The following is a 144,179-nucleotide window of genomic DNA, read 5'->3' as shown; positions in this document are numbered from 1 at the left end:
GAAAAGTATTGTCTCTTGCACTTTATGCAAAGCACACCGTTCATAGAGAAGGAAAGGAGAGCATGCAGAATGTAGTGTTACAGTCATTGCTAGGTTATAGAGAAAGATCAAATTAATGCAAAGTAAGTCCATTCAGAAGTCTGACAGCAGCAGGGCAGAAGCTGTTCTTGAGTTGGCTGGTACATGACCTCAGACTTTTGTATCTTTTTCCCAATGGAAGAAGGTGGAAGAGAGAATGTGGGGGGTGCATGGGGTCTTTAATAATGCTGGCTGCTTTGCCGAGGCAGTGGGAAGTGTAGACAGAGTCAGTGGATGGGTGGCTGGTTTGTGCGATGGGTTGTGCGATGGGATTCTTGATCTTTTGTAGTTTCTTACTGTCTAGGGCAGAGCAGGAGGCATACCAAGCTGTGATACAACCGGAAAGAATGCTTTCAATGGTGCATCTGTAAAAGTTGGTGAGAGTCATAGCTGATATGCCAAATTTCCTTAATCTTCTGAGAAAGTAGAGGCGTTGGTGGGCTTTCTTAACTATAGTGTTGGCACGAGGGGACCAGGACAGGTTGTTGGTGATCTGGACACCTAAAAATGTGAAGCTGTTGACCTTTCTACTTCGTCCCCATTGATATAGACAGAGGCATGTTCTCCTTTACGTTCCTGAAGTCAATGACAATCTTTATCATTTTGTTGACATTGAGGGAGAGATTATTGTTGCCATGCCAGTTTCCCAGATTCTCTAACACATTCCTGTATTCTGTCTCGTCATTGTTTGAAATCTGACTCACTACAATGGTGTTGTCAACAAACTTGAAAATCGGATCGGAGGGGAATTTGGTCGCACAATCATAGGTGTACAAGGAGTATTGTAGGGGGCTGAGGGCACAGCCTTGTGGGGCACCGGTGTTGAGGATGATCATGCTGGAGGTGTTTTTGCCTTTGTCTTTAATAAGTACAAGCCGAGCATCCTTCAAAAATGATTTTCATGAAACAAATCTTTCCAACTCCAGAACCTGCCTTTACTGACCATCCCTAGCCCCTAGATGCAGAGTGAGGCCAGTTGGGCCATTGTTTCTGCACCAGCTCACCAAATGAGTGTCATGACTTAGGGCAGAATTTTCCCATTTCGCCACCATGGGAATTGTAGTGGGCTGGACATGGACCATGCAAAGGTCTGTTGAGCTCGGGCAGGATTTTCCAGCCTTGGGATGAGCCTTTTCCCATATCCCTGCAAATTGTTTCTATTCAAATAATCATCTAATGCCCACTTACATGCTTCAATTGAACCTGTCTCCCCCACACTTCCATCAATGCATTCCAGACCCCAGCCATCCATTTGCTCTTTTTGCAAATCATATTGAATCTGTGCCCTTTTGTTTTTGATTCTTTTATGAGCAGGAACTGTTTCTCCTTAACTACTCTGTCCCCTCTGGGTTTTGAACATCTCAATTAAATCTCCTCTTAGCCTTCTTCTCTCCAAGGACTACAGTTCCAACCTCTGCAATTTATCTTCCTAACTAGGGTTTCTCATCCCTGGACTATTCCAGTAAACTTTCTCATCCCATTCTTGTAAACGCATTCAACACCTCTCATGATGTGATTCAAGCCATCTCCTTTTCAAGGGCAACTAGGGATAGGCAGTAAATACTGGCCAGCCAGCAATGGCGCTAAACAAATTTAATGTGAGCTTAGGCTGTCCACCTGTTTGCAGAGGTAATAAGTCATAAATTCAAATTCCACTTTTGGATTGAAGTATAGTCTCTACTGACACTTCATTGTGCTGTGCTGATGGAATTGCCATCTTTTGGTTGACACGTCCCGTCTGCTTATTCAGGTGAATGTAAAAGATCCTTTGACAATATATCAGTCTCCAGGTCATTGGAGATGAATTGTATGCTTTCCCCACGTTGCGCTACACAAATGCTTGAAAGTCCCATTGCATTAATCCACTGGGAATTACTCGGAAGTATAAACTGCCAATGGATAAATCTGCAGCTCCCTGGGACCATCTGAACACATCGCAAACTCTGAATCTGAGTCAGGGGCCTGAACAGTTCCAACTGCTTTACTTGAATAGTTACCCAGACAATCCTTAGAATCCCTACAGTACGGAAGGAGGCCATTCAGTCCATCAAGTCTGCACCAACTCTATGACAGAGCATCTTACCCTGGCCCCATCCCGGTCACCCACAGATTTGCCTCACTAATTTCTCCAACCTATACATCTTGGGACATCAAAGGGCTAGTTACCATGGCCAATCCACCTAACCTGCACATCTTTGGACTGTGGGAGGAAAAACAGAATACCCGGAAACCCATGCAGACACAGGGAGAACATTCAAACTCCACACAGAGTCACCCAAGGTCAGATTTGAACTCGGGTCCCTGGCACAGCAGTGCTGACTCCTGTGCCATCATGCAAGGCATATTGCTTTGAATATTGTTATAAAACGTTATTTGTAGCTAGTACTGAAAGTAATATTCTGTATAACTCTTGAGAAAGTAGTCACAAATTTCTATATAGCTGTTTTGATATTCAACAGTATTTATGTACTTTACTCAGGCCTGTACAGCTGGAACAATTTCTACTCAGTTGCCGAAAGTGCTTTTGTCAATACTGTGGCAGTAATTGATGGTGGATCACTGTAAATTTTAATCTCTGGAATCAATTGTCCTGCCAATATAAGTTCATTAATTGACAACTTGGAAAGTAAGCCTCATGTTGTATATTAAGTCTGGAATTTCAATTACAATTCAATGATAAGTTATTAAAAATGAATGGTTGTAGTTGGTGCCACCAGTAAAGAGTTTTAACATTAATTCCTGTTAATGCCTTTTTCAATATAGTGGACAAAATTTCCAAAATAAGAGCTGGAGCCACTTGGCACTAGCACGGCTGCTTCACAGCACCAGGGACCCGGGTTCAATTCCCAGCTTGGGTCACTGTCTGTGCAGAGTCTGCACATTCTCCCTGTGTCTGCATGGGTTTCATCCAGGTGTTCTGTTTTCCTCCCACAGTCTGAAAGATGTGCCGGTTAGGCACATTGGCCATGTTAAATTGCCCCTCAGTGTACCTGAACAGGCACCAGAATGTGGTGACTAGCAGATTTTCACTTCATCGTGTTAATGTAAGCCTAATTGTGACACGGTGGCACAGTGGTTAGCACTGCTGCCTCACTGTGCCAAGGCCCTGGGTTCAATTCCCAGCTTGGGTCACTGTCTGTGTGGAGTCTGCACATTCTCCTCATTTCCTCCAGATGCTCCGGTTTCCACAGATAATTCAAAGAAGTGTGGGTTAGGTGGATTGGCCGTGCTAAATTGCCCCTTAGTGTCAGGAGGGACTAGCAGGGTAAATGCTATGGGATAAGGCCTGAGTGGGATTGTAGTTGATGCAGATTCGATGGGCTGAATAGCCTCCTTTGCACTGTAGGGATTCTAAGAAATAAAATAAATAAAAAGAGCTGAAACAAAACTGATATTCAAAATTTTTTTTTGTAATTACCAGACCATGGGTTATCTCATGCTAATAGCAACCAGCATGAAATTATATTGAAATAATTTCAATTAATTCTATTCAATATTACTCACAAAATGTTGCATCATGTTATCAGATTTTACTTTGGTAAAGTCACTGTTCTGGTAAGACTCAAATAATTATTTGGATTTAGCTCAAAAAATTGAAAAAAGGTGAAGACACAAAACATACAAAAGTTGCAACATGAACTGACATCGTAAAAATAGGTTGAAATTATAAAATCATTTCAAGTGCGCAACACTTTGAATTCCATCACCCTTTAAATCCCAGTACAATATATTATCATTCAAATTATTGTCCAACATCTCACTTCACAGGACACAAAATCCGCTGAAGCTCACTCCAGCAGTCTTGGCTTGCATCAAATAACAAGATGTGCTAAAGAGAACTGTTTGCATAGCAACCGGCTCATCTTGTTCCTTGTTCCATTCTGGCATCTGTCTGTGATTGAACACATTGCTTTCAGGTGAGCAGCTTGTGATTACACAGTATTCTTCAGAGATCAGTTAGTAAACCATTGCAAACAGATGCAAATGACTACATAGCGCTTCAGCAACATCTACAAGTGCAGTGAGCACAGGTAAATTCATGAGGCAGCTGAGCATGTAGTGACGCTTCTACCTCTCTGTTGCTGAAAAATGTTTTTAACTCTCCATCAATGGAAAAATGGAAGTGTGATTCTAATAGCGATGAGTCTCCCAAATGTATTAGAACCAAATGGCTCTCACCAAGTGCAGTTGGTTGGAATTCCGGGGAATTTTTAAAACTTTGCTTGGAATCTGTTTAAGGTGGGAAGAGAACATATGTTCCTGAATTCTCTCACCTAATATTAAAAGCCAATCTCCCATACCAGGAGTCCTGTGTATGCATCAGACAAATGTGCAGAATCCCTTTACAGCCAGCTTTGTTGAGACTTAAGGTGCAGCTGGTAATGTAAGTCTGCTTTGTTAACAGCATGTTGCATTACACAAGGGACAATGGTAATGGTATTACTGCAGCTTAAGTGTCACATCACATCGCCCTCATGTAACACGAGTACTGGAGTTGAGTTGCTTTGCACCCAGGCGTCAAATATGTTGGTTGCTCTCAAGCTGACCAATCAATAACAGATTAATCTCATTTCATGTTCTATTTGGTGTCTGGTGAACACCAACTTTGGGCCACTTTCAAATAATTTCTTTCAACTGCTTCAAAGGGTTCAAACTGTTGATCTGAATTTTCTATATTGGAGGGAATCCACAAGGTCAGTAAGCAAAGTGCACCTTCACAGGAAGGAAGAACCTTGCAATTAGCCACTACCCTTCATGACTGCAGGACGTCCCAAAGCACTTTACTGTCAATGAAGTACTTTTGAAGTGTAGTCACTTTGTGATGAAGGAAATATGGTCGTAAATTTCTGCACAGCAGGTCCCACCAGCAGCAATGAGATACGTGACCAAATCTTCTATATTAGTGAGGTTGGATCATAGAATCCCTACAGTACAGAAAGAGGCTATTTGGCCCATTGAGTCCATACTAACCACAATCCCACCCAGGTCCTACATATAACCCCACACATTTACCCTGACACTAAGGGTCAATTTAGCATGGCCAATCAACCTAACCCACACATCTCTGGACTGTGGGAGGAAACAAAGACGCCCGGGGAAACCCATGCAGACACAGGGAGAAAGTACAAACTCTACACAGTCACCCGAAACTGGAATTGAACCTGGGTCCTGGGTCCTGGCACTGTGAGACAGCAGTGCTAGCCACTGTGCCATCCCATCGACCTGGGCCTACAGGGAACCTCCTGCACTTCTTTGAATTGTGACATTGATTCCTTTATGGTAGCGCCTTGTTTTGACATCTTATCGGAAAGGTAACCGTTCTGACAGTGCAGCTCAGACTCAGTTATGAGCACATATCTGGAATGGAACTTCAACCCCTGTCTTTCCTGATTTAGAGATAAGAGTGCAACCACTGGATCGTGGCTGACAGGCAATAGAAACAGATGATCTTTGCCCTAGTGTACAGCCTAACTAATATATCTGTTCCTGGCTCGTTGTGAAAGAGTTCTTTTGATGTTGATTTGTTCCAGTTTGGGCTTTGAAGCAAAGAGAGTGTACAACTGAGGGCTGGGTTTTATTTAAAAAATACACTTTCTTAGATAGTTAAATGATCTTAGGAAATGGAAGTACCCCATAAATATTCAATTTCACACGCAAGATTTTTCTCATTGCATGCATTATCCAAGTAACAAAAACTAGTAAAGTTTAAAAATATCCGTTACTTCATGATGCGTCTGAAGCAGTAAAGAGAACCCAAATACTACTTTATTGCAAATGAATGAATACTCTTTGGTTTCTTGCTTCTGCTTGATTTTGGCACAGTGGTTGGCACTGCTGCCTCACAGTGCCAGGGGCCCAGGTTCGATTCTCGTTTGGGTGATTGTGCAGAGTCTGCGCATTCTCCCCGTGTCTGTGTGGGTTTCCTCCGGGTCATCTGGCTCCTCCCACAGTCGAAAAGACCCACTGGTTAGGTGCATTGACCATGTTAAATCCTCCCTCAGTGCACCCAAACAGGCGCCAGATTGTGTAGGCTAAGGGATTTTCTCAGTAATTTCATGGTAGTGTTAATGTAAGCCTACTTATGACACTAATAAATAAACTTTAAAATTAAAAGTATTTCCTTCTTAATAAATCTGATTCTTAATTTGCAATTTGGAGATCATCTCTTTCATTTTTTCACAGTTGTGGGCACTGCTGCTAGGGCCACATTTATTGCCTACCCTTTTTCTTTGAACCAATGCACTCCATTTATTTTTGGTGAATCATAGAATCCCTACAGTGCAGAAGGAGGCTATTCAGCCCACTGAGTCTGCACCAACCACAATCCCACCCAGGCTCTATTCTCCACATGTTTACCCTGCTAATCTCCCTGAGCACTCAGAGGAAACCCACGCAGACACAGAGAGAATGTGCAAACTCCACACAGGCAGTGACCCAAGGCCAGAATCGAACCCGGATCTCTAGTGCTGTGAGGTAGCAGTGCAAACCACTGTGGCACTGTACCGCCCCACAAAAGTGTTAGAGAAGGAATTCCAGAACCCCGATACTGTGCAGATGAAGAAACGGTGATATGCGTTCAAGTCCGGATGGTGTGGAGCCAATGGTGTTCTCATAACATTGATCCTATTTTCCCCTCTTGCATAGGGAAGACACTTCAGACGTGTTATTTGTCAAATCAGTTCAAGAGGCCTGTCATTCCCATGCCCTGTGTCTAAAAATGGTGTTGAATCCTCCTTACCATTTTAACTCAAATATAACATTTAGGGATCAAGAGACAGTGATATGCCAGATAAACTAGAAAGAATGCAGAAAAGGTTTACTAGGATGCTACCAGGACTTGATGGATTGAGTTATAAGGAGAGGCTGGATAGACTGGGACTTTTTTCTCTGGAGCAGAGGAGGCTGAGGGGTGATCTTATAGAGGTCTATAAAATTATGGGGGGCACAGATCAGCTCGATAGTCAATATCTTTTCCCAAGAATAGGGGAGTCTAAAACTAGAGGGCATAGGTTTTAGGTGAGAGGGGTGAGATACAAAAGTGTCCAGAGGGGCAATTTTTTCACACAAAGTGGTGAGTGTCTGGAACAAGCTGCCAGAGGGAGTAGTAGAGGTGGGTCAATTTTGTCTTTTAAAAAGCATTTAGATGTTTACATGGGTAAGATGGGTATAGAGGGATATGGGCCAAATATGGGCAATTGGGATTAGCTCAGGAGTTTTAAAAAAAAGGGCGGCACGGACACGTTGGACTGAAGGGGCTGTTTCCATGCTGTAAACCTCTATGATTCTACGACTCATTAGATTAAATAGTGTCTCAAAATATTCATGGCATGAGTGCATGCAGTGTAAGGCATCTCTACATTTACATATTTCACATTCACTGTTCTCTTTCCTTATTCATTCGTGGGACATGGGCATTGCTGGCTGGCCTTCCCTAATTACCCGAGAGCGGCTGAGGGTCAATCACACACTGCTGCGGGTTTGGAGTCACTTGTAGGCCAGGCCAGATAAGGATGACAGATTTCCTTCCCTAAAGGACATTGGTGAACCAGATGGATTTTTCTGACAATCGACAATGATTTCATGGTCATCAGTATGTTCTTAATTCCAGATTTTTTTGGTTGAATTCAAATTCCACCATCTGCTGTGGCAGGATTCTAGCAATAATACCACCAGGCCATTGCCTCCTCCTTGCTCCAAAAGTGATTAACATCCTTACTTGAAACTTGCCTTTTATCCTGATCAAAACAAAGTGGCAAATGATCCCTCATCCAGACAGTTATGTGGCAGCTTTTATTTTCCAGTTTAACTGTTGTCCCAGTTTACAAGTGGTCACCCATTGACTATCCCCTCTATTTATTCTGTGTCCAACATTATCAAGTGTTTCCTTTCTGTGCTCGGTTAATTTTTTTAAACTGGTGCGGTGTTTCTGTTTCGCTTAAGCGTACATTTCCTGGGATTCCTCCATTAATTATCAATCTGCCTTTGTCCCTATGCTGCAGGTATAATCTTAATTATTTACATCCCGATAACTGAATTTAATTTTCGCTCAGAACATAATACCTCTCATTACATTCAAGGGTGAAGGCAAATTTCAGTTTGTACAAAGCTTCTAGTTTCTTGCAAAACAGCTGTTTGCACTAAACACGCAAGAAAGTATCGGAGAAGTACCTTCACCATAAGAACGTGAAGTAACTTGTACTCTGAAATAAAATGTTATTGTTCACTGCCAAATAAGAATGGCTTGGCTAATTTTAAGATTTTCCCTGTTTTTGTTTACTGAATCCAATGTCTGCATTTTAATTAGAAACAAGAGGTAAGAATCATAAAAAAATCAGAGGTTATCCCACGCTGCTGCTCTTGTTAAATCAGTGGATACTGGCTTGGATGTTTCCATGATGGGTTCTCTTCCATACGGTTTGCCTAAAATTGGTCAAACCAGCACAAAGAATTAAGGAATACTGAGCAGAGGTTACACTGAATATTGTCATCTGAGTTGGTTTAAAGAAAGCATCATTGAAACATAGGAATTAGGAGCAAAAGGGGCAAACCCAGGCCAGCACAGTGGTTAGCACTGCTGCCTCATCGCGCCAGGGACCCAGGTTCGATTCCTAGCTTGGGTCACTGAGTGTGTGGAGTTTGCACATTCTCCCCATGTCTGCATGGGTTTCCTCCAGGTGCTCTGGTTTCCTCCCAAAGATGTGCTGGTTAGATGGAATGGCCATGCTAAATTCTCCCTCAGGTTACCTGAACAGGCGCTGGAGCATGGGGATTTTCATTGCAGTGTTAATGTAAGCCTACTTGTGACTAATAAATATAACATTACTTTAAAATTCAGCCCTTTGAGTCTATTCTGCCATTCAGGGGGTGATTTTGTAATTTTGATTCTAAGTGCTGAATGCGAGCGCAATTCCGATCTGACTTGGAAACCTGTTTTCAGGCACCCCTATTTACAGGTAGCCTAAGAAAAAACCGTGAGTCTGAATTGTGGTGTGGGCGGGGCTTATGGCATCCGAAACGCTGTTGCTCAGATCGGAGCTTCCAACTACACACGTGCAGTAAAAAACATCGAGAAAACCCTCCCCTGCCACATCGTGCCCGGGCCATTTAATGCCTCCCCCTGCCACCACATTGCCCCACCCACACAACATAACAGGTCCACTTATCCCCCCACCCCCCCCGCCAACCAGACCGATTGCGGCCCCCTCCCCTCCTTCCCCTCCACCGATCTCAGGCAGGGTGGCAGCTGACCACCTCCCCCCCCCTCCCCCTTTCCCCTTCCCCTCCACGATCTCAGGCAGAGTGGCAGTGGACCCTCGCTTCCCCCTCACTCATCTCAGGCAGAGTGATCTACCTTCCCCCCTCCACCCTACAGATTTCAGGCAGGGTGATGCCCCTCACCCCCACCCCAGACCCTCCCGCACAAGGCCTCCATCTCCTCCAGACTCCAATGGCTGTGTGACACCTCCCTCTCTCTCAACTGTTGAGGCACTGATCCATCACCCTCTCCCCGCCCAGCGGCAAGTGCTCACTTGCCTTCTCCTCAATGCTAGCAAGCAAATTGCATGGAACTTGCTGGAATGCTCTGTCTGTAGCTGATCTGCCCTAACGAAGGGGCAGCTCCATTAAAAACTCAAGGATTGACAGGCAGGCGGGCAGTGCAGGGAGAAACTGAGCTCACGACCAGCTCCCTGATTTTCTGAGGATACAGCAGAGGTGACACCCTCTTCCTCCCAGGAGGACACAGACCCAGGGAAGCTGATGGAAATGCGGCCTGAGAGCAAGTCACTGTCTTGGTCAGTGCCAGAGAACTGCCCCCTTCCCCCCCACCCCCGAACGGAGAAGCAGCGCTGGAAAAAAGTCAATGACCTCATCCATACAGCAAGGGTGAGTGCTGAACCCCATTTCGCATCTTCCCCCAAATTTCCCCCAGATCCTCCCATCCCCAGCACTCTGCATGCTTCCAGCTCCTGACCCCCAAGGAGCCCCTTCCTTTCCCCCGAGAGCACCATTGCATTTGCCCTCTAAGGGCCACCACCTGATACTCTGTAGGAGTCACGCCACCATTTCTTTCATGGCTCCTTCTGCCTCCACAGAGGAAGATTGAGCACAACACCCAAGAGAGGGCAAAGACAGGGGGTGGTGGGCCAGACCTCTGGGTCTTCACCCCCTTTTGAGGAGCGAGCACTGGGACTCTCAAGGGGAGGGGAGATCAGGCTGTCAGTGTCAGCATGGTTGGGCTGCCATCAAGATGTAAACTCCTGTCATTCCTTCACTCACTTTAAGGCAACTTCTCAGGGGCACAAGTTTTGGGTACAAGGGGCAAGGCGTAAAGGAGATGTACAAGGCACAGAGAGGGTAGGGGTGCCTGGAACTCACTGCCAGGGGAGGTTGTGGATGCAGAAACAATAGTGATCTTTAAGGGGCATCTCTAAAGCTATGTGAATGGATGAGAATAGAGGCATATGCCCCCTGGAAGGGTAGGGGCTAACAAATCAGATGGGCAGCCTGGTCACCACAGACTTGGAGGGCCGAAGGGCCTGTTCTTTGATATAATTTTTTGGGTTCTTTGTTCTATATTCAATGGAAAAATGTGAATCATGTGCTTGGCATCCCAGATTCCTCTTCCTCCCTTGCACTTAACCTTGTGTCCTGTGTTGCAGGGACAGATCCGGAAGCCCCAGCGCTTTCTGGACTCCAGCCCGTACTGCAGTTCCCCCTCGTCCTGGTAATCACAGCCCTCCCGATTCCCCCAGCCACACACTCCCCACAATCACAGCCCTCCCGATTCCCCCAGCCACACACTCCCCACAATCACAGCCCCCCCAATCCCCCCAGCCACACACTCCCCACAATCACAGCCCCCCCAATTCCCCCAGCCACACACTCCCCACAATCACAGCCCCCCCAATTCCCCCAGCCACACACTCCCCACAATCACAGCCCCCCCAATTCCCCCAGCCACACACTCCCCACAATCACAGCCCTCCCGATTCCCCCAGCCACACACTCCCCACAATCACAGCCCCCCCAATTCCCCCAGCCACACACTCCCCACAATCACAGCCCCCCCAATTCCCCCAGCCACATGCTCCCCACAATCACAGCCCCCCCAATTCCCCCAGCCACATGCTCCCCACAATCACAGCCCCCCCAATTCCCCCAGCCACATGCTCCCCACAATCACAGCCCCCCCAATTCCCCCAGCCACATGCTCCCCACAATCACAGCCCCCCCAATTCCCCCAGCCACATGCTCCCCACAATCACAGCCCCCCCAATTACCCCAGCCACACACTCCCCACAATCACAGCCCCCCCCAATTCCCCCAGCCACACACTCCCCACAATCACAGCCCCCCCAATTCCCCCAGCCACACTCTCCCCACAATCACAGACCCCCAATTCCCCCAGCCACACACTCCCCACAATCACAGCCCCCCCAATTCCCCCAGCCACACACTCCCCACAATCACAGCCCCCCCCAATTCCCCCAGCCACACACTCCCCACAATCACAGCCCCTTGCAGTTGAGAGGCTGCAGCAGTGCAATTTGCGTGGGCTTTGTGCACATCCTTCAGCTGGAGGTGAGCTGAGTGCACTAGGACCCAGCAACACAGCAAGACCCGAGTGCTGCAAGTCGGACATGGGAGACTCTGCTAAGCAACAGCGCCCCCCCCCCCACCCCCACACGCTTGCAGAGCTGCCACTGACCCAAGACACAAAATGGCCATAGCTAAAGCACACCCATGAGTATCAGAGAGCCATTGGACACTCTGCAGTTACCTCCTCCTAACCTTCACTGATGGAGCTCCCAAATCGGACTTCTATTGAGCATGCCCGTTTCGCGCCGAATCGGATTTGGCGAACACGATGGTAAAGGGGGAAATGTCGGTAAAGTTGGGCGGGCAGCCCATTAATTCAATTTAAATGCATGCAAACGCATTTAAATCACCATTGCGCCTTTTTAGGGCGCGGTTCCGATCGTGAACATTTCCGGGGTTTGGTAAAGTGGGAACCTGCGTGGACGCGGACCACGTTAGTTGCCTCGCACCCGACTTTACCAAGTTTTCATGCCTGAAAACGGGCACGGTGCAATGGTAAAACTGGATCCTCAATCAGATCTCTCCCTGGTCTCAAATCCACCTCCCCATATCCCTTTAACTTTATCAGAAATATATCTATCTCTTCGAAACTATTCAATGATTCAGATTCCACTGCGCTATAGGGCACAAATTTCACAAGTTGCAGCAATTCACCACTCTCTGTGAGAAGTAGTACCTCCTCATCTCAGTTTTAAATCTACCCCCTGTCAACCTATACCTGTGACCTCTTGTTGTAGACTGTCCCACAAGAGGAAACATTTGGTCTCTATTTACTTTCTCAATCTCTTATAAGATTTTATATACCTCAATCAGAATACCTTTCATCACAAATAAAGCTAGTCTGGATCACACGAATCTCCATCCCACGCTTTTGATAATTGTACCTGTTTTGTGGGTGTTCAGGGAAACACTTCAAATTCAAGTGCACTAACGGGCATTTTCATACACTTTACAATATTAAAAATATTCCATTTGCCATGAAACTGCCTTCTGTGCCCTGATGAAAGTGGATAATGTTTCTGTACAGTGCTTTTTAAAATCATTTTTGTTATTTAAAATCAGGTTACTGACAGGTGATGGATTAGGCAGTTTTATTAAAAATGCTTACTTTTTGTGATAAACAGATTTACAGCTGTATTAATAAGACTATACCAGGTTCCCATGCATGTCAAGGAATATTTTATACATATGAAGAATATCTTCAGTACAAGAATAAAAATACAATATGCAACTGCGCTCTAAAACACTGTCCAAATGGAAGACTTTTGTTTGCAAATAAATTTGAGTGAAAATTTGTGGATGGCACGGTGGCACAGTAGTTAGCACTGCTGCCTCACAGCGTGAGGAACCTGGCTTCGATTCCTGGCTTGGGTCTCTATCTGTGTGGAGTTTGTACATTCTCTGTGTGCAGGTTTCCTCCGGGTGCTCCAGTTTTCTCCCTCAGTTCAAAGACATGTGGGTTAGGTGGATTGGCTGTGCTAAATTGCCCCTTAGTATCAGAAGGACTAGCTGAGGTAAATGCATGGGGTTATGGGGATAGGGATTGAGTGGGATTGTGGTCCATCAGACTCGATGGGATGAATGGCCTCCTTCTGCGCTGTAGGATTCTATGAAACTTCAATTCAAAAAGCTAGTGCAATTGATAGCAAAATGGAAATTGTTCCCTATTGTGATTTAAAGTAACCAGAACATTATAAAACTGATAGATAATGTATTACCCTGATGTAGAGTAATACCTGTGTGCAAATTGACCTAGCCTTTTAAGTCCGCAGGATCTAATCATTGAGGCTAATTGGTCTTAAGAATATCTTAACTCCTAATTCGATGGTATTTCCTGTTGAGTAAATTTCTTTGACAAAAGTGAAATAGTAATGCATAATGGATTTGGATGAAAATGAGTATCTTCCATTGTAAACATGCAGGCATTTTTCGTCTTTGTGGAGAATTTGAGTTGTGTTTGCAAAAGATGGTTACAGAGGCCGTGTGGTGTGAAGAAGAGGCAATTGGGAAAAATTGCTCCAAGGCAAAGAGGACATTGAGAATAATGTGTAAAGATGTGAAAGGAATTCTTCAAAAAAGGCAAGACAAAGAAAGATTATCATAATGAATCTAGCTAGGTGTGAGATATGATGTGGAGATGCCGGCGTTGGACTAGGGTAAACACGGTAAGAAGTCTCTCAACACCAGGTTAGAGTCCAACTAGTTTATCTGATAGTAAACCCACAAGCTGTTGGAAACGGTGTTCCTTTGTCGTGTGTGTGGACCTCTGATCAGAACTTTCCACACACCTGACGAAGGAACAGCATTTCCGAAAGCTTGTGGGTTTACTATTAAATAAACTGGTTGGACTCTAACCTGGTGTTGTGAGACTTCTTACTAGGTGTAAGATAACCAAGATTCCCAGTACACTGATTCACAGTATAACAGTACTGAGAACTACTTTGCTTTTGATTTCAGTTCATTTTTGGTATACATCAGCTGGAATAAGGTGGCATTGGGCAGCCTTCCCAAAAGTTGCTTACAAGTTGATTTTGCTTTCAGATGTTTGTGGTGTGATGATTTCAAAATATCAATGTCATCCAGCCATGTAACCTCGCTCTTGGGGTGTTGCAATGGCAGAGTGGTTAGCATTGCTGCCTCTCAGCTCCAGGGGCCCAGATTCAATTCCCGGTTTGTGTTACTGTCTATGCAGAGTCTGCACGTTCTCCCTGTGTCTGCATAGGTTTCTCCGGGTGCTCCAGTTTCCTCCCACAGTCTGGAAGACACGCTGGTTAGATGCATTGGCCATGCTAAATTCTCCCTCATTGTACCTGAATGGGGGCCAGATTGTGATGACTAAGGGATTTTCATAGTAACTTCATTGCAGTGTTAATGTAGGCCTACTTGTGACACTAATAAAACTTTAAATTTCAGATTAGAAAAAGTTCAGTTTGGTTCCCCCCAACACTTTCCTCTGTGTGAGATTGAAAGATATCTTTCATGAACTTTATTTGTCCATATTTTGGCAAACTAATTTGTTTTACTTCATTCCTTGAAATGGATTAGTTTTATGTCAGGAAGAAACACTTGTATTCAGCAAGGATTCAAACTGGTGGGACTGGATTGGCTGACTGTCATGTATTTTGTTATCTACTCTGTCCAAAGCTTGTTGGCATTGATAGTTGGGTCTAGTCTATAACAGGGGCCTATCATTGAACTACATTAACCGTCACCCTCATAACCCTTCAAAAAAATCTATCTATTACTGTTTACCATTCAAACTCTGGTCTTCGATCATCTTCGAATCCTCAAAATAGCTCCCTCCAATTTTATTCCTGAATCATTTTCCTCACTGCCTCTTACTCCTGCACTTCAGAAAGAAAGATTGTCATGTCCTCAATTAATGTTGCAGCAGTAATCAAAGAGCAAGGCCTTGCTATTAACTTCCTCATGAAGAACGGAAGTCACCAGGGAGTCAAAAATGAAAAATCAGGAATCACGATCCTAACTTGTCATTTTTATAGTAATGGGTTTTGTATTGAACAGAAGCCCGCTATGGAGAGTAGGGCACTTCATCAAAAAATTTAAATCAGGCTGCCACAGTGCAATTGGGAACCTGATTTAAAACTCGCCACTGGTGCTCGGGTTTCACAGGGAGTGAGGAATCCAACACTGAATGAGAGGAGGCAACTGTCAGCTCCAGGAAGTGAGTGTGTCTCTCAGCACTCTCCCTGGATCCAGCTGAGCAGAGATACTTCCCAACTTTCAGGGAATCCGCCACCTCCACCTTGGCAACATAAAATTTTGTTTCCCTGCCCGCCCCCGCTCCCCCCCCCACCCCCACCCCCCCCCCCCCGCCACCCCCATCTGAATTGCAATCTCCCAGCCTTCAGCCCCAAATCATAGAATCCCTACAGTGCAGAAGGGGGTCATTCGGCCCATCAAGTCTGCACTGACTACAATCCCACCCACACCCTATTCCCATAACACCATGTATTTACCCTTCCTAATCCCCCTGACACTAAGGGGGAATTTAATATGGCCAATAAACCTAACTCACACATTATCCTCCCTCTAGCCTCGATGGCCACTGCGCCCACCCTTCCAAACTCCAAAAATCAGCAATCCCCACCCCACTGCTGTGGAACATCCCCAAATGACCCCGGTGGTGAGGTTCTGCCAATGGTATTCCCATCCTACAGTTGTCCAGGGCTGCTGCTGTTGGGAAAGAGATGGGAGGAAATCATGAGTTTCTGCTATTAAATTAGCAGTTCCATTATCTTGCTGACCTTGCTGGTCCTTCAACTGTTTTTAGCCTCCCACACAATTCCCACCTCCTCATAAATACGCTGCTTCATATTTCTGAGACACCACAACAAATCTTGTGATAGACATTAAGGAGCAATAAAAAACTGCCATTGAGTCATCGAGTCATTACAGTGCATTTGGCTTATTGAGTCGATGCATGGTGTCCAGTTATCACTCACTGTCTACCCAGTACAATTCACAGAGTATTCTGTATCACAAATAACAATCAGGTAATAACAATCAGGTAGTATTAGATGATCAATTGATCATCTAATACTACCCACTGACCATCCACTATCACTCACTGACCATCCACTATCACTCACTGACCATCCACTATCACCAACTGACCATCCGATATCATTCACTGATGATCCAATATCATTCACTATCTGCTGTTACTGACTGACCATCTAGAACATAAGAACATAAGAACATAAGAAATAGGAGCAGGAGTAGGCCATCTAGCCCTTCGAGCCTGCCCCGCCATTCAATAAGATCATGGCTGATCTGTCGTGGCTCAGTTCCACTTTCCCGCCCTCTCCCCATAACCCTTAATCCCTTCTCTTATCAAAAACCCATCAACCCGCTTCTTAAAAATATTTAGCGAGGCAGCCTCCACCACTTCAACGGGCAGAGAATTCCAGAGATTCACCACCCTTTGAGTGAAGAAGTTCCTCCTCAACTCCGTTCTAAACCGCCTCCCCTTTATCTTGAGGCTGTGCCCCCTAGTCCTACTGTCTTTTTTGAGCGGGAAGAGTCTCTCCACCTCTATCCTATCCATCCCATTCATCATCTTATACGTCTCAATGAGATCTCCCCTCATTCTTCTAAACTCTAACGAGTACAAGCCTAGTTTATTCAGCCTCTCCTCATAGCTCAATCCCCTCAACTCCGGTATCAGCCTAGTAAACCTCCTCTGCACTCCCTCCAGGGCCAAAATATCCTTGCGCAGGTGCGGCGCCCAAAACTGCACACAGTACTCCAGCTGCGGCCTCACCAATGCCATTATCATTAATATCATTAATATCATCTAATATCATTAATGATGATCAGGCATCATTCACTGACCATCTACTATCACATACTGTCCATCTGATATAATTTTTTGACCAAAGAATATCACTCACTAATCATCCAATATCATTTGCTGACTATTCAATATCACTGAATGACCAGTTAATATTACTCAGCGGTGATCCTGAATTACAAACTGGCCATCCAATATCATTCACACATCATCCGATATTACTCATTGACCATCTTCTAACATTGATTGACAATCTGATATCACTCAATGACCATCTAACATCACTCACTGACCATTGAATATCACTCACTGACCATCCAATACCACTCACTAACCATCCAATATCACTCATTGACCGATTAATATCACTCACTGACCATCTAGTATCACTCACTGGCCATTTACTATCACTCACTGACAACTCGGGTCACTGTCTGTGTGGAGTTTGCACATTCTCCTCGTGTCTGTGTGAATTTCTGCCGGGTGCTCCAGTTTCCTCCCACAGTCCAAAAATGTGCGGGTTAGGTTGATTGGCCATGCTAAAATTGCCCCTTCGTGTTGTGAGATGTGTAGGTTAGAGGGATTAAATATGTCGGAATATGAGAGTAGAATCTGCTACCGTGCCAGCCCACAAGGTTCAGGGATTAAGGTCAAACTCTATAAGCAGTATTTACTTTACCGTGCTAATGTTATAAGTGTGTACTCCTGGCAGGAAAAGCCCTTATGTGTGTGAATTCGGAAACATCCTGCAATTTCCTGAAATTCACTTATGCTGGTGATGGCATGGTGACACAGTGGTTAGCACTGCTACCTCACAGCGCCAGGGACCTGGGTTCAATTCTGGCCTTGGGTCACAGTCTGTGTGGGGTTTGCACATTCTCCCCGTGTCTGCCTGGGTTTCCTCCGGGTGCTCTGGTTTCCTCCCACAGTCTGAAGATGTGCGAGTTGGGTTGTTTGGCTATGTTAAATTGCTCCTGAGTGTCAGGAGATTAAAAGGGTAAATAGGGGACGGCAGGGATAGAGCCTGGGTGGGATTGTGGTGGGTGTAGACCTGATGGGCTAAGTGGCCTCCTTCTGCACTGTAGAGTTTCTTTGATTTTATGATGGTCATTTGGGAGTGCATGTTAGGCTGTGTCCCTTTACCTGTAGTGGTGGTGCCACACAGGGTTTGTTTTTGTTCTGATGGGCAGGTCATTCAATGTTCCCATAAAAACCGGGTGGAGAATGTATTGAGTTCTGCCCTAAAATAACAATCTGGATTTTACAAATGCATAGGCCCCCTGTTTGTGAGTTTAAATAGCTGATGTGAGCAGGTTCTTTGGCTGCCCAATGATACACTATACAGTGGATATGGGATAGTAGGGGGCAGAATTTTCCAGACTTAGTCCCTGCTGAAACAGCAGGACTGCTTCCCAGTTGAGAACCTGTTTGATTTGCTAGCAGACTTTGCCAAGTCTCTGTAACTGAGACATAACTTTATCAGTGGGCCTCCAGTTTCCCTAACCAAGCAGGTGGGCAGGATGACGTGCCTAAGCTGACAGTGAAGGGTCTGTATTTAAAGGGACCCAGGCAGGGCTCACAATGACACATTGAACGTACCAGTGGGAAGGAGCAAGTTGCAAGTTTGAAGCAGGGTAGGGAATGGCTGCTCCCTTGGCCCTCGGATTCATGATGTGGAGATGGGGTAAGCACAGTAAGAAGTCACACAACACCAGGTTAAAGTCCAACAGCTTTATTTGGCAGCACAATCTTTCAGAGTGTTGCCCCTTCATCAGGTGAGTGGGAGTTGTGTTCACAAACAGGACATATATAGACACAAACTCAATTTCACTGGAGATCATGATAGATGCAGTCAGGCTGCCAGAAGGGCTACTCTCTTTCCTGAGGTTGGCCAACCTGACCAAGCACGTGCCCAGAACCCGTATTCGGAGATAGGCCGGGTGTGAAATCCTCAGCTGGCAGCCACCACTCTTCCACCTCTTTTGCATTCTCCTGCATGTCATTCCCCTGACTGACACACCTCGCTGTCACACACCTTAAATTTAAACTCGCCCTCAATTTATTGCCCTCTCGACCCATTCATACAATCGTAGAATGCCTACAGTGCAGAAGGAGGCTGTTCTGTCAATCAAATCTTACAGACAACAATCCCACCCAGGCCCTATCCCCATAACCCCATGCATTCAGCCCACTAATCCCACTGACACTAAGGGGCAATTTAGCATGGCCAATCAACCTAACCTGCACATCTTTGGAAGGAAACTGGAACCTCCAGAGGAAACCCACACAGGGAGAACAAGCAAACTCCACACAGGCAGTCACCCTAGGCTGGAACTGAACCCAGGCCCCTGGCAGTGCGAGGCAGCAGTGCTAACCTCTGTGCCATCGTGCCGCCCTCACAGTAACCGTACTCAAATGTTATCCATTCACCCATAGCTTTCATGTCTCTCTTATTTTTCTCATTACAGAAAAGGGAGGCCATATTTCTGGGAGAGGTGAAGAACCCGTGGAGGAGCTGCTGCCGTTGCCACCACAAATGGAGGAGGATGCCCTGGAGATGGGCAAGATGGCACAAGTACTGGGCATTGGTGCTGGAGAGATGGGAGTGGCCCAGAGACCTGGCGGCAACATTAGATGAAGCACTGTCACTTGTTTAACTGATGTATTTGTGTGAAAAATACACATAACGTTACAATTTGGTCTATGCCAACTTCGAACTGTACTTCTGCTATTTTCAGCATGAATTCATGTCTTTTATCTCCTGCAGATCCATTATGAATGGGAAAGGAGGCAGAGGAGTCCTCAGAGGAGGATTAACATTCGAGGATGCACCATTACGTGACTCTTGCACACTCTCCAACACTACAGATACTCACACTTAAGTGAGCCCAGCATTTTAAATACATGGGGCAGCAGATCACGTAGAGCACATCCCAAGTGAGCAGGAACAGAGATGGGGACAGGGCAGCATTGGGGAGATCTGTCAGAGGATGTAGAATGTTGGTAAGTAAGTAAAATTGCCACAGCCTCAAATGGGGGCCCCTTCCCTCACCCAGGAGGTTGCTGTTAAGGAGGGGATGCCCCTGGGCAGTGCCAGCCTGGTCCCCTGGGCACTGGGCAGTGCCAAGGGGTATGACATGTTGGGGATGGGGCCAATGGGGTGGAGATTGGTGGGGGTGGGGTATCCCACTGCCACTCTGCAGTCACTGTCAGTGTCAGAGGGAGGAAGGACAGTGATTGGGTTGGCCATCAGGGTTAGGGATGGGGCCAGGACTGCCAGGGGTGTTGGGTTTGGGAGGAGGGGTGATGGTGGTCATCGGGGAAGATCCTGGCTGATGGGCGGGGGGGCGTCATCAAGGCTGGCTCAGAGATGTCCGGGAGGCCAGCGATCGAAGGGTGGGGAATTAGCATGGCCAGTGAAGGGGAATCACAGGATTGGCCAACGATCAGGAGACTAGCAATGCAGGACCACTGACAGATCGGTACATGCGCAGTGGCCCACTCAATGCTAAGCTGTCAACCTCTCCAGTGGGAATAGGCTCCACCTACTGATTATCAGAGGGAATCCACTTGGGCACTCTGCAGCGCTCAGAGCGTCGGAGATCCACTTTGAAAATCCTGCTAAAAAAATGGAAGTTACTCCAGTTTTTATGCAAATTCAGCACTTAGAATTTTTTGGAGAGAATCGCCCCCCTCATCTTCCAATGTGCTGGATGTAAGATTGAGTCCAACAATGTTAGACTGTAAACTTTCCCCTCCATCTTAACCCCTTCTAGTTTTTTGTTTCCTTGGTTTGTCCCAATGCAAACAACATCCGCCATTAGTTTTGTGTTCACTGAGCACTGATCTTTGTTCTCCTGTTAACACATTGATGTCACTATCAGCCCTTCTGTAGTTGTTATTGTTACCATTAACGCTCCCTTTGTCTTGTGTCCATGACACTTTTGTCAATCTCTCCTTAGCTCCCACCTCTTACTGACTTTCTATTGTGCCCCACCTTCTCCACCCCTTTCTCCAACTATATAATCCATCACATTTCCACCCCACTTCGGTTCTGTAGAAGGGTCATCTAGACTCAAAGTGTTAACTGTTTCTCTCTTCACAGATGCTGCCAGACCTGCTGAGTTTGCCTGGCATTTTCTGTTTTTATTCCAGCAGATCCAAGCCTAATCTGTCCAACCTTTCCTCATAAAAAAGACACCCATTTCCAGATATTAGTCTGGCAAACTTTTCTGAACTGCTTCAGAGACCAAGAGTGTACACAGTGCTCCAAGTATGGTTTCATTAGTGTCCTGTATAATTGGAACATACCTAAACACAGGCTAAAAGTGTTTGGGTTAGGACACCTATGTTTATAATGTGTACCTCTGAGTGATGATTGTGTGGTTTTAAGAAATGTAATTATATCATGTTTATTGTGAAGGTTATGTTTAAAATGCAGCTCCGTTTTACATGGTGCTGATTTTGTTAAGGTACCAGAGCAGCAACCCCAAAGTATGTTATAAAGCCCAACTAGACCCCAACAGTTTTTCTATTTTGGCATTAGTGTGAGGATAAGATGTTTCACTCCAGGTGTGATTCTATTGGCACACTAGGAAGCTTTTATCAAAACAAACTTTATTTTAACAATGCTATATATGGGCGGCACGGCACCATAGCGGTTAGCACTGCTGCTTCACAGCTCCTGAGTTCGATTCCTGGTTCAGGTCACTGTCTGTGTGGAGTTTGCACATTCTCCTTGTGTCTGCGTGGGTTTCCTCCCACAGTCCAAAGATGTGCAGATTAGGTTGATTGGCCATGCTAAAAATTGCCCCTTAGTGTCCTGAGATGCATAGGTTAGAGGGATTAGAAATTAAGATATGTATGGATATGGGGGTAGGGCCTGGGTGGGATTGTGGTTGGTGCAGACTTAATGGGCCGAAGGGCCTCTTTCTGCACTGTAAGATTCTCTAATGAATGAATTGGCTTAATTTTTACTAATTGAAATACTTAAACATGACAAGTTACAATTTGTAACTCCTAACCTATCTCTATTATTTCCAAATCAAACAATATTCCTCTTATAGACTTAAACACCTCTTCAAAATCGATTGGCAACACACAGGAATACATGCTTGTATTTGGACAGCCAATCCTTGAACCTTCATGACAGAGCCTGGAGAGAGAGACAGACAGAGAGAGAGGTTGGTTTCTCCTAGCAGGACCCAAATACAAGCCTCCAGAGAGAGAGACAGTGGGAGACAGAGACAGACAGAGAGACAGAGCAAGAGACAGAGAGAAAGAGACCTCTTGCTTCTTTCAGAACCCAAAAGTAAGTGCCTGCTTTTCCCTGTAAGTATAGCTCCTTCCTTTAAATACATGACTCTGTCATTCAACGTAATCAAAACCAGATTCCGAAACTCCAGGGGAAAAACCAAATAAACAAAAATACATTAACTCAGATTCAAACAATACATCCCTCACTAAAATTGATCATTAGCCTGCATTCTCAACGTATGAGCTGCCTGGTGCCTAAACAAACTGTGTTAAACAGAACTAAATTTTAAATGTACCGCTGACAAGAAACATGGTATGAACACATTTCTTAAAGGCAGAGAATTAGCACACTCTGTAAGTAAATATAAAATGGTGTACGGGTTCACTCCAGCTCTATCCTTCCCAAACTGGTTTCCTGGAAGAGAGCACAGGACACTCCACACTCAGCTCAATTGGACATAGATGCTCATCTCCAAAAGTCTTCCCAAAAGGGAACTTGTGGACCAGCATTGGGAAGTGTGTGTGTCAGCATCCAGAGGAATGTGCACCCTTCAAGAGAGATTGGAGGAGTCCATTTCCAGCATGAGGGCCAGGGTGCCTCAAACATTTGTACTGGTGACCAGCACCAAGGAATGAGTGATCAGCGTGATGGAGAATCAGTGCAGTAGACTACTGAGTGCATGCAGAATTCAGTCCCTTTGCCCTGTAGGTAGCACCTTTTGCATTAACAGGGTTCTGCTTATGCAATACTGTCTATACAATGGTGCACTTCTCAGCTTCTGATGGTTTTGGCAATGTAGATCTAAAGAACTGCCTTTACCTACACATGGTAATTTAAGACGGAGATGAGAAATTTCTTCTCTCAGAGGGTTGTGAATCTATGAAATTCTTTGCCACAGAGGCTGTAGAGGTTGGATCATTAAGTATCATTAAGGATATTTTATGCATAAGCAGAACCCTGTTAATGTGGAAGCTGCGACCTGCAGGGAATCAGCTAAGTCCTTGAAGAAAGGTGACTGAATTCTGCTTGAGAATAATCTGGCCTGAAAAAGAATTCATGGCTGAAATTTGGAGCATACAAGTGGAGCAAACTGCCTAGGGAATCAATGAGATCTGCATTAAGTATTCCAAAGGTGTGCAGGTTAGGTGGATTGGCCATGCTAAATTACCCCATGGTAAATACGTGGGGATAGGGTGGGATTGTTGTCAGTGCACACTCTGAAACTCCAGAAGGTTGGCTGCATGTGTGTGAATGTAGCTGTAGCCTGTGTCCGTCCCCACTCTGGAGCTACATGTATCTGCAGAGAAGGCAGATGCTGCTGCTGGATTTGCTGCCCTTGTTGCAGTGGCTGCTGATCTGGGGAAAACTGCTACTCCTCTTAAGAGCTCCAATCTACTAGCCAGGGGTCACTTCCACATTGCTGGGGAAGCCTCACCAGCAAGAAGGAAAGATGTAAACTCCAAGGTACCTGAAAATGACTGTCCTTTGACCCAGAAGCAGGAACAGTAAGAAACATTGGTAATTAGTTTAAAATGTTGGGGAATCTGAAGAGTGCTTGGAAGGGATTTTTAGGAGTTTGTATCACTGGTAAAGGGATCAATGATAAATCTTGCTAATTTGAAATACTAGTCCATTTCACGCAGTCGTTCTTAACTTGGAAGCCGTACTAACAGGAAAGAGGTTAAAATGTTATGATTACATGATAAGAAGATAAAAAGAGGAAAGGGAAGACTTGGAGAGAGGAGCCCAAGAGTCATAGAGGTTTACAGCATGAAAACAAGCCCTTTGGCCCAATTTGTCCACGCCATCTTATTTTTAACCACTAAGCTAGTCCCAATTGCCCGTGTTTGGCCCATATCCATCTGTACCCATCTTACCCATGTAACTGTCTAAATGCTTCTTAAAAGATAAAATTGAACCCGCCTTTACTACTACCTCTGGCAGTTTGTTCCAGACACTCACCACCCTCTGTGAGAAAAAATTGCCCCTCTGGACCCTTTGTTATCTCTCCCCTCTCACCTTAAACCAATGCCCTCTAGTTTTTGACTCCCCTACCTTTGGGGAAAGATGTTGACTATCTATCTTATTGATGCCCCTCATCATTTTACAGACTTCTGTAAGCTCACCCCTCAGCCTTCTACAATCCAGGGCAAAATTCCCTAGCCTATCCGGGCTTTCCTTATAACTTAAACCATCAAGTCCCGGTAGCATCCTAGTAAACAGCAAGCTGGGACCAGGTTTCTGAGCAGCCAGAAACCATGTTTACAGCTGCTACCATGTTTTCATTCATTTCTGAGTGATTGAACACCCAACATTAGCCATATCATAAGACGTCGGAGCCGAAGTAGGCCATTCAGCCCATCAAGTATGCTCCGTGATTCAATGCGATCGTGACTGATTTGATATGATAATCCTCAACTCCACTTACTTTATCCCCATGACGTGATTCCTCACTGATTCAAAACTCTGTCTATCTCAGACATGAACATACTTAATGATCCAACCTCTACAGCCTCTGCATAAAGAATTTCACAGATTCACTACATTTGAGAGAAATAATTTCTCATCTCTATCTTAAATTACCATGTGAAGATAAAGGCAGTTCTTCTAGATCTGCATTACCAAGACCATCAGAAGCTGAGAGCTGAGAAGTGCACCATTGTATGGAGGACAAGCAGAACCCTGTTAATGCGAAAGGTGCACCTACAGTCAATCAGCTAAGCCTTTGAAGAAAAGGGACTGAATTGTGCTTGAGGAATATCTGACTAGAGAAGGAATTTGTGGCTGAAATTCGGAGCATACAAGTGGAACAAACTGCCTAGAAAGTCAATGAGATCTACATTTGTTGTATTAACTATTCCAAAGAAGTGCGGGTTAGGTGGATTGGCCATGCTAAATTGTCCCATGGTAAATACGTGGGGTTTCAGAGATAGGGTGGGATTGTTGTCGGTGCAGTTTCGATGAGCCAAATAATGTCCTTTTGCACTATAGGATTTGATGATTCTATTTGTAACTTATAGTCCATACTGATCATGATTAGCCTGTTAATGTCTGTTTCACTTTTGTTTATTCTAATTCGTGTTGAAGTAAAAGTTTCTGAAGTGAAAATTTTTGGTGCATTCTCCATGGCAACATCATAGAACCCTACAGTGCAGAAAGAGGCCTTTCAGCCCATCGAGTCTGCACTGAACACAATCCCACCCAGGCTCTGTCCCCATATCCCTACATATTATACCTACTAATCCCTCTAACCTACGCATCCCTGGACACTAAAGGGCAAATTTCTTAGCATAGCCAATCAACCTAACTCGCACATCTTTGGACATCTCTACGAATCAGAGTCCACTTGCCAACCGATCAGCACCCTCTTGTCACACAGTATAAAATTGTTGTATCCCCCGACATTGGTATTCTTGCGATTGTCCTGATGAGTGCAAAGTTAAAAGTTTTGACAAAATATCTTTTTTCAGCAGTACTCAAGTTGAATCTTGTTTGGTAGTGTTTTCATTTAAATGTCATTGGGTAAATTTTCTATTAGAGATTATTATATTGTATGGCGAGCCTTGCAGGTATTGTATCATTGGACAATGTTGCAATTCCCAAAGGAAGCAGTGAATTCAGGCTGAAAGAATTACCCCTGTCAGTGGTAATCTTGCATTGAGGTTAATCACAAGCAGCTTTTTGCCTTGCCACAGTTGTGGTCAATTTTAGTCAGAATACAGGGTGAAAGAAATGGCTTTTTCAAGTACCTTTAATGTTTGCTGACAAATCCAAGGTGGCTCCCTGTTCCCAGATGAAAGCAGGAGGGAAGTGGGATGATGCTACAATTCACACGATTTAACTCCTGCACACACATAAACCCACCTCCTCTTGCCTGGGACAATTCTCTCTGAGGCTCATTGCTTTCATCCAGCAGCCTTAGAATTACTCTCAACCTCTTGCTTTGACGTGGTAAGAATGGCAGACTGGGTAAGCGCTGCCATCACTCTCTGGGTAGAATTCCCCAACCCTCCATAGCGGATTTTCCTCTGGTGAAAGCAAATGCCAGGGGGATCTTGGATATAGAAGTGCATATCCTGTGTCTGTCCAATGACATGGGGCTGGAAGCAGTTCAAAGATTTATAGGATCACTTTACATTGCCCTTCTAAATTGCAATTCACATTCAGCTTGTCAATTTGATGGAAGGAGCTATCATTCTTGTGCTTGGGAAGGGAGGATGAGAAGCAAGTCTCTCACTGTGATAGCACAAAGCTTTCGAGCTGCACTCGGCATGATCATTAAGCTTTCAGGGGAAGAGAAAATGTGTTTTTCTGCATTATGACTCACGGCCCCTGCAGTTGATGCAAAAAGAAAACCAAGATCTAACTTAAAAGACAGCACGGGACAGAAAGCAGATGAAGCTATTGGGCTTGGGGCGGGGGGGAGGGAGGGGGGGGTGGTGTGTGTGTGTGGAAGGGGGGGGGGGGGTGGGGGGGGTGGAGCGGGGGCGGTGGGTGGGGGGATAGCGGGATGGTGTGGGTGGTGGGGAGGGGGGAGTGCGTGGGGGAGAGGAGTGGGGGGAGAGATCGGTGTTCAGCAAGTACCTCCAATAGGGATGAGGAGAGAATGAACCAAAATAGCATCAAAGGGGCCTGAGTTCTCCTGAAACAAAGGTATATCACCTGGCAGATTGAGTTGCCTGATGCAGTCACAGTATCACTCAGCAATGGATGAGTATGTGATATATTAATTCAGTTGAATAATGCTGAATTCTAAAACCTGTCAGGCTGTGATTTACCGCTTTCATACCCTAGTAGTTTTCTAGCAATTGATTTTTGCATTTTATAATATTCTTCTGTGTTTTTTTCATACTAGAATAGAATCATAGAATCCTTACAGAGCAGAAGGAGGCCATTCGAGCCTACACTGATAACAGTCCCACCCAGACCCTATCCCTGTAACCCCATATATCTCCCCTGTTTGTCCCCCTAATTTAGTCTGGCCAATCAACCTAACTCACACATCTTTGGAGTGCGGGAGGAAACTGGAGGAAACCCACGCAGACATGGAGAGAACGTGTAAACTCCACACAGACAGTCACCCGAGGCCGGAATCCATCCCGGGTCCTTGATGTTAATACTGGTAAGATATTTCTCCTGAAACAGCCCTCAAAGTTGTATTTGAGATGAACTGGCAGCAATAATGGAGGGCATTTTGATCACAATTGTGAAAGAGTTGCATTTACTACTTTTAACACAGTTGTTTTTCGAGAGGAAATTATTATTGTGCACATTATTGCGCACAGTTATTGGTTTGAGACAGGTCTGCGTTATACTGTTAGCCCCTGAATTACATTCTGTCTGGCAAAATTTGCTTGCAGACACATACAGAGCTTATCTCATTCAGCATTTAAATGCTGATCAAACATTAATGAGTTGATAATTTCGTTGGCTGTCTGTTCAGGCTGCTTCAAAAGGTTTCTGAATTGACTGATGGATCATTATTGGATCTCTTGGGAACTCCTGTAACTTTGGTTTGCATTGTCTGCTGCTCCTTCAACTTCATACCCCATGTTTATAGATAAGTGATGTATCGGGGGATCGATCAGGATATAGATGTTATCTTAAGGACACTTTGGAAACAGAAAATGGCTGTTAGTTCCAATATAAACACTTGATTCGTTAAATCTCAGCTTCACTGCATCTCTGCAAACTTCTTTCAAAAATAATTTGATAACTAATTGTCCCTTAACTTCATTAATTTTATTTGCTGCAAAGATTTTCCCTTAATAGTATAATTATTACATATATTTGTCAGGAGGCATTTTTGCTTGAATTCCAATTTATTTCTTAATTTTCTTCATTTTAAAATTATGTTCCTTGGTTTTTTATTTCCTCACTATTTTGGTGGGTGCGGCTGGGCCAGCATCCCCTCCAACCCAGGGACAGGAGGACAGGGCTGGAAAATACCAGTGCTGCTGGCAAGGGTGCCAGTTCCCCAAGCCCCCTTCCAACACAGGCACTTTTGCCAAAGCGGGTTTGGAATTAGCTGTAATAATTGCACCGAGGCCAGTCGTCCGTCACCATCACCCTTCATTTACAACATGTTCATGGTACCGCTCAGCGGCTGCTGCACGGTTCAGCCTTGGGTCCATTGAGTGGCGGCCTGAGTGGAGCCAGCTGGTTTGAAAGCCCCCGCTCTCCTTCCCTACTGGGCGATCCTCCACTCGCCCAACAGGGGAGCTTGAATTCTCTGAGGGCCACGGGGAGATCTATTAATGATGCCCTGAGGCCGTCACAACAACCCTCCCCCTTCAGGTCCGTTTCTTCCCCAATACCCCAGCCACGGGTGGGCCTTTCCCACCGCTTAGTAATCGACCTGGTTCAGTTGAAGGCAGGATCGGATGAGGGGGTACGAAACGGATTGGAGACCTTCCCTTCCAAAGGAAGCAACATAAAGCCACTGACGCTGGTACTTCCCGAGGGTTTACTTCAGTTGCAGTGCCAATCTCTTCCACTTCCATCTCAGAATCCATGTTCTTATCTCCTGGAGGGACAGGCATAGGATTGGCTTTAGTTGTGGCTCGATGCTGGCAGTGGTTGTCCCCTCTGGTAATGTGGCCTGCACTGGCATGAGCTCCCCACTCCTGAGGTTGTCCAGGTGCTTTTTGATAATGTGCAAGTGCAGGGCAAGATTATAAGGCAGGCCCAATTTTTTCTGTTATGATCCTGGGGACCTAACTGAGGCCGTCCCCAAAGTTCCTCACATGGATGAAGTCACCAGTTTTGAATATTCTTTCTGTCCTTGCAGAATCGTTGTTCTTCTTCTGGTTCTATTGTTAGTACTACCAGGTTTGGGAACAGTAGGCTTAACCCTGTCTGAAACCTCCATCCCATTAACTATTCTGCTGGGACAATTCTTGACGTTGTGTGACGGGTAGTCCTACATTCGAATAAACAACACACTAGTTTGGACGCTGCAGGTTGCCTCATCATGCCATGCTTAAAGGTCTGTCCCAACCTTTCAGTCAACCCATTCAATGGTAGGTGATAGGGTGCTATTCTAATGCATTTGATTCCATTGAAAAGCATTCATTTCTGGAACTTGGTGCTTGTAAAGGCAGTGTTATTGTTAAAGAACATAAGAAATAGGAGCAGGAGTAGGCATCTAGCTCTTCGAGCCTGCCCCGCCATTCAATAAGAGCATGGCTGATCTGTCGTGGCTCAGTTCCACATTCCCGCTTTCTCCCCAAAACCCTTAATTCCCCTGTCTGTCAAAAACCTATCTACCTGTGACTTAAATATATTTAGCGGGATAGCCTCCACCACTTCAATGGGCAGAGAATTCCAGAGGTTCACCATCCTTTGAGTGAAGAAGTTCCTCCTCAACTCCGATTTAAACTGGGCCTCCCTTATCTTGAGGCTGTGCCCTCTAGTCCTGCTGTCCTTTCTAAGCGGGAAGAATCTCTCTACCTCTACCCTATCCATCCCTTTCATTATCTTATACGTCTCTATAAGATCCCCCCTCATCCTTCTAAACTCCAATGAGTACAGACCCAATCTATTTAGTCTCTCTTCATAGTCCAACCCCCTCATCTCCGGTATCAGCCTAGTGAACCTCCTCTGCACTCCCTCCAAGGCCAAAATATCCTTGCGCAAGTGCAGCGACCAAAACTGCACACAGTACTCCAGCTGCGGCCTCACTAGTACCCTGTACAGTTGCAGCAAGACCTCCCTGCTTTTATATTCTATCCCCCTCGCTATAAAGGCCAGCATCCCATTTGCCTTCCTGATCACCTGCTGCACCTGCAGACTGGGTTTTTGTGACTCATGCACAAGGACCCCCAGGTCCCTCTGCACCGTCGCCTGCTGCAGCTTTTTGCCCTTTAAATAGTAATCCCTCCTACTATTATTTCTGCCAAAGTGGATAACCTCACACTTGCTAACATTATACTCCATCTACCAGGTCCTCGCCCACTCGCTCAGCCTATCCAGATCCCTCTGCAGACTTTCCACACCCTCCATGCAATTTGCTTTTCCACTCATCTTCGTGTCATCAGCAAATTTCATCACCCTATATTCAGCACCCTCCTCCAGATCATCTATATAAATGGTAAAAAGCTGAGGCCCCAGCACCGATCCCTGTGGCACTCTACTAGTCACCAACCGCCAATCAGAATAGCACCCATTGATACCAACTCTCTGCTTCCTATTAGACAACCAATCCTCTATCCACGCTAACACCTTACCCCCAACTCTGTGAACCCTAACCTTCTGTAGCAACCTTTTATGAGGCACCGTCATCAAGGAGGAAATAGCGAGGCATCTTGAGGGGAATTGCTTGATAGAGCAGACGCAGCACAATTTCGTTAAGGGGAAGTCGTGTCTGACGAATTTATTGGAGTTCTATGAGGATGTGTCTAGGGCGGTGGATAGAGGAGAGCCGGTGGATGTGGTCTTTCTTGATTTTCAGAAGGCGTTTGATAAGGTACCTCACAAGAGGTTATTGCAGAAGGTCAGGGGACATGGAGTTGGGGGTAGGGTGTTAGCGTGGATAGAGGATTGGTTGTCAAACAGGAGGCAGAGAGTGGGGGTCAATGGGTGCTATTCGGATTGGCGGTTGGTGACTAGTGGAGTGCCCCAGGGGTCGGTGCTGGGGCCTCAGCTATTTACCATTTATATAGATGATCTGGAGGAGGGAACCAAGAGTACGGTGTCGAAATTTGCTGATGACACCAAGATTGGTGGAACGGCAAATTGCGCGGAGGGTGTGGAGAGTCTGCAGAAGGATCTAGATAGGCTGGGCGAATGGGCCAGGAAATGGCAAATGGAATTTAATGTTGGCAAGTGCGAGGTGGTCCACTTTGGTAGGAAGAATGGTAGGAAGGACTATTACTTACGTGGCGAAAAACTGCAGCAGGCGACGGTGCAGGGGGACCTCGGGGTCCTTGTGCATGAGTCACAAAAACCCAGCTTGCAGGTGCAGCAGGTGGTCAGGAAGGCAGATGGGATGCTGGCCTTCATAGCGAGGGGGATTGAATATAAAAGTAGGGAGGTCTTGCTGCGGCTGTATAGGGCATTGGTGAGGCCGCAACTGGAGTAGTGTGTGCAGTTTTGGTCGCCGTACTTACGCAAGGATATTTTGGCCTTGGAGGGAGTGCAGAGGCGGTTTACTAGGCTGATACCGGAGTTGAGGGGGTTGAGCTATGAGGAGAGGCTGAATAAACTAGGCTTGTACTCATTAGAGCTTAGAAGAATGAGGGGAGATCTCATTGAGACGTATAAGATGATGAATGGGATGGATAGGATAGAGGTGGAGAGGCTCTTCCCGCTCAGAAAGGACAGTAGGACTAGGGGGCACAGCCTCAAGGTAAAGGGGGGGCGGTTTAGAACGGAGTTGAGGAGGAACTTCTTCACTCAAAGGGTGGTGAATCTCTGGAATTCTCTGCCCGTTGAAGTGGTGGAGGCTGCCTCGCTAAATATTTTTAAGACGCGGGTTGATGGGTTTTTGATAAGAGAGGGGATTAAGGGTTATGGGGAAAGGGCGGGAATGTGGAACTGAGCCACGACAGATCAGCCATGATCTTATTGAATGGCGGGGCAGGCTCAAAGGGCTGGATGGCCTACTCCTGCTCCTATTTCTTATGTTCTTATCAAACGCCTTTTGGAAATCTAAAAACACCACATCCACCGGTTCCCCTCTGTCTACCGCACTAGTCACATCCTCATAGAAATCCAACAAATTCGTCAAACACGACTTCCCCTTAACGAATCCGTGCTGCGTCTACTTGATCAAACCATTCTTTTCTAGGTGCCTCGCTCTTTCTTCTTTGATGATGGATTCAAGCATTTTCCCAACTACAGATGTTAAACTAACCGGCCTATAATTCCCTGCCTTTTGTCTGCTACCTTTTTTAAACAGCAGCATAACATTAGCTATTTTCCAATCTTTCGGCACTTTCCTGGAATCCAGCGAATTTTGGTAAATAATTACTAAGGCATCTACTATCACCTCTGCCATTTCCTTCAGAACCCTGGGATGCATTCCATCCGGTCCTGGGGACTTGTCCACCTTCAGTCCCATTAGTCTATCAAGCACTGCCTCTCTAGTGACAGTAATCGCATTCAGGCCCTCAACTCCTACCATCCTTCTATCTTTAAGACCTGGCAAACTATTTGTGTCCTCCTCTGTGAAGACCGAGGCAAAACACTTATTTAAGGCCTCAGCCATTTCCTCATCTCCCACCGCTAAATCCCCCCTCTCATCCTCTAAGGGTCCAACATTCACTCTAGCCAGCCTCCTCTTCTTTATATATTTGAAAAAACTTTTACTGTCTGTTTTTAGAGAGCAAGTATCCTGTGCTTGCAGGAACTTTGGTCATAGTCTCTCAATGATAGCAGGGGAGGTGGTGCAGCTCATGTGATGTATCTCCAACCATAAGGAGTACGTGTTGGCTATGATTACAAGCCTGGAACCCAGAACGTCCAGGCGAAGTCCACATGTGCTCAACGCAGGATGCTCCAGGCCATTCCCATGAGGATAGGGAGGCTGAGGGGGGACAGTTTTTGACTGCTTTGGCATGACTCACACTGTCTGACCAAGTCAGTAAAATCTCCATCAAGACTGGGCCACCATACATAGCTTCTGGCTAGCATTTTCATCTTCAAAATCCCAGGGTGGCCATGGTACAATTTCAGAACCTTTTCCAATAATTTGGAATCCTGTTTGATAGAGGATTAATTTTTCCCCAAGTTCTGCACCTAGCAAGGAGCATTCACGTTGGATAGTGTGAGTCCAAAATTGTAATTATAATGAAGATATGCATACATTTGGCTTAATTAATATGACAGAAGTGTTTAAACTGCGAAAAAGATTCCATGGGTAGATGTTCCACTAATAGGGGAATCAAGAACAAAGAGGTATTATCTTAAAATTCGAACCAAGTCCATTCAGAAGTGAAATCAGGCAACACTTTTCCACACGGAAGATGGTAGAAATTTGGACTTCCATCAGTATAAATTGGAGATCTCAGGACTGAGATAGGTAAAGGAATCAAGAGAAATGGTGCAAAGGCAAGAAAACTGAGCTGATACAAATCAGGCACACAATCTAACAAATGATGGAGCAGGCTCAAGGGGCTGAATGGCCTAATCCTTCTGTTATTATTAAACAGGAAGAATTTCAAAGGCATTTCTGAACTGAATCCATCCCATATTAGGCCCAGATTCATGTACACTCACTGGGATGTGGTTTGAGACTGATCAAATCTCATTCCTTGCAAGGCCAGGGCAAAATTCAAACCCAAGTGCCTGAGGTGAAAGGGCAGCAAACTAATTCCCGATACGTTGTACACCAGTTTTTAAACTGAGTCATCTGCCCACCTCACTCGAAAAGGCAGGCAGTTGATACAGAAAACCCAAAGGTTTATTTGCATTCAGCCTAGGAGGATTGCTATCGAGAGACCAGAAAACAATGACCTTCATTCAGATTTAGTGGAGAGTCCCCATGGGGCATCCTGATTTTTGCACGCTGCATTGTGTCAGATAAACTGCTTGTCCAGATATGGTCATCAGTTGGGTAGGGCGCAGCACAGTGGTTAGCACTGCTGCCTCACAGCACCAGGCACCCGAGTTTAATACTGGCTTCAGGTCACTGACTGTTTGGTGTTTGCACGTTCTCCCCGTGTCTGTGTGGGTTTTCTCTGGGTGCTCCGGTTTCCTCCCACACTCCAAAGATGTATGAGTTAGATTGATTGGCCATGCTAAATTGTCCCTTAAGTGTCAGGGGTATTAGCAGGATAAATATGTGGGGTTACGGGGATGGGGTCTGGGTGGGATTGTTGTCAGTGCAGACTTGATGGGCTGAGTGGCCACCTCCTGCACTGTAGGGATTCTATGATTCTAATGCTATACCTTCCTCTTTGCTCCAGCATCTTCAGGGCTTTTCCAATTGTGGTTGTGCAAAGAGGCAATGATTGGGAAATAATACATTCAGCATTCTGTGTTAAGTTAGTCGCATGTGTTTTGTTACTAAAAATTCTTATGTTAAACTGTCACCAATAATATTAATTCAGGAATGCTGCCTCAATCAGCCAGATTTAACTGAGATTTACCTTGAACTGCCTCTGTGTTTAGGAAAATTAAAGGCTTCACAAATGAGTCCTCATTCACTGTCAGATTATTAATGATACACATCGAACTGTTTGTTCAAAGAGAACCTCTGGGCAAAAACCAAAGCAGAGCTGAAGGCGTACAGTAACTTGTATAGCACTGTTCATGTAGAAAAGCATAAATGCTGGGTCAAAGTGGCGATTAGGAACATTGAGCTTGATTGAAGAGACAGGTTTTAAGATATTGTTGTTGGGGTAGCCAAAGTGATTAGTCCTTTGAGGAAAACAATACAAGACTCACAAACCACTGTTTCTGAGCCAAAGACTTAGATTTGTTAAACCAGCAGCTGCTCGGATACCATCAGAGGGTCGAGTCAGCTCTCGAGTGCAGCAGACAGACCTCTCTGAATAGATCTAATCTTTACAATTCTAAACAGATCAATTATAGGTTTTCTTATCAATCATTCCCGCCTTATGTTAGCTTAAAATCAATCATCTTTAGTAGGCACATATCAATAATAATCCTGTCATGCACCTCAGCCAATTGCATCTCACCATCTAGCATAATGTTATCTCATTTGTCCATGAAATCCGGACGCTAACTCCCATCTTGGCAAAAGTCACTTCGCCGCTCCCAGGTTACCCTAGACACTCACTATAGAGTCAAAGTGAACGTTCCGACTGGATCATTGCCTGACTGGATAGAGACGTGCATCTGGGCATGTTTCCACCCTGAGTCTGGACAATGAATACACCTATTTATAAAGTTACAATATGTGTTCCCACATAAGAAACTTTCTGATATGAATTTTGCTAACTCCAGGGTTCCCAGGACTTTGGTTCTGAATTATTCACCTTTACCATTGCACCTTGTAGTAACTTGTCCTCAGTAGAAGTGAATAATAATTTACACAATATTTGAAATACATTTAAAATATCAGCATATATGTTTTAAATCATTATTACTTGTTTAATTATCTTACTGTATTCACATGTGTGCAACCTATTCTCTTGTTAGCTTACAATCTTGTTTTAAGAATCATGTAACTCTTTGCCAGTAATCCTGTCAATGTCTTTATGCCTACTCTCTGAAACCTTTTTTGATTCATTGGAAATTCCCCACAGATATGAAGCAGAATACCCACTGTACTATCAGTCTGCTATTGTTCAGGGTCATGATGTGAAGATGCCAGTGTTGGACTGGGGTAAACACAGTAAGAAGTCTCACAACACCAGGTTAAAATCCAACAGGTTTATTTGGAGTTTGCTACCAGATAAACCTGTTGGACTTTATCCTGGTGTTGTGTGACTTCTTACTGTGTTCAGTGTCACCCATAAACAGCTCTGAAATGTAGACAAAGGGTGTTTTAGTTATATACACATTACACCTTCGATGGTATAATGATAATGTACAATAATATACTGAACATCGGTAAAATAGAAAAATGAATCCTCTAATGATAAATTATTCTGATTTTGGTTCTAATAAATTTAAATGAAATCTACTTTTGGGAAGACTGAAGCATTGTTTTCAATTGTGACTCTAAACTGCATTCCTATTTTTCTTTATTCATGGGACATGGGCATCGCTGGCTGGCCAGCAGTTATTGCCCATCCCCAGTTGCTCGAGGGCAGTTAGTGACTAGTTAATGACACCAACCTTCTCCCTGGTAACTGTCTGCGATTAAGCCAGGCCGTTCACAAATTCGGTTTGACCTTGGGATGAGCTACTGACCTCATCTTCACACCATCAGCAAGACCACCCAACTCCACAATATCGTCCAACTCCCTCCAGCCACCCACCCTCACTCACATGCTGCTGAAACCCTCACTCATGCCTTCATTATCTCTAGACTTGACCATTCCAAAGATCACAGATTGAATCATCGAATCATAGAATCCCAACAGGAGGACAATCGGCTCTTTGGGTCTGCACTGACAACAATCCCAACCAGGCCCGATCCCTGTAACCTATGTGTTTAATCTCCCTCTGACATTAAGGGATAATTTAGCGTGACCTAACCAGCACATCTTTAGACTGTGGGAGGAAACTGGAGTACCCGGAGGAAACTCACGCAGACGCGGGGAGACCATGCAAACTCCGCACAGACAGTGACCCAAGCTGGGAATTGAACCCGGGTCCCTGGCACTGTGAGGCAGCAGTGTGATCGGTGCATCATGCCACCGGTCTCATACATTGTTTCCTCTGTAAACCTCAGGTCATCCGAAACTCTGCTGTCCTTGCCTGAACTCCCACCAAGTCCTGTTCCCCTATCACTGCTGTGCTCAATGACCTACCCAGTCAAGCAGCATCTTGACTTTAAAATTCTGATCCTGTTTTCAAATCCCTCCAGGACCCGTTGGCTCCCTGTGATCTCCTCCAGCCCCCACAACGCTTCGAGATGCCTGTTTATCTAATTCTGGCTTCTTGAGCATTCCTGATTTCCATCACTTCATCACTGCTGGCCACACCTTCAGCTGCCCAAACCCTAAGCCCTGCAATACCCTCCCAAAACCTCTTGGTCCCTTTACCTTGTTTTCCCCATCTAAGTCACACCTTGAGGATCTGCCTCAGGGAATAAGGAATATGGAGAAGGGGGGAATCAGGATATTGAATCTGATGATCAGCCATGATGAAAATGAATGGCGGAGCAGGCTTGAAGGGCCGAATGGCCTCTCCTGCTTCTAGTTTCTATGTTAAAATGTACCTCCTTGACCAAGCTATTGGTCATCTGCCTCAATACTGGCTTGTCCTGCTTGGAATCATATATTATCTTCTAATGCTTCTATGAAGTGCCTCAGAATGTTTTATTATATTAAAGACACTATATAAATATAAAGGCGCACAGTGTTAAAGTGGTTAGCACTGCTGCCTCACAGCTTCAGGGATCCAGGTTCAATTTTGGTCTCAGATCACTAACCATGTGGAGTTTGCACATTCCCACCCTGTCCGGGCGCTCCAGTTTCCACCCATAATCTGAAGATGTGCGGGTTAGGTTGATTGGCCATGCCCCTTAGTGTTAAGAGGTTAGCAGGGTAAATAACTGGGGTTATGGGGATAGGGCCCTCTGCAACTAAATGTTGAACATCCTAACCTACAGACCACAAACAACAAGGAACGGCAACAACATCTCCTCCACAATCATCCTCAACACTGGTGCCCCACAAGGCTGTGTTCTCAGCCCCTTACTATACTCCTTATTCATCTATGACTGTGTGGCCAAATTCTCCTCCAATTCGATTTTCAAGTTTGCTGACGACACCACCGTAGTGGTTCAGATCTCTAACAGGGACGAGACAGAGTCAGGAATGAGACAGATAATCTGGTGAATTGGTGCGGCAACAATAAAATCCCTCAATGTCAACAAAACAAAGGAGGTTGTCATCGATTTCAGGAGGCGTAAAGAAGAACATGCCCCTGTCTACATCAATGGGGACAAAATAGAAAGAGTTGAGAGCTTCAAGTTTTTAGATGTCCAGATCACCAAACAACTTGTCCTGGTCCCCCCCCATGCCAACACTATAGTTAAGAAAGCTCACCAATGCCTCTTCTTTCTCAGAAGACTAAGGAAATTTGGCATGACAGCTATGATTCTCACCTTGGTATGGCTCCTGCTCTGCCCAAGACTACAAGGAACTACAAAAGGTGATGAATGTATCCATCACGCAAAACAGCTTCCCATCCATTGACTCTGTCTACGCTTCCCACTGTCTCGGCAAAGCAGCCAGCTTAATTAAGGACCCCACGCACCCCAGACATTCTCTTTTCCACCTTTTTCCTTTGGTAAAAAGATACAAAAGTCTGAGGTCACGTACCAACCGACTCAAGACAGCTTCTTCCTTGCCGCTGTCAGACTTTTCAATGGACTTACCTCACATTAAGTTGACCTTTCTCTACACCCTAGCTATGACTGTAACACTACATTCTGCACTGTCTCCTTTCCTTCTCTATGAACGGTATGCTTTGTCTGTATAGCGCGCAAGAAACAATACTTTTCACTGTATGATAATACACGTGACAATAATAAATCAAATCAAAGAGCCTGGGTAGGATTGTTGTTGGTGCAGGTTTGATGGGCTGAATGGCCTCCTGCACTGGAGGTATTCTATGATTCTATGAAGTAGTTGTTGTTTTTCATCTGAAAAAATACTCTACTGCCTAATGCCCGACTGCCAGTAAGAACTGAGAAACGAGAATACTGGTCTGGTTCAGAGCAATAGTCTTATTTCCCCATTTTCACTGCTTTTCCTTCTGACACTCTGTGGGGTGCCAAACTCAGAGGCTCTTTTCTGGCAGACAATCTAAACTGCAACGTTGTCACCCTGATTCCAATCTGATCTCTTTTCAAATGATGCTTTTTCCACGAGGAGTGGAGGACGCCTGAATTTATATTTTAAATTTCTGGGTGAAATCTTTGGAAGCTGCCCTGAAAAAAATGGAATGGGAAAAGTGCGCCACCTACTGCTATTTTATAGAAGTGCAACTTTCTGACTGCTAGTGTCAGTGTCTCCCCAACTCCTGCAAGTACTGAAACCATGATCGTCAGCGTCCCCCCACCCACAATAAAAAGAAATGTTTCGCATTGGAAAAATAAAAATGAATCGGTCCATGTTGGTGTTTATATTCTACTCAAGTATCCTCCGACATCAATTATTTAACCCCGTCAACATATCTTTTACTTTTTCCTCCCTCACATGCCTCACTTTCTTCCCCTTAACTGTATACATGCTATTCACCTCAAGAAACAGTATTGATACCTACAAACTACATTTAACTTTTAACATTAAGCGTAGGTGTCCAGATCACCAACAACCTGTCCTAGTCCCCCACATGCTGATGCTACAATTAGGAAAGCCCACCAATGCCTGTACTCTCTCTCAGAAGTCTAAGAAATTTGGCATGTTAGTTACGACTCTCACTAACTTTTATAGATGTACCATAGAAGGCGTCCTTTCTGGTTGTATCACAGGCTTGATATGGCTCCTGCTCTGCCCGAGATCACAAGGAACTACAAAAGGTTGTGAATGTAGCCCAATCCATCACGCAAACCAGCTTTCCATCCATTGACTCTGTCTATACTTCTCGCTGCCTTGGCAAAGCAGCAGCATAATGAAGGACACAACGTACCCTGGACATTCTCTTTTCCACCTTCCCCCGTCAGGAAAATGGTATAAAAGTCTGAGATCATATACCAACTGACTCAAGTACAGCTTCTTCCCTGCTGCTGTCAGACTCTTGAATGGACCTACTCTGCACTAAGTTGAACTTTCTCTATGCCCTAGCTATGACTGTAACACTACATTCTGCACTCTCTTGTTTCCTTCTCTAGGAAAGATAGGCTTTGTCTGAATAGTGCGCAAGAAACAATACTTTTCACTTGAAACTAATACATGTGACAATAATAAATCAAATCAAATCAAGCCTTGAAGTGTTTGGAAGACAAGATTCAAGATAACTTTTAAATCAGTTGCATAGAATTTAGTTCCAAAACAAATCAATTTTCCTGAATTGGTCCACGTTGGTGTTTATATTCCACACAAGTATCTGCCTGCATCAATTATTTAACCCCGTCAACATATCTTTTACTCTTTTCTTCCTCACGTGCCTCGCTTTCTTCCCCTTAATTGTGTACATGCTATTCATCTCAAGTACTCGTGACAGTGACATCACCTCAGTTTGCCTTGCCATGACAGTGAGTGCCACATTCTCACCAATTTATGGACAAAGAATCTTCTCCTGAATGCCCTATTGAATTTATTAGTGAACACCTTATGGTTAAAAGACTCTCAGTTCTGGATAAAAGCAAATTACTGCAGATGCTGGAATCGGAATCAAAATAGAAAATGCTGGAACATCTCAGCAGGTCTGGCAGCATCTGTAAGGAGAGAAAAGAGCTGGCGTTTCGAGTCCAGATGACCCTTTGTTAAAGCTGTGACAAGGGTCAGCTTTGACAAAAAGTCATCTGTACTTGAAACATCAGTTCTTTTCTCTCCTTACAGATGCTGTCGGATGTGCTGAGATTTTCCAGCATTTTCTTTTTGGGTTCTTAATCTTGGACTTCCCCACAAAATATTATGGTGCAATATTTCAGATTTAACTGTAAAGATAAAAATGCAATTGGGAGAAATCCTCATGGGTATAAAATGCTATTATGTATCTACTGAGGCCTACCTGACTTCCCCGAGGTGGGGACTAATGCACCACAGGCCACATCTATATGTCGTGGGAAGCTATGTCCAATAATATGGCTGCTTCCTCAGTGTGCACCTGAAGACACTGAATTGATCCACACCATGAAATCTATTGTCATCTAATCACTCTGGCCCTCCACCCTATCACAGACCTTCCCCTTGTTGTTTAATCCCATCCTTCCCCCTTTCATTTGCTCCGAAACTATTACATTTCTAACTTTTCCCAGGTTCTAAATGTTAGCTCCGTTTATTTCTTCACTGATACTGGGCAGAACTTCTGTGTGCTTGCCACGTTTTCTGTTTTTATTTCACATTGAATTGCCGCTAGCCTGATGTTACCCAGCCTGAATGGCAGGTCTGATGCCAAGAGTCACAAATTTGGACCATAAATGAGTGACATTAAGGAGGAGGAGAAGGGGAGGGGGAGTGACATTGAGGAGGAGGAGAGGGGGAGTAACATCAAGGGGGAGGAGGAGGAGGGGGGAGTGACATCAGGGGGAGGAGGAAGAGAGGGGGAGTGACATCAAGGGGGAGGAGAAGGAGAGGGGAAGTGACATCAAGGAGGAGGAGGAGGAGGAATCAGAGAGTCAATGCAAAATGACCAAACTTTCTAATGATAGCCTAGAGTATTGAGTAAAATTCTGATGCCCCATTCCTAGAGAGTCATCCTGGCTCTACAGAGGACACAGAGCATAACAAGGATGAGGCCCAGAATATGCATGTTGAGCTATGGAGTAGGCTTCTTGCTTTGAATTTGAATAAAGGATAGGGGAATTAATTCAGGAATTTAAAATTATGAAGCAATCGATAAAATACAAGTGGATAGATTGCTTGAGACAGAGAGGCCAGGGAAAATTAAAAGCCATAGTTCTAGTGGGTTTAGATAACCCGAAGTGGTAGGGTAGGTTGACTCTTTCCAATCCTTTCAAATTGTGAGAGAGTAGGAGCTGGGGAGGAGCAAAAGGATTTAAAAGTCTATGGGTGAGATTTTCTGACCGGGCTTCCCCAAGACCGGAAGATCCCGCCCGAGGTCAACAGACCTCTGTATGGTCCGTGTCCCTCCCGCTACAATTTTCATGGTGGGCGGAATGGGAAAATTCTGCCCCATGTACACAAATTACTGAAAACTTGTGGACAGATACGAAAAATAATCAAGAAGTCTAATGAAGTATTGGCCTCTGTGTCAACTTCTTTGGCAGCCAGAAGTGAGGAAGTGATGTTTCCATGGCACAGATCCTTGGTTAGACCCCATCTAGAGTACTCAGCTTAGTGCGCACACTACACCTTTGGAAAGTGGTCTTTAACTTGCACCAATTCATCAGATTGGTACCAGGGCTGAAAGGGTTAAACGTGACAGGCTGCACAAAATTTAATTGTATGCCATTTAATTCAAAAGATAATGAGAAGATCCAATGACGGTCTTAAAAATCATAAAGGGATTCGATGGGGTGACTGCAGAGAAAGTCTTTCCCTGGGTGGGAGAATCCAGAAAAATTGGATTCAGTCAGATTAAATTTAGTGCCAGGAGTGAAATCAGGAAAGACTTTTGGTGCAGAAGGTAACAGAAATCTAGAATTCACTCCCCCAAAAGTTGGGGGATGCTGAGGCAATTTGAAATTTTCAAGGTTGAAATCAATTTCAAAATAAATTTTAATGTGAAACTGAAAATGGGAAGATTCTTGAAAAGCAGGCACAAGGCGACAAGGCATAGAGAGGCGAACAAGAGGATCTGTCCTGAGGCAGATCATTGGTACTAGATTAATAGATTTTTAAAATTTATTTAAAGGATTCAAGGAATACAAGAGCAAAGTTAGTTAAACAGGGGTACAGGTCAACCACTGAATGGCTCAACAGGCTCAAGAGACTGGAAGGTTTACTTTATTGAGACATAAAATAGGCCATTCAGCCCATCGAGTCTGCTTTGCCATTCAATGAGATCATGACTGATCTGATATGGCAATCATCAATTCCACTTTCCTGCCTTATCCCCATAACCCTTGATTCTTTTATTGATTTAGCATGGCCAATCCACCTCACCTGCACATTTTTTGATGTTACGGGGAACAGGTCTGAGTGGGATAGCCCCTTAGTGTCAGGAGGATTATATAGGGTTAAAGGAATAGGGCCTGGGTGTGATTGTTGTCAGTGTAGACTCAATGGATCGAATGGCCTCCTTCTGTGCTATAGGGATTTTATGATATAGGGTTCTCAGAGGGTTCGACAGGGTAGATGCTGAGAGGTTGTTGTTTCCCTTTGTGGGAGAGTCTAGAACCAGAGGGCATAATCTCAGAGTAAAGGGTCATCCATTTAAGACTGAGATGGGGAGAATTTTCTTCTCTCTAAGGATGGTGTATCTGTGGAATTTCTTACCACAGAGGGCTGTAGGGATTGGGTCATTAAGCATGTTCAAAGTGGAGATAGACAGATTTTTAACCAATAAGGGAATCAATAAGGGCTAAGGCAGAAAAGTAGAGTTGAGGATTATTGTGTCAGATCAGACATGATTTCATTGAATGACAGAGTAGTCTCGATGGGCCAAGTGGCCTACTTCTGCTCTTATATCTTATAGACTCTGTTCTTATGTTCAAAAGATTTACTGCGCGTTTTTGAAAAAAGTGAGATGAACATTGTAGCAATGCAGTGACATAATAATTCTGGCAAAAACCAGGAAGCATGGGATCTCTAGGGATTTGCTTGAATGCATTGTAGTATTTTGAAGTGTGGTCACTGTTGTAATGAAGTGGCAGGGGGTGGGAGAATGGTATATGGGAATGAGTTTAGCACATTGTGGTGTGAATGTGTGCATGTGTGTGTGCCATTTCTCAATGTGATGTAACATTAAAACATCAAACTGAATGAGAAGTAAACATTGTACTACCGAGTGATTATAAAACCAAGACTGTTGGATTCACTTGATTTTTCATAATGGGTAAACCCTGGAACATGTTGCAAAAGGCAAGTTAAGCTCTTTAAGGCATATTTACACAGTTGAGATTATACTAATTTCAAGGGATACAAAGCTTGCTCCATTTAAATACTGGCATTCTAAATTCGAACAAAGCGATACACTAATGTGAAACTGGCAGTTCAGTTTCCACCTGTGATGATGAAATGCAAAGACGCAAATATAATCTGTGTAGTTTGTAGTTAGGTTGAGAGTATTAAATCTCCTAAGGAAATAGATAAACATTTGAAGCAGGGAGATAAAGGGGCTACTGAGAGGCAGCATGGTAGTCAGATTAATCATGAACTTTCCTTCCAAGGATCCTAGTACAGATACAACTTGCAGTCAAAAACTCCTTTGTCCTCCTATTCCATACTCTTTGTTGCTTTTATATGGGGTGGGGGAAGGGGTGTGGACTCCTCAGAACTCTATTTGCTCTGTCTGTGCCACATCACCGAAATTGCACTGGAAACTCTTTTATGCATTCGTACCACACATCGGGTAGAAGTAATACCAACAGAGATGGAAGGGAACACCCATAATTTTAAAAAATTCATTTTCTTTTCATGGGATTCGAATCCCACCACGGCAGATGGTGGAATCTAAATTCGGTAAAAATATCTGGAATTAAAAATCTATTGATGACAATTGTCGATTGTCAGAAAAATCCATCTGTTTCACCAGTGTTCTCTACGGAAGGTGATCTGCCATCTAGCCTACATGTGACTCCAGAGCCACAGCAATGTGGTTGACTCTCATAGAAACATAGAGGATAGGAGCAGGAGGAGGCCATTCAGCCCTTCAAACTTGCTCTACCATTCATCACAATCACGGCTGATCATCCAACTGAATAGCCAAATCCTGTTTTCTCCCCATATTCTTTGATCCCATTCGCCCCAAGTGCTACATGTAGCTGCCTCTTGAATACATTCAATGTTTTGGCATCAACTACTCCCTGTGGGAATGAATTCCACAGGCTCACCACTCTTTGGGTGAAGAAATGTCTCATCTCTGTCTTAAATGGTCTACGCTGAATCCTCAGACTGTGAACACTGGTTCTGGACACCCCTGCCATTGGGAACATCCTCCCTGCAGCTCATCTGCTTTCTGAAATGGCCTAGCAAGCCATTCGTTTCAAGGGCAACTAGAGATGGGCAATAAATGCTGGCTTTCCCGGTGACGCCCATGTCCCACTAATGAATTTTAAAAATGTGGGCATCGCTGGCTAGGCAGTAATTCACAGCCCTTTCCTAGTTGTCTTTGAGAAGGTGGTGGCACTGGTGGAGAAGGTAGTCCTGCTGTATTGATTCTCTATGCATGAAGTGCAGAGTGTCCATACTTCTGATCGCTAAAAGAGGTTGCCTTGTGAAGCACAGAGATCATCGCTCCATCAGACTGACTTCCTATGGAATCATCAGCTGCAAGTTAATGGTGGCATCTTACAAGAAAATCCATAACCAAAGTTCATCACTGTCAAAATATACTGAAGTAGAACCACAGGAAAACTTGAGTGGGTCTGTAAAAGGTCATTAATCTCTTGTACAGCTACACGACTTGGATTTCATGGTGGGGCACACTTTATATGACTGCCAAAGATATAAATATATTCCCTGTGGAGAAACAGCAAAACATTCACTCCTTCAAGCAAAACCATCCTTACATCGTGACATTCTTTACAAAGGCAAGTAAAGGAATGTGTGATGACTCAAATCCCTGGATAAAGAAATATAATTGAATCGAAAAAGAGCAGTGTTTGGTATTAAAGTGGACAAATGGTCCCTCTCTAGGGAATATCTTTGTCTATTTGGCCATTGCATTAAAGGCCTCCAACATAAAATCAAAACATGATGTGACCGCCTCAACCCGCCCCTCCATCACCTGTCTGTAACTGTCAGAGTACATGGTGTTAGTTCTTTGTGTAAAGCAGTCAAACTCCATCTTCTGTGCCAATGCAAAGATATCCTTAGGTATAAAACAGACTTGGGGGCATATTCGAGCTGCTGGCTGAAATTCTCCGAGGCTGGGATTATCTGGTCCTGTTGCTATGAAGGGAGATTTGGCTGAGTGCTCACTGGCAGCGGTAATGGGTCATGTGAGACCTAAACCTGGTAAAAGCTCCAGTGAGGGGGCTATCTCACACCGGCCTCAGTTCTTATCACTAAGACTCCAGCCCATTATAAGGGCTGTCCATGGGATGTCCTGGGTATATTTGACCTGGCGCCATGTTACTTCATGGGGTGCAGAGTCAGTGTTCAGCAACCCCAGGACAAATCTCTCCCAACCGGTGCTAGGTGATCCATCCAATTTCATTCCTGTTTGGACCATTTGTAGCCACTGAATATAACTGAGTGGCTTGCTAGGCCATTTCAGAGAGCAGTTGAGGGTCAAGCACATTGCTGTGGCTCTGGGATCACATGTGGGCCGGACTAGGTTCTCACTCAGTTTCTGAGTGAATGCACACACAAGCATCATCTCAATGACTGAGGTTGAAATTATTGGGTTTTGAACCAAGGGCAGCATCGGCTAAACAATTTCCTAACTGCTCTATTGATTATCAATGGAAAAAAATGAAAATTTCCTCCATTTTCAACGAGGAAAATGGATTTGTGAGTTGATGTAATAACAATGTCTTCTTTGACCTCAGTCTCCACTGAGATAGTGTCTGTGCCGGTTCTGTTGCTGAGGATCATGGTTTACATGTTATAATGGAGTTGGCTGAGGACAGACTCCATAAGCCTTCACAGTTGACGGATTTAAGGAGTGAGATTTTACAGCCCCATTGAAGTCGTGGAGTTTCCAGCACATCGCTGCATTTTATGCCCCCACCCTCCCCCCCACCACCTCACACACAATGACAGGGCTGTGAAAGTCCTGCCAAAGGTTTTCGTGAGGTCAAAAAGGTCATGTGCAACAGCAGGTGCTGTTCCTTGAATTTGCAGCACAATGAAGATCACGTCTGTGGTGCTTCTCAATGGGTGAACACCACATTATGATTCTGGAAGCAGCTCTTCATAGAATCATAGAGTCTCAACAGTGCAGAAGATATTCATTCAGCCCATCGAGTCTGCATCAACTCTCAAACAGAGTTCTTACCCAGGCCCTCTTCCCTGCCCTATCCTTGTATCTCCACACATTTCCTATGGCCAATCTACCTAACCTGCACACCTTTGGATTGTGGAGGAAACTGGAGCATCATGAGGAAACCCACATGGACACAGGGAGAATGAGCAAACTCTGCACAGACAGTGATCCAAGGCCAGGAATGAACCCATGTCCCTAGTGCTGTGAGGCAGCAGCGCAAACCATTGTACTTTCCTCAGTTACTGAAGAGAGACAAATGTAAAGGACCCTTGCAATGATCTTCTCTCTGTAGTTACCCCAATTAAACTTGTCTCTCTTAATGAACTTGTCCCTGATGTCCCCTAGCATGTTCTCCTCTTCCTAGATGAAGGAATATGGGATTGTGCAGCCATGCCAGGAGTGTATTTCTGCCGTGTTTTACAATTTTGGAAAGGATTCCATTTGGCCGCTCTCTCCCTCCTGAGACTGTTGTGCATCTGACCATGTGGCAGTTCTTGAATACCTGAAAGGATAGAAACAGAAATGGAGGTTTCGGGTAAGGATTAGATAATGTTGAGTGGGGGGGGGGAGGGTGGTAAGCAAATGGTGGCATGGTAGCACAGTGGTTAGCACTGCTGCCTCACAGCGCCAGGGACCCAGGTCACTATCTGTGCGGAGTCTGCACATTCTCCCCGTATCTGCATGAGTTTCCTCCAGGTGCTCCGGTTTCCTCTCACAGTCCAAAGATGTGCGGGTTAGGTGGATTGGCCATGCTTAATTGCCCCTTAGTGTCAAGGGAACTAGCTAGGGTAAATGCATGGGGTTATGGGGGTAGGGCCTGGGTGGGATTGTAATCGGTGCAGATGCGATGGGCCAAATGGCCGCCTTCTGCACTGTTGGATTCTATGATTCTATGACCCATGGTAGCACCATCTGCAGATTTCATTTGCTCAATTCATTGATGCTTAGTTTGGGTTTCACCAGGGCCACACAGCTCTGGAGCACTTTACAAATCCAAACAAGGACAACAGAGCTAAACTCAAGTGGTGAGGCGAGATTGATTGCCTTTGACATCAAGGCCAAATTTGACCAAGTGTGGCATTAAGGAGCCCTAGCAAAACTGAAGTTAATGGAATTCAAGAGAAAATCTAGCACAAAGGAAGATGGTTATTGGTCATAGAATCATTGAATCATAGAGACAGACAGCACAGAAACTGGCCCTTTGGCCAGTCGATTTCGATCATGGTGCCCTCCCAGCTAGTCCCATTGCCTGCATTTGGCCCATATCCCTCTAATCCTTTCCCATCATGTACTTATCCTATTGCTTTTTAAATGTTGCTATTGAACCTGCCTCACCCACTTTCTCTGGCATCTCATTCCATATATGCACCACCCTCTGCGTGAAGAAGTGGTCCCTTTTAAGTCTTTCCCCTCTCACCTTAAACCTATGCCCTCTAGTTTTCAATTCCCCTTCCCTGGGAAAAAGACTATGTGTGTTCATCCTATCCATGATTTTATACATCTCAATAATGTCACCCCTCATTCGTTCCTAGCTCGGCCAACCACTCTCATTTACTCAGTCTATGCATCAATCACGTGAATTTCCTCTGCGCTCTTTCCAGTTTATCAATGTCTTTCTTATCCACAACTATACAAAACACTCCAGAATACTGGTGTTAAAGGTCAATCACTTCAATCCCAGGACATCATGCAGGGCTCCTTCAGTGTAGTTTCCTAGGCACAACTATCTTCAACTATTTCATCATTTACCTTCACCTTATCATGCGGTTAGAAGTGTGGATGTTCATTGATAATTGTACAGTGTTCAATACTATTTGTGAATCTACAGACACTGAAACAATCCACGCTGATATGCAGCTAGATCTGGACTATAATATTCAGGCTCGTGGTGATACATGGCAAGTCAAGTGCCAGGCAATAATCCTAGCCAACAAGAGAGAATTCAACTATCTCCTCTTGACGTTCAATGGCATTTCCATTGCTGAATCTGCCACTATCAACGTCCTTGGTTTATCATTGACTCAAAACTGAACTGGACCAGTCAATATCATGTGCCAGCTGTCTCTTCTTCTCCCACTTCCACCCATGCCCTCCCCCTTACAGTTCTTGCCCAACACTAGCTCACCCAACATAAACTGCCAGGCTTCCCAATTGGCATTGGCCTCCCCCTATCATGGGTAAAATATCAGCAGGATTGGGATGATGTATTTAAATAGCTAATAATGGCCACTTTCGGACCCCAATGGGCCCAAAGGCCTACTAATGTCTTGGGGGTTACCAATGACTAGAAACTGAATTGGACTTGCCATCTAAATACTGTAGTTACAAGAGCAGATCAGAACTAGGAATCCTGTAGTGAGCAATCCTGACCCCTCAAAGTCTGTTCACCATCTACAAAATGCATGTCAAGAGTGTAATGCAATACACTCCACTTGCCTAGACAAGTACAGCTCCCATAACACTCAAGAAGTCAATAGCAAAATGACCCACTTGATTGGCACCAAGAGCAAGTGCTGGAAAATCTCAGCAAGTCTGGCAGCATCTGGGCACCAAGGCATTCACCTTACTGACTTGGAAATGTATTGCCGTTCCTTTGCTGTCACTGAGTCAAAATCCTAGAACAGCCTCCCTAATAGCACTGAGGGTGTACCTACGCCACCTGTACTGCAGTGATTCAAGAAGGCTGCTCACCACCACCTTCCCAAGGGCTATTAGGGATGGGCACTAAATGTTGGCAGAGCCAGAGAAGCCCACACTGCAGGAATGAATATAAAAAAAATTGGGAGACATATCAGGGGCAGGTGGGATGGTGGAATGAGGGCCACACATTTCATTTTATGAGTGGCATGGTGGCATAATGGTTAGCACTGCTGCCTCAGTACCAGGGACCTGGGTTCAATTCCAGTTTGAATCTGCACATTCTCCTCGTGCCTGCGTGGGTTTCCACTGGGTACTCCAGTTTCCTCCCCACATTCCAAAAGATGTGCTGGTTAGGTGCATTGGCCATGCTATATTCTCCCGCAGTGTATCCGAACAGGCACCGGAGTGTGACAACTGGGGGACTTTCATAGTAACTTCATTGCAATATTAATGTGAGCCTACTTGTGACACTAATAAATAATAATAAACTTCCCTTTGCACCAACCACACACTCCGTCCCCCACCGCCACTGCCTTCAAACACACCCGCAGAGGGTTGTAAAATCCAGACTCAGGGTTTGTGGAAACCAAGAGGCCAGATAGCTGATCCATTTTGCCAAATTCCTTTCTCAATCACATTGTGCTGGAGTATAGGATAGACTAAAGTAACTTGATGAGTTTTGTTTAACAAAAATTCACTTGTTAGTCATGACTGCTCAAGTGATTTCTTCTCATTAGAAATGCATTGTGCACTCAGCATGTTAGTGTAAAATAGGTCGTAAAGAATAATGCTACTCTGATTTTTCAAGCAATGAGTTCTTAACATTGCATTTTTGAGTTCTATCAGCTAAATTATAAAGATGGAAGTTGCTAACATTCTTCTTTGGACCTGAATATTAATACTGGATGAAAAGGAGGAGGAGAATAGGAGAAAATTGTGTTCATGCGATCTACAGGGATCTGCCTTTCCTCACATAGATATATATACAGAGGCACACTTACCTTGGGATATTCAAGAATAACCGTCTTCACAGGCTGTGAGTGAACAGACGAATCTCGTCTGATTTGTGCCATCTGCTGGATTGTGAGCAGTACATAAACTCAAGCACAAAAATGGCACTTACACTGGTGATAATTTGTATCACTGCACTCAACCTTTACACCTCAAACAATTTCCAAGTCAGTTCAGAGGGTATGGAAATCCGTAGCACATGAATCCATCAAGTAGATCAGTGATGGATTTGTCTTCGAAGAAACACCTTCATTGCTACGTCCGAGACACTGCTTTTGTGTTATCTGCTAGGAAATTGGATCTCTGGAGCAGCAATTGACTACGTTCAGTACCATCAGAAAACATGAGCAATTTTTGCATTTTATTCTCTTGAGGGTTGGTTACACAGAGCTATGTTTGTGATTATCACTTCTGCGCATGGAAGTGAGATATTTGAAAGGCTAGATTAAGTTATGAAAACAGTATTGAGGAAATGTTAACAGTCCAAATTTCAGACACAAATTGTTCTCAAGTAAAGAATCTGTTAATCAATCAAGTTCAAAGGTAGGCATGTGCTTGGAATCATTTGACAATTATTGGGCAGCACAAGGCATTAACACTGCTGCCTCACTTTTTGATTTGATTTATTATTGTCACATGTATTAGTATACAGTGAAAAGTATTGTTTCTTGCACACCGTACAGACAAAACATACCATACATAGAGAAGGAAAGGAAAGAGTGCAGAATGTAGTGTTGCAATCATAACTAGGGTATAGAGAAATATCATCTTAGTGACAGGTGGGTCCATTCAAAAGTCTGATGGCATGAGGAAAGAAGTTGTTCTAGAGTCAAGCCCTGAGTTCAATTCTGGTCTTGGGTTACTGTCTTTTTGGAGTTTGCACATTCTCGCTGTGTCAGTGTGGGTTTCCTGTGGGTGCTCTGGTTTCCTCCCACAATGCAAATATGTACTGGTTTGGTGGTATAATAACTCCATGAGTCAGCTGTAAAGGAACAGTGCTTTGTTGCACAAAATAAAATAAAGCATAACCACAAACCTGTGGTCAATACAGACGGTCCCAACCAGGACAGTGCAATAATGGACTCGCTCAGAAGCCTGCTTTATAAAAGGCTCGGTATACAAGTTCCACCTGTTGAGGTCATTACCAATCACCAGGGAGCTCATATTCAATGAGTCCTATAGGGAGGTCAATCAGGGATTCACCATGCAAGTCCTGGGTGCTATCACAGGTGGATTGACCATGCTAGATTGTCCTTAAGAGTACAAAGATGTGTAGGTTAGGTGCACTGGCCATGTTAAATTGCCCCTCAATATCCAAATACGTATAGGTTAGGTGGATTAGCTATGGTAAATGTGTGGGGTTATGGAGATGGTGACGTTCGGATCGGGATAAGATGCTCTTTCGGTGACAATGCAGACTTGATGGGCCAAGTGGCCTCCTGCACTGTTGGGGTTCTATGGCAGTATCCCTTTTAAGCCTCACATAGCTATCCATTCATTGCTCGGGCACAATTAGATCAATATCTTCAGACAAAGCTTCCACATTTTGGTGTATCTATAGATAGCTGTGGTTGGTCTCCATATCACAAGCTAGAACGGAAAGACAGCTTCCATCTTATCAAGTGTTATTTTTGAATGGTTTCTTTTTGTATCAAGTGTTATAAATAAATATACATAGTAAAAGGGGAAGGGGGGGATTGGATCCAATACCACCAGTATTTTGCCTCTGTTAAAATTGAAAGTTAGCCTCTGTAATTTTGCTGACTTGATATAGAACAAACCTCTGCTTTTGCCATAACTACGATTTCTGAGTATCCAGTAACTCTGTGTCAGTTGGCATGAATGGTAGGGACAGCAATTTGCCAGTATTTAGGCAAAACCTTATTAATTAATAGATCACATGGAAAAATCTTGCATCATAATTACACCCACATGGAACAATTATACTGTCACTTACATCAACAGGAATTACTTAATAAATAAAAGAAGCTTAGCTGAGTGTTATAATTAACTGGAATTTTCCTAGATTTAGCTATTTACCTCACACATGCACACTGTACTTACATATCAATTTAGACAGCATTTTGCATCGTTTTAACAACACAGAGTACCAGAATATTATACTGCTGACATAAGTAACTAAATGGCTTTTTACTAAAACAACTATAAATCCATCACTACATGAAACCCATTACGATGCACAGTTTATTCCTTTTCTAAGTGAGTCACTAAGCCAGGTTATTATAGGATGCATTGTTCCTCCATTGGCTTTAACCATCCCACACTGCTTCTAATCGCAATACACCTTACCGACATTGTGCGCAAGATTAATGAGTTGTGTGTCCATGCGTGGAATAATGTACAACTTTAATGCCATGGTGCTGAACTTTGCTATTTTCTATTTCCTTGAGTCGGTCAAGTTGCCTGAACTTGCAACATCTCACTTACTGTCCTGTCTTGAGGTAATACACATCTCTTTAACCTATGCTTAATGCTATCTCCACTGACATTGTCTGCACCTTTAAGATTTAAATAGCAGATTAGCTGTAAAGACTCACATTCTAATCAGTAATCTGTAAACTGTGTGTGCCTTTATACGTCCTGTTTCTGATCAGAACTCTCCACTCACCTGACAAAGGAACAGCATTCCAAAAGCTTGTGGTGTTTACTATCAAATAAACCTGTTGGACTTTAACCTGGTGTTGTGAGACTTCTTACTGTGTTTACCCCTGTCCAACGCTGGCATCTCCACATCAAGCTGGAGTCCCAGGCTAGCCACATGGGCACCCACCGATTATGCCAAGGTTTGCAAGACATAACAAGCTACAAGATAAAGGCATGTAGAATCACTGGCAACAATGCCCTGTCCCTGATGAGCTCAGTGCATTCTATGCCCTTTTGAGCAAGAGGTCAGCGAAAAGACATCTTCCGCTGGAAGCTTTGGCTGAATCAGTAACAAAGGTCACCATCACAGATATCAGATCAGCTCTGTGACAATTAATCCACTGAAAGTGACTGACCCAGATGGAGCACTCAGATCCTGCGCAGATCAACTGGCAGGACTATTTGCAGATGTCTTTAACCTCTCTTTACACCAATCTGAGGTCTGTACCAGCTTTCAAAAGATGACCATCATTCCTGTACCAAAGAAAAGACAGGCAGTGTGCCTTAATGACTATGTCCGGTGGCTCTGACATCCATCATGATGAAGTGTTTTGAAAGGGTAGTCGTGGCACAGATCAACTCTGGCCTCCCAGATCGCAACAGGTCCACAGCAGATGCCATTTCCCTGGCCCTACACACAACCCTGGAACACCTGGATAACAAAGACACTTATGTCAGACTCCTATTTATTGACTACAGCTCAGCTTTCAACACCATTATTCTGACAAAACTCCCCTCCAAATTCCATGGCCTGGGGCTTAGCTCTTCCTTCTGTAACTGAATCCTAGACTTCCTAAGGTAAATGAGTTGACAGCACAAATCATTGTGAACAAGTATGATTTGGTGGCCATAACAGAGACATTGTTGCAGGATGGTCACGACTGGGAGTTGAATATCCCGGGATGTCAAATTGTTCGGAGGAACCGACAGGAAGGTAAGGGAGGTGATATAGCATTGATATTTAAGGATGATATCAGGGCGGTAGTGAGAGATGATTTTAGGTTCTATGGAAAAAAATGTTGAATCTGTTTGGGTGGAAATTAGAAACAGTAAGGAGAAAAAGTCACTGACCGGCGTAAGCTATAGGCCACCAAATAATAACATCCTGGTGGGGCAAGAAATAAACAAAGAAATAACTGATGCATGTAAAAATGGTACAGCAATTATCATGTATAATTTACATATCAATCGGTCAAGGCAGCCTTGAGGAGGAGCTCATAGAATGTGTCCGTGATAGCTTCCTTGAACAATATGTAATGGAACCAACAAGGGAGTGAGCTATCCTAGATCTGGTCCTGTATAATGAGAGAGGAATAATTAATGATCTTGCAGTCAGGGATCCTCTTGGAAGAATCATACTTGGAAGTATGGTTGAATTTAAAATACAAGTGGAGCATGAGAAGGTAAAATCCAATACCAGTGTCTTGTGCTTAAACAAAGGAGACTATAAAGGGATGAGGGAGGAGATGGCTAAGTAGACTGGAAGCAAAAACTTTATGGTGGGACAATTGAGGAATAGTGGAGGACTTTCAAAGCGATCTTTCACAGTGTTTAGCAAAAGTATATACCAGTGATAAGGAAGGACTGTAGAGAAAGAGATAATCAGCCATGGATTCTAAGGAAATAAAGGAGGTATCAAATTGAAAGAAAATGCATACAAAGTGGCAAAGCTTAGTGGGAACCTAGAGGATTGGGAAATCTTTAAAGGTCAGCAGAAAGCCACGAAAAAAACTAGAAAGGTAAGATGTATTATGAGAGTAAACTAGCTCAGAATATAAAAACTGATAGCAAAAGTTTCTACAGATATATAAAATGAAAAAGAGTGGCAAAAGTAAACATTGGTCCTTTAGAGGACAAGAAGGGGGATGTAATAACTGGAAAAGAGAAATGAGGCATTGAACGCTTATTTTGTGTCGGCCTCCACAGTGTAAGACACAAACAACATGCCAAAAATTGATGCCAGGAAGGCTATGACAGGTGAGAAACTATCATTATCACAAAAGAGGTAGTGTTAGGCAAGTTAATGGGGGCTAAAGATAGACAAGTCCCCTGGTCCTAACGGAATGCATCCCAGGGTATTAAAAGAGATGGCAGGAGAAATAGCAAATGCACTAGTGGTAATTTACCAAAATTTGCTGGACCCTGGGGTGGTTCCTGCAGATTGGAAAACAGCAAATGCGATGCCACTGTTTAAAAAAGGAAGTAGACAAAAGGCAGGTAACTATAGGCTGGTTAGCTTAACTTCTACAGTAGGGTAAATGCTTGAATCTGTCATCAAGGAAGAAATAGTGAGACATCTGGATATAAATTGTCCCATTGGTAAGATGCAACATGGGTTTATGAAGGGCAGGTCATGTTTGACTAATTTGGTGGAATTCTTTGAGAACATTGCATGTGCAGTAGACAATGGGGAACCTATAGATGTGGGGTATCTGGATTTCCAGAAGGCATTTGACAAGGTGCCGCACCAAAGACTGCTACATCAGTAATATATGAGCATGAATAGAGGATTGATTAACTAACAGAAAGCAAAGAGTGCAGGTAAATGGGTGTTTTTCTGGTTGGCAATCAGTGACTAGTGGTGTGCCTCAAGGATCAGTGTTGGGACCGCAATTGTTTACGATTTACATAGATGATTTGGAGTTGGGGGCCAAGTGTAGTGCGTCAAAATTTGCAGATGACACTAAGATGGGTGAAAGAGCAAAGGATGCTGAAAGTCTGCAAAGGAATATAGATAAACTAAGTGAGTGGGCGAGGGTCTGGCAGGTGGAGTGCAATGTTGGTAAATGTGAGGTCATCCATTTTGGAAGGAATAACAGCAAAATGGACTATTATTCAAATAGTAAAAAATTGCAACATGCTGCTATGCAGAGGGGGCTGGTGTCCTTGTGCAGGAATCTCAAGGAACTAGTTTGCAGGTGCAGCAGGTAATTAAGAAGGCAAGTTAAATTTTGTCCTTCATTGCTAGGGGGATGGAGTTTAAAAACAGTGAGATTATGTTGCAGCTGTATGAGGTGTTAGTGAGGTCACACTGGAGTACTGTGTACAGTTTTTGTTTCTTTATTTGAGAAAGGATATACTGGCACTGGAGGGGATGCAGAGAAGATTCACTAGGTTGATTCCAGAGTTGAGAGGGTTGGCTTATGAGGTGAGACTGAATAGACTGGGGCTATATTCATTGGAATTCAGAAGAATGAGGGCAATCTTTATAGAAACATATAAGATTATGAAGGGAATAGATAAGATAGAAGCAGGGAAGTTATTTCCACTGGTGGATAAAACTAGGACTAGGGGGCATAGCCTCAAAATAAGGAGAAGCAGCTTTAGGACTAAGTTGAGGAGGAACTTCTTCACACAAAGGGTTGTGAATCTGTAGAACTCTCTGCCCATTGAAGATTATCTCATTGAATGTTTTAAGGCAAGGATAGATAAATTTTTATCAGTAAAGGAATTAAGGGTTATGGTGAGCAGGTGGGTGAGTGGAGCTAAGTCCACAAAAAGATCAGCCATGATCTTATTGAATAGTGGAGCAGGCTCGAGGGGCCAGATGGCCTACTCATTTTGCTAGTTCTTATGTTCTTAAGTTCTAATTAACCCACAGACTGCAATCAATAAGGATAGGCAATGACACCTCCTCCATGATGATCCTCAACATCACGGCCCCACAAGGCTGTGCCCTCAGCCCCATACTATGCTCCTTATACACCTATGATGATGTGGCCAAATCCCCTCCAACTCGATTTTTAAGTTTATTGATGACATCACCATAGTGGGTCAGATCTCAAACAATGATGAGATAGAATACAGGAAAGAGATAGAGAGTCTGGTGAAATGGTACAACGACAATAATCTCTCCCTCAACGTCAGTGTTATGGTTGAGATCAGAAACTCCAAATTGTTTTATGGAGTCCGCCTGGATCATAAGTTTTGCACCTTGAATTTGGCTTGAATAAGCATGATATGTTTCACTTCAGGTATGATTCAAAAGGCCCACCAGGGATATTTTATCAAACAAAGTTTATTTAAAAATATAGTTTTTTAAAATTCATTTATGGGACATGGTTGTGTCGCTGGCTGGCCAGCATTTATTGTTCATCTGTAGTTGCCTTTGGAGGGCAGTTGAGAGTCAACCACATTGCCATGGCTTTGGAGTCACACGTAGACCAGACCAGGTAAGCATGGCGGGTTTCCTTCCCTAAACAGCATTAGTGAACCAGATGGGATTTTCTGCCAATTGACAATGTTTTCTTGGTCATCAGTAGATTCCTAATTCCAGATATTTTGTATTTGAATTCAAATTCCACCATCTACTGTGGCGGGATTCAAACACGGGTCCCCAGAATATTAGTTGAGTTTCTGGATTAATAATCTAGCGATAATATCATTAAGCCATTGCCTCCCCATAGTTAACATGTATAGGAAGAATATTAGCAATAACTTCTGTTAATTACAAACACCAAAACTATCACAATAATACAACCCTTAACGAATATAGGAGCTTTCCCAATCAAACCAATCCATAAACAAGACCCTTCAAACGGGTTTAATACAGCATAGACGACTGCTCATGCTATACTGGAATTTAGTCCTTTGGATGAAGTCTGCAGTTCTTTGGATAGATTCAGAACAGATTGAAGTCAGAACAGCTTTCCAAAACACCAGGGACTCTAGGCAAGCCACCAACAGCAGATTCCCCCCTTCATTAAGGCAAGACTTATTTTCAGACAACCAGCAGAACTTCAAAACCCAGGGAAAGAGAGAGAGAGACTTCTTTTCAGCTTGATGCCCCATCTAAAACTAAAACTGCAGTTCCAAACAGAAAATAAAAAAAACTCCTATCACCTGACCTGCCAACTAGTTTTTTGTCCCAACAATGCAGAGTCATAAATATTGCTGTAAAAATAAACAAACCCTATTGAAGTGGTAGTAAAAGTATATCTCCAGTCCAATCAGTACCATAATGCTAAGGCTATGAGCTGAAAAACACTGAAGCTGTGAGAGCCGCAGAGATTATGATCTTAAAACAAAACATCTCTTAATGGTCCTTCAGTAAAATGAAGGAGATAGTCATCGACTTCTGGAAGCATAGGGGAGGACATGCCCCTGTCTACTTCAACGGTGATGAAGTGGAAATTGTTGAGAGCTTCAAGTTTTTAGGTGTCCCAATCACCAACAACCTGTCCTGATCCCTCCATGCCAAAACTATGCTTCCAGAAGTCGATGGCTATCTCCTTCATTTTACTGAAGGACCTTTAAGAAAATCTACCAGCATCTTGACTTCCGCAGGAGGCTAAGGAAATTTGGCATGGCCACTAGGAATGCAATTTTTACAGATGCATCATAGAATGCATCCTTTCTGGTTGTATCACAACTTGGTACAGCTTCTGCTCTGATCAAGACCATAAGAAACTACAAAAGGTTGTGAACATAGCCCAGTCTATCATGCAAACCAGCCTCCCATCCATTGACTCCGTCTACACTTCCCACTGCTTGAAAAAGCAGCCAGCGTAATCAAGGATGCCACGCACTCCAGACATTCTCTTTTCCATTGGGAAAAAGATTCAAAGGTCTGAGAACACGTTCTAACTGATTCGAGAACAACTTCTTCCCTTCTGCCGTCAGACTCGTGAATGGACTTACCTCATATTATGTTGATCTTTCGCCACACTTAGCTATGACTGTAACATTATGTTCTGCACCCTCTCCTTTCCTTCCCCCCTTTGTACTCTATAAATGGTATGCTATGTCTGTATAGAGAGAAACAATACTTTTTACTGTACACCACTACATGTGATGATAATAAATCAAATCAAATCAGCTTGGGTAAAATTACAGGTTTAAAAACCTCTGCCTGCTGCTTCCCATTGGCGAACTTCCGCTCATCAAGAAGGAAACTCAGATTCCACAAAGCCCACGGATAGAGACTTTCACGGTAACTTAACTGTAGTGTTAATGTAAATCTAGGATGAAAGCAAATTACTGCGGATGCTAGAACCTGAAATCAAAAGAGAAAATGCTGGAAAATCTCAGGTCTGGCAGCATCTGTAAGGAGAGAAAAGAGCTGACGTTTCAAGTCCAGATGACCCTTTGTCAAAGCTAAAAGGCATAGAAAGTGGGAGATATTTATACAGCAGGGGGAGGGAATGAAAGATGAGTCATAATCATAGAAACCCGGGACAAAAACTGCTGATAGCTGTCCACAGAGAGAATAAAGGCTGTGAATGGCCAAACGGCAGAGAAGCTGTAAGCTGTGACAGATGAAGATGTTGAAGGGAGGGAGTAAATGGGGCAGAGGTAGAATGTAGGAACAGGGAAGCAGGGGGAGAAAACGAAAGGAAAGGGTGAAGTAGGGTGAAAATGTTGGGGGGAAAGAAAAATGAAGGAAGACAATAAAGAAATAAAAGGTAGAGAACAATCAAATATTAAATAAAATAGAACGAGAACAAAGGGAGCCGAGGTGGGATAGAGCAAATCATCTTAAGTTGTTGAATTCGATGTTGAGACTGGAAGGCTATAAAGTGCCTAACTGGAGCGTGAGATGCTGTTCCTCCAGTTTGCGTTGAGCTTTGCTGGAACGTTGCAGCAGGCCAAGGACAGACATGTGGGCATGGGAGCAGGATTGTGTGTTAAAATGGCAAGCAACCGGAAGGTCAGGGTCCTGATTGTGCACAGACGAGAGGTGCTCAGCAAAGCGGTCACCCAGTCTACGTTTAGTCTCCCCGATATACAGGAGACCACATTGGAGCAGTGAATGCAATACACCAAATTGAAAGAGGTGCAAGTGAAATGCGGCTTAACCTGGAATGAACATTTTGGACCTTGGATGGTGAGCATAGAAGAGGTAAAGAGAGGTATTTTAGGGGATAATTATTAGGGGGCAGGGTAAAAAGAGGTATTTTAGGTGGTAAGTTTTAGGAGGCTGGGTGAAGAGATGTATTTTAGGAGGTAATTATTATGGATCTGGGTGAAGAGGTATATTTTAGGGGGTAATTGTTAGGAGCTTGGGTGAAGAGGGATGTTTCAGAGGATACTTATTATGGAACTCAGTGAAGAGGGGCATTTTAGGAGTAATTATTAGGGACCTAGACGAAGAGAGGTATTTTGGGAGTAATTATTATGGACCTAGGTAAAGAGAGGTATTTTGGGGGTAATTATTATGGATCTGGTTGGGGCGGTATTTTAGGGGGTAATCTTTAGTGGCCTGGATGAAGAGAGGTATTTTAGGTGGCAATTATTGGGGGCTATGTGAAAAGGGATATTTAGGGGATAATTATTGGGCGGTAGGACAAAGAAGGGTATTTTAAGGTGTAATTATTAGGGAGCTGGGCGTAGAAGGGTATTTGAGGGTATAATTATTCAGGGCCTGGGTGAAGGAAGGTAATTTAGGGGATAATTATTAGAGGCTAGGTGAAGGAGGGTATTTTAGAGGGTAATTAACAGGGGGCAAGGTGAAGAGTATTTTAAAGGGTAATTATTGGGAGGCTAGGTAAAGAGAGGTATTTTAGTGATAATTATTAGGGGCCTTGGTGAAAAAGGGTATTTCAGGCGGTAATTATTAGGGGGCTGGGTGAAGGACGGTATTTTGGGGTAATTATTAGAGGGCTGGGTGAAAGAGAGTATTTTAGGGGGCGATTATTGGAAGTTGGGTGAAATAGGGTAATTTTAGGTGTAATTATTAGGGAGCTGAGTGAAGGAGGGTATTTTGGGGTAATTATTAGAGGGCTGGGTGAAGGAGGAGAATTTTAGGGCATAATTATTCAGGGGCTGGGTGGAGGGGTATTTTAGGGTGTAATTATTTGGCAGTTGGGTAAAGGATGTATCGAAAGAGTAATGATTTAGGGAACTGGGTGAAGAAGGGGTATTTTAGGGGTTAATTATTAGTAGGCTGGGTTTAGGATGGTATTTTAGGGGGTAATTGTTAGGAGGCTAAGTGAAGGAGGGTATTTTAGGGGGTGATTATTAGGTGGCTGGGTGAAGGAGGGTATTTTAGGGGGTGATTATTGGGTGGCTGGGTGTAGGAGGGTATTTTAGGGGGTAATTACTAGGAGTTTGGGTGTAGGAGGGTATTTTAGGGGGTAATTATTGGGTGGCTGGGTGGAGGAGGGTATTTTAGGGGGTAATTACTAGGAGTTTGGGTGTAGGAGGGTATTTTAGGGGGTAATTATTGGGTGGCTGAGTGGAGGAGGGTATTTTAGGGGGTAATTATTGGGTGGCTGAGTGGAGGAGGGTATTTTAGGGGGTAATGACTAGGAGGTTGGGTGTTCTGAAGCTGAAGCAGTGGGGGCACAGTGCGCAGGTGCGGCTGGCCGGGTGACGTCAGGCGGAACCGGGATGACCGCCAGTGACCCCGGCAGCGCGAGCGGCCGCCAGGAGCCGGAGCCGGAGCCGAGTCCGGACTCCGGACACTGACCGCTGACCACAGCATGGACACGGAGCCCCGGAATCCGCCTCACGGGGCTCCCGCTCCGCCCTGTGCCAACGGGCTGCAGAACGGCTTCCACCCGGGGCCCAGCAGCCGCAGCCCGGAGTCGGAGCGCGGATCCCCCGCCAAGAAATGCCGCATCCGCAGGAGGATGGACTCGGGCCGGAGGAGCAGACCCCGTGAGTGACCCCGGGGAGGGGGCCGCAGCAGCGCTCCGTACAGCCGCACCGCGGGGGGGGGGGGTAGAAAAAAGGGGGATGCGTGTATAAAAAGGAGGGGTGTGTTTAAAAAGGGGTGGGGGGTGGATCTGTGTGTATTAAAGGGGGGGGGATCTGTGTGTATTAAAGGGGGGGGGGATCTGTGTGTATTAAAGGGGGGGAATCTGTGTGTATTAAAGGGGGGGGGGATCTGTGTGTATTAAAGGGGGGGGGGATCTGTGTGTATTAAAGGGGGGGGGATCTGTGTGTATTAAAGGGGGGGGGGATCTGTGTGTATTAAAGGGGGGGGGGATCTGTGTGTATTAAAGGGGGGGGGGATCTGTGTGTATTAAAGGGGGGATCTGTGTGTATTAAAGGGGGGGGGATCTGTGTGTATTAAAGGGGGGGGGATCTGTGTGTATTAAAGGGGGGGGGATCTGTGTGTATTAAAGGGGGGGGATCTGTGTGTATTAAAGGGGGGTGGATCTGTGTGTATTAAAGGGGGGGGGATCTGTGTGTATTAAAGGGGGGGGGGATCTGTGTGTATTAAAGGGGGGGATCTGTGTGTATTAAAGGGGGGGGATCTGTGTGTATTAAAGGGGGGGGGATCTGTGTGTATTAAAGGGGGGGATCTGTGTGTATTAAAGGGGGGGGGATCTGTGTGTATTAAAGGGGGGGGGATCTGTGTGTATTAAAGGGGGGGGGGATCTGTGTGTATTAAAGGGGGGGATCTGTGTGTATTAAAGGGGGGGGGATCTGTGTGTATTAAAGGGGGGGATCTGTGTGTATTAAAGGGGGGGGGATCTGTGTGTATTAAAGGGGGGGGATCTGTGTGTATTAAAGGGGGGGGGATCTGTGTGTATTAAAGGGGGGGGGATCTGTGTGTATTAAAGGGGGGGATCTGTGTGTATTAAAGGGGGGGGGATCTGTGTGTATTAAAGGGGGGGGGATCTGTGTGTATTAAAGGGGGGGGGATCTGTGTGTATTAAAGGGGGGGGGATCTGTGTGTATTAAAGGGGGGGGGATCTGTGTGTATTAAAGGGGGGGGGATCTGTGTGTATTAAAGGGGGGGGGATCTGTGTGTATTAAAGGGGGGGGGGATCTGTGTGTATTAAAGGGGGGGGGATCTGTGTGTATTAAAGGGGGGGGGATCTGTGTGTATTAAAGGGGGGGGGATCTGTGTGTATTAAAGGGGGGGGATCTGTGTGTATTAAAGGGGGGGGGGATCTGTGTGTATTAAAGGGGGGGGGATCTGTGTGTATTAAAGGGGGGGGGATCTGTGTGTATTAAAGGGGGGGGGATCTGTGTGTATTAAAGGGGGGGATCTGTGTGTATTAAAGGGGGGGATCTGTGTGTATTAAGGGGGGGGGGATCTGTGTATTAAGGGGGGGGGGAATCTGTGTATTAAAGGGGGGGGAAATCTGTGTGTATTAAAGGGGGGGATCTGTGTCTATTAAAGGGGGGGATCTGTGTGTATTAAAGAGGGGGAGAGGATCTGTGTGTAAAAGAGGGAAGGGTTGTGTTTAGGGGGTGGGTGTGTAGAGGGTGTAAAGGAGGGGATAGGGATCGTTTGTGAAGGGTAGGGGTGTGAGGGGCATAAGGCGGAGGGGGCAGGGGAGAAGTGTTAGGATGGAGGGGGAGTGGCTGTAAGGGGCAGTTATGTGGAGGGGGTAAAGGGGTGTAGTGAGCAGAGAGGGCGAGGGGGATGAAGAGGTGGGGAGGAGGTAGTAGGGTGAGGAGGGTGGATGGGGGTAAGGAGATTTTGATCGTGTGCAGTGCCAGTCTGCAAGATGAGATGATGGTGTTGATGTGGAAGTACAGATCTGTCATTCATGAGCTGAGCGCTTGACTTATTCACTTTACGGCCACTACGATCACGGCAGCAGCTATGTTGCTGTTTCATAAAGAACAATTGGAAAAATCCTGCAGAGTCTTTAATGCCGGATATCTGTAGTTGCTAGTGTGTGTTGTCAGTGGTTATATTTGGTAGTGTAGTCCAATCCCCAGTGAATGAGGGCGCTTTGTTGTAGCTGTCTCCCTGCAGTGCTGATCTGTCTGATTGGGTCGCGTCTCCTCAGGAGGTTCTGGTTCGTTGTTAGTAATCACTGGTGACTCCATAAGCTGGCAGTCATGGCCAATAAAACCACTGCATGTAAACCACACCCACTGACACCAGGGGAAAGGTAACTTCATTTCTGTCAAAGTGCAGAAACAAGTTCTCTGGTCCACTTTGCAAGTGGAAAGTTTGTTAAATGTCGAATATAATATATTTGGTCTCCACGTTTGATTTGAATTCTCCTTGTGGCACATTTGCTGTTTTGCGACTTTAACAAAAAGTACTTGCTGGGCCTTCTGACAGTTCTAATTACAATGAAGCTGAAAGAAGATATGAAATGGAAAGAAGCTAAAAAGCCATGTAAGTAACTTACTTTAACGCAGCATGTCAGTGTTGGACTGGGGTGGGCACAGTGAGAAGCCTCACAACACCAGGTTAAAGTCCAACAGGTTTATTTGGATTCATGTGCTTTCGGAGCACTGCTGCTCCTTGTCTCGCCTGATGAAGGAGCAGTGCTCCGAAAGCTCGTGATTTCAAATAAACCTGTTGGACTTTAACCTGGCATTGTGAGACTTATTACTTTAACACTATGTCTCAACTTTCAAAGGGAATTGGAGGTGCAGTGAGGAGAGAGAAGGGGAATGGAACAAATTGGATAGTTATTCCAAAGAGGCATGATGGGCTGGATGTTGTCATCCCCCTGTGATGCATTGTTGTAAGAGCATATGATTCTAACCCTGCAAATTAAGTTGTTGTAGACCATTTATTGTTGAGCAGACACCAGAGTATTTTTGTAGATGTGTCCAGGAGGCAAATGTACAAAATTGGGATACTCGTGCAGAAATAGCAGGCAGTAAATAAATGTCAGCGCTAGCAAAATTTGCCATGAAACATGCTATGTCACCTGCCCCAGATATGACTGTGTAAATTAGTGGAATGGATTATCAGCAAGGTTCTCTGTACAATAACAGACTCAAAGGTTTCATATTAAAGAGCACTATGTAAAACAAAAAAATTGAAAAGGAAAGGAATTGTGTTAATTTGTCTTGGACCTTAGAGTATGAAGCATGGTACTGGATCACTTATTACAAAAAGGATATGAAGACAATGAATAAGGCACAGAAAAGGTTTACAAAAGTTGATTCTATAATTGAGAGATTCTAAATATCAGGATAGATTGGGGCATCTTTTTCTGTAGAAAAAGAAAGCCTAAGGGATGTCTTGCTACAAGTTAAGAGTGTGGAAAGGTTTGATACAGTAGATCAAGTAAAAATCTTTTAACTCGTGGTGGGGGACTAACATTGTGTAACATGCTGCACAAGGGGTGGTTGAAGTGAGGAGCATGGATTCATCAGGCTTTCCTCTTCAATGCATGAATCAGGAAGGAAACAAGGGAAGGTTATGCTGGGAGAATTTAACACCAGCATAGATCAGTTGGGCTGATTGATCTGTGCTTCTAATCCTACCTAAATGGAAGACCATTCCTTACCCACCATTTTACTTCTTTGCGGCAGTGACGTGCCAAGGGTTAAGACACAAGATGTTGTGTTAATCTTTTGAAAGGCATTTCAAAGTTCCACAGAAAAGTTTATTATTTACATTGAAAGCTGTGGGAATTCAGGGTGTAGTTTCAGATACTAATTTGGCTGAATAATAGAAAGCAATTAGATATTTACGGAATTATGCTGGGTTGGGAGTGGCATGAAGTACAATGCATGGGGTCCCAGGGATTGGTGCTGAGGGCCTATTTACTGTTTCTAATTTATTGTAAATTTGTCATGATTGTAGGTGAGGCTAAAAGAACAATGAAATAACAGGAGGTAGCTCAGACATTACAATAGGAGTTAAATACAATACGTAAATGTGGATGAATGATTGGCAGATCAGGCTTCATGCAGACAAGTATGAAGTATTGCCTATAGGAAGCATAATTGTTTACATACTGTGTATCATGTTGAAATAACGAAAAATGAAGTTGAAAGTGACCTCCTGAGTCTTAGTAAACTTGCAGTGTCCACTCGACACAGGCCCCTAATTGGATTCAGTCTAGTGGTTCTTCCTAGCCCCATCTCCAGCACCTGACCTTCTATTTTACAGAAGCGCAATTAACAAAGCTAATAGAATACTGAAGAGATTTGCGTTCTCATGAGAACTTTGCAAAATGCCATTCAAATATACACTTGCTAATTCTGGACATATTGAACTTTCTGTTAAAACACTTCTAAATTAAAGGACTCTTGCTCTTTAATGCTTTATCATTTTCATTGCACTGATTTTTTTCCTTCTTTCTAAAGGTGTGTTTATCTACAATTAATAAGTGGGTAAGAGAAAATGCCCATTTCTAAGTTGTATAAATAGAAACCATTCATTGACCAATCGAGTTATGAAAATAACAAAAAGAAAAGCTTGGATTTTTATAGCACCTGTCATGACTTCAAGACGTCCCAAAACACTTCTCAGCCAATTAAGAACTTTTGAAGTCTAGTCATTATTGAAATGCGGGGATAACTCAGCAATGACTAGATTATTTGTCATAATGATGTTGCTTGAGCATGGTGGGATAGTGATGTTATTGCTGGATTAGTAATCTAGAGACCCAGTGGACCACTGACAAGACAGATCCAGCAGAGATGGTGGTACAACAGTGGCCTCCTTCTGCACTGTTACAATTCTGTGATTTTACAGTTGGGAGGGAATAGCCCTGAGTCCTCAACATCAATCCTGCACTCCACGAAGTCCCATGGCATCAGATCAAACATGGGCTAGGAAGCCTCCTGTTGATTACCATATATACTGCCACCTCCCCATGTCAGCTGATGAACCAGTCCTCCTCCTAAGATGTGTGGATTAGGTTGATTGGCCATGCTAAATTGACCCTTATTGGCAGGGTGACTAGCAGGATAAATACATGGGGTTACAGGGATAGGCCTGGGTGGGATTCTGTTGGTGCAGTCTAGATGGGCCAAATGACGACCACCTGCACTATGGGGATTCTATGTTGAACATCAGTTGGAAGAAGCATTGAGGATGGTGTGGAAGCAGAATGTACTCTGAGTGGGTCTGCGGAAGGTGGTGAGGAGAAAAACATGCTTGACTTCATCCTCACCAACTTGTCTGCCACTGTGTAAATCTGACAGTATTGGTAGAGGTGACTAATGTGCTGTCCTTATGGAGGCAAAGTTCTGTCTTCACATTGAAGATATTATCAAGAGGTTACTGCAGAAGGTCAGAGGACATGGAGTTGGGGGTAGGGTGTTAGCGTGGATAGAGGATTGGTTGTCAAATAGGAGGCAGAGAGTGGGGGTCAATGGGTGCTATTCGGATTGGCGGTTGGTGACTAGTGGGGTGCCCCAGGGGTCGGTGCTGGGGCCTCAGCTATTTACCATTTATATAGATGATCTGGAGGAGGGAACCGAGTGTAGGGTGTCGAAATTTGCTGATGACACCAAGATTGGGGGAAAGGCAAATTGTGCGGAGGGTGTGGAGAGTCTGCAGAAGGATTTAGATAGGCTGGGCGAATGGGCCAGGAAATGGCAAATGGAATTTAATGTTGGCAAGTGTGAGGTGGTCCACTTTGGTAGGAAGAATGGTAGGAAGGACTGTTACTTACGGGGCGAAAAACTGCAGCAGGCGACGGTGCAGAGGGACCTCGGGGTCCTTGTGCATGAGTCGCAAAAACCCAGCCTGCAGGTGCAGCAGGTGGTCAGGAAGGCGAATGGGATGCTGGCCTTCATAGTGAGGGGGATTGAATATAAAAGTAGGGAGGTCTTGCTGCAGCTGTATAGGGCATTGGTGAGGCCGCAGCTGGAGTACTGTGTGCAGTTTTGGGCGCCGCACCTGCGCAAGGATATTTTGGCCTTGGAGGGAGTGCAGAGGAGGTTTACTAGGCTGATACCGGAGTTGAGGGGGTTGAGCTATGAGGAGAGGCTGAATAAACTAGGCTTGTACTCGTTAGAGTTTAGAAGAATGAGGGGAGATCTCATTGAGACGTATAAGATGATGAATGGGATGGATAGGATAGAGGTGGAAAGACTCTTCCCGCTCAAAAAAGACAGTAGGACTAGGGGGCACAGCCTCAAGATAAAGGGGGGGCGGTTCAGAACGGAGTTGAGGAGGAACTTCTTCACTCAAAGGGTGGTGAATCTCTGGAATTCTCTGCCCGTTGAAGTGGTGGAGGCTGCCTCGCTAAATATTTTTAAGAAGCGGGTTGATGGGTTTTTGATAAGAGAGGGGATTAAGGGTTATGGGGAGAGGGCGGGAAAGTGGAACTGAGCCACGACAGATCAGCCATGATCTTATTGAATGGTGGGGCAGGCTCGAAGGGCCAGATGGCCTACTCCTGCTCCTATTTCTTATGTTCTTATGTTCTTATGTTCTTATATCCTCCATTGTATTGTGTGGCAACACCGCTGTGCTAAATTGGATAGATTTCGAACAGATCCAGCAATTCAAGACTGGATAATCATGAAATGTTGTGGGCCAGCATCAGAATTGTACTCAACCAGATTTGTAACCCCAAGCCCCAGCATACTCCTCATTTACCATTACCAGCAAGCCAGGAAATCTGTCCTGGTTCAATGCAGGAAGGCGTGCCAGGAGCAACCATATTATTTGCATGCCCAGCAGCAAGTGATAGAGCTAAATAATTCTGTAGGAGAGGATCAGATCTAAGTTCTGCAGTTTTTCCATGTTCTGCAGTTTTGCCACATTCTGCTGTGAATGGTGGTGGACAAGTAAATAACTCCACTGGGGAGGAGGCTCCACAGATATCCCCACCCTCAATGATAGGGGAGATCAGCACAACAGTGCAAAAGACAAGGCTGAAGCATTCGCAGCAATCTTCAGCCAGACGTGCTGATCTACCTTGGCCTCCTCTGGAGGGTTCCAGCATCACAGATGCCAGACCTCAGCCAATTCAGTTCACTCCAGGTGATATCAAGAAATGGTGAAGGCACCGGTAATTGCAAAAACTATGGGCCTGACAGTAGTACTGAAGGCCTGTGCTCTAGAACTTGCATGCCCTTCTCCAAGCTGTTCCAATATGTACAACGCTGGCATCTACCCACCAATGTGGAAATTTACCCACATATGTGCTGTACACTCACAGGACAAATCCAATGCAGCCAGTTACTACCCAATCACTCAACTCTCAATCATCAGTGATGGAAAGGGTCATCAGTAGTGCTATCAAGCAGCACTTGCTTTAGCAATGATCTGCTCGTGGATGCTCAGTTTGGGTCCCTGCAGATCCACTCAGCTCTTGACCTCATTTACAGCCTTAATTCAAACATAGACAAAACAGCTGAACTCCAGGGATGAAGTGAGAGTGACTGCTGTTGACGTCAAGGCTGCATTTGACTGAGTATGGCATCAAGCAGTTCTAGCAAAGCTATAGTCTTTGGGAAACTTCTGCTGGATGCAATTGTACCTGGCGTAAAAGGAAGATGGTTGTGTTTGTTGGAGATCAATCATCTCAGCTCCAGGACATCTCTACAGGAGTTTCTTAGGGTAGTGTCCTAAGCCCATCTTTAGTTGTTTCGCCAATGACCTTCCTTCCATCATCCTGTTAAAAGTGGGTATTTTCACTGATGATTGCAATGTTCAGCACCATTTCAAACTCCTCAGATGTTGAAAAGTTCATGTGCAAATGCAGCAAGATCTTGGCAATATCTAGGCTTGGGCAGACTAGTACTATGAGGCAGCAGTGCTTAACTACTGTGCCTCAGGAATAAAAAAAACCCATTGGATCTTATCTGACGTTAGCACTAAACGTGAGAAGATTCTCGTCGTCGTTACTTACCTCTCCTGACTTATCTTGGTAAGAAAGCAAAAGTTTGATTACTTGCTTTTCTTGGTTCTTTATGCATGATGCACTGTTAGGTAGCTGTCCACTCCCGGTGAGGTTCCCAGTCAGGTCACCTGAATGAAGCCATCTCTACATTTATGCACAAGTGGAATGTCTTAATGAATCTTCATTTTCTCAAACTGGCATGGAATGTACTCAGCACTATTCTGGTCAGATGCTTAGTTGCAATATCATCTTCATTCCCAGAAGCAACAAATTATTGATTTAACTTCTATTGAACTGAATAGAATCATCCTTATACGAGTTGGCCAATATCCCCCTTCAAGTAAATTACAAATAAATCTTTAAAATGTTACCAATATAAAAGGGGAGTGAAGTATGCTGAAAAATTAATGGTGCTATTATAGAAATTGAGGAACAGTTTAAGGCAGTCAGCTGCTGAAGTCATTTTGGCTGTTGTAATCGATTGTGGCTGATTTGTTCCTTGACTCCAGCAGCATTCTACCCCAACCAATCCCATAACCATCAGATCAAAACTGTGCAGTCCTGCCATGTCCAGAGGTGAAAATCAAATGACTAACCAGAGGATGAGGTACAAATATCCTCAGTGATGATGGAACCTAGCATCTGATACAAAAGACAAGGTTGAAGCATTCGCAGCCATCTTCAATCAGAGGTGTCGAGAGAGTGACACATCTCCTGAGGTCCCAGCATCACAGGTTTCAGTCTTCAGCCAAATTGATTTGTTCTGTGTGATATTAGATCGGTGAAAGTACAAAATGCTGCCAAGGCTGTGAACCCTGATGGACATCCTGGATGTAGGCTTGTGCTCCATAGCCAAGTTGTTCTAGCTCCTGCTTAATTCTAACCATAATGCTTCCAGTGTCTGATCACCCTCACTGAAATCCTTTCCTCTGCTCTAAAAGTCTTTCATAAACATTTCTCCTCCACTCCTAATTTTACATGTCCTTTCTAAAGACCTTATTGCCTAGAACATTTAGCCCAGAATCATAGTGGCTACTATACAAGATTATTAATCTAAATTTCTCACTTTCATCTTAAGTTCTGCGCAGTGGTGTACAGAACTCTTATCTGTTTAACTGGTCCCACCTTGCCCATGTGTCCTATGAGTATATTTTTCACAATTGGACTTATCATTTTTGATGTTGATAATCAGTAAACTGCCATTTAGGTAATCTAATATGCCGTTTATCACTGCTGCTTAGTTTTAACAGCCAAGTTGTTAACTTCTGTTAACCTGTTCTGTTCCTGGGTGCTTTGTCATTTGTCACCCTTTGCATTTTGATCTTTGCTGTCTTTAATTCTCGCTCTTTAGGTTGCTATTATTCCTGATTGCGTTACAGTCATTCCACAGCTCTGGTTGTTTTTATGGCTCAGATTATGAATCCAATTTAAATGGGATCTTCCCCATCCTAGCAATCCAATTTCTTGTCTTGATGTTGATGTCAGTGTCTACAAAATAGGGTCCCCTTACCTACTGTCTTTCATGTCATTCAACCATGTATTTACTTTCCTGACTTATTTACCCTAAGTCCATTAGCACTTGGGGATGGCAATTTGGACACTTTCACCTTTGAAGGCTTGCTCTTTTATTTGGCCCTTTGCTAAGGATGGCTGGGATAGTGAGAGAAACAGTCCTGTTTCACTCATTTACAGGAGGAATAGGAGCAGGAGTAGTCCATTTGGCCCATCGGGCCTGCTCTACTTGTCAGTAAAATCATGGCTGATCTGATGTGACTGTAACTCCACTTTTCTGCCTGTCCCTCATAATCCTTGACTCCCTTGGTCAAAAATCTAACTAACCTAGCCTAGGATATATTCAATGAACCAGTTTCCACTGCTCACTGCAGGAGAGAATTATAAACACTAGTGATCCCCTTAGGAAAATAAATTCCTCCTCATTTCTGTTTTAAATGGGAGACCTCTTATTTTGAGGTCTCTGTTTTCTCTGTTCTGGATTTCTTCGACAAAGGAAAATGGCCTTTCAGCATCTATCCTGTCAAGTCCCATTAGAGTCTTGTAGTTCCAATAAGGTCACCTCTCATTCATTCATCTTATCTCTACTGAGTATCTTGGAATCACAGAATTGTTACAATGGCAAAGGAGACATTTCATCCTCATGTACCCCTTACTGACTCTGCAGTTTGAAAAGCCTGTCTCTTTTACAGACCCGCCATGTCGTCATATCTGGTTTAACTCCTTGCTACACTAATTAGCACCACTTGACCCAACTGCTTTCAGGTGATTGACAGATAACTGTCACTCCGGGCGGTTCTCTGCTTAACAAGCTAGTCTAACTTACGTCAGCATAATCATCTGTCTCTTCCACCTTCACACCCCCCCCCCCCCACCCCACCCAACCCAACCTCCCACGTTCTGCTGACAGATCTGTTTAGCTTTCTGCAAAGGCAATCGTTTCATCCCAGGAGTCGGCCTAGTGAACCTTCTCTGAAGTGCTTCCAATGCCAATACAGTGTGTTCCTCCTTAAGTAAGGTGACCTAAATGATATGCAGTACTCTGGGTGTCTTCTCCTTCCTATTTGTGAGCAGCCATAAGAGCCTGAGAGGCACTTTGGGCCTCATTACTGAAATGTCAGTTATATTGACAGGGAGAGCTTCCCTGCTGCTATTTAAGATATTAACTGAAATTGGGAGAGCACAGAGCCTTTGGTTTAGTGCCTTATTTGAAAGATGACATCACCAATAGTTCAGCACTCCCTCAGCATTGCGCTGGAATTATTTTTTTTGTGCTCAGGTCTTTGGAGTGGGCCTTGAACTCGCAGGTATCTGACTTGGAGATGAGAGTGTGCCCACTGAGCCAGAACTGGTGCTGTTGGAATAATACCCTTTGCCTGCTTAACTAGGTCAGAATTTATCGCTGCCAAGATTGAAAATTCACTGAAATAAAACGCTAAATAGTGGATCAGTCAAACCCCCTGCCCAAGCTAAAAATGTCGTTGCATTGTTTCGTGTTGAGACCTCAGCCTGTTGGATCCCACAACATTGGGAGAAAGGCATCAATGTTTTATGCAGTACAGTTAACCTCATTTGTTGTACAACTACATAATTTTGCAACTAAATTTTAATCACCTGGACTGTTGAAATTGTAATCTATGTAGAATCTCTAGTCCACTTCCACTCTGAAGACTGAAGCAACTTCTGGAAGCTCAGCGTCACCTTCTGTGGGCAACTGTGGATGGGCAATAAATCCAGCCTTACCAATAAGCTGCATATCCCACCATAATAAAAAGGACATCGTAAAATTCTATGCAAATTGCAAAAAGCAATGTACTGTACTTGGAGCAATTATTGATCCCATAAATATTGTGGAAACCAAGTAAAGCTTCCAGATTTCCGATTGTAAGAGGAACACTATTGTTCCTGTATTTATTTCCACTATTTATGGAACACTATTGCTTGGGTACATTGGTGTGGATGTTTGGAGTATTGATTGATCTCAAGTTGAGCATCTTTCCACACGTTTAATCAGATCTTAAGCGGCTCACTATCTCTCAAATCCCATCCAATGTGTACACAGAATAATTTGGAACAAAGGCGGGCTCTTCAGCGCCTTGAACCTGCTCTGGTCTGTCAGATTGTGACTGATCTTATTGTGGCCTCCGTACATTTTTCCTGTCTACCCCTTACACCTTTTGACTCCCTTTTCAGTCAAGCATCTTTCTAACTATGCCTTAAAAGTATTGAATAACCCTGCCTCTGGGGAAGGGACTTCCCAGACTCCTATCTCTCTCCTCATCACCATCTTAAATTGGAGGCCTCCTATCTTAAACTATGCCCCTGAGTTCTAGTCTCCCCTATAAGGGAAAACATCCTCTCAGCATCTGTCTGTCAAATCTCCTCAGAATCTTATATGATTCATAGAACATAGAACACTACAGCACAAACAGGCCTTTCGGCCCACTAGTTGCACCGATCACTTCTATACCTCCTAAGCCATAGACCTATCTATAACCCCCAATCCCATATACTCATCCAGAAGTCTTTTAAAAGACCCCAGCGAGTTCGCCTCCACCACCACCGACGGCAGCTGATTCCATTCACTCGCCACCCTCTGAGTGAAAAACTTACCCCTAACATCTCCTCTGTATTTGCTTCCCTGAACCTTAAATCTGTGTCCTCTCGTAGCGACCATTTCAGCCCTGGGAAATAGCCTCTGAGAATCCACCCTATCTATTCCTGTCAACATCTCATAAACCTCTTTCAGGTCGCCTCTCAACCTTCGTCTCTCCCGGGAGAAGAGTCCCAGCTCCCTCAACCTATCTTCATAAGGCATGCCTCCCAATCCAGGCAACATCCTTGTAAATCTCCTCTGCACCCTTTCAATAGCTTCCACATCCTTCCTGTAGTGAGGCAACCAGAACTGCACACAGTACTCCAAGTGGGGTCTGACAAGGGTCTTATAAAGTTGCAGCATTACCTCCCGACTCCTAAACTCAATCTGTCGATTAATGAAGGCCAGTACGCCGTACGCCTTCTTGACCACATCCTCCACCTGCGAGGCCAATTTAAGAGTCCTATGGACCCGGACCCCAAGATCCCTCTGCTCTTCAACACAGCTAAGACTCCTACCCTTGATATTGTATTCCTTCATCCCATTGGTCCTACCAAAATGGACCACTACACATTTATCTGCGTTGAAGTCCATCTGCCACTTCTCTGCCCAGTCTTGCATCCTGTCTGTGTCCCGCTGCAACTTCTGACATCCCTCCAGACCATCCACAACACCACCAACCTTCGTATCGTCTGCGAACTTACTAACCCATCACTCCACTTCCTCATTCAGGTCTTATGAAAACGACAAACAGCAAGGGTCCTAGAACAGATCCCTGGGGCACTCCACTGGTGACCGACCTCCATTGCAGAAAAAGACCCATCCACAACCACTCTCTGCCTTCTGCAGGCAAGCCAGTTCTGGATCCACAAGGCCAAAGCCCCTTGGATCCCATGCCCTCTCACCTTCTCAAGAAGTCTTGCATGGGGGACCTTATCAAACGCCTTGCTGAAGTCCATGTAAACCACGTTTACCGCTCTTCCTTCATCAATGTGCTCAGTCACATTCTCAAAGAGCTCAACTAGGCTCGTAAGGCACTATCTGCCCTTGACAAAGCCATGTTGACTATTTCTGATCATTCTAAACTTCTCCAAATGCTCATAAATCTTGTTCCTCAGAAGCCTCTCCATCAATTTACCAACCACTGAGGTCAGACTCACCGGTCGGTAATTTCCCGGGCTATCCCTGTTCCCTTTCTTGAAAATAGGAACCACATCCGCAATCCTCTGGAACCTCTCCCGTCTCCATCAACGACACAAAGATCATCGCCAGGGGCTCTGCAATCACTTCCCTCACCTCCCACAGTAACCTGGGGTACATCCCATCTGGTCCCGGCGACTTGTTTATCTTGATAGAGTTTAAAAGTTCTAACACATCCTCTTCCTTAACATCCACATACTCAATCTTTTCAGACTGCCGCAAACCTGTAGTACAACCTCCCAGATCACTTTCCACTGTGAATACCGAGGCAAAGTACTCATTAAGCACCTCTGCCATTTCTTCTGGTTCCACACAGACTTTTCCCCCTTCACCTTTTATAGGTCCTATCCCTACTCTTCTCATCCTTTTACTTTTCACATATTTGTAGAAGGCCTTGGGATTCTCCTTAATCTTACCTGCCAAGGCCTCCTTATGACCCCTTCTGGCTCTCCTAATTTCCTTTTTAAGCTCCTTTCTACAAGCCTTATACTCCTCTAGATCCTTAACATCTCCTAGCTCTCTGAACCTTTTATACACCTTTCCTTTCTTCCTGACTAGGTTCACCACAACCTTCGTGCACCACGGTTCCCGCGCCCTACCAAAACCACCTTGTCTCATCGGAACGTTATCGTGCAGAGCTCCAGTCAAACGTTCCTTGAATATTCGCCACCTTCCTTCTGTATTTTTCCCCAAGAATGCCTCCTTCCAGTTTATTCGTCCAATTATCTGCCTGATGTCTTCATTATTTCCCCTTACTCCAGACAAACACCTTCCTAGCCTGCCTGATCCTATCTCTTTCCAATGCTATCGTGAAGGAGATAGAATTATGATCTCCGTCCCCAAGATGCTCTCCTACCGAGAGATCCAACACCTGTCCTGGTTCATTAGCCAGCACCAGGTCAAGTACAGCCTCTCCTCTCGTAGGCTTATCCACGTACTGTGTCAGGAAACCCTCCTGAACACACCTAACAAATTCCTCCCCATCCAAACCCCTTACCCTTGGGATATTCCGGTCGATGTTTGGGAAATTAAAGTCTCCCATCACGACAACTCTGTTATTACTACATCTCTCGACATCGCAATAAGATTACCTCTCGTTCTTTTAAACTTCAGTGGATACAGGCCCAGCCTGTCCTACCTTTCCTCATGAGATACACCCCTGCCTCCCCAGTCCCAGATATCTGAAAAGTGGACCTTCTCTGAACTGCTAACAAATTATGCTTTCTTAAATAAGGAGATTGAAACTGTACACCAGTGGTTTCTAAATTTTTTAAGTGCAAGATTCCTTTTAATATCAAAATTCAGGTAAAGACCTATTTTTAAAAATTAGGCTTTCCTAAAACTCCCCAAAATGTACTCCTATATAACAGTTATCTATTCTTAGTGTGACATTTGTGCTTTCAAACTATGAAGCGCTGTGAAGTCTGGGTTTTAGTTAAAGATGGCCAATCTCATACAGTCCATCTGATGGACATCTGTAAGAAGAGTGCGATACTTGGACTTGATGATTTTCAGCTGGGAAAAAGCCATCATTTCAGAGATATGTGGAACCAAAGTAGGCCTTCGCCTTGAGTGCAGGATGTAGGAAGAGGGTACTTCTCTTTGTTTGTAAGTCCCTAAAAGTCTTTGTCCCTTGACCTAGCTTTCAGCTTTGTCATTTTGCATAGTGATTATTTCCATGTCAAGTTCACTGTTTTGTTCTAAGACCTGCTGAAATTTTGCTGTCATGTCTCCGATGTCTACTCGAAGAAAATAATTTGAGACAAACGTAATTTTGTTCTTTAACCGGGAGGACCACAGGCCCAGTTGCAACTTGAACATATTCACTGCACTGATCGTGTCTGACAAGTCTCTGTCCTTCCTCTACAGCTCATAGTTCAGTTCATTCAATTTTGCGCTTGTGTCCGTAAGAAACGTCAAGATTAGCAACCACACATTATCTGACAGTTCGCTGTACGCCTCATTCCTTGATTTAAGCAAGGTGCCAGTTTCAGGGAGAAGATGAAAAAGCTTCTGGAAGACTCCATTGTCGTAGTTGGCATCAGGCTTCTTGAGTAACGATTTGAACAAGTGAAGTTGCGGACCCCTGGCAAGGATTGAGTTGCTGATCTTGATGACAGTGCCATTACATGAGAAAAGTTAATAACCTTGCTTGCCACCGCTTGTTAGTGGATAGCACAGTGACAATCGGCAAAGGAGGGAAATTTGAAGGTGTTTTTGTGAAGTGCAACAAAGTCTGCATTGACACCCAGCGTTCACGGTGCACCATCAGTTGTGATACTGTGGATACTGTGTTTTTCTCAGTCACATATCTTTTAAATTCATTGTAGACATCCTTGCCTAATATCCTCTGTTTGATTGGCAGGAGAGTGAGGAGGTTCTCCTTTGTTGTTGCATATTTGAATGCCATGTGAATGAAAACAGCAGGGCCGTATCTCTAAAGTCTACTGACTCATCAAACTGCACTGAGGAATATTCCTAGCCCAAGTCTTGCGGGGATTTGCTGAGGCACATCCTCTAACACCAATTCCACCCTTTTGGCTACTGTTAAAGTACCAAGTGGCATGCTCTTGTTGGCTCTCATAATTTCATCTTTGTTTTTAAAGTCTTTGAACAAGGTATCATCAGCAGCCATTAAAGCCTCCTTGAGAGCTTGTCCATCGGTGAACAGTTTCTTATGTTTTGCCAGCAGATGGCTAATGTGGAAAGAGTCTCTTTGCTATCCTTGCCTTTAGTCACATGTTTTGAGAAGAGTAACTGTTGAGCTTACAATATTCCCTTTAACTCCCAGCTTTCTTTGTCTGAATGGCACTGTTTAATGGGAAATTTTCTTGAAATTTTGCATGCATTGTCTTGTGATTAGGTTTCAAATTACTCCTTTTACTCAAGGCTACATACACTCTGTTGACAAATGAGACTAATTGTCTTGCCTACGACATTCATAAAAAGAAATTCACTTTTCTATTCCTGGTGGAAATGTAAGGTTTTTGCACTCTTGGATAACCCTGACTTCTCACTCATCATTTTGTCTTCACCCTGCTTAATCTACCTTTTGGCAACTGCAGTAGAACAGCTAATGAGCAGGTTCACTCAGCATCACAAGAAGCCTGAGTCCCACATATTTTTGGCAACTAATGACAGTTGACTTTTTGAGACTGCAGGATCGACCTGACGATCGTGATTGAGTGTTTGGAGACCGCAGTTGTACACAATACTCTAAGTGTGATCAGCCACACTCTGTACAACTGTACGAAAACATTCCTACGTTTATACTCCATTACCCCTGCAGTAATTGTTAACATACCATTTGCACTCCTAGTCGCTTGTGCTACCTGTATGCTAACTGTGTGAGTCGTGCGCCAGGGCATCCAAATCCATCTACCACAGAGTTCTCTCTCCATTCGTTTAATGTGCAACTTTTCTATTCTTCCTGCCAAAATGGGCCCACATTATACTCTGCCGAAACCTTGTCCCCTCACTTAACCTATTTATGTTCCTTTGCAGACCTCTTATACCCTCTCCACAATTTATTTTGATACCCATCTTAATGTCAACAGCACATTTAGCAACTTTACATTTGGTCTTTTCATCCAACTTATGGATTAAGACTGTAAATAGTTGAGACTCAACACTGATTCCTGTGGCACTCCAGTTGTAACATTCTGTCAACCCAAAAATGGCTCATTTATGCCAACTTTTGTTTTCTGTTGGCTAACCAATCCTCTCTATCCATGTTAATAAGTTACCCCCTTGTACCAAGAGCTCTTATTTTGTGTAGAAATGTGTATGTGACACCTTGTCAAAAGCCTTCTGAGAATCTAAGTATACGACATTGCACAGATTCTCCGTTAAACACGTTGCTTGTTCCTTCCTCAAGAACTTATAATAAATTAATCAATTCCTATTCCCCTTTCACAGAACCATGTTGACTCTGCCTGATTCCATTGAGATGTTCTAAATTCCCCACTATACTCTCAGCAGTCGATTCCAGAATATTCCCAATGACACGTTTCATTAACTGGCCGGTAGTTTTCTGCTTTCTGCCTCCCTCCTTTCTTCGATAGAGGAAGTTGCATTCACTATCTTCCAGTCAGATGAGAGTTTTCCAGAATCCAGGAAATTTTGGAAAATCAAAATCAATCTACTATCTCAGAAACCACTGCTTGACTCCAGGATGAAGTCCACCAGGAGCTGGGGACATTCCAGATTTTATTTTAATAACTTTCTTTATGACTGTAATTGTTTTAAGTTTCTCCCTCCCTTTCAGCTCTTGATTCATAATTATTTCTGATTTGATTTATTATTGTCACATATAGTAACATACTTGCTTCTTGCGTGCTATACAGACAAAACATACCGTTCATAGAGAAGGAAACAAGAGTGCAGAATGTAGTGTTACAGTCAAAGCTAGGGTATAGAGAACAGTCAACTTAATGCAAGGTAAATCCATTCAAAAGTCTGACAGCAGCAGGGAAGAAGCTGTTCTTGAGTCGGTTAGTAAGTGACCTAAGACTTTTGTATCTTTTTCCTGAAGAAATAAGATGGAAGAGAGGATGTCCAGTGTGTGTGTGGGGTCCTTAATTATGCTGGCTGCTTTGCCGAGGCAGCAGGAAGTGTAGACAGAGTCAATGGATGGGAGGCTGGTTTCTGGGATGCTATTTGTACCTTCTACATTAAGGACAGATGCAAAATATTGTTCCATTCATCCACCATTTCCTTATGTTTTTAATTCTCTAGACACTTTAGAGGATAAAGACTCATCTTAGTTACTTTATTCCTTAATACCTGTGGAAATTCTTTACTATGTATTTTTATATTTCTACCTAACTGACTTTCGTGCTTTATTTACTTCCTAATTTTTTTTCATCTTTCTTCGCTACATTTTGACATTCTGTCCAATCTTCTGACCTATCACTAATCTTCATGGAATTGTACACTTTTTCTGCTAATTTGATTTAATCTTTAACTTCCTTCCTTACCCAAGGATGATCCGTTCAATTCCTGGAGCCTTTCTCATCGGAATTGGGTGAGAATTTGTTGAATTTTATGAAATTTCTCCTTAAATGTCTGCCACTGCATCTCTAATGGCCTATCCCTTAACCTAATTCCCAGGCCATCTTACTAGCTTGGTCTTCATACTCTCATAATTGCCTTTATTTAAGTTTAAAACAGTAGTCTTAGACTGACTTTTCCCTCCCTGAAACTGAAGGCAAAATTCACTTAAGTATGATCACTGCTACCTAGGATCACCTTAACTCTGAGGTAGTTAATCTTGTTTCATTGCACATTACCTAGTAATAGCTCTCCTCCTTGTTCGACTGGCTGTAGAACTTGCTGCTCTAAGAAACGGTCATGAAAATACCTCCTAGACATTTGCACTCTTCCAACTGTGGCCTCTTGCACATCACTGATGCTCATCATTCCACCATTGATGACTGTGCCTTCACCTGCCTAGGTGTTGGCATTTCTTCATGAAACTTCTCCAACTCCTTTCCTTTTTCCTAAAATCTGACTCTTTGACTCAAGCTTTTGTTCAAGAGGCCTCATCTCGCTATGTGTTTAGGTGTCAATTTTTGTTTGCTATTGTTCTCGTTTGAGATATTTTACTCTGTTAAAAGTGTTAAATAAATTCAAGTTCTTGTTTGACCATTTGAAATGAGAAGCATCTCTATCCCTACGTGTTTTCCTTGATGCGATGTTTCGTTTTAATCTAAAGTAGATTAACCACTGTGAATTTGGAAAGTAAATTTGCTCATTAACAGCTGGTAACTAATGTAACTTGCTGCGTTTGTATCTTGTACGTTGATTTCTTCAAGGCACAGACAAAGTTTTAAGTGCACGCTTGTCACACTCCTGGTCAATGTGCATTGTTTTTAATCATCTGGCAATATTTTTTTGAGACTTTCAAACCTCATTTAAAAGCTTAATTCCCGATGTTTGCAGATTCTCGGTTGCCATTTAATATAAATCAAAGTCCAGCATCTTTTGAAATAATGACCTGCATTCTCTGCATCATATCTTGAACATTTACTTTTTTTAAGTGACCTTGCATAAACTGCTGTTTGTACAAGATCACCAGTTTCAGCTTCACTTATGCACTGTGCAGCAGTCAGTGCAAAATACATACTGCTTTGTTTGGTTTAAATGTGTTGCAAAATAAATTGACCTCTTTCCAAATTATCGGCTGTTTACCTGCTCACAATAATATTCCAGTCGGGTCATCTCATGTCAACTCGATTTTCAAATCACAGGATGTAGGCCAGAAATCGACAAACGTCCACATAGATGTTGAGGAGCGGCTGGAAATGTTCTGACAGTATTGTCATCGTTGTGATAAACAATTAATCAATGGAACATCGGTCAAAGAGAGAGCAAAGTACAGCACAGGAACAGGCCTTTTGGCCCCAAGTCTGTGCTGATAATAATGACATAACTAAACTAAAAAGAAACATCCTGCCCTTACTCGGTCCGTATCCCTCTCTCGCCTCCCTATTCGTGTACCTATCCAAATGCCTCTTAAATGTTGCTAGTGTGCCTGCTTCCATCACCTCCTCTGGCAGCATGTTCCAGGCACCCACCACTCTGCATGAAAAACTTCCTCGCACATCTCCCTTAAACTTTCCCCCCCTCACCTTGAACCTGTGCCCCCTTGTAATTGACACTTCCAACCCTTGGAAAAAGCCTCTGACTATCCACCCTATTTATGCCTCTCATAATTTTGTAGACCTCTATCAGATATCCCCGTCTTTCCAGTGAAAATAATGCTAGTTTGTTCAGCCTCTCCTCATAGCGAACACCCTTGAGACCAGGCAACATCCTGTGAACCTTCTTTGTATTCTCTCCGAAACTTCCACGTCCTTCTGGTGGTGCGATGGCCAGAACTGCACGCAGTACTCCAAATGTGGCCTAAGCAAGGTTTTATATAGCTGCAACATAATTTCCTAATTCTTGTACTCAGTGCCCCAGCTGATGAAGGCAAGCATGCCATATGCCTTCTTAACTTAGCCACCTGAGTTGCCCCTTTAAGGGAACCTGCACACCCAGATCCCTCTGTATGTTCCTCGAGTATTTTCACTGCCCTGCAGGGTATATTGTTTCAGCTTTCTGTACAGGACTAAATCACAACAAATATAGCCTATTCTGATTGTGTGTCAAAGTATTACAATAACTAAGGGGACTGGTGCACATCTAGACTGCATTATATAAATGTGTGTCTAATAGTAAGCTACCATTGGTGTGGCTAAATTGCACCCAGTGGCCCATTTGTGTGCCATTCTCGTGATGCAGCATAATGCTTGGGTTATTGTAAATTGTTCCTATGGGACTCAAGCCACAATATTTAATGTGATTTTATTCAAAATGCAGCTGTTTTGTCATTTCAGTGTTCCTTAAGATGATATGAATTGTGTTACTCCTATGGTCAACTCTGACCTAGCTGGAATTCTTTAAAGCAGATTCAAGTCTCAATTGGGCGGTGGATAGAGGAGAGCCGGTGGATGTGGTCTTTCTGGATTTTCAGAAGGCGTTTGATAAGGTACCTCACAAGAGGTTACTGCAGAAGGTCAGAGGACATGGAGTTGGGGGTAGGGTGTTAGCGTGGATAGAGGATTGGTTGTCAAATAGGAGGCAGAGAGTGGGGGTCAATGGGTGCTATTCGGATTGGCGGTTGGTGACTAGTGGAGTGCCCCAGGGGTCGGTGCTGGGGCCTCAGCTATTTACCATTTATATAGATGATCTGGAGGAGGGAACCGAGTGTAGGGTGTCGAAATTTGCTGATGACACCAAGATTGGGGGAAAGGCAAATTGTGCGGAGGGTGTGGAGAGTCTGCAGAAGGATCTAGATAGGCTGGGCGAATGGGCCAGGAAATGGCAAATGGAATTTAATGTTGGCAAGTGTGAGGTGGTCCACTTTGGTAGGAAGAATGGTAGGAAGGACTATTACTTACGTGGCGAAAAACTGCAGCAGGCGACGGTGCAGAGGGACCTCGGGGTCCTTGTGCATGAGTCGCAAAAACCCAGCCTGCAGGTGCAGCAGGTGGTCAGGAAGGCGAATGGGATGCTGGCCTTCATAGCGAGGGGGATTGAATATAAAAGTAGGGAGGTCTTGCTGCAGCTGTATAGGGCATTGGTGAGGCCGCAGCTGGAGTACTGTGTGCAGTTTTGGGCGCCGCACCTGCGCAAGGATATTTTGGCCTTGGAGGGAGTGCAGAGGAGGTTTACTAGGCTGATACCGGAGTTGAGGGGGTTGAGCTATGAGGAGAGGCTGAATAAACTAGGCTTGTACTCGTTAGAGTTTAGAAGAATGAGGGGAGATCTCATTGAGACGTATAAGATGATGAATGGGATGGATAGGATAGAGGTGGAAAGACTCTTCCCGCTCAAAAAAGACAGTAGGACTAGGGGGCACAGCCTCAAGATAAAGGGGGGGCAGTTCAGAACGGATTTGAGGAGGAACTTCTTCACTCAAAGGGTGGTGAATCTCTGGAATTCTCTGCCCATTGAAGTGGTGGAGGCTGCCTCGCTAAATATTTTTAAGAAGCGGGTTGATGGGTTTTTGATAAGAGAGGGGATTAAGGGTTATGGGGAGAGGGCGGGAAAGTGGAACTGAGCCACGACAGATCAGCCATGATCTTATTGAATGGCGGGGCAGGCTCGAAGGGCCAGATGGCCTACTCCTGCTCCTATTTCTTATGTTCTTATGTTCAATTTGAGATGGACCTTGAATTCCAGGTTTCTGGTGCGTGCTGTGCACCCTCTGAATATTGCGCACCTATCAGCAAGCCTCAAGGAATTTCTCCCCTCCTCACTCAACTTGCAGCAGCCCTCTACATTGTACACACAGAATTAAGAACTGTTTCGGTAGGTTTCAGCTAAGAATCAAATATATCAGGAAAGAGCAGGCATTTTGTTTTTGATCGTAATTTGAACTCAATTTTAGATGTGTTCACCTGCACTATTATTTTTCACTCAATTTGCTGCAGTGAGTAAACTGGCATAAATCCAGATAAATGGGCAGGGCGAGGGTGGGGATATGAAGAGAGGGCAGGGGGCTGATGGTGCAGACTTGTGGCCAACTTCTGAGTGGCACAAAAATCCCAGGAAATGTGATGACATGAGTAACAGTTTACCTCACTTAAGTTACAATTACCTGAATCCAGTGCTGCAGATGCAGAATTGTAATGGCTCAAGTCTCCAGGAAATTCTAAGCCATTGGGCTGGACTTGCTGACGGTAAAAAGTCTGACAACACCAGGTTTTAGTCCAACCTATTTATTTGATAATATTCTCACAAGCTTTCGAGGGGACAGCCTCTTCGTCAGGTGAATGGAGAGTTCTGGCCTCAGACAGAGCATATAAAGCACAGACAGTTTAGAGATTACTGATTAAAATGCAAATCCTTACACCTAACCTGCTGTTCAAGACCTGAAGTGGCTGACAATGTGAGTGGTAGGAGCACTGATCACAGTTTAAAGAGATGTGTATTGTCTCCAGACAGTACAGTAAGTGAGGTTTTGCAAACCCAGGCAAGTCACGGGGGTTACAGATAGTGCGACATGAATCCAAGATCCCTGTTGAGACCGTCCTCATGTGTGCGGAACTTGGCTATCAGTCTCTGCTCAGCGACTCTCAACAGGACAGTCTCAACAGGGATCTTGGATTCATGTCGCACTATCTGTAACCCCCGTGACTTGCCTGGGTTTGCAAAACCTCACTTACTGTACTGTCTGGAGACAATACACATCTCTTTAAACTGTGATCAGTGCTCCTACCACTCACATTGTCAGCCACTTCAGGTCTTGAACAGCAGGTTAGGTGTAAGGATTTGCATTTTAATCAGTAATCTCTAAACTGTCTGTGCTTTATATGCTCTGTCTGAGGCCAGAACTCTCCATTCACCTGACGAAGAGGCTGTCCCCTCGAAAGCTTGTGAGAATATTATCAAATAAATAGGTTGGACTAAAACCTGGTGTTGTCAGACTTTTTACTGTGTTTACGCCAGTCCAACGCCGGCATACCCACATCATGACTTGCTGACGGTGCCCAACTTGGAATCGGAAAATCCCGCTCGAGGTCAACAAAACTTTCCCTGGTCTGTCCCTCGCCCGCTACCATTCCCATGGTAGGCAAATGGGAAAATTCACCCATTATCTTCAGGAAAGGTCGTATGTTTTGTTCTATTGTCATTACAGATTCCTTAGCAGAATTTCTGGGGAACTGGGATTTTGGTAACGTTCTTTCACAGGTGGTGTGGTAATTTAAGCACTTAACTTCCTCTGAGTATCTCAAGCTTGATGTACCTGGGGCCTTGAGCTGGATTCAGTTGGCTTTTGAATTTCGTTTTTGGAGCAAGTAAGGAATGGACTTGGGGTTGCCTGGACCGTTCTGAGCATTGGCTTTATAACTTTAAGAATGGAGTTAAGAGAAGATATCTTGAAGTTCATACCCTCAGCTGAGGAATTGTTTGTTTTCAATTCAGTAATGATACTTACCAAGGGTGGAAACACTCTAGTTCATTATGTTTGTCAACTATGTGGCTGACTACCTGTTAATTATAATGTAACACTGAAAACAGTATGAGAAATATATTTATAAAATTCAGAATTTGCAGATTGGATGATCTATTCTCTTTTATATATATTTTGTGTATATGTGTGTGTAGTCAGTTAAATTGTTTATAACTGCAGTGGAATCAAGTCTGACTGTTATGGAGTCCTACAAGTGCAACATACAAGACACTTTAGCGATCTAACTGCTAGTGAGCGCAGAGTACTGATTTTGGACTCGAATGAATGGGTGGAAGGAATAAAAGTGTGGAACATGTTTTGGCAGTGCATCAGTGAGCAGAGTCTCAGTAATGGATGAACCACAAAACTTGAAATGTTTTGGAAAGACATTTTGGATTCAACATTATGTAGCTTTCGTTCCCAGTGTGCTCAGCTGGGCAGCACATCTCAAGAGTATAGTCATTTAATCATCCTCGGGTAACTTGTTACCCATTCATGTGCCAACAGTGTAGTCATTGAGTCTCTCATGATTCATTCAAATGCTAGCTCCTACAAATTCACAGTGATACAAATCAGGCATTTATCCTTTAGTGATGGAGAACTGGCACCAAAATAATCCCTACGAATGATGCAATAGCACTTTCAGCTGGGTTGTAGTTGTGCTATTTTGAACATTTATAAAATTGGTTACTGCAAGCTTTGATTATGATGTCTAATTTCTAATGTATGTAATATTCAGACCCAACTGAGAACATCCTGCAGTTAAGTTGGGCTTTTTAACACAGTGGCAGAGTGGAAATGAATGATGGATAGATGCTAGGAGAGGAACTAATGGGTTGAACATGAGAGTGCATGCTGAGACAGGTTTTGAGAAAACATTTGAAATGTGGATGGATTGAGCAAGTGGGAGATGTTTTGGGGAGTGTAATCTCAGTTCCAGGCCTTGATAATTGAGAACTCTATAGCTAGTGTTGGTATGGAATAGGGTGTCTTAACAAATACATGAATAGGTTGGGAATAGAGGGATATGGTCCCTGGAAGAATAGAGGGTTTTAGTTCAGTCGGGTAGCATGTTCAGTGCAGGCTTGGAGGGCCAAAGGGTCTGTTCCTGTGCTGTAATTTTCTTTGTTCTTTGAATTGAGAGGACGTTATAAGCTAAAGTTTGAGTAGTACTTAGAGTCCACTGTTCTACCATTTAGATTTTTTCTGGAACGTTTCAGAAGTTGCATTGCAGTTGTCTTCACTATCATCATTAATTTCAGTTATGCACAGATTCTTGCTTTCATAGCATCAAATGTTTTTGATGTTCTTCAAATTGTTTTGTAAATTTACTTCAGTTGAAATTGTTCAGCCTTTGATTGTCCAACGTAACTCCAGCCTGGTAAGGATCAACTGCAGCTGTTTTATGACAACCACATGAGATCCATTTGATCCCAAGGAGCAGTATTCTGGAGCAGCATGCTTTTCTAGAAAGTCCAGTGATGAAGGGTAGAAGTGGAACCAATCTTTACAAACCTTTATTTCCAGAGATGCACATTTCAAAACATACAACTCTTAACCCAAGCTCAGTTTCAGCCTTTTCCTATTAATACCACTTTTGAAAAACCAAACACAACTAAATGCCCCATTTGAAAGAGGCACAAGTGACTCACTGTAATGAAACAAACCAAAACTTAACTCCAGTTAAACTGCTCCTATTTATAAGAGCACAACTAAATCCCCGTTAATACCTACTATTTGCATTCAGTTACTGTCAAAATTTTTCAGAAATTTCATAGAAACCCTACATTGCGGAAGGAGGCCATTCGGCCCATCGAGTCTGCACTGAGCACCATCCCACCCAGGCCCTATTCCCATATCCCTATACATTTATCTGCTAATCCCTCTAACCTACGTATCTCACGACTCTAAGGGGCAATTTTTAAGCATGGCCAATCAACCTAACCCGCACATCTTTGGACTGTGGGAGGAAACCAGAGCACCCGGAGGACACCCATGCAGACACGAGGAGAACGTGCAAACTCCACACAGACAGTGACCCAAGCCGGGAATTGAACCCAGGTCCCTGGAGCTGTGAAGCAGCAGTGCTAACCACTACTACTGTGCCGCCGTAACTCCATTTACATAAAATATACAGTTAAAGAGGATACTCAAATCGTTTGATGTCTTGGGCTGCTGAGGTGCATATCTTGGAGCTCAGGAGCCACGTATGAAGTCTAAATTCATGCTCTTATTAATTGTACTGTTTCAAGTTATTGATACTAACACCTTACCATTTGGTTTAGGATCTTTCCACCTTTGCAAACACTTAGGATTGCAAATTCAAACAGAGCAATTAACAAGAACATTGTGAACCACTCCCACGTAGCCTGCAGGTTGATGTTTGAATATCCGTGCTCTATCACAGTTGCTACGTTGACACTGATGCGACTATACTAGGACGTAGTGCACACCTACAGGATGTATTGATGCCAGCCAGATAGAAAGTTACTCTGAAATTAGTTCAGACTTTAGTTAAACAGAAAGAAGCATCAAAAAGCAGGGAGAAACTTTTGATCATTTTGTTGGGACATGATTCAAATGGCCCTTTCTTCTTGAATTATGAAATATTACTTTTCTGGAGTACGGTTATGCCGATGCTGACCCTCTTGTCATCGTAGGAATTAATAGAAGGTTCCTAAATTGACGATCCTTGCTGACAGCCACATTATTTACTTTACTTATTAGTCACAAGTAGGCTTACGTTAACACTGCAATGAAGTTACTGTGAAATTCCCCTAGTCACTGTTTGGTTACACTGAGGGAGAATTTAGCGTGGCCAGTGCATCAGCACGTCTTTCAGACTGTGGGAGGAAACCAGAGCACCCAGAGGAAACCCACGCAGATGTAGGGAGAAGGTGCAAACTCCACACTGTGACCCAAGACTGGAATTGAACCCAGGTCCCTCGCACTGTGTGAACGACTGTGCCACCCAAAGCTATTCAAGCTCGAGGCTGCCATAACTTGCTCGTTGTTGCACCAATCCCAATTGAATTACCATTTCCTTTTGTGTCATTGCTTATAGTTCCCCAAGTTTTATGATCACAAAATTAAGCAGGAATCATAGAATCCCTGCAGTACAGAAGGAGGCTGTTCGGCCCATCGGGTCTACACTGACCACAATCCCACCCAGACCCTATTCCTGTAACCCCACATATTTACCCTTTAATCCCCCTGACACTAGAGTCAATTTAGCCAGGGCAATCAACTGAACCTGCACATCTTTGGACTGTGGGAGGAAACTGGAGCACCCGGATAAAAAAGTAAAGTTTGTTTATTTATTTATTAGTCACAAGTAAGACTTAAGTTAATAGTGTAATGAAGTTACTGTGAAATACCCCTAGTCGCCACAGTCTGGTGCTTGTTCGGGTCAATACGCCTAATCAGTGTGCAGACATGGGGAGTCCGTGCAAACTCCACACAGACAGTCTCCCAAGGCTGGAATTGAACCTAGGTCCCTGGTGCTGTGAGGCAGCAGTGCTAACCACTGTGTCACCCGGATGCTAATATGCAATCAATTAACATGTTTATCTGAATATTATGGTTCTGCCATTTAGTGGCGATGGTACTCTATCCATTTACATTCCAAATATTCCCGTATCTTATCAGAATTGAGGCAGGAGAATTGTGTGACACATAAACAACAGCATAGGCTTGTTGGGCTGAATGGCCTGTTCAAGTGCTGTAAATATTTTCTAATGTATTATGTTATTAAGCTGTCAGGTTGACATACCATTCTGAAAGTAAAATTGTGTACTTTGATGTGCTCTTTCACAGAAAAAGTTTTAAACTGTGACTGAAGTTAAACTCAGAATGTCATTAAGAGGGGAAATTAAAATTGATATCCTTTTTATAATGCTTTTGGGGTTGATGACACCTGGATTACAGTCATATTGCTCTCCACCCCACCACCTCCTTGACCCCCATCCTTTTATATTTATTACCTCAGGCTGTTGAAATTGAGGAAATTGGCTATAAAAGTAGAATAGTAGTTAGATCTAGTTCACAGTCAAAGGGGGGGAATATGATTTTGGTGTTTGGAAGGTGCTTTCATTCTATGGAAGGAAAAAAATCTAGGATGTAAGCAGCCTTATTGTTGACCTGCCTTGAAACAAAGTGCAGAATAAACATGCACCTGTGTATAAAAGTAACTGAACAAGTACTTCCTTCAGGAATTTTATGCACTACTCTTTCTTATTGACATTCTTCTTTCCCAACTGATGCACTTGGAAGGATGTACCAACATGTATACTTTTACATAAAGTGGCAGGGTGGCACAGTGGATAGCATTGCAGGGTTACAGTGCCAGTGACTTGGGTTCAATTCTCAACTTGGGTCAAAGTCTTGTGGAGTCTGCACGTTTCCTTGTATCTGCGTGGGTTTTCTCCGGGTGCTCTGGTTTCCTCCCACAGTTCAAAAGACATGCTGGTTAGGTGTATTAGCCATGCTAAATTCTCCCTCAGTGTACCTGAACAGGTGCTGGTGTGTGGCAACTAGGGGATTTTCACAGTAACTTCATTGCAGTGTTAATGTAAGTCTACTTGTAACACTAATAAATAAACTTAAAAAAACTTAGTCATGTTGCCAAAAACACCCTCAGCATCAGTTGTTCTTGCTGCCTCAAGACTTTCTCTTTCAGTTCGAACAATGCTTTAGAATTAACTGATGTTCATCTTTTGAAACTTTGCAGTTGAATTCTCAGTGGGTTTTCGGTCACTAGGAAATGGTATTCAAAGTAAGATTTGCTACTCTAATCTGAAAAGAAAGATAAATATTTATCAGGGAGTTTCACCAAATGAACATTTATAGTCTAGTACTTTTGAAATTGATCTTTCTGATAATCTGTTGACACTGATTTAGACAATCCTGTTTGGTTGGAAGAAAGGATTAAACTTTTCAAAAACTCAGCAGATTGTTTTTCTACTTTGTACTCTAAAGTTCATGGTCAGCTGGCAATGAGGCTATCTCATTGCATACTATCTGATCAACCACAGGAATGCAGCTAATGTCATGAATTTCTTCTGCATTGTGTTGAGGTACTTCTTACCCTTTTTAATAACTGCTCAGTAAAATTTGAGAGAACAATGCGTCTGACACTTACAGACATTTATTGTTTCAGAATATGCATCCGAGTCCTACATCTGGAAACCTGAACGCTAAACGTTTCTGTGAAATTGTGAAAAATGCTTGTCCAAAACTGTCACGTTACCTCGCCTTGAAGTAGACCCAGGTTCCTAACTGAAGTGAAATTTGTATCCCTCTTTACCTCTCTGTCTTTATGTAGCATCCACGGTTGTCTGAAGGTTAGAGTCATAGAGGTTTACAGCATGGAAACAGGCCCTTTGGCCCAACTTGCCCATGCCGCGCCTTTTTTTAAACCCCTAAGCTAATCCCAATTGCCCACATTTGTCCCATATCCCTCTACAGCCACTGTACCCACATAACTATCTAAATGCTTTTTGGAAGATAAGATTGTACCCGCCTCTACTACTACCTCTGGCAGCTTGTTCCAGACACTGGCCACGCTCTGAAAAAGTCGCCCCTCTGGACACTTTTGTATCTCTCCCCCTCACCTTAAACCTATGCCCTCTCCTTTTAGACTCCTCTACCTTGGGAAAAGATATTGACTATCTATCTTGTCTATACCCCTCATTATTTTGTCGATCTCTATAAGGTCACCCCTCAGCCTCCTACGCTCCAGAGAAAAAAGTCCCTGTCTATCCAGCCTCTCCTTATAACTCAATCCATCAAATCCCGGTAGCATCCTAATAAGTCTTTTCTGCGCTCTTTCTTGTTGAATAATATCCTTTCTATCATAGGATGACCAGAATTGCACACAGTATTCCGAATGTGGCCTTATCGATGTCTTGTACAACTTCAACAAGACGTCCCAATTCCTGTATTCAGTGTTCTGACTGATGAAACCAAGCATGCCAAATGACTTCTTCACCACTCTGTCTACCTGTAACTCCATTTTCAAGGAGCTATGAACATGTACCCCTAAATCTCTTTGTTCTGTAACTCTCTCCAATGACCTACGATTAATTGAGTAAGTCCTGCCCTGGTTCAATCTACCATTTGTCTGAATTAAACTCCATCTGCCAATTGTCAGCCCAGTGGCCCAATTAATCAAGTTCCCATTGCAATTGGAGATAACTTTCTTCACTCTCCACTATGCCACCAGTCTTGGTGTCATTTGCAAACTTACTAACCACGCCCTTATATTCTCATCCAAATCATTAATATAAATGACAAATAACAGTGGGCACACCGCTGGTCACAGGCCTCCGGTTTAAAAAAACAACTTCAACAACCACCCTCTGGCTTCTGTCATCAAGCCAATTTTGTATCCATTTAGATACCCACCCTGGATCCTGTGAGGTTTAACTTTGGGCAACAACCTAACACTAACCCTGTTAGTGTTCTTAGCACTGGAATTATTCTATGAATAATTGATAAGGCAAATGATTTGCTTTGACAGAAATGATGTTGTAAAGAAAATCTGGAAGTTCACTTTGCTGTCAGAAAGGGGTTGGATTAGTGTGCTGTTAATTACCACTTTTTTGGGGAATTAAAACAATTTTAAGGAATAGCAGAATAATAAGGAGATGTACTTCACTTCAAACATAGAGAAAAAAGGACAGGAAGAGAGCATTCAGCCCTTTGAGTTCCATTCATTATGATCGTGGCTGATCATCCAATTCAGTTGCCTGATACCCCTCCCACCCCCACCCATACCTTTGACCCCCTTCGCCCCAAATGCTATATCTAACTGTTTCTTGAAAACATTCAATGTTTTAGCTTCAACAACTATCTGTGGTAGCAAATTCCATAGGCTGGACACTTGAGAGAAGAAGTTTCTCCTCAAAGTGCTGGAAATACCTAACATGTCTGGCTACACCCGTGGAAAGAGAACATGAGTTTCAGTTTCATAATTGCATATGACTGTTCTCCAGAGCAAAGCCAGCAATTTTCTATTCACCCATTAGTTGCCCAGATAATTGAATTCTTCGTTCCATTCTTGAACTGCCTGGGGTTTGAGTCCATGTGTGATGGTATTCATATTAGGGAATAACAGGATTTTGACTCGCAAATGATGGAGTGATAATACGTGTCCAAGTCTGGGTATTTTTGAGACTCGGAAGAGAACCTAATGTTCCCAAGGAAAGAAAGACTCCACAAAATCTGTGGCTAACTAAGGAAGTTAATGATATCAAATTGAAAGAAAAGATGTACAATGGTATACCAGAGGATTGGGAAAAGTTCAGAAACCAGAAAAGGATGACTAAAAGAACAATGTATGAGGAAAAAAACTGGCAAGAAATATAAAAACACAGTAAAGGTTTCTACAAGTATGTAAAACATGTATGTGACCATTGGTCTCTGGAGGATGAGATTGGGGAATTAATAATGGAAATAAGGATTGCCAGAGATTTTTGATCACGTATTTTCTATCTGTCTTCAAGTGGAGGACTCAAAAACCATCCCAAGAATAGTAGACAATCAAGGGATGAAAGGGAGGGAGGAAGTTAAAAGAAACATGATCGCTAGAGGAAAAAATATTGAAAAAAAACCCAATGAGACTAAACGCTGACAAGTTTCCTGGACCTGACGATTTATAACTTTGAGTCTTAAAGGAAGTGACTAGACATGGTGTTTGTATTGGCCATAATCTTCCGAAATTGCCTAGATTCTGGAAAGGTTCCAGCCGATTGGAAAACCGTAAATGTTGCACCACTAATTGAGAAAGGAGGGAGACAGAAAGCAGGAAGCTATAGGCCAGTTAGTCCAAAATACTAGAATCCATTATTAAGGAAGATATTTAGAAAATCATTATACAATTAGGCAGAATCAACGTGGTTTTGTGGAAGTGTTTGACAAAATGATTAGGGTTCTTTTGAAGATGTAACCAGCAGGATGGATAAAGGGGTAACAGTAGCCAAAAGGCATGTAATAAAGTACTGAATAAAAGGTTATTGAATAAGAGGTCATGGTATTGGGAATAGTATATTGGAATAAATAAAAGGTTGACTAACTCAGGAAGCAGAATTGGGCTAAATGGGTCATTTTGAAGATTGGCAAACTAATAAATGAAATGTCAGAGGGATTAGCACTGGGACTGGGATATTAGTTTGTGAACTAATATCAGTTATTTTGATAAGGGGACCAACTGTAGTATAGCCATATTTGCTCATGATACAAAGAAGTATAAGAAAGCAGATTGTGAGGAGGATGCAGAGAGACTGCAAAGTGATAAAGATAGGTTAAGTCAGTGGGCAAAAAATTGACAGATGGAGTATAATGTGGGAAAACTTTAGCAGGAAGAATAGAAAAACAATATTATTTAAATGGAGACAGAATTCTGTGGAATACAAAGGGATTTGGGTGTCTTTGTACATGAATCACTAAGTACAGCAAGTAATCAAAAAGGCAAATGGGACATTTAAAAGTAGGGAAATATTTCTAAAAAAAACTAAAGGGCAATGATGATATAACACCCAGAGTGTTGTGTACAGTTTTAGTCTCCTTTCTAAGGAGCATATGCTTGCACTGGGGGCAGTTCAGAGAAGATTCACTAGGCTGATTCCTGGGTTGAAGATGTTATCTTATGAAGAAAAGTTGAGCAAGTTGGGCCTACATTCATCAGAGTTTAAAAGAATGAGAGGTCTTTATCTTATCAATGAATAAAATTCTCACAGAGCTCGGCAGGGTAGATGCCGAGAGGTTTTTCCTGTTAGATGCAGCGGTGGAAGGGGGGAATGGTCGCATCTAGATCAGGGGGCAAGATGTAAAGATAAAGGATCTCCTGTTAAAGGTAGTGATGAAGAGGAACTTGTTCTCTCAGGATCACTAATCTTTGGGATTCTCTCCCGTCGAGAGTAGCAGAGTTTCTGAATATATTCAAGGCTAAGTTAAACAGAATTTTGATCTACAGGGGAAGCGGGGGTTCAGAAAGCCACAGTGAGATCAGCCATAATCTTACCAAATGCCAGAATGAACCCGATGGATTAAAAGACCCATTGTATCTCTTTCCTGTGATCCCCTTGCCCTTGAGTTGTGGAGGTCATGGGCGATATGGTGACAGTCAGTCTTGAAGATGGTGCTGCAGCCACCATGCATTGATGAATGGGATGAATACATAATGTAGTGAATTAGATGATGATCAAGCACATGTTGCTTTGTCTTGGATGGTATTGACCTGCAATTATACTTGAAAAGTTTAAGGTTGAGAAATCCCCTGGACCAGATGAACTTCATATCAGAGTATTGAAATAGGTGGCTTGAGAGATATTAGATGCATTGGTGGTTATCTTTCAAAATTCTATGGATTCTGGACGGGTTTCTGTGGATTGGACAGCAGAAAATGTAATCCCACTATTTAAGAAAGACGGGAGAATGGAGAACTACAGACCCGGAATTAGTCTGACATGTTATAATCTGTGATGCGGGATGTGGTAACTGACATTTAGGAAAGAATGGTAAAATTGGGTAGAGTTGATGTGGGCTGGAATGGTGCATTTGGATTATCAGAAAACATTTGATAAAAGTCCTACACAGGAGGTTTGTAAATAAAAATAGAGCACAAGGGTTATGGTGAAATATACTATTATGGATTGAATACTGATTAACAGACAAAACAGAGTGTGGGAATAAACTTATTTAAACGTACTTAAAATTATTCTCAGGATGGCAGACTGTTACTAGTTACTTTGCTACGTCCACAGCTGTTTGTAATGTATATAAATGACTTGGATGTGGGGATCAATTGTAGTATTTCCAGCTTTGCTGATGACTCCAAACTGGATAGGAGCCTAATTTGTGAGGAGGGTACAGGAGGCTTCAAGTGAACCTTCGTACACTAAATGAATGGGCTAGAACACGGCAGTTGGTATATACTGCAAATAAGTGTGAAGTTATTTACTTTGGTAGAAAAATAAGAAGGCTGAGTATTTCTTAAATGGTGAGAGTTTGGGAAGTGCAGTTATCCAAAGGGACCTGGGTGTCCTTGTTCATGAGTCAGTAAAGGCTAAACTGTAAGTACAGCAAGCAATTAGGAAGTTACATGCTATGTTGACCTTCATCGCAAGGGATTGAGATACAGGAGTAAGAATGGCTTGCTGCAGTTATATAGAGCCTTGATGAAACCTCACTTGGTGTATTGGTCCCTTAATTGAAGGAAGGATATACTTCCCATAGAGAGAGTGCAACAGAGGTTCACCAGATTAATTCCCAGGGTAGCAAGATTGTCTTGAAAAGAGATTAAGGGAACTGGTCTGTATTCCCTAAAGTTTTCAAAAATGAGGGGTGACCTCATGGAAAATTAACAAGTGACAGGGTGAATTTAAATAAGATGTTACCCCAGGTTGGAACCAGGGATATGATCTCAGAATAAGGGGGAGGCCAATTAAGACCGAGCTGAGGAGGAATTTCTTCACTGAGAATGGTGAATCTTTAAACTCTATCCCAGTGGGCTGTGGAAGCTCGATTGTGAAGCACGTTGGAAGACAGAACTCAATAGATTTCTTGAATCCAATGACATTAACAGATATGGGGATAGTGTGAGAGATTGGAGTTGAGGTAGATGACTAGCACTGAACAAGTTGAATGGTGGAGAAGGGCTACTCCTGTTTCTGTGTTCTTCAGCTTTCCAAAAAGGGGTAAATAAAGAAAATAGAAAATCTGTGGTACAAAAATACAGTCAAAGATCTGCTTCTAAAATCTACACAAAAGTCTTTTGGCTGGAAGTTTATCTTTCCAAGGACGTTCACATTGCGTGGTCTTTCTCTTTAATAATTAATATGTTTACGTGAATCTTCAAATGAAACAATTTGGATGTTGATGCCTTGGCAGTAGTGTTGTCCTTTAAACCTTTGTTCTTGATGTTCCAGATAAGAACGTGTTGACCCTAGATGGAAGAGAGTTCATGGGCTCCATGTCCACTAATCAACTGTGGTGTGGTTGATAATAAAAACAAACTCAGTAACTAGTGGGAAGTGGTGGTTGTGCAAGTAAATGTTATTGACAAATTATTCAAGCAAAACAAAGCTGAAATGAATGTGATGGTTTTTGGGCTGCATTTACTCAAAAATTGTGACGTTGGTCCAAAGCAGTTTTGTTTTACTCATGTTAAGAAGTTGTGCTTTACGGTCATCTTTCTTTTATTTGCTCCAAAGCTTACTCAGACTATGGATTTGGATTATGCTTCTTAGCAGTGGTGCGAGTGAGAAGTACATTGTCTTAACCCCAACCATTATGTTCCATGTGGGAAACCTGTACTTCTCTTGTCCTGGACAACCACGTGTACAGAAAGTGTCATCATTTGGAGGGGCTCAAACTCTGGCTTTCAGGGCTCGAGCAGCAGCTGACGTCACTCTAGTGCATCTGTGAGACTTGCTCCATGAACAGCACATCTCTAGAGGCGGCCACTGTATAACTTAACAGTATGCAGGCAGACTATCAGACACACCAAGCAGGTAGTGTAGACACCCCCTGAGTGCATCTCCAACCGGCATTCAATAGTAAGAGCAATGGTTCCTCAGGGGACTGTGCCAGAGCCAAGTCCGCAGCACCTCGGCTGGCTGAGATTTACAGAGGGGCCAGCTGTAGGATGATTGGGGAAGCAATAGTGATGAGGGATTCCAAAGATAGTGATATGTAGGGACACTTCTGTATTTGCAGTTATGATTCCAGGATGTACATTTCCTCCCTGATACCACGATGAACGTTGCTACTCAATGTCTGCTGATCGGTCTGAGAAGGAAAGGTTGAAGTGCTGGAGGTCACGGTCCATATCAGTACTAATGACCAGCAGAAACTTGCTTTTGTTTCATGAAAAAACGGGAGCACTTGCTTGCATTGACCAGTTGAAAAGTGATATTTATTGATATTGCTTCTGATATCAATGTGACAATCCAGATTCTGAATGTCCTATGCTGGTCACACCATAATCTGTGCATAATTCTTGTTTTCTTTGCAGCTTTCCCCTGGTTTGGAATGGACATTGGTGGAACTCTTGTCAAACTTGTGTATTTTGAGCCAAAAGATATCACAGCTGAAGAAGAGCAGGAGGAAGTGGAGAATTTGAAGAGCATTAGAAAATATCTGACCTCGAACATAGCTTATGGAAAGACAGGGATTCGCGATGTGCACCTGGAGCTGAAGAACTTGATCATGTGTGGACGAAAAGGGAACTTGCATTTCATCCGCTTTCCAACGCATTCCATGCCTAAATTCATCCAAATGGGTAGAGATAAGAATTTCTCTAGTTTACACACTACAATGTGTGCTACAGGAGGTGGTGCCTACAAATTTGAGGATGATTTCAGAATGGTATGTTGTAATCATGCAACCTAATTCATGTGAGGAAACGCAGAATGTAACTTGGCGGACTGAGACACCCTATCACATCTCCCTCTTTGTGACTTTTTCTGTTCTAGTAGGAAAAATGTTGACTGTTTTCAAGCCACTCTTCGTAAAAGCCTGTCCCCATCCATGTTGCTAATGTTCCTTTTGTAACTGGGTAATTAAAACTGCATGCAATATTTTAACCTCAATCACTTATTGTACAAATTCAACTTTTATTTTGGTTTTTGTTTGTTAGCACCCTATTTCTCTCCATTAAGAGTTTTGCTCCTGTCTCAGCTCATTTGCTGCTGAAACACTCATTCATATCTTTGTTACCTCTAGACTTGACCATTTCAATGCACTCCTGGCTGGTCTTCTACATTCTGCCTTCTAGCTTGAGCTCATCCAAAATTCTGCTATTTATCTTAATTCGCAGCAAGTCCCATTCACCTATCACCCTTGTTCTTGCTGACCTACATTGCCTCCCAGTCAAGTAATATCTTGATTTTAAAGATTTTCCTTGTTTTCAAATCCTTACATGGCCCTGCCATTCCCTATCACTGTAATCTCCTCCAGCCTTGTATGTCTCCGAGATATCTGCATATTTCTAGTTCTGATCCCTCGTGCATCCTGAATTTTAACCACTCCAACATTGGTGGCCATGCCTTCAGTTGCCTAGCCCCCAGCTCTAAAATGCCCTCTCTATGTATCTCTGTCCCTCTGTCTCACTTTCCTTCTGTGGTTTTGTGCCCTGTTTTATAATACTCCTATGAAGTGCCTTGGAATGTTTTGTTACAATTTATGTAATGCTTCCAATGCATGTCTTAACTACATGAAGTAGTTTTAACAGATAAACGTTCACATTTGGATTGGCGCATCTGTTTCTTTTTGATTGTATTTGTAACGAAAGATCTGGATATCCTTTGTGAATTAATTTTCAAATCAACAGGGGTAAAGTACATTTATTACTGTGGTATATCATATAAACTTCATGTAGAATAGTTCTCTTTGCAAAATAATAAAGAAGTATACCTGGCTTAGTTGGAAAAGTTCATATTATACATTACAGTTTTGAACTTTGTACTGTTCCTTGGACAAGTGGTTCAGATGTCTGTTAATTTGCTGTTTTCCAGATGGCTGACTTGCAGCTTCACAAACTGGATGAGTTGGACTGTTTAATCCAAGGCCTTCTTTATATTGATTCCGTTGGGTACAATGGTCAGTCTGAGTGCTACTATTTTGAAAAACCCACTGACCCTGACCAGTGCCAGAAAAAACCATATTGCTTAGATAACCCTTACCCAATGTTGCTGGTCAACATAGGTTCAGGGGTCAGCATCCTGGCTGTTTATTCCAAAGACAATTACAAAAGGGTGACTGGAACCAGGTAAGCACATAGAGATCCATGACCGTGTCACATTGATGTTTGCATATGTATAATGGCAGACTGATAGATTTATAATTTTATGCGTGACTGTGTATTTTGCATGCCAGTTTAAACCCTAGCATGGCTTATGTTTGACTATTGTGCTCGCTGTAAATTGACTTACTGAATTGGAAACAATGTGGTGGTGTCACGTAGGAAAAGACGGAAAGGTCCTATCGCAGCAACAGACACATGATACACAATGACAGGCCTAACTCTGTGAGTTCAAGTATTTTAATGTGGCTATTTTTCCTCCACAATTTTCTGCATGTAGGTTGTGGGCATTGAAAGGAGATAGATGGAGGGGCATCACAGCCAAACCTGATTCTATGCCCTCCCATTGTCTACAAGGATTGCCATGTAGCAGTCTTGCTCATAGCTGATTCTAGACCCATGTACTAAAGCTAGTCCCTGTTAACAGGAAAATCACCATCGAACAAAACTGTACACTGGGGCAATTTGTTTTATACGAATCATTTGTACATTTTCTACAGACCTCTAAAGGAACTTGGTTTCAGTTCTTTTTAATGCCATTGAACTCTGCTTAATACTGTCAGTCAATATAATGAGGCTTTGGCAATTTAGCAAGCGTGTACTTGCATCAAGTGCCCAAATGAAAAGGCCAGCAGAGGGAATGTATAGTCAACTTATTTTAATACTAATGAATTAACTTCTTACATGTTAGTTCAAATTGAAGTCATATGTCACCTTACTGTTATATTTAAATTGCTTCATTCAAGCTACTAGATTTTTTTTTCAAGCAAAAAAGCAATTTTGAATTTTAAAAATAGACTTTTAACATGAAATAATTTGCAGAAAGGTTAGAAGCATCTCATTTTTTGCAAGAATGGTTTCACACATTAGCAAGTAATAGTAAAAAAACTAACATTTCACAACACTTTAAAGGTCCCATAGAAAAACAAATACCACTTGAAGTGGTGTTATTTTTCTATAATGACCGCATTTATTTTTTTCAGTGTTTCCAATCAATGAGTTTGTTCCTAACACTGTGAAATATATAACCATATTAATAAAGTTTAAAAGATAAGAAAACTTTCAAAGCTTAGTTGTAAAAGTCAGCCATTTAATGTTAAAAGTGTCTCTATGATATTCTTGACCAGACAGACCTGCTGTTGTGCCCACTCAAGCTTGAGGCTTAAGCCTGGCCTTGAGTGAAAAGTCCAGCAAGCAGCGTGGGCAACCCCTACATTTGGTGACTCCATCCCACTTGGGACATTCCTCCACCAAGGCCTCAGATTCTAATTCCCCACCCAAGGTTCTTGACCCATTCATGTTGCGCTTTGGGAGTCTGAAGTTTTTTCATGCTGAAGAAATGTTTTTTAAAAACGTACAAAATTTTGGACTGATCAGGCCTCCATCTATGGAACCATAATTTTCCACACCATATTCATCTGCAACAATCAACCCAATATCTAAGCAAAGGGAGTTCATTGTAAGTGAGCAAAAAACTAATTTTCTGAGCAGTTGACAGTGATCAATGTGGTCTTATTGCCAACGTGTACGTTCGAAGATCCCTATAGTTAAATATATTTCCTCAGGACAACTGGCCAGGTAGAGGCAATAGCTTATACAAACTGGTATATGTGGTTAACTGTCAACAAAACACACTGTTTCAGCTGAGAGAGAGTGTAACTGGGCCTTTAAGTTTTGTAATCATTGTAAAACACTTAGTTACAGATTCTTTAGTTACTGATTCTCGACCCTCCACCTGGTTGCAAGCAAATATTCCTGATCACCTTTGCCTTCCCTACTCCCATATCCTTTCAATCCTTTCTTTTTTCATTTATCCAATCAATCAAATCTTGCTGTCATTCTACCTCAACTATGAACCGTAGAAGTGACCCTTCACAGCCTCACAATTCACTGTTTAGAAAATGTCCCTTCCCTTTGATCTAACTTGCATTTAATTTGTATTTATGGCTCTTCATTCTAGATTATGTAACTATTGGAAACAGTGCTTCCCTCTAATGTGTGCCATCCTTTTTCACTAATTTTCAAAACTTCCTATGAAAGCACCCCTTCATCCAACAAAGAAAAGTTTTTTTTTCATATCTTATAGGAGGCAGCATCATAGAACCATAGCAAATTATAGTGCAAAAAAGAGGCCATTCAGCCCATCATGTCTGCATCAGTTTAGGAAAAAAAAACTAGCTGCTCATTTTAATCCTATTTTCCAGCACTAGGTTCATTGTCTTGCAGGTTCCAGCACTTCAGGTACAGATCCAGGTACCTTTTTAATTAGTTGAACATTTCTACTACCACATAGGCAGTAAATTCTATACATCTACCATCCTCTGAGTGGAAAAAGCTTTCTCTCACGTCCCCTCTATTCCTTCTACCAACTAACTATCTTAAGTCTGTGCCCCTTGATAATTGATCTCTCAGCTATGGGAAACAAGTCTTGTTTAGTTTGTCTAGGTCCCTCCAATTTTGTACACCTCAATTAGGTCATCCCTTAACCTCCCGTGGACCTCAACATCGCACGTAGCAATCTGAAAGTCTTAGCAATGTTTCATGTTGCTTTATTATAACCTCTTGGCTTTTACATTCTTTACCATCTGAAAGCCAGAAGTCCTTTAGTTTACTTGGCAACCTTAGGTATTGATGTTCTGTAAACTTCCTCAGTAAATCCCAATCCCTTCAAAATTATTGGGCTTTCAGTAAGTGTATAATTACCTTTTTAATCATTTCAAATGGCTAAGATAACCTAACAAAGACAGGTCATCAAAACTACGCTCTTTTACATTCATATGGATCAGTGGCACATGGTATATAATACCTGTGGGTTCATTTACCATCTGAGCCACAGAGGAATGGGAACTATGACTTGTGATTCCTTGTGAGTTTTGACCTAGAGCGTTGACTTCAGTCATGGCGCAGATACTTATTTTTGCTGGATTGTGAAGAGACATTTCTCCTGTCAAGTGTTGTTATTTGTTAATTACCCAATGGTAAGGACAGTCTCCTGAAGCTTAGTCACTTCATGAATTCATGGAGGATCTCCTTGGAGCATTTCCTGAAGTTATCCTGTCCTAGCAGTTATTATTGTTAGTGAGAGCATAGTTTTGTCGTCTAGTGAATAGAATGGGCATTACCTGATCTGTTTGCCTTTTGAAACCCTCCTTGCATTTATTGTATGCAAGTAACTGTCAGTACATGCTGCAATAAGAATCCTTTTTCACAATTGGGCCCTTATCTCTCAGAATACATACTTCTGTTTCATCAATTAGTCAATCCATTTTTACATCTTGTAGTTTTCACATTGCAATTTGAAACCATTTCTTCCTCATGTTCCAGAAGATTATCTCTGACAATACAACACAGAAATCAAAATCTTCAATTCCATTGTGCAACAAATGCAAGGCTTCAGTTGCAAAATGCTGACATAATCTGTTTTAGGCATAAATAATCAAGTGTTTAGTTAGAATCTGCCAAAGTACACAAGGAATTGTGTCACATTGGCACTGTTTAGTGTGTTGCCAAATCCATTTGAACATTGGTTCCTTGGTTGATTGCAGATGTGGAGTTGCTGGCGTTGGACTGGGGTAAACACAGTAAGAAGCCTCACAACACCAGGTTAAAGTCCAACAGGTTTATTTGGTAGCAAACACTACTAGCTAGCAAAGCCCTGAAAACTAGTGGTGTTTGCTTCAAATAAACCTGTTGGACTTTAACCTGATGCTGTGAGGTTTCTTTTCAGAAGGTGTTTCACAAGGTGCCTCATAAGAGGTTATTACAGAAGGTCAGGGGGCATGGAGTTGGGGGTAGGGTGTTAGTGTGGATAGAGGATTGGCTGTCAAATAGGAGGCAAAGAGTGGGGGTCAATGGGTGCTATTCGGATTGGCGGTTGGTGACTAGTGGAGTGCCCCAGGGGTCAGTGCTGGGGCCTCAGCTATTTACCATTTATATAGATGATCTGGAGGAGGGAACCAAGTGTATGGTGTCGAAATTTGCTGATGACACCAAGATTGGTGGAACGGCAAATTGCGTGGAGGGTGTGGAGAGTCTGCAGAAGGATCTAGATAGGCTGGGCAAATGGGCCAGGAACTGGCAAATGGAATTTAATGTTGGCAAATGTGAGGTTGTCCACTTTGGTAGGAATAATGGTAGGAAGGACTATTACTTACATGGTGAAAAACTGCAGTATGCGACGGTGCAGAGGGACCTCGGGGTCCTTGTGCATGAGTCGCAAAAACCCAGCCTACAGGTGCAGCAGGTGGTCAGGAAGGCAAATGGGATGCTGGCCTTCATAGCGAGGGGGATTGAATATAAAAGTAGGGAGGTCTTGCTGCAGCTGTATAGGGCACTGGTGAGGCCGCAGCTGGAGTACTGTGTGCAGTTTTGGTCGCCGCACTTACACAAGGATATTTTGGCCTTGGAGGGAGTGCAGAGGAGGTTTACTAGGCTGATACCGGAGTTGAGGGGGTTGAGCTATGAGGAGAGGCTGAATAAACTAGGCTTGTACTCATTAGAGTTTAGAAGAATGAGGGGAGATCTCATTGAGACTTATAAGATGATGAATGGGATGGATAGGTTAGAGGTGGAGAGGCTCTTCCCACTCAGAAAGGACAGTAGGACCACAGGGCACAGCCTCAAGATAAAGGGGGGGAGGTTTAGAACGGAGTTGAGGAGGAACTTCTTCACTCAAAGGGTGGTGAATCTCTGGAATTCTCTGCCCGTTGAAGTGGTGGAGGCTGCCTCGCTAAATATTTTTAAGACGTGGGTTGATGGGTTTTTGATAGGCAAGGGGATTAAGGGTTATGGGGAGAGGGCGGGAATGTGGAACTGAGCCACGACAGATCAGCCATGATCTTGTTGAATGGCGGGGCAGGCCCGAGGGGCTGGATGGCCTACTCCTGCTCCTATTTCTTATGTTCTTACTGTGAATGCAGATAGTCAGCTATATCATGTACGAAATAAGCCAAATCCTTGTTTGTGTATTGAGACCAATGTTTTTACTAGAAACCAACTCTGCTCAAGAGAAGCAATTAATCTCAATAAAGCAACTCATCGTGTTTGCAACTAACATAGTTGCTCACACCCTGCCTCTACAGATGTCTGGTAAGCTGGGACTGTTCTCTCCTGGTTCCATTTTTAGTTATACAGGTAGCCAAAATATCAGCTGCAATTGCTTCACTTCACACTTGGCCCCACGAATTGATCCTTGGCCTCTCCATTTCTCATCTAAAAGCTGCCCGTTAGCAACATCATCTGAAAAGACAGCATTCATTTTCACAAGTACACTGACAATATGCAGTTTGACCTCACTATTACCTCTCTCGGTTTCTCTACTGTTGCTAAATTACCAGACTGCTTATCAAAACTATAGTACTGTATGTGCAGAGATTACCTCCAGTTAAATACCGGGAAGATACTAACCATTGTTTTCAGTTCCTACTGCAAACTCCATTTCCTAGCTGACGTTATACCTGAAAATGCTCAGATTAAACCAGTCTGCTTAAAATCTTGGTGTCATTACTGACCTGCGATAAATCTCATTCGTGCAATCGCTAAGAGTATCCAGTTCAACTCTAACTTAGCCCCCTGTCTCAGTACAGTGCTGCTGAAATCTACATTCATGCCTTTGTTACCTCTCAACTTGACAACAAGCACTTGGCTGATCTCCCAATTTCTACCCTATGCACATTTAAGGCCAGCTGGCTCCCAGTCCCACTTATTTATCACCCCTGTGACTTACATTGGTTGCTGGTCAAGCAGTATCTTAGTTTTAAACCCTCATTCTTGTCTTCAAATCCTTAAAATTATCTCCCCACGCCTTTCCATCTCTCTACCTTTTGTTTACACCTGTGCTTAAGCAAGCCTGTATATATAATGCCTCCTTACGTTGCTAGGTGCAACATAGTGCTCCTGTGGAGTGCTTTGGGATATTTTGTTATGTTTAAGAAGCTCTGCAAATGTAAGTTATTTTTAATAAAGGCAGTTATGCTGAATGGTTTTTAATCTGCATTTGCTTCACAACTAATTTTTTTTTCCCCCTTCTCAGTCTTGGTGGAGGAACTTTCCTCGGCCTTTGTTGTCTGCTTACTGGCTGTGAAACCTTTGAAGAAGCTTTGGAGATGGCAGCAAAAGGAGACAGCACTAATGTAGATAAATTAGTTAAAGATATCTACGGAGGGGACTATGAGCGGTTTGGCTTACTGGGATGTGCGGTAGCTTCCAGGTAAGAGCCAACTGAGTAACCTATTTGCATTCATGTGACTGGGTAGGGATTTGCATCGCATTGAAACTGCTTGGGGCTGGGAAGATGCGTAGCCAACTGCACTGCTTTTATATCCTCAAATTCCCATCGATTGTGCGTGCTACTTCTGTAGCTTTTAATAAGTTCTTGAGCATTTTTGAGATCTACCTCCTCCTGTTCACAGCCTGCATCTCACCATCAGGAGAAAGCATGGCAGCAGATAAACCCTGCCTGACTTTTCTTTGCAAGCATTCTTGCTGGTCCTTGAATGATTTGGTTCAATTTGAAGCTTTGCTGGGCCTTGACTAACACACTGGTTGCTGACGGATTCAGGGCTTTAAATTTGCTGCAGTTGGCATCACATAGTGTTCCCAGTTAGCCTTTTTCTATTGTTATTTGGCTCAAAGATTTTGTTGCAAGTTACTGGAAATGCAAGCTGATAGGAAACGGGCGACTGAGAATAATATACATTTGGTACAGAAGAAGAAATGGCTTGTTTGAGTTGAGGGAGAGGGATAAAAGGAAGAAAACTACCTTCAAATTTGCAGTCTCTCAACGATTTTCTGCTTACGGAAATGTGACTGCACTGTCGCCTTTAATTTGTTCAATTTTGGGATGTAAAAACATAAATCTGGGAATTGAAAAGGTACAGATAGTGTTAAGTACCAGCCCTACGACATGGTAAATTAGCAGTTAATGTGCAAATACAGAAACTTCGTGCATCTTATGGGGGAGCTGAGAGTAAGCTGCTGTTTTCACAGGGCTAACAATAGAGCAATGTAAATAGTCTATCATTTTATGCTGATTCACATTTAACAGTGGAATCTCTCCCTTGCCACAAGTTGCTGGACAATTCACACAATCACGATTAGACCCATTTGTTTGTTTTTCTTTGCTTTTTGAGCAGGTAGATGCGAAACTTGTGCAAGTGAGAGGAAGGTAGGTTGCTATGCCTCTCACTGGATTATCATGAGGGGAAGGGATGTTACTGCATGTTTCTTGGGTTATAGTCAGAGGGAGGCAGGTATAAGTTTTTTTTTAAAGTTTATTTATTAGTGTCACAACTAGGTGTACATTAACACTGCAATGAAGTTACTGCAAGAATCCCCTAGTCGCCACATTCCGGTGCCTGTTCGGGTACATTGAGGGAGAATTTAGCATGGCCAGTACACCTAATCAGCACGTCTTCCGGACTGCGGGAGGAAACCGGAGCACCCGGAAGAAACTCACGAAGACATGGGGAGAACATGCAAACTCCGCACAGTCACTGAAGCCGGGAATTGAACCCAGGTCCCTGGCGTTGAGGCAGCAGTGTGCCTCCATGTCGGTTACTGTGTTTTATTGGGTTATAGTTAGTGAAGGCGTGGCAGATTACTGTGTGTTTCACTGGATTATAGTTAGGGAGAGGAAACAGGGTTCCTGCAAATGTACCTCTTATCTGCTTCAGCACTTAAACTAAACATAATAAATAAACATCAGGTTTTAGAGGTGCATTTGTTTCAATAGAGCCCCACTGAACATTTTCATAGCTCTGATATTGCTGTTTTTTTTTGTGGCCTACCCATATTTTATTTTTATTCAGTATGAGTAGATGCTTTTGGCCTTTATTGACTAAGTTGCTCTAGGAAGTAGGTGACAAGGCATTTTCTTAAACTGCTGCATTTAACAGTCCAATAAATGGAGTGGTTTGTTCCGCCGCTTTTCAGGAAAGTTTGAAATCAATCATTTTGGTGTCTGGCTGACATCACTTAAATGACAGGCCAGGAGTGGGCAATTTCCATCCTTAAAAACCAGTTAAATCTTTTTACCATCTGACTGACAGCTTTCATGGTCACTTCTACTGATGTAGTAACCTGCCACGGTGAGATTGGAACTGGCTTATCGATTCTTGATCTGGATTACAAGTCAAGTAACATCCCCATAACATTATGGTACTGCAAAGTAAACCATGTTGATTAGAATTTTGTTGTAGTCAGTGAGAGTCTATTATCGTTGAAGCTTCTCAAATTGTGTTAATTACTTCCAACAAGCCCCTAGGTATTTTTGTGATGGTATCTTTTGCATGTTTAAAATGGGAAGCAAAGCCAACTTGCCTCTATATTTAGTGATTCACCTGCCATCCTGATCCCAAGCTGTATTGCTGGACAGCTGAAGTGGCACAGATTAGAAACAGAAGGAAGTTAGAGAGTGCTAGTATATTAAGCAGCAAAAGGATTTAATTAGCAATGTTCAATCATGTTATTGGAGGCATATCATGGACTGCTGAACAGTGGAAAGGAAATTGAGGGTGACATTTGTAGACCATTAAAGATGCAAGTATTAGCAACCAAGTTACAAGAGTAGATTTTAATTAGCTGGTAAATTAGAATATGGAATATGATTAATTGAAGGGAGGAGGTTTCTTTTTGCAGAGTATTCAGAATGATTTTCTGAGTGAAAACTCCAACATGGAAGGAACCTGGTTTTATGTGATGAACTGGAGCAAGCAGACCACCTGAAACTAGGGATACATTTGGAGAAAGAGTGACCACACTATAACTACTATGACTAGAAAAAGAAAATGAAAAGTTGAGGACATGTAAAAGAATAACTTGGTGAGGTAAATACAGAAACATTTACAGTACATAAGCTATTCAGCTGGTACAGTTCTCCACTGGCTGATAAGAGGATGTCCAGCCTAAACAAGTCAGCCTTTCTGACTTTGTAACCGTTAGTTAGGGCACTTGAAGTGCATATCCAAGTTTTTCCTTAAACGTGATGAAAGTTTCTACCTTTTAGCTCCCATTCAGGCAGGGAGTGCCAGATTTGCATTCCTCTCTGACTGGAAAAGCTTCTCATCAAATCCACTCTGATCTTCCTGCCATTAACCTCAAATTAATGTCTCCTGGTTATTGAATTCTCTAAGTAGAAATGGATTCTACCCATTTCCTACCGGGCACTTAAATTTATATATCTCAATTAATTCTCTCCTCAGTGACTTCTGTTCCAAGGAAAACAAGCTCTGCCTGTCCAGTCTTTCCTAATAATTGGAATTTTCAATGTCCTCGTGGTTTCCTCCCTACCCTTTTTAGTGTGATCATATCCTTCCTGTAATGCGATGACTGGAACGGCATACAAATCTCTAGTTGTGGTCTGACCTAGTGTTTGATATAATCTCGTTGCTCCTATTCTCTAAGCCTTGGCTAATGAAGGGAAGTATCCTGTATGTCCATTAACCACCTTATCACCAGCCCTGCTACTGTAGCTTGGATTATTAGGCTAGTGACCTAAGCATTATGTCTTAAGTATCCTGGATTACTAGGCCAGTAATATAACCACTACCTTACTGTGCCCAGGATTATTAACTGAGTGACATAACGACAATATTAATAATCCATGGAAGGACAATGCAACAACAACAACTCTTGCACTAGTTTACCCCGAATTATCAGTCCTGAAACATGACTGTTACACTATTGTACCCTTGTACAGTGAGGGAGAAAGTTGCTTTAAAAAGAAGGACTGAAATGTTGTCTGCGGGACCATTAATAGCAAGAGCCAAGGTTAAAGTTGAGCCACTAAGAAATGGAGCAAGTTTGTAGTGGAGAATTAAGATATAGCAATGTAAATAAGAAGTTAGCTTTCATAAGGGAGATGACTATCACAAATATATGAATTAGGAACAGGAGTCGCCCATTTGGTCCTTCAGGCCTGCTCTGCTTTTTCGTAAGGTCATGGCTGGTCTGATGTAATCTCAACACCATATTCCCACCTACCCTCTACAACCTATTCCAACACTGCTTTTCAAAAATTTACCCACCTGTGTCTTAAAAGTACCCAAAGACTCTGCTTCCAATGCCTTTTGAGGAAGAGACTTCTAAAAATTCACAATCCTCAGACAGAATATTTCTGTTCATCTTCATATTATATGGATGACCCTTTATTTTTAAACGGTGACCCCAGTTCTAGATTCTCCCATGAGGAAACGTTCTCTTCACATCCAACCTGTCAGTACCCCTCAGAATCTTGCTCTGAATCACTTCTTTGGTGATTGCAATTTTCTTGAGTTTCTTCCAATTCCTGATTTACAGCTATTTCTGGGATGTTTCTTGTATCCTCTGGAGAAGACTGATTTTAAAAAAAAAAATTCAATCCACCTGCCATCACCTTATTTTCTATTATTCGTTTTTGATAGTCCATCTAATCTTCCTACCTGCCACTCCTTTTGCATAATTATATGCTTCATCTTTCAATTTGATATCTTTTAACTTTTTTATTTAACTACAGATGGTGGATCTGCCCCTTGGAATTTTTTTCTCGTTGGAATGTACCTATTCTGTGTATTCTGAAATATCCCTTTAAATGTCTGCCACTGTATCTCTATGGACCTATCCTGCAACCTAATTTGCCAGTTCACTTAGCTAGCTCTGCTTTTGTGCCCTCATTTAAGTTTGAAATACTATTCTTAGATGCACTCTCCTCTCTTAAACTGAATGTAAAATTCAGTCTTGTTATGAATGCTGCTAGCTACGGACGCTTTCATTATAAGATCATTAATTAATCCTATCTCATTGCTCAACTCTGGCCCCAGTATAGCCTGCTTTCTGGATAGTGCCAGAACATGCTATTTTAAGAAACTATCCCAAAAACATTCCATGATTTCCTCATGCCCTATACACCACTCCCAAAAGTGACTTCTTGCCTGTACAATTTTCATTTCTACTCAAACCACACCTACATCCTGATGTCCTGAACCTGGGCCATCTCTCTCTGTTGTCTGAATACTATCCTTAGTCTAGAGATTCCCCCACATCTTTTCCTAGCTTCCTGCCCTTCCTAAATTTGACGTGCCCTTCAAATGTTCAGATTCTAATCAGTCACCCTGTAGCAATGTCGCTGTAATGGTGATCACATCATACTATTTTATTTCTATTAGCACTATCAGTTCATCGGCTTTGTTTCAAATGCCTACGGACACTGAGATATAAAGCTTTTAGTTTTATTCTTCTTATTATTTTTGTAATCTTTAGCACTACCTACGAATTTGTCCTCTATGTCCATGCCTATTGCTGCCTGTTTATCATTTTCCACATTAATATCTTTCTCTCATGTCATGTCTCTGTTTGATTTAACACAGCTTTCCAAATTTGATCCCTTCTGCCCATTGTTTAGTTTAAAGCCCTCTCTACTTTCCTAGTTATGCAGCTTGCTAGTGCATTGAACCCAACATGGGTCAGGTATAGACCAACCTAACAGTATTGCCGCCACTTTCCCTAGAACTTGGTGCCGTTGAATGAGAGCCCACTTCTTCCACACCAGTCTTTGAGCTATGCATTCATCGCTCTAACTTTATGTACCCTATGCCAATTTGTATGTTGTTCAGGTAATCTGGAGATTATTCTCTTTAAGGTTGTAGCATTGTGAAAATTTGAGTGTTAAATGTTTGTGGAAGTTATTCAAGGATAGATGATCGGAAACAAGTTACTGTAGCACAGGTTGGACAAATCATTAGATACTTGTGGCTTATATCTGAGGAAACTGAGAGAAGCTAGTAAAGATCTATCCGAGGACTTGACTACAACTTCCAAATATTTTGTCGAAAAGACACCTGTGCCAAAACAAATGTAATGACCCTTTCCAGAAAATTAGACACTGTCAGACTTTATAATTTATTATAAGTTATAATAAATCATTGTTTGAGCAACCTGGTAGAATTATTTGAAGAAATAATACAGCAGCTAGATAACAGAAATGCAGTGGATTTGGTTTTAACATAATTTCAAGAAACAGTTGACAAGGTAACACATGAGAGACTTAATTCCATTATTTTTACTCTAAGGGGAAGCGGCCGCATGGATAGGGAGATAGTTGATGAGCAGAAAGCAATGGGTGTGGACAAAAGGAAGTTAGATTGGAAAGATGTGGTGAGTTGTATTCCACAGCATTTTGCATCCAAGCTACTCTTATTTATCAAAAATATGAATGATCGTAGAATCCTGCAGTGCAGGAGGAGGCTATTTAGCCTATTGAACCTACAATGACAGCAATCCCATTGAGGCTCTATTCCTGCAATCCCGTGTATTTGTGCTACTAATCTCCCTGACGCTAAGGAACTGTTTAGCATGGCCAGTCCACCTAAACTGAAGATCTTTGGATTGTGGGAAGAAACTGGATCACCTGGAGGAAACCCATGCAGACAATCACCCAAAGCCGGAATTGAATCCAGATTCCTTGAGCTGTGAGGCAGCAGTGCTAAGCATTGTGCCGCCATGACTCCCCTAACTAGTCTAGACTTTCTAATTGATGGAACTATATCGAGATTTGCTGATACATTTAGGGGAAGGGGGAGTGAAAAATTGTTGTAAGGGATGTGAAATACTTCAGGAGAACAGCCAATTGACTAGCAGGATGGCCAAATAAGCAGCAAGTAAAAGTCATTGTAGAAAATGGGAAGTAAAACTTGTAATCAAGAATAGGACAACAGCACCTTAAGATAGGAAGAAGTTGGATAGAATAAAAGAGCAAAGAGTCCTTGTGTGATATTACACAGAGCATTCAAGACAACCGGACAAGTATTTTAGCCCATTTGATATAATGCCCAGTAAACGCATGCCATGTTCATAATTTCCAAATAGGAAATTTACTTTGTGTGGAATTGTTTGGAACTGACTTTTCCTTCAAAGTGGGCAGTATGTGCTGAAAAAGATGACCGCTGAGGGTCATCTAATCTGACCTGTGAATTAAAAATCTCACAAGGACAAAAGGGTACATTCCAGACTGAGACGTGTCAACTGACCGTATCCTGAGACCATCCAAATGACATTCTTGAGTTGAGTGAGTCTCTCTGAAACAAAGATGGTGATTGTCTCAACTTTCCCTTAGAATGAATATCTTCAAACATTAAATCAGGTTGTGGCTAATCAACCTAGGACTAAACCATATTTGGTAAAAGAAGCTGAGAAGCGACAGATGGTAGCCACGTTGATCTCCCTTTTAATCTTAAGGTGCTGACTACAGAAAGACACAGCAGAAGCAGAAAAACTGTAACATCGTAAGGTCTCCAAGCCTGTTCCTTTCTGGTCCACCAATATTGCCAACTGACCTTCTGGCAACAGGACTACAGGTAACTAACTTTGTGAACTGCAGAAAGTCCATCTCTTCGAGAGAATCCTGAAAAACACATTGGGGCATAACTCTGGCGATTCCAGTGACCTAAATTACACATCAGGAGTGAAGACATTCTTTCCATCAAGTCTGCAAAGTGTGTTTTCCAACAGGACAATCAGCTGGATTATGAGCTATTTTTGTTTATAACTTGTAAAAGTGCACTATTCTCTTCAACTGTACTTTCCTTGTGCTTGACTGTTTGAGTGAGTGCTCTAGCACTAAATTTTGAATTGCATGTGCAAATAAACAAAAAACTTACTGCTGGTTAATCAATTGTTCACATGTTTGGGTTAAGAAACACACCCACCTTCTCAAGCTAACTGATCAATGGACAGTAGGGTAGGGAAATGGGATCAGTAGTGTTCTAATAGAATTGGGAACTGCATCTGGGTCAGAACAATTGAAATGAATTGGTTGAATTTTAAAGAATAAATTGGAAGCAAAAGGGAAAAGTTCGCTAGCTGAACTTATTTATTTACCAAAAAGGCTTTTCATGTATTAACACTAGAAAGTCAAATGTCTAACTTTAACATAAAATCATTCCTAGAACAGGAGGATTTAACTTGACATAGATGTACAACCTTAACGATTGAACAGTTGAGAGCAATAGCTAAGCAGGTGCAAGTCTGTATGAAGCACCTGAGGTGCTAAAATTGCAGGCTGAGTCATTTTCCCTCACCCCATAATTGGAAACAGACAGAAGATATGGAGCCTGAAATAGGCCAGGTTACCTTGGCAAGCTTTGACCTAGAAGAGCAGAGACTGGAATTGGAGTTTCAAGAATGATACAGAGAATACCAGGAGATAGACTTTTCCAGATGGAAAAAATCAAGAAGTTGGAAAGGTAAATGAAACAGATAATTCCTCCCTAGCGAATGCTATCTTCATATAGAATATGAGCCACCAGAATTTCATGTGGCCGAAGTTCGGAGCCAAACTTTGATTTCTTAAAATTTTCTCAGTAACGAAATTCGAGGAACATAAGAACATAAGAAATAGGAGCAGGAGTAGGCCATCTAGCCCATCGAGCCTGCCCCGCCATTCAATAAGATCATGGCTGATCTGTCGTGGCTCAGTTCCACATTCCTGCCCTCTCCCCATAACCCTTAATCCCCTTGCTTATCAAAAACCCACCAACCCGCGTCATAAAAATATTTAGCAAGGCAGCCTCCACCACTTCAACGGGCAGAGAATTCCAGAGATTCACCACCCTTTGAGTGAAGAAGTTCCTCCTCAACTCCATTCTAAACCGCCCCCCCTTTATCTTGAGGCTGTGCCCCCTAGTCCTACTGTCTTTTTTGAGCGGGAAGAGTCTCTCCACCTCTATCCCATCCATCCCATTCATCATCTTATACGTCTCAATGAGATCTCCCCTCATTCTTCTAAACTCTAACGAGTACAAGCCTAGTTTATTCAGCCTCTCCTCATAGCTCAACCCCCTCAACTCTGGTATCAGCCTAGTAAACCTCCTCTGCACTCCCTCCAAGGCCAAAATATCCTTGTGTAAGTGCGGTGACCAAAACTGCACACAGTACTCCAGCTGCTGCCTCACCAATGCCCTATACAGCTGCAGCAAGACCTCCCTACTTTTATATTCAATCCCCCTCGCTATGAAGGCCAGCATCCCATTTGCCTTCCTGACCACCTGCTGCACCTGCAGGCTGGGTTTTTGCGACTCATGCACAAAGACCCCGAGGTCCCTCTGCACCGTCGCCTGCTGCAGTTTTTCACCACGTAAGTAATAGTCCTTCCTACCATTATTCCTACCAAAGTGGACCACCTCGCACTTGCCAACATTAAATTCCATTTGACAGTTCCTGGCCCATTAGCCCAGCCTATCTAGATCCTTCTGCAGACTCTCCACACCTTCCGCGCAATTTGCCCTTCCACCAATCTTGGCGTCATCAGCAAATTTCAACACCATACACTCGGTTCCCTCCTCCAGATCATCTATATAAATGGTAAATAGCTGAGGCCCCAGCACCGACCCCTGGGGCACTCGACTAGTCACCAACCGCCAATCCGAATAGCACCCATTAACCCCCACTCTCTGCCTCCTATTTGACAACCAATCCTCTATCCACGCTAACACCCTACCCCCAACTCCATGCCCCCTTACCTTCTGCAGTAACCTCTTGTGAGGTACCTTGTCAAACGCCTCCTGAAAATCAAGAAAGACCACATCCACCAGCTCTCCTCTATCCACTGCCCTAGACACATCCTCATAGAACTCCAATAAATTTGTCAGACACGACTTGCCCTTAACGAAACCGTGCTGCGTCTGCTCTATCAAGCAATTCCCCTCAAGATGCCTCGCTACTTCCTCCTTGATGACGGATTCTAACATTTTACCTACAACAGACGTTAAACTAACCGGCCTATAATTCCCTGCCTTTTGCCTGCCACCCTTCTTAAACAACGGCGTAACACTAGCCGTTTTCCAATCTTCCGGCACTTCCCCGGAATCCAGCGACGTTTGGAAAATAACCACCAAGGCATCCACTATCACCTCCGCCATTTCTTTCAGAACCCTCGGATGCATTCCATCCGGTCCTAGGGACTTGTCCACAATCAGCCCCTCCAGTCTGCCGAGCACCGCCTCTCTAGTGACAATAATGTCATTGAGACCCTCCAGTCCTACCATCTTTCCATCGCTAACACCCGGCAAATTATTCACGTCCTCCTCCGTGAAGACCGAAACAAAAAAGTTATTCAAGACCTCAGCCATTTCCCCATCCCCTACCACTAAGTCCCCCCTCTCATCCTCTAAGGGTCCAACGTTCACCCTAGCCAGCCTCTTCCTTTTTATATATTTATAAAAACACTTGCTATCCTTTTTTATATTAAGCGCTAGCCCAGCTTCATAGTTTCTCCTACCCTTCTTTATCAACTTCTTTGTCAATCTTTGTTGACATTTAAACCTCTCCCAATCCTCCTCTCGCCCACTACTGTTAGCTACTCTAAACACCTCCGCTTTTAATTTAACACTTTCCTTCACCTCCTTCGTTATCCACGGCTTATTACCTCTCCTCCTACGGTCCTTTTTAACCATCGGAATAAATTTCTGCTGAGCACCAAGAAAGATCTCCTTAAAGATCCTCCTGCTCCTCAGTAGACCTACCTTACAACGCGCTCCCCCAGTCAACATTCGCCAATTCTTCTCTCATCCTACCGTACTCCCCTCTGTTCAAACAAAGGACGCGTGTCCGGGAACCCACTTTCTCCTCCTCCATCAGCACCAGAAACTCCACCATACAATGATCACTCTCCCCAAGAGGATCCTTCACCACAAGGTCCCTAATTCTACCCGCCTCATTACATAACACCAGATCCAAGATAGCTCGCTCCCTCGTCGGCTCCAACACACACTGTTCAAGGAAACTATCCCGGCAGCGTTCCAAGAACTCCTCCTCGAGCCCACCACGTCCAACATGGATCGACCAATCAATATGTAGATTGAAATCCCCCATAATTACCGCCGTTCCATTCCTGCATGCCACACTTATTTGCACGTTAGCAGTCCGCCCCACCTCCAGATCATTATTTGGGGGCCTATAGACGACACCCACCAGCGTCTTCCTTCCTTTGCTGTTCCTAATCTCCACCCACAACGATTCCACTTTCTGCTCTTTGGTTCCTATATCATCCCTTGCTACCACCATGATGCTATCCTTAATCAGCAGAGCTACGCCCCCCCCCCGCTTTTTCCTCCCGCCTATCCTTCCTAAACACTTGATACCCCTGGGCATTCAGCTCCCAGTCCCTGTCACGTTGCAGCCACGTCTCTGTAATGGCCACCAGATCATATCCATTTGTGCTGATCTGCGCCACCAGCTCACTCTGGTCCCAGCACGGTTCAGACCAACCCCATCCCACCTGAACAGGCCCCACCTACCTCAATACTGATGCCAATGCCCCATAAATTCAAACCCATTCTTCCCACACCAATCCCTGAGCCACCCATCCACTTCCTTAATCTTATCAACCTTACGCCCGTCTACACTCGGTTCAGGCAGTCACCCAGAGATAACCACCTTGTCGGTTCTACTTTTTAATTCCATTCCCAGCTTTTCATACTTCTCCCCAGATCCTCAGTTCGCATTTTACCTACGTCGTTGGCACCCACATGTACCACAACGACCAGATTCTCACCCTCCCACTCCAGGTTCCTCTGCAGCCCAGATGCGACATCCCGGACCCGAGCACCAGGCAGACAGCACACCCTTCTGTGCACTTTGTCATTGTGACAAAGGACAGTGTCAAAACCCGAACCCCACTATCCCTAATTACTACTACGTTCCTTTTCACCTTCACTTTGCCTATGTCCTGCGTCTGCATCACTACTGTGTGCAGTTTGCTCACCAACCTCACCTCCCTCGTTCTCGTCCAGACTGGAAGCAAGAACCTCAAACCTGTTATGCAGATTGAGAGGCTGAGGCATCTGCTCCCCACCCTCCCTCCTCCGGTCCCCACCCTCCTTCCTCCTCTCAGCAGCCCCCTCCTGTTCCTGACCCTTAGAGCTTGCCAGTCTAGGGGGGGTGGATGTCTCTTGCACCCCATTGTCAATGGCACCCTCTCTCCCCCTGATGAGCCTCAGTGTCTGTAGCTCAGAGGCCAGCTCATCTACCTTGAGCTGGAGTTCCTCCAGCAACCTGCACTTACTGCAGACATGGTCACTGGGAAGGACCCTGGGGTCCACCAGCTCCCACATCATGCGGAAACAACACATCACATGCCCCTCCATTATTCACTGTAGTAATATTGAAAATTTCAACACGAACTTACCTGGCCCTTTTTCCCCCTAAGCCCTTTTGCTCCTAAGCCCTAGTAGCTCACTGGTCCCATCATTCATGTGGGACTTTTGGGACGTCCTTTTGAGCAGTGCAGAATTTCACTTATTCTCCTCAGTTACCCGAGATCCGTGGGACTGCTGTGGACCTCAATCATCCCTCCCCCAACTCCACCTCCCCTGCACAAAGTGTCTGACACCTGCCAAATAATTTCACAGCAATAGGTTGACCTCCCGCATTGGTTAGCTTGGAATGACCCTGACCATCAATATATAGTGACCAACTTACCCAGTAGATGAATTTCAACTAAAGAAACATTCATTTAGTAAACCCATGATACTCAAAGACAATTGTATCCCCAAGAATGGTTCTCCCTTTTCTCGGTGCCTGGAAAGCTGAAGGAAAACTAGTAGAATTTCAAGAGGCCAAAATGGAGCCAGAGGAAGGTAAAGATACTGGGATTAAAAAGTGCCAAGTGAATGGTTGGCAGAAAGTATCCTTGGTTCCCAAAAAGGGAAGCAAGAAGGAAATGCTTCACCTAGTTTAAATTCACAAGGGAGTGCAGCAGAAGCAGGACAGCCACTTGTGGTCAATAGTATCCCACAGGACATTGGTCTGATTGAGAGAAAACCCATCCCAACATAAAGGCAAAAGAAAAAGTAATAAATGCACCTCACGATGAACAGCACTTGTGAACACCACAAGGAAAATAAGTCACATTATTGCGAACTTGTCCACTGGAGAATCAAATTGTCCAGTTCAAAAATCAGAGCAGGCTGAACTTAGAGCTCACGAAGGAGAATAGCAGAAATTCACATCGGACAAACCTTGGAATAGAAAAGATGTCTCCACAACAACCTGTTAAATTTGACTCCTTCAGGGACAAATTTGAGTTTCCACAGAGCCTAAAACTCTCCAAACATTACATGTCTGCTGATCGTAATATCCGAACAGATACAAATAGATGTTGGTGAAAATCCAACTCTGCTTGTTAATACCTAACCAGCATTTAAAAAGTGGGAAAGTAGAAAGGGCTCTGGGTTTTCTGAACAGAAGCCATTCTAGGACCCAACACCAGAAGAAATTCAGTTATAATTGTACCTCATCTAAAAAAAAGACAGTTTGAAGCAGAAAAATGGCTGCTGCAGGCAAAGTCAGCGGTATTAATTATAAGAGTGTATGAATGTCCAGAATATATTAATTATTTCTCTTGCTTTACCTTAAAAATGATGTTATTTAAAAAATGGAATCAAGGTTTCATTTTTTTCTTCCCATGCAGTGATGATGTCATGCCCATAAAGGCATCTCATATTCATAACTTGTAAAATATAAACTTTTACTTGGTGTGCGATCTTTCGGAACTGATTTTTCCATTATAATGGATGGTATATGCTGCAAAAGATGGCTGACCTGATCTGTGAATTCAAAAAGTCACAAGGACAAAATGTTGCTCTCCAGACTAAAAGGTGTTAGCTGCCCATATCCTGAGAGCTTCCAAATGGGTTGAGCTGAATGGGTCTTTCTGAAACCAAGGTGGCGATTGTCTCAACTCTCTTCAGAATGAATGTCTTCAAACATTAAACGTGGTTGTAGTTAATCAACCTAAGACCAAACTACATTTTGTAAAGGGAGCTGTGAGAAGCCACATGGTAGTGCAGCCATGTTGGTCTCAGTTTTAATCTTGAAAGTGTTGACTACATAACGATATAGCAGTAGAAGAAAGGACAGTAACATCTATGCCTTGAGAACCGAAGACTGAACATCTGCAAGCCTATTCCTTCTTGGGTCCAAAACTACTATCAGCTAACCTTCTGGCATCAAGACAACAAGGGACATCTTTGCGACCTGCAGAAGTCCAGCTCTTTGAGAGAACCCTGAAAAACACTTCAGCACATGACTCTGGCTTTCAAGTTAACTGAACTGTGCTTCAGGAGTGAAGATATATTATCCATCAAGCTGACAACATACGTTTCCCAGAACAGGACAGTGGCACAAATTGTAAACTATTCCTTTTGTTTCTAACTTGTAGAAGTGCATTATTCTCTTCAACTGCACTTCTCTCGTGTGTGTTTGTGTGTTCGGCTGCATGAGTAAGTGCCATCCCATTTGATTTCAGTATGCGTGTGAATAAACAATCTTACAAAAAGCTTGCTGCTGATTATTCAAATTGCCCAAGCACTTAGGAGTTAAGAAATACGCACATCTTCTCAAAGCTAACTGATTACATTCAGCAGAGAAGGAAATAGAGATCAATAGTGTTCTCTCGTGCTGTGCATTATATAGAGATATAGAATACAAAAAGCATGGAGATACAGGAATCTAACACTAGTTAATCGTGCTGTATGCAGTTTTAAGCACATAATTGTTGAAATTATATGCACTCGATGGAAAAGATTCACTGGGGTATTACTAGAGATGAAGAGCGATTTTTGAGAAGTTGAGACTTTTTTCTGTTAGAACTGAAGTTAAAGACCAAAAGGTCTTCAAGATTACAAGATTAGAATGAAGTATAAATGACCCTTTCCTTCTGGTTCGTGAAATAAAGTGGACAAGTTATGGTACAAAGAATCAAAGGATGAATTTGAAAAAGTCTAGTCACTTTGGGAGTCATGGGACTGAGTAGTCTACCCTTGTTCATAATATATCTGTGTGTTAGTATGGAGGAAAGTATTGTCACAGACCTGGTGCACTGTAACATTCTGTTGTGATTTTGAGAGTTGATAGCGAATCAGTTGTGAAGCTACTTTTGTTTTGGGGAAAATCAGACTTCAGATACATCGTGGAATTGATTTTGACCAGATCGAGTGCAAGTGTTTGGAAATGTGTGTATAACAGTCCAGATTGGATTTGTCCAATACTTGCATGTTCTGTCTGCTTTTGTTTATATGGTCAAGCCACTGGAATTTCAGTGGATAACCTCTCTCTGATTTGAAGACTTGAGACATGGGTAGGCTAAGTAGATTTTTAAAATGTGAAATAACCTGAATAGCCATCTTTTTAAATCAAAGTTTGAGCAATCAGAAATAGTTTGAAGGTTTCTCCTCATGTCTTCAATCTTTGCTTTTTTTAAACTCCTACAGCTTTGGTCACATGATGAGTAAGGAGAAGCGTGATTCCATCAGCAAGGAAGATTTGGCCAGAGCAACGCTGGTCACTATCACAAACAATATTGGATCCATAGCTCGCATGTGTGCACTGAATGAGGTAAGCCCTTGTTGATATGGATTACTTTGTTTGGTTACATTATTTATCAGTTGCAGTAAACTGAGTCTCAGCTACAGGTACATCAGAGGTAATAAAGTCTCGATGCCGAGCTAAAATGCAGCCTATTTGTAATTTGGATTTATTTTGTTCAAGTTGTCTGTTGGTTCAGTTTTTTCTTGGTGGCACTAAAATTCACACTTCATTGTGTTGTTGACATTGCAAAATTCAACTTGTTGCATATTTCAAATGAATTAGCACCAGAAGAAACTGATTTAAAATTAGGCTATGATGTTACTTTTTGCATACTGTTGATATTCAGAAACATAACTGGAAGGTTCATTTTTTTTTTGTTACATGACATTGTTCTTGTGTTTGTTCAAATCATTCCCGTTTACAGCGAAGAAAGCCCATGCTAGGTCATTAATCCAAATCATGGAGGGTCAGATGCCAGTGACTAATCAATTTGTTACTTTTTTTTGTCAGTAACACTAGAGTTGGTTATTCTCTGGGGGCTGCCAAATAATCCAGGAATATCCTCGACGTGGAATACCAAAGGGTTGTCAAAGGCAACCTCTTTATAGACTTGCAGGGATAATGTCAGCTAACTTGTTTTAAAACCATCGATTCTAAAACTGTTATCGTGTGATCTTTGTATCATATGCTACTACCCCAGTGGATGACAATGTCACAGTGCGCACAAAAGATAAAGACAAAATACTGCGGATGCTGGAATCCGCAACAAGAACAGAAAATGCCGGAGAAGCTCAGTAGGTCTGACAGCATCTGTGGAAAGACAATAGAGCCAACATTTCGACTCTGACCCTGAGTCTGGACGGAGCTCAGCTCTGAGAAAGGATCGCCCAGACTTTCTCCAGCATTTTCTGTTTTTGTCATAGCACATACACTTGTCCTGCAGTGGAAATGAAGTGCAATTTATGGAAAGGATATGAAAATACTGGATAACTATAAACATCACATCTTTGCAGAATGAATGAAGTGTAGACATTTGGCCCCTAATTAGCCAAAATTCTTACGCTAATGCTTTGCTTCTTAAATTGCAGTAACAGAACACTACACGCTAACTTAGCATTCTTTTGTGGAATCCTAATGACTTGATCTAAACCATGTGTCAGCCTCCGTCAAATAGAATACATTCCCATGATGCAGTCTTTGGTTTTAAGCTAATTTTCTGAGTATATCATGTGTTGCTTCCTGCAGTTTCCCCTCCATTGCGGAAAGTAACAATCACAGTAAGCCTTAGGGAAGAATGGGAGGTGGACCAGATCTTTTCCTCACCAGCTGGACTAAGATCATCATGCTGATCCAAGAATATGAAATGATAAATACCAGTACTTACCTGACAGGGATGGAATCATGATCAAGCAGGGCTTTCACACTCTCCTGCCAGTTAAGTACACGATCAGACAAGTTCATCTCTCGGGCTAGGATAGAGTCAATGATCAGGGTAACCGATGAGGTTTAACCGAGACGTTACCTGATGCAGTTTTTCAAAACCATCTCAGCCTTTTGGCTAAACTGAAAAACCAGGTCAAGCCCAAGATGGGGTGCAATGCTTCATCTTGTCAGCTTGGATCTTGTTTGTCTCCCTTGTCGGAACCATGGATTAGATTCAGTTTGAATTTGCTTTTCTTTTTGGATGGAATAAAAATTTGTGGAATAAAACCCCACCAATAATGGTTTAACTTTGGCAGGGGAGCGAAGCCTTGTTGCAAGTGATATTTCTGCAGAACGTAAGAAGCACCTTTTTAAAGTGTTTGTGATTTATTTCTTCCCCCACTCAACCAAAATAACTCGGTTTCACATCAAAGATCCACCTATGATTTCGAGGCATACGAGTCATCCTCAAACTCTTGCCTTTGTTTCCCACCTCCTTTGTTCTTCTTATGGCAATAGGCCATTCAGTTCCACCATTCACCGTGGCTGATCTGTATCTCGGCTCCATTTACCTGTCTTTGCTCCGCATCTCCTGCTCCCTTTACTTGAAAAATGCCTATCTTTTGTCCCAGAATCCACAGTGTATCTGGGGAGATATCTTCATATTTTCAGTGCTTTCTGATCTTGCACCAGTGTGGCCTAACTCACCAGCAATGTCATCTGCGCTCCTAATCTCTCTTCGTTAGAAATATTCTAATTTATGTTTCTTGGGTCTAGGGTGGGTAAACTCATACTCTTCCATGTTGAACCCATCTGCCATAATTTGGTCCATTCACTTAATCTACCTATGGCCCTCTTTAACTTCCTGAATCTAGCTGCACAACTTGATATCATGTTCAAATTTGGATATGCAATGCTGTACCTTCTTTTAATCAGTTAATGTACATGGTGAAACATTGAGGCGCAGAGACAAATCCCTATGGGAATATCACTTGCCACATGCAGCTAATCAGGGTGAATTAATTTCTCTCCTTTTTCTATGTTCCCTCTCTCAGTTGATTAATAATCTATGTCATATCATATTTGCTAATTATTTTGCCCCAAACCTGATCAAATACCTTCCTGAAGCCCATCCAGCCAAACATGTGTTGTGTCCACCACGCAAGTGACCTCCTCCGAAATTTCAACTAAATTGATCGAATGTGATATATCTCTTGACATCCATTCTGACTGTCTTCCATTAGTTCATTCTTGTCCACATGCCTTGGGATTCTCTTCCAGAATTTAACATTTACCATTCATTAGTGATTGTGTAAGGGATCACTTCTGCATCCTCCCCCTGGCTGATGTAGCATGCAGGAGGAGCGCCTCGGGAATCCTACTGTCTACACCATCCATTACAAGTTGTTTTTTAGCTGTTGCCATAAAGCTTCCCACAGTGATCACACAGTTTTCCCCTAGGTAGCTGATGTTGTTGCCCCAATTTTAACTAAATTTAAAAGTTCTCACTTGGCAAAAACTGGAAGGGAGGAGACAGCTAAATTAGGGGCAGTGTCTTAGTCAGTGATCCTGCTATATTTCTTCACTCGTCCAGGTATTGAGCAAGCTACGAGGATACCCTGCAGGAAGGAAGTAGGTCCTTCTTTAAATATGTAGCCTGGGTCCAGATGTGCAACTTAAGTTGGAGACCTGCATGAGGGAACAGTGAAAGCCTCTCCATCATGTCACATCTGTTGGAGGGCGATCATGAACCAGTGTTTCCCAGACACGCACTTTCTTATTAAGGTCTTCAATAGGCTTGAATGAGTGGGAGTGTCTCAGGATTTGCTTTTACATCTGATTTCACAGTTCCCTAGCTGCAGCCTCAAATTCTAACCATTGCCTGTTAGCCAAGTCCAAATAAGACTCTGAAAGATTTATTGAAATAAGGCCTGGCTGCCTGCATTGCACCCACCATTCCTCTCCTCCCGTACACACTCCCATTAAAACAGGGGTTACTTTTCCTAAAGTTTGGATGAAGGTTTTGTGCAAGTGCAGCAGTATTTGCATTAATGCCACACGCCAAAAAATTGAAAAAATTTGAGATTTTTTTTAATCTGTCGCGAAAGACACCAAAGTATAAAATCATCTAGAATAACGATGATGTTTACATGGTTTATCTAAAAAAAAATCCAAGCTGAAGATCTTACGAAACGATAACTGATCAATCGTGATATGTTCTCTGTGCTTTGAGCTTCTTTACAGTGTTGCCTTGTAGCATGGAGATCAAGCAGCATTGTACAGGGCTATCAAAGTGCAGGGACAGGCATCTTGAACTCAGTGCTGCAAGTTTCCTGTCTGTGTTGCACCAACCATCGCTTTTTGTGAGGAAACATTCGATCTGGACTTTTGTATTATAATTTGTGGTTTAAGTGCCTGTGTACATCAAAATGAATTAAACAGACATATTTATAACACAATGCAATGGCCTATTACTATTGTACTATTAAGATTCAATGATAATATTGAGCCAATTGAAAATGAATGTTGTTGGATATAGTCTTTAAAGTGTGAAAGATGGAAGTTTGTTCTTTCAAAAGCTTCTGGGATTTGGTCTTGCTTACGTTGTGATTAGTATGATTCCAATTCAAAACATTGGCCTCAAAATAATGGTCTGAAGCTACTTTGCAAATGCTTAACATGTTTGTATTAAATTCCGTAGCCCAATATTTTAATGTTCACGTCAGGCTGTTTTAAAACTAGTTGTGATAAAATAGCAGACGAAGAAACTACACAAATGCATCAAGTGCTTATACATTAACTTCCATAGTTTATGTTCTGGGGGTGGGGATGATGGAAAGGTTTGCAAGGTGCACTGTCTTCCAAGTAGTTGAGTGGAATATTTGGTGAACCAGAGCATTTTATCATGTTTTGTGGATGGGCAGAAAAGGAATATGTGTGAGAGATAAGGAAGTGAGCCCCCTTTTTACACTGCTTTTGAAAATACAACAAACTGGAGATTAGGGCTCCTCTTTCTCTCCCTTAAGCGGACTCATCCTTAAGTCATAGTTCCATGGCCTGTAAATGGTGCTGGGAGGGATGGCCATTCTAAATATGCAACCCTAGACATAAATATCAGTATGTCGTTAGACCGAGCTGTACCTTTCCAACCCTTGGATGCAGTTTTCTATCGGGTCCGGAACAGAAGCCCTGTCTATTATTTTCTCCCCCACTCCATCTGCACTCGGTGACACTAAGTCCAGGTGTGCCCTTGCCAGTCTCTTGGTTGAAAGCCTACGCTATGCCGCTCAGAGACAAAGGATCTTCCTAATCTGATTAACTCAACATCTCACAGCTTGATTATCCAGTAGAGGTTTCTGAAAATTAATTACATTGTTTTTTTTTTCTTAAATCCTAATTTTCTCTATTTGGCCTTACTGCAGAACATCAACAGGGTGGTGTTCGTTGGAAACTTCCTGCGAATCAATATGGTCTCCATGAAGTTATTAGCTTACGCTATGGATTATTGGTCCAATGGGCAACTGAAAGCCTTGTTCTTGGAGCATGAGGTAAGCCTCTGCAATACTGTTGGGTTGTGTATAGCTGAATATATCTAAACCAGAGCAAGGTTTTGCCACCTGATTTAATTAATTGAGCCAAGCAAAGTCACTTAACATAGAAATTCATGTCAAGGAGGATGCATGGTGTAAATCTGTGATGTTGGAATAAGGTTATTAAATTAATTAGACTGGAGTTTAATTTGCCAAATACATGAATGAACGTGGAATCTTAAATCCAGGTATTACCACTGTATAAGGGTGGATGCAACAAGGTTATAATTTTTACAGTAAATTTCACTGATATCAAGTATCACACCAGTAGATGGAGCCGTCAGCATAATGTTATTAGATCTGTGGGAAGCCACAACAATGAGACTGCTTCTACCTTAACTCCACATACAGCACAACAGTCCGCTTCTGTCAGAAAGTAAGCAACTGTTTTCCATCCCAGGAGGTCAGCAATGTGTTTACACAGCTGAGATGCTGCAAAAAGCAAACACACAAAAGTAAAGGCCTGTCAGTTATAGTAACTCAAGTGTATCTTCTGACAGTGGTACATCACAAGATTTTTAAAAAGTTACACGTGGGGAAAGCGAATAACGTGTCTGTGGAAGCAAAAGGATGCATTTAGAAATTGAAGTTTGAATTGTCGGGAGTATGAACTGACGTTGCAAAAGTGTTCTGTAGGCAAACTATTGCATGAATTGCATGACAGGAATTGAAACGGATAATTAGAACCACATTATTTGCGTAACCAATTCTGCGCTGCTTCATAGACCTCTAACTTGAAAAAACTTGCCAAATATCAGCTTGCTGCTAGGACCGAAACCCTGCAAACCATATCTTTGGACAAAATATAAACCACTGCACATACAGCCAAAGAAACCACTAAAACTCATAAGAACATAAGAAATAGGAGCAGGAGTAGGCCATCTAGCCCTTCGAGCCTGCCCCGCCATTCAATAAGATCATGGCTGATCTGTCGCGGCTCAGTTCCACTTTCCCGCCCTCTCCCCATAATCCTTAATCCCCTCTCTTATCAAAAACCCATCAACCCGCGTCTTAAAAATATTTAGCGAGGCAGCCTCCACCACTTCAACGGGCAGAGAATTCCAGAGATTCACCACCCTTTGAGTGAAGAAGTTCCGCCTCAACTCCGTTCTAAACCGCCCCCCCTTTATCTTGAGGCTGTGCCCCCTAGTCCTACTGTCTTTTTTGAGTGGGAAGAGTCTCTCCACCTCTATCCTTTCCATCCCATTCATCATCTTATACGTCTCAATGAGATCTCCCCTCATTCTTCTAAGCTCTAACGAGTACAAGCCTAGTTTATTCAGCCTCTCCTCATAGCTCAACCCCCTCAACTCCGGTATCAGCCTAGTAAACCTCCTCTGCACTCCCTCCAAGGCCAAAATATTTTTGCGCACATGCGGCGCCCAAAACTGCACACAGTACTCCAGCTGCGGCCTCACCAATGCCCTATACAGCTGCAGCAAGACCTCCCTACTTTTATATTCAATCCCCCTCGCTTTGAAGGCCAGCATCCCATTCGCCTTCCTGACCACCTGCTGCACCTGCAAGCTGGGTTTTTGCGACTCATGCACAAGGACCCCGAGGTCCCTCTGCACCGTCGCCTGCTGCAGTTTTTCGCCCCGTAAGTAATAGAGTAATAGTCATCATCACCTGCCAACTCCCATCTGCTAGATATTGAAGATACCGTCTGATAAATTGTAATCTACCCTTGCTAGTTGAACAGATAAGTGAGTGCCCGTAGAGAGGGATGCCTGGGTGAAGTAGTCACCGTACTATTGTGCCTAAGGCCTGGCCATTGTGCAGCAAAATGTGCATTGAGCATATTCTGAATTTCCAAGATACCTCTTCCTATCTAACCTGCTGTCAACAGTAAAAATCCCTGCAAAGCCAGACTGTAGCCCCAGCACCGACAACTCTTCCCTTGCACATCATGTTGACCCACGACAAGGACACACTGCATTCAAAATGGTCAAAGCCCATTCACAGGGTGTTAGGAGCTTCCTTTTCTCTTTCTACTCAACAATTTTTGCTCCAATGCCCTTTAATGAAACAGAAAACAGATCTGGTAGTTTATTTGATCTGTGCATATACCATAGTTTTTATGGAATCGTGGAATTATTCCAGTGCAGAAGGAGGCTATTCACTTGTCATGTCAGAGCCAGCTCTCCAAATATATAATTCCTTTTGTGTCACTTCCCCACCTTTTCCCTGTAACTCTGCACATTTTTCCCTTTCAGATAAGTGTAATTACCTTTTGAATGCTTCAATTGAACCAGACTCCACCGTACTGTCGCCAGTGTTTTCCAGACCTCCATCATTCACTGAGTGAAGAAGTTATTTCTTGTGTCGCCTTTGCTTCTTTTTAGTGTAAATCTGTTCCCTCTAGTTTTTGACCCTTCCATGAGTAGAGACAGTTTCTTCCTATCTACTCTGTCCAAACCCCTCATGATTTTGAATACCTCTATCAAATTTTCTTTCTGCCTTCTCCAAGGAAACCTATTCTAACTTCTCTAATCTATCTTCATAACTGAAGTTCCTCATCGCTGGAGCCATTCTCACTCATCTTTTCTGTACCCTCTCCAATGCTTTCACCTCTTTCCAAAAGCATGGCGCCCAGAACTGGATGCGGTACTTCAACTGAGGTCAAACTACAGTCAACATAATCTCCTTACTCTTGTATCCCAAGCTCCAGTTAATAAAGCCTGGGATACTGTATACTTTATTAACAGCTCTCTCAACTTGTCACCTCCTTCAATGATTTGTGCACGTGTGCACGCAGGACCCTTTCTTTTCAGAGCTATACCCTTTGATATTGTGTCTGCATGTTCTTGCTATCAATGAATCACTTTACATTTCTCAATCTGCCGTTTCTCTGCCCACTCCACGTCATTTAGAACTACTTCTGAATTTCTCCACTATCCTTGCAATGTTCCCAAGTTTCGTATCATCTGCACACTTTGAAACTTTGTCTTGTACATTGAGATCTAGGTCATTAATGTACATCAGGGAAAGCTAGGGTCCAAAAAGTGTTCATTTAATGTCTCAGCTATTCTCATTCCATGTGTAAATCCCCTTTTTAGTCCCTAATCAGCTCTGCACCTTTTACCATCCTTTTACTGTTTATATGTCTGTACGAAACTTTGGGATTCCCTTTTATGCTATTCTCTTTTCATATTCCTCTTAGCTTCTCTTTTTGCATTTTCACTTCCCGCTCTGAACCTTTTGCAGCCAGCCTGGTTCCCCAATGTATTGTCCACCAGCTTTTGTCAAAAGCACACAACTTTTTTCTTCATCTTAATCTCAATCATTTTTGTCATCCAGGCGGCTCTAGATTTGTTTACTTTCTGTCGCTTTTAAGAGATTATAGCTTGACTGTGCCCGAACCATCACTTCTTTGAAAGTTTCTGTTATTGAGCTACTGTTTTTCCTGCTGACCTTTGATTCCAACTTATTTGGCTCAGGTGCATTCTTACCTCACTGAACTTGGCTTCCTCAAGTTAATTATTCTTACGCTGGGTTCTTCTTTATCCTTTTCATAGCCAACCTGAACGTTATGATACAATGATCAAAGCCCTCTAAGCATTCTCTCACTGATATTTGATCCACTTGGATCACCTCATTCCCAAGAACCAGATCCAATAACGCTTCTCTTCCTACTAGCCTGGAAAAATACTGTTGCAGAAAATCTCTGTAAACATTGACTGGGATGATAATAGTGTAAATGGCAGGAGGCTCAAGGGTTCCTAGACTATGTTAAGATAAAGAAAGATTTCTTTTGTATGTATGTTGATCTATTTTTGCTGGTGTTGAAATGAATGTCATACTGCTGAAATTGTTTGCTAATAATCTGAATAAACCCTTTTTTAAGTATAAATTGCACAATCATGTGGTGAAATGTGGGATTGTTGGCATTTTTTTCTCCTAACAATACAATTGGAAGGATGTACCAATCTCTATACTTTTACGTAAAGTGCTAGAGGTGGCAGGGTGATACAGTGGTTAGCACTGCTGCCTCAAAGCACCAGAGACTCAGGTTCAATTCTGGCTTCAGGTCACTGTCTGTGTGGAGTTTGCACATTCTCCCTCTGTCTGTGTGGGTTTTCTCCCACAGTCAAAAGATGTGCAGGTTTAGTGGATTGGCCAGGCTAAGTTGCCCCTGAGTGTAAAGGGGAATGATCTCCTTCTGCACTGTAGTGATTCTATAATTCTGAGAAGTTTGCTTAGGAATTCACTGTGGAATAGTGAATGGTGTCTCCGATGTGAGTGGATAAAAATCATTTTCAAATAAGAGCGGGAAAGGCGGAAAAACAAGATAAATAAATCAAGAGAAAGATAATTTCAAACGCTTGACTTTTAATCTCGCTGACACAGGTTTGGCTCGGATATTTTGCGTATCTATGACAGGGATTACTGTAATTTGCTGTGTATCGTTGAATAATTGTATGTTTTTAAAATATCATCCTTGGGAAAAACCACCATCCTATCTGTTCCCTCTTCATCTTGTAGGGTTATTTTGGAGCAGTTGGGGCACTGCTGGAATTACTGAAGATGACAGATACCCACTGAGGAGCAGAGAAGGTCGCAAGAATCGACCGATTGTTCGTATTTTTAAAAGCTACTGTCCAGAAATTAGTGCCGGAAAGGAACCCGTCTAACTAAACGGTTAACTATTTAGTTTTCACATCAGGTTAAGAATAAATTACTTACTTTGCAGCAGCTACTGTGGTGCTGCAATGAGACTCATTTCTAAGGGAAGTAAAACAACCTCCTGTTGTATGTAGTGTACATATTTTAAACAGTGTGCAAGATAGCCAAAACCCACTGGTTTTATGTATTAATATTTGGAAATAATTTCTGTATAAATGTGGACTGTCCTGAATCTCTTCTGGGATGTACTGCCTTGTGAATGATCAAACTGTAATGATTTGAGTATTATTTATAAAACCACTTGGAAGATTTGTATTTTTATGTCATTTTGCGACCTGTCCTTAGTTTCATTTGAAACTACAAAGCTGGAAATGAACCTGTTAATAGTGTAGCTCATTGATTTTGTTGCCTTTGTAAAACTGTCCTGTGTAAGTATTTATAAAGGATGACCTTCCTTTGAACACGCACAAGTAGTGACCGTGGCTGATCTGATGTCCAGCTTGAAAGCCTATGCTTTCTTGATGTGCTGATGTGTTTGGATGAAGGTGCTTGTCTGGTCACAACAAGAAGTTTTCTTTGTGTGAACACTTGTCTCGATGACGTATGTAAGTGAAGGTACCTTTCCACGACTGTGGGAATCTTGGATAATATTTGTTTTTTTTTAAGAAAAACCACTTCATAAAAACTACTGTATGATGGGAAAATTGTCAAACTGCAAAACATTGTACTGTGACAGCTCGTTGTCTGATATTTCAGAATTGTATTTGAGCAAGAATTCCCATTGCTGTACTATGCATTTTGAGGCAGGTACTGTCAGAAATTCCTGCTGACAACCTGTGGTGTGCAGTATACCTGACCGTTGAACTTAACTACAAAACTGGGAAAAAAAACCTGCTGGTGTTGTCGGTACATGTGGGTTAAGAATTGGCTTTTTTGTGGAAGATATTTCACATTCCATTGATACTGCAATGTTTTTGACACAATGACTTCAGTTTTATTGAGGGCCTTTTAAAAATGATTAACACGAGAAATGTCCTTTCTGGTTTCCATGATGGCAGAAGTTGTTTGGCTTTGGCTGTGTAACATTGTGCTGGATTTTAGTTAGAACAATCTGTCCGTTCTGGTGAAACTGTTCATTTCCCAACTTATGTATGTTGATCTATTTAGTTTAATTTCAATCTTGAGCTTTAAATGCTATTGTAACTAGTCACCCTATCTAATATTTTATCTTGTTTTACATTGAGTTTTTTTTTTAAAAAAGACATGATTATTAATTAAGCACCATTTATCAGCATTTTCAAGTAATCTTTTTAAATTCACCAACAGTGTGATATCTATTTATCTGTCTATAGCTTGAAACTAAGATAGTGTTCAGCACCTTCTCTGAAATATTTCTGTCTACTTTTGCCTCAATTATATCATGGGTCCATTCTGCAAATTTAGCTTAGCTATATACTTTTGGTAATCAATTTCCTCTAAATCTGGCACATGGGGGGCTCAGCTCTGGTCCATAGGGAGTGCACATCTCAGTTCTGATTTCACCATTTATGGAAACTGACTTCATATGTGTTCAATGAACTAAGTTCACCACCAGCATAGGATTAATCCTGTTGAATCAAAAAGAGTGAGCACCCTGAGACAAGCTGGCATAGATTTTTTGCCGATTTGTATATTTTTTTCTTCAATTCAAGAAATGATATATTTGGAATAGCACTGAAGGACGCCATTTGGTCCGTTGGATCCATATTGGTACATGTTGCCCATCCGTAATAATTGCCATTGTGAAAGTGGTGATGAGACATCATCTTGAAGCACTGCAGATAAAGTGACACAAGTGCAGCCACACTGCTGTTGGGTACGAATTTTGATCCAGCTATGAAAGATCTGCATTATATTTCTGGGTCAAAGGGGTGTGGGACTTGGAGGTGGCAGTGTTCCCATGTGTCTTTCTAGGTAGTAGAGGTTGTTTGCAGCCTTGCCAAATTGCTGCAGTGCAGCTTGTAGATGGTACGTATTTCTGCGACTGTGCAGCAGTGGTGGAGGGGGTGAATATTTAATGTGGTGAATGGTGTGCCAATCATGGGCTGCTTTGGATAGTGTCGAGCTTCTTCGGTATTGTTGGCTGCACTTATCCAGATAAGTGGAGAGTATTCCATCACGCTCCTGACTTGTGCCTTATAGCTAAATGGTGGAAAGGCTTTGAGGAGTTAGGAGATGAGATATTGTTTTAGAATTTCCAGCCTCTAACCTCTTAAAGTTTACAGTATTTATGTGACTGGTCAATGGTAACCCTCCCAAGATGCTGATGATGGGACAGTCAGTGATGGAATTGCCAAATTGACACTGCATACCAAGAGGTGGGAGAGAGGGTTATTTTTTGAAGATAGTCATTACCTGGCACTTACAGTGTGAACATTACTTGCCACTTACCAGCCCAAACCTGAATTCGTGCTGCATGCAGGCACAGACTGCTTCATTATCTGAGGAATTGCAAATAGAAATGAACACTGCAATCATCAGCGAATATAAGCTGAAATTATAACACTAATTGAAATGTGTTTAACAGTGTGTATTAGTGATTCTTAGTCTGTTTTATGTTGTTTGTAGAAGTCCACATTGTGTACAAAAATGGAACTGTACAGTGTGTATTCTAACCCAATTGGGAAAGGTGATAAAATTTACATTTTGAAATAAAGACTGAAGGTATGTCTGATTTCAAATCGTAGCATTTTTATTTTAGTTGAGAACTACAGCTTTATTGTCGGTCACCCACATCATTCAGGCATTGAGGAATGGATTGACTAAGTGTGGTAAGGTCTAACCAAGTTGAAATACACCAGCAAATAAAGAGTGAATGAAAGGAACAACCAGGGTGTAGGTTATCGCAGCATGTTGCAGGAAAAGGATTTACTGCAGAAAATATCAGAAGCTTTAAAGAAGCAGCCCTTCATACTTCAATGGGAAGTGACATGGCTGAACTATCAGAACAACCACCAAGCCCCAGATCTTTATAGGAATAGAGTAGGTCATGGCCTGTTCTGTCTCTCGTTCAGTCGGTTTATGGTTATTCTGTGATCAAACTTTACATGCCTGTCTTGGCTCCATATCTCTTAATACCTTTGATTTGGCAAAAATCTTTGCATCTCAGATTTAAAATTAACAGTTGATTTGAGCAAGTTGTCAACTGCAGAAGCCAGTTTCAAATTTCTACCACCCATCCTTTGTGTGTAGAATGCTTCTCAACTTCCCTCCTGAGTGGTCTGACTCTAGCCATGTCCCTGAGTCCATGTTGACCCAACCGGTGGAGATCATTTCTCTATATACTCTATTCATTTCACTTAATATTTTGAAGACTTTGATTTGATCACCCCTAGTCTTCTGAATTGCTGGCAGTGCAACACTAGTTTGTGTAATCGCTTCTTATCTTTTCCCTTGGATTGCAGGTTTCTGGTAGATCTATGCTGCCCTCCCTCTAAAGCCAAAGAGACCTTTCTAAGGTGTGGCACTCAGAACAGGTCTCAGTACTGCAGGTATGGTCTAACCAAGGGCTTTGCATATCTGTTGGATGACTCCTAACCTCTAGTATTCTAGTCTTCTGAGTATAAAGGCCAACGTTCCATTTTTGATTTCTGTACATGGACCTCAGATCTCTTTGGACCTCCACTGCTTCAAGCTTTTCACCATTTGGAAAGTACTTCGATCCATCATTTATATGAAAATTCGTGGTTAATGTAACTGTAGTTTGTGCAATTACAGGGCTTGGAAAGTAAACTGTGGATGTGAAAATGGGGATTTTAAATTTGAATGCATCAGAGTACTTTGGGGAACTGTTCTGAAAATCGACTCAACGTTAATCGTGTTCTCCTCAAATGCTGCCAGACCTGCTGAGCTTATCCAGCATTTTCTGTTTTTATTATTACAAAAATGCTCATTGTGAAACCACATCATTACAGCAATCCAACATTGTGATTTTCCAGTAGATTAGACAACTAAGGTTTGTGGATAAGAAAGCTATAACAACTTCTATTCAGATAGTGCCTTCAATATAATAATACTTATAAAAGTTCTTCATAGGCACATCATAAAATTTAACACAAGCATACAGAGATATGGCAGATGCCCAATACCTAATCAAAAAGCTTTTAAGGAGTGTCTTACAAGAAGAAAGATAGTGAAGTTTGAAAAGTGAGTTCCAGAGCTTCGGACCTGGGCAGCTGGGAGAATGGCCACCAGTGCTGGAACAATTTAACATTTTTTTACTCCATTTTTAAAATTACAAAGTCAATGCTCAGATGGACTGGACAAACCCAAATCCATTCCTTGCTCCAAAAACCGAATTCAACATTCATTTGAATCCAATTAAAAGATCCCCGAGATCCAAGCTGACAAGATGAGGCATTGCACCCCATCTTAGACTTGATCTTGGCCCAAAGGCCAAGAAGCAAATGGCCAGACTTGGAGGAATGCAGACAGTTTAGAAGGCTGAAGGAGATTCCGAAATGGGGAGGGGTGAGGGCATATGGAGGAATTCAAGAGCAAAGATAAGAATTTTAAAATTGGAGTGTAACGCTTCTCAATCTGGAGCCGTTATAGAGCAGCAAACACAGAAAATGATGTTAGGATATGGGCAGCAGAGTTTTGGATGACTTCAAGTTTGCAAAGCAGAACATGCAAAGCTCCCAGGGAAGTATTGGAATGATCAAGCTTAGACGTAATAGAGGATGAGTGTTTCGGCAGCTAATGAGTGGCAGTGAATATTGGTAACAACATGAGCTACAGTAACAACATTTGTGAAGTTCCTAGACGTTGACGTGCTCCTCCGATGAAATTACTACCTTGACGTTAATTTAATATTAATCGCTAGGAGGCAATGCAATGTAGATATTGGGAAATTCAGGGATCAATGATACCAGAGTAAACAGCAGCACATAACTGGTATAATGTAGGTTTACTGTTGTACTAATTACAGCAAATATTGTTACAGATAATTAAACATTGATATTATTTACAACTCTACTTACATACACAAAACAACTGTGTGTTTACCTGACAGTTCTCCCAATAGCTCTGGCCAATTTCTTTCCACTTTGATGTGTGTGCTTGAGTGATCCAATGCTGTCATCATCTGTTGAATATTTTTTTGGGTGGATCCGAATCATATTGCGGCCCCAGGAGCTGACCACTGGGGAAAGCCTGCTTGCCCAGATTATGGTGTAAACCTGTACCACTTCAAATTCCTGCAGTAACAGTATGCAAATCTTGCATCTCTGTTAGACGACTCTAACAGAGTTGTGGTGATTTCTGTTTGCCGCTGTGTTTTGTGATTCAATGGGTCCCTTTTGCTCCTGGTGTTAATTATGATAAACATTACTGGCTGGGAGTAACCCAGTGAAGCTAACCATCCTTGCTGCCATTTTATGGTGTGACTGCCTGTATTTACATGAGTACTTAGTGGGTGTCATTGTAGAAATAACATCAGCTGAACAATTAGCTCCAAATCCAACCAATTCTGAATTTGCACAGCTAGAGGAACTTGTATTTCCTTCATGAAACATTTCACTCCTTTCCTACACTGTTAAAGCTGCCGTGGATTACTTTCTACAGCCTACTTACAGCTATGCATGTAATTGCCAGAGTTGGGACTTCGGATTGCAATTTTCACCATGCTAACAAGTATTTTGGAGACTGCTCGCTCCCTGGTTTCCATTATAGAATCATAGTATCTCTATCGGGCCATTCAGCCCATCAAGCCTACACTGACAACAGTTCCACCCTGGCCCTATTCCTGTAACCCCCACATAGTCACCCTCCTAACCCCCTGACATCCCCCTAACACTAAGGAGCAATTTAGCATAGCCAATCAACCTAATCCACACATTTTTGGACTGTGGGAGGAAACCCACATAGACACTGGGAAAATGTGCAAACTCCACAAAGTCACCCAAACCGGCAATCGAACCCGGGTCCCTGTCGCTGTGAGGCTGCAGTGCTAACCGCTGTGCCACCCTTAAAGACATTTAAGTGATGTTGAGGGGAAGAGTGTCTACAAATGAAGGCCAACATTTTTCAGGTTCTATTGTAACACGTGCTTGCACATTGTTGCTCACCCTGTCGTTACCTGTAAGGGGCCAAAACTAATAATTTTATTTGCCAATCCATTTTTCCCAATGGGAGGTGACTTTCCAGTATAAAGAACCACCACTTACTCCCATCCTGGGGGCTTCATATCATGTCATCCCATGTGCGTGATGAAGAACACAATAAAACATGTTATTGGCACCCATCCCACTTTGCATGTATTGAGCAATATCGTAGAATCCCTACAGCACATAAGGAGACCATTTGGCCCATCGAGCCTACGCTAACAATGCATTCATAAGATTTAAATTCTCAGAGTGAAGTTTTACTTGGGCCAGGTACAGTTCATTGGGTAGCATTCACCCCAGAGGCAGAAATCAAAGCTAACACTCCAATGCCACACAGAGAAAGTGCTGCACTGCCAAAGGTGCTACCTTTCCAATTAAGGCATTAAACTGAGACTTGATTTACTTTCTCAGATAGATGTAAAAGATCTTTCAGGTAGGGGTTATTCTCAATGTTCTGGCTGATATTTATCTATCCCTCAATCAACAGGGGCGGCAGAGTGGTTAGCACTGCTGCCTCACAGCGCCAGGGATCCGGATTCAATTCCAGTCTCAGGTCACTGTGGAGTTTGCATGTTCTCCCTGTGTCTGCATGGGTTTCCTTCAATGCTCCATTTTCCTCCCACATTCCAAAGATGTGTGGGTTAGGTTGATTGGCCATGCTAAATTGAATCTAGTATCAGGGGATTAACAGGGTAAATGTGTAGGGTTACAGGAATAGGGCCTGGGTGGGATTGTGATCACTCGATGGGCTGAATGGCCTCCTTCACTGTAGGGGTTTTCTGTGATTCTAATATCGCAGTGAGGTTTATCAGGTTATGATCACATTGCTATTTTTTGGACTATGCTGTGTGTGCAAATCAGGTATCACATTTCTGATGTTATGACAGTGACTTTACTTCAAACAGACTTAACTGGCTGTAGAAAATTTTTGGGACAATCTGATGACGCATAAGATGTTATCTAAATGCAAGTCTTTTATCATTTATATAGTTCTCATTCCTCAGCATAAACAATAAATTTTATTCCCATATCTTCACATTATTATCTGCTCTCATATCATAGGTGCAAGTTGTTTTCAACTCCTTCCTCCAGCAGATGTTCACAGGTTTTGCTTTTGTTCATTCACGACTCAATAACCTTTCTCTTGATCAAGGATGCTTTTGAAATGACAGTTCTGTTTTCATGATGTTCCCCCACCAACCCCCAACTTTTAAGTTATATTTGACAGCCCTGGTCATGGCAACAGACCACTTCTAATTCTATGGAGTGACTAAAGAATAGTCGCTCTCTATTTTTAAGTGCATTTCATTCATTCAGTTTGCTGACATTCTCGGCACCACTGAAATTAATCTGGATTTCTTTTGCTAATTTTAGCAGAAGCACCACAATAACTCAATGGGTCACCTCCTGTTGGAGATGGAGTCAGAGAGACTCAGTGATAACTGAGAAGAAGGTTGCTCTCTCACCTTTGTTGCCCATGGCACAGTCAAAAGGTGCACTTTCTGATTACATTTTCCTTCAGTACAGTCACATCTACCTCCGTCCTCCGTCACTACTTCAGCACTCAGTCACTGAAGAGGTGTCAAACAGCCTCCCTGTTTGTCAGAGTCAGTAGCAACAAGGGGGGGCTGTCTCAATCACCAGTGAAAGACAGCCCATACTGAATTGCTTGATTACTTGCTATCATTAATTAGTGGAATAAGCATACAACTTCAATGGGGAGGCAAACCTATAACTTGCTGATTATTAATGTTTGAGTAAGGGTTATATACAATGCCAGTCCATCACGCAAACCAGCCTCCTACCCATTGACTCTGTCTACACTTCCGGCTGCCTCGGAAAAGCAGCCAACATAATCAAGGACTCCCCGCATCCCGGACATACTGTTTTTCCACCTTCTTCCATTGGGAAAAAGATACAAAAGTCTGAGGTCACGTACCAACTGACTCAAGAACAGCTTCTTCCCTGCTGCCATCAGACTTTTGAATGATCCTATCATATATTAAGTTGATTTTTCCCTTCACCCTATCTATAAAGAAACATTATATTCTGCATCCTTCTCCTTTCCTTCTCCCCATGTACTCTTTGAATGGTATGTTTTGTCTGTATAGCACCCAAGAAACAATACTTTTCATTGTATACTAATATATGTGACAATAATAAATCAAATCAAATCAATATGCTGCCCTGTTCATGTTGGGGGAGGGGTTCGGAAATGGGAATAAAAATTTAACACAAGAAAGCCCAAGTAGCTTTTCATGATGACATAAAAGGAGGAAGCAATTGTCCCATCCCCCTATCAGCGACTTTCAATGTCAGGAACCTCATTGTAATAAAGTTGGCCCATATGCTGGAGTGCACCAAAATGTGTCAAAAAATCCATCCGCAGCGGTGTGCTGTCAGGGCATTATGAAGCATGACTGATCTCAGAGGGGCACGCAATCGATGAGTTCCAAGGGGAGTTTGGAAGGAGGTGCAGCGCTTGTGGGAGTGGGTAGAGCCTGGGGAATAGCAGGGTCATGTCAGCTCGATGCTAAGGAGCTGAGGTGCCAGCCTGAAGCTGGGTGAAGATTGCTTCCTGGTTTGCTAGCTGTGCACTGGGATGACCTTTAAAATTGCCTACCACTCTTCCAACTCATCAAGATTTATTTTATTCATTTATGGGACATGGGCTGTGTGCCAGTAATACATTGTGGAACTTGCGACTGCAATTTTTTTTCAAAGTTTGGGATCATATAATAGAGAAAGACACCATTTCCATCGGCAGCCTCACTGCTGTTTTCCCACCCGGCACGACCTTTGCCGATTTTGGAGAAAATCGCGGCCAACATCTCTACTTTTCACCTCTTCTTTCCCAAATCCTTTGAGGTAAAGATTACGGCTGGAATTTTACCGTGCCGCCTGCCACAGGAATCCCAGGGAGCAAAACTTGGAAAGTGCATTGACTTTGGGCAGGATTTTATGGTTTTGGAGTGAGCAAGGCTGTAAAGTCCTGCCCTAGATGTTTATAATTTGGGCTATTCGATAGGATTCCAGTTGGTATGTTGCGACCATATTATTTTTCTTGGGATGTGGGCATCACTACCACGGCCAGCATTTGTTGCCCATCCCAATTTGCTCTTGAATTGAGTGGTTTGCTAGGCCTTTCAGAGTCAACCACATTGCTATGGACCTGGAGTCACGTGTAGGCACGACCTGGCAGATTTCCTTCCCTAAAGGGACATTAGTGAAGCAGATGGGTGAGTCTTTACAACAGTTGATACTTTCATGGTTACCAAGTGGCTTTATATCCCAGATTTACTAATTGTTTGTATTGTTTGGCACCGTGGTTAGCACTGCTGCTTCACAGCGCCAGGGACACAGGTTTGATTCCCGGCTTGGGTTGCTGAGTTGTGGAGTTTGCACATTCTCCCCGTGTCTGCCATGGTTGGATTTGAATCCACATCCCCAAGATATAACCTGGACCTTGGATTACTAATAGAGGGATATTACCACTACATCATCTCCTCCCACAATGTACGTCAATGTTTGGCATTGCCAGCTCAGGTGAACACCTCAGCATCTTATATCTTTTTCCTGCCATTTGATCTTCTGAAGGCAGCTCAAGTGAAAGTGAAAGCAAGTGAGCTTCCTGGCATGATGCCGATACACAGTTCAAGTGTCAAATGTTTAGAGTAGAATGGGCAGGGCTATTTCTCCATACAGTGCTTGGCCCAAGGGCCACATGTGGCCCATCAGGATTCTGGGTGCGGCCTTTGAAGCATCTTGCTGACTGTTGCCCACATGGAGAATTGACACATTTCACTGGTTTACATTCATTGAGTTGTAGAATACTTAGAAGGAGTCTGCACTGACTCTCTGAGAAAGCATCTCATTCAGGCCCACCCACTGCTCTCCTTGCCCTATCCCCATAACCCTATGCATTTACCATGGTCATCCCAGCTAATCTGTATAACTTTGGAGCACCTGAAGGAAACCCACACTGAGGAGAATGTGCAAACTCCACACAGACAGTCATTCAAAGCTGGGATCAAACCTGGGTTCCTGGAGCTGTGAGTGCTAACCAGTGACCCCCCCCACCTCCCCAGTGTTTTTCCTACCAGTATAACTGAAGTGATACGCACAGACAGTTAGGGCACATGAAGCGAGGTGCATACTGACCAGAATGACAGGGAGTTGGATAGCTTGATCTTGGGTTCGGACATAGCTCAGCACAACATCGAGGGCCGAAGGGCCTGTACTGTGCTGTACTGTTCTATGTTCTCTGTTTTATGGTCTATGATTGCTCCCAACATTGACCATGAGAAGTGTAAATATTTGTTTTTACCAGTTGAAGTTGACAAGTTTTATTAATATAGAATGATGAAGAATTTTCTATAACTTGTTATGAAATATTTGGCATGTATTAAATCTGTTTAATCTTAGTCAAGAGCCGTAGTTAGTGAACAGGCCCAATTTCAACCTTGTGGCCCACTGAGATGTAGGGCGGCCACTGTTGCCTGCTCACTAGCCTCTCGCTGCTCTATAGCCTTCCAGTTTGGTGGACAGACTTTTCTTTGTTCCCTGATCGATGTTCAAACATCAAGCTTATATTTCATATCTGAATATTCAGTGACACGATTCAATAATTAATTAAATATTCATATATGCCTCATTGTCCTTAAAATATTGCAAATGGTTAATTAAAAGTGCAATCATTGTCTGGCACGATTTCACATGTAATGAGATCCAAGGCACAGATTACATTTTGAGGCAATATAGTTTAATTGGCCATCTCATGAGTTAGAAATCTGTGTGCATGTTAGTGCCTTCTTAGTTATGCAGCAATGCTCTTGACCATCTGTGGAGCAGCTTTTGAACAACCAGATGAAACTTGTACATGTGGAAATAGCTCTTATTTTCTGCCTCAGTGGGAGTTGGATTAATCAGTGCAGCCAGTTAAAATGTTCCATCGATTCGTTTGTTTTAACCAATTAATTGCCACAGGCTGAGTGCTAATTCACCCTGGTTCATACTGCCACAATGGGGTCTCTGAGAAACATAGCTGATTATTCATGCTGTCTGAGCTTTGAACACATTTCGCAGCTTAGCACATTGATTCTTTTAAAGCAATATTACAGATTAGCAGCGCTTACTGAGATCAGAAAATAAATGGAATACCACTGAAGTTTGAAGTTAAAAGGATTAAGGGTCCCCACATAATATCTTCAGCAATTTGGTTTCCAGTTTTCGCAAACATTTCCTAGACCAGAGAATTGTTAGCGGAGGGGCAGCCCGGTGGCACAGTGGTTAGCACTGCTGCTTCACGGTGCCAGGGACACAGGTTTGATTCCCGGCTTGGGTCGCTGTGTTGTGGAGTTTGCACATTCTCCCCGTGTCTGTGATACAACCAGAAAGAATGCTTTCTATGGTGCATCTGTAGAAGTTGGTGAGATTTGGCATGCCAAATTTTCTTAGTCTCCTGAGAAATTAGAGGCGTTGGTGGGTTTTCTTAACTATAGTGTCCCCATGAGGAGACCAGGACAGGTTGTTGGTGATCTGGATGTCTAAAAACTTGAACCTAAAAATCTTGTAAAAATTGTCAACTTGAATGTCTGCTGAAGCCAGAGATTGCTGAAGATGTCATCCAGAAACCCACCAATTTGGTCTTTAATGTTTAACCTCTGAGGTATTTCACTTGTTTCCTGATCTCAGCAAGCCTCCGCACAGCTAATCTCTAATATTACTCAGAAAGAACCAGTACGCACTAATCTCTTTAACATTAAAGTTGGTGAGCATGATTATTCGTGCACTGCAGTGGTGCTCCTCACAGCTTCCCGTGGTTACAACCTTCTTGTAATGTGCAGTTTAAATTAGAATAATTGGCAATGAATGTGGAGAAGTCACTTAGTACATGCCAAGTACTGGCGCTTTATATATCAGCCAGATATTTCTTGATGCTGTAACCTGGATAGCCACATTTAGAATCAATGCACTCTGCAATTTTGCAATGCTTATTCGCCAACTTTTTACAGTGGAGTAGAAATTATACCAAACTGCATAGGATAGGGAGATGTTAAACATTTATGTGTCATTATACCACATAGATTGCCAATTTTGTTTGATTACTACAGCTAGGTCACTTGTTCAAATAAGTGTCATATTTCTTTGTAACAAAGAGATTTATTTTAACACGGTTTAAAGTTTACTTATTACTGTCACAAGTAGGCTTACGTTAACATTGCAATGAAGTTACTGTGAAAATCCCCTGCCATGCTCTGGCATCTGTTTAGGTACACTGAGGGAGAATTTAGCATGGCCAAAGCTCCGCACCAGCACGTTTTTCAGACTATGGGATGAAACCGGAGCACTTCCTGGCGGAAACCCACGCAGACACAGGGAGAACATGCAGACTCCGCACAGACAGTGACCCGAGGCCAGAATTGAACCCGGATTGCTGGTGCTGTGAGGCAGCATCTGTGTTAACCACTGTGCCACCCTTTCAATCATTGATCTAATCAAGTTTAAAACATTATTTTGATATGAATCATTGAACTACTTACAATTATTTGGCTATCAATCTGTCAAACAGAGGAAAAATAAATAAAGTTACGTAAAGTTAACAAGAGACGTCTCCTATTGCAGCTACACTCAAGTTCTGCATGACCAAACGATGTGGAGATGTCGGCGTTGGACTGGGGTAAACACAGTAAGAAGTCCGACAACACCAGGTTTAAGTCCAACCGATTTATTTGATAGTAAACTCACAAGCTTTCGAGGTTCCCCTCTTTGATCACAGTTAATGGAAAGACAAGGACTGCTCTGGCTGCCTGCTGGGGCTTGCCATTCTTCAGCCAGCCTTTTTTTTTCTCAAAACAGTTCAAATTTGACAACAAATAAAGTGCAGATAGTTCCGTTTTTTTAATAAAGATACAACATATGGCACTCAGCTGCCTCACCTCACTGCGCTTAACAATTGACAGAGTTGTATGTAGGAAATGCATTTCATGTCAAACATTCTGGTGTAAGCAGCCTGAAGATTTTCCATGGGTTCCTCACTGTCGGGTGGAGCACTGATCTTCCTATCTGCCGGCTCTTGTGTTTCAGAAATCAGATGCGATAGTGGCACTCGTTAAAGTAGAGTTTCAGCTCTCCAGTTGTGGTGTTATAATTGTTCTAGCTTACCTTTTAGTCAAATGGCTGTTTGTCTTTAGTTAAAAGTTGCATTACTGAAATGGTTAATATTGATTGAAGAATATTTAGAATCCCTACAGTGCAGAAGGAGGCCATTTGGCCCATCGAGCCTGCACTGACCACAATCCCATCCAGACCCTTTCCCCCTCTTTCCCCTGTAACCCCACATATCTACCCTGCTAGTCCCCCTGACTCTAAGGGGCAATTTAGCATGGCCAATCAACCTAACCCACACGTCTTTAGACTGTGGGAGGAAACCGGAGCAGCCGGGGGAAACCCACGCAGAAATGGAGAAAATGTGCAAACTCCACACAGTCACCCGAGGTCGGAATTGAACCCAGGTCCCTGGCGCTGTGAGGCAGCAGTGCTAACCACTGTGCCACCATGCCACCCTTATTTATAGTATTTAAAGCTAATATTTGTAATCCAGAATCAGGAACCTTGCTGTTCATTAGCATTGTCACATCTCCTTCTGGACTATGACCTTTGAATGAGTGCTAACGGACTGTTTAAACCACACCGTGGTATTAAATGTCACCTCACAAGTGGCACCTTCTAGTTTAAACTAAGTTAATCGATCTCAAAAAGGATGAATAATTGTGCCTGTTCTCATAAAATGTGTTAACATATTTTTATTGCTCTCTAACTTTAATGAGTTTCAGACTTTAGTTCCTGAGCCATTGAACACTCTGGCATTTTTTTCATTGCTCCTGCTGCAGCTGGGAACAGTTGCTGACGTGGCTATTTTCATCACTGTGGCTTTACACTGAGTGGCAGATTGGCCCCACAGCAATGTTACCGTGCTGAGTTGGGAAATGCGAAGGATTCGTCTGAAGGCATGCTGGAATGTTTCCTCGGGACATGTAACCCTCTGGCCTTAACCCGAGTAATGGCCACTTTTTTGTATATGCGTCGTTATGTTATAGA

At 43.0% G+C, this 144,179-nt stretch overlaps 1 protein-coding gene across 3 annotated transcripts; it reads left to right on the top strand.

Moving 5' to 3' along the window:
* Positions 1 to 61,220: 61,220 nt before the first annotated feature.
* On the top strand, positions 61,221 to 132,653 carry LOC145354335 (pantothenate kinase 1). Of its 3 annotated transcripts, none has more exons than XM_080205505.1 (7): positions 61,224 to 61,475; positions 97,169 to 97,521; positions 98,670 to 98,923; positions 104,988 to 105,164; positions 120,199 to 120,322; positions 125,140 to 125,265; positions 129,793 to 132,653. In XM_080205505.1, exons 1-7 carry the CDS (start codon positions 61,298 to 61,300, stop codon positions 129,850 to 129,852), a joined length of 1,272 nt encoding a protein of 423 aa, XP_080061631.1. In that variant the 5' UTR covers positions 61,224 to 61,297; the 3' UTR covers positions 129,853 to 132,653. The 3 variants fall into 3 exon arrangements, with proteins under 3 accessions (XP_080061633.1, XP_080061631.1, XP_080061632.1); XM_080205506.1 differs by lacking the exon at positions 61,224 to 61,475 and adding an exon at positions 63,737 to 63,909; XM_080205507.1 differs by lacking the exons at positions 120,199 to 120,322; positions 125,140 to 125,265; positions 129,793 to 132,653 and adding exons at positions 111,001 to 111,085; positions 112,166 to 112,597 and having other exon boundaries at positions 61,221 to 61,475.
* The last annotated feature ends 11,526 nt before the right edge of the window (positions 132,654 to 144,179 follow it).

This window comes from Carcharhinus amblyrhynchos, chromosome 17 (assembly GCF_965287045.1).
Source record: "Carcharhinus amblyrhynchos chromosome 17, sCarAmb.v2.hapA, whole genome shotgun sequence".
Taxonomy (NCBI): domain Eukaryota; kingdom Metazoa; phylum Chordata; class Chondrichthyes; order Carcharhiniformes; family Carcharhinidae; genus Carcharhinus; species Carcharhinus amblyrhynchos.
The sequence above is the reverse complement of the archived record's forward strand: the minus strand, read 5'-3'. Positions and strand labels throughout refer to the sequence as shown.

Excerpts from the sequence above, each read along its gene's own strand:
- LOC145354335 (XM_080205505.1), top strand. The coding sequence starts at position 61,298 with ATGGACACGGAGCCCCGGAATCCGCCTCACGGGGCTCCCGCTCCGCCC. Across the intron at positions 97,522-98,669 it reads TTGAGGATGATTTCAGAATG|ATGGCTGACTTGCAGCTTCA; the intron begins GTATGTTGTAAT and ends GCTGTTTTCCAG. Across the intron at positions 105,165-120,198 it reads GGATGTGCGGTAGCTTCCAG|CTTTGGTCACATGATGAGTA; the intron begins GTAAGAGCCAAC and ends AAACTCCTACAG.